This window comes from Lutjanus erythropterus, chromosome 9, assembly GCF_056507025.1.
Source record: "Lutjanus erythropterus isolate fLutEry1 chromosome 9, fLutEry1.hap2, whole genome shotgun sequence".
Lineage (NCBI taxonomy): Eukaryota > Metazoa > Chordata > Actinopteri > Lutjaniformes > Lutjanidae > Lutjanus > Lutjanus erythropterus.
Window position 1 is genome coordinate 23,416,286 of NC_139325.1, and position 144,179 is coordinate 23,560,464.

The following is a 144,179-nucleotide window of genomic DNA, read 5'->3' on the forward strand; positions in this document are numbered from 1 at the left end:
AGTGTGTCTCTCTATCTATCTGGGTTCATGACGTATGTGAGTGTGAGCGTGCACAAGCAGCGTATGTGGCAGTGAAAGCAGAGATGAGTGTGAGCACATCTGTGTGTCTGCACATCCTGCACTTTCACTTAAGTGTGTGTGTAAGTGTAACAATGAGTTCAGTACCTCCCTCTCTTCCTCCTCCTCCTCCTCCTCCTCCTCCTATTCCTCTTCTCTTGCTCTCTCTGGTGTCATGTAGCCTGTAGACATCCCCGTGTCCTACTATTGCATATAGTTCAGTGCCCCTATAGTGTCAGTCACTGTCCACCTCCTGCATGTGCTTGTTTGTAAATACACCAAATAAAATGATCAGAATAAATCAAACCTGCACAGCTGTCTGAGTCATATTTTTGCCTTTAAAGGAACATTTCATACATCCATGTCTATCAAGACACATATGGAGTGAAGACTGAAGGAATTTTAATATTAGTGTATTTTTTGACAAAATGTAAATTATCACTATACTGACATGTTTATTATTTAACAGGCTGTTTCACTTAGGGACTAGTTTTGTAGTTGTGCACAGAAGACTGACAGGGGGCTGCAATTATCATGTCACACTGAAGTTGACCTTTGACCTTTGGCTATAAAATGTCAGCATGTCATCATTTTATCCCATTAGTTCATTGTATAAAATGTTGTCACATGAATTCTTGAATTATTGTCACCCTTGAGTCCAAGTGGACGTTTCTGCCAAAGTTGAATCCCCTGAAGGTGTTCTTGAGATATCACATTCACAACAATGTGAGATATGGACGTACAGGTAAGATGAAAAAGATTAATTTCTGATTTTGGGATGATTTGTCCCTTTCATGTAAAAAGCCTCACTAATCACAGTTTATATGTTGAGAAAAATGTAGAACATAACTCAGAAAACATACATGTCCTGTATTTGTTGCTCTCTTTAATATGACGCAAAGGTATTGACTACTCAGAATTGAGCCTTCAATAAAACACCTTTAATACCTGACGCCATCCTTTTAAGTCCACGGGGAATACTTCTCTCACTTCTTTGCTCCGATCTAAAGATCCCCGGATGCCCTCGGATGTTGTGAAGGGCACAAAGAGGAGAATAAATCTCCGGAGTGAGCCGCAGCCCTCCCCCATCTTGTAACCGTGTTCCTTTTGATAGCGTCCTCCATTGTGGGTCATTATGGAGGACAACACAGTGCGAGATATACAATCTAACACCACTAGATAGCACTGTTAGCTCAAGCTGATTAAAATCACTGCAGTATAACCTCCCAAAAACACACACACACTCACTCACACACACACACAAAGCAAGAGGAAGAAGGCCTTGTAACTGATACACCAAAGAGCCTGCAGGGTTTAGTACTAGTAGACATAAAATGCTTTTATTATCATGGTTATAGAGGCAAAAAGTCTGAGCTGACATTCTATGGCGTTGAGTTATTATAACGGTTTGTTTTTGATGTTTTGCTTTTCAGATGCACATTATCAGAGAGGCAACAGGCAAAGGTTACATGACATGCAAACTAGATAAATAACTCTTTATGTGTGTGTACCTTTGCTATAAAGTTAATCATCCACTGGCAATAATGTAGTGCTCTTAGTTAAAAAAGGAAAGAGGGAAAAATATACATACAGTATGTAAACAGTCAAAGAAATTGCACTTTCTTGGCTTGTTATTAGAAGCCACACTACTGAAAGAGAGCAGAAGTTTAAACACTGGAAAAAACTAATTCACTGTCACTGATTGTCTGACCAATAAAAAAAAACAAAAAAAACAACGTACACTCAGCTAAAAAAAGAGACAAATTATGTAACTCTACAAAAAAAATCATATACAATCATAGTCAATTTTAAGGAGAAATTACTGATATATTGGTCAGCTGTATAATCTGTTAAAAAGATGTTAGTAAAATGAAAGATTTGATTATTAAGTTGTATGTATAATCCCAATAGTATTGTCATGTATAATAGTACTTTTACACGCTACTGCTGATAGAAGGAAAACAGGTCTCTCTCTATGTACATTCACATGAAACTAAACGGTTACTTCCACTAAGTGGATTAATTAGCCCAATGCTCCTAAGATGAGAACAATCTACTATGCAACTGTACAGAACAAAAAAAAAAAGACCTCCAATCCTCAAATATTCACAACTTACAAAAACATAACAAAGGAATAAGTCCTTATATAGTCCTTATCAGAGGAGATATTGCTTTTTAAAGACTGCATGAGTTCGCTTAGGTACGTACACGAGACAACATGGCACTTCTACAGAGCATTTGGGGCAAATCAATTCTCGTTTTCATTCCCTTTCCTCTCTCCGTTCTCCCCCCCTGAGGACATTCTGATTGTCAATGCTCTGGAGCAAAGAGCGAAACATTCTCAAAGGCAGTCTGAAGTAAACAAAACACTTAGTTTTTACCCCTCTCCCTCCCTTCCCTCAGGAAGCAATACTGAAAATAGTCAACAATAAACATTCCTATCATGAATATATTTAGTCCATCTCTTTAACAGACAGTACTCAAGCTGTCTTTCTTTTCTTTTTTTCAAAAATAACTTTCTTAAAACCTCATTAGAAATTCTCTTGCAGCGATGCCAAAATTCCTATCACTAAGCCCACCCCCCTCCCCTGCCTATTCACTGGTACATAGCAGACACTGTCTTGGTAAAGTGAAGAAAAAACACCCTAACACTGTCGTCTCAACAGCTTTTAACTGGTTCACTTCTCCTTGTGTCATTTTCCCAAAGGTGCAATGTGACTTTGAAAGCTTAACGATTAAATGAGGGTTCAATTTTGACCTAGTTAGGGCCCAGGCTACATTTTTGTTCCCTCGGGCAGTTTGTGAACTCCTCGTCTCTTGGAAACTTCAGAGCCGAAATGCTGAGTACCATATATGTCCACTTTCAGTCTCCAAATAAAATGTCTTTTCCCGCTTTGCTTAAGGTGCCGAAGTTAAGAGCGATCAAAGTGTATGTGTGTGTTTATAGTGTGTCCACTCAGCATACATACAGTCTTTTTAGTGTGCTTGTTCATCCAGCACTAGTGCAAATTCATTTCAGCTGGTCTGTTTCTGTCTTTCGTTCTTTCATCCGGGACAGCCTATCTCCGTTTCTCTCATCCCTCGCCGCCTGGACAAAAGATGTGTTGCCATGGTTTCATCCTTGGTGTGATGCCCTTCAGAGCGCTAGGTTCAACACACTCATCTGTCAGTGTGTGAGATGTCTTTCTTGCATTTTTCAGCCGCTATAATTCTCCAGCTCTCTTTCTCACTTTTTCTCGTTCATTATCGCTTGTGGCGCTGCTACTGTTAATAGCAGTGTTATGACATCAGTTCCTGTCCATCTGTCCAGTGGTGGGCCTGGTCCCTTTCGGAGAGTGGTCCCACCTACACAAAGGCAAAGATACTATCAGCAAAAGCCATGAATGTACAACTGTACCTCTCTGAGTCAAGGAAACTGAAAAAACAAGGAACGGACATGACGTCACTGTTGCCACACTTGAAAGCTCTTTGAGCAGTTAGCATAGCGGCTAATGGACAGACCATTTCATCTGACCTTTTATTAGTGAGAGCGATGAGGCATCGTCATTCTGGTGAGTTATATAGTATAAAGAAACGCAGTGATGTAAATGTGGGGTTGATCGATGGAGAGGAGAGTGTATCTATGAAATAGTTTGATTAGTGATGGATTAGTATAGTGTGAGAGTGGGGGTAGGACTAGACAAGCATGTTGCTTCTTCCTACTCCTTTTCGGACATGAAACATTAGTTTATGTTTCTCATTGTCAGTTTGTTCATTATCTATTGTTTTGTCTCTGTTTTGTTTTGTTTTTCTCTACATGCTATTTTAATTTTTTAACTGTTCGAAATAAATAAAAATCAAGTCAAATCAAATATTTCATTTGATCTGTATATTAATATAGTACTTTATTTGCATGTAAGTAGAGCCTGACTAATATATTGGCCGCCCAATATTATATCAATCTATATCAGTATTGATGTATATGTATCAGTGAATATGCACTAATATATTTTTTTTTAAACAGATCATAGAGCAGATTGTTTTTTTAATAGCTTTATAGGCAGCTTTTTATATGTACTGATGCTTTTTCTCAATTCAAGTTTAATATGTAATTTGTCCAGTTTATTTAGTTTTATTTATAGTTATTTGGAATTATTTAAATTACTGGTGAAACTTTAATGCTTAAGTACCCTGATGTCATTTTGGATAATACAGTTTATTGTTAAATTGTAAAATATCCTGCCTCCATCATCCATCTTTGTTGCACATGTTTGATAATCACATTTGAAGAGTCATTGCAAAAATGTGTGTTTATGTATATATTCTATATTATATTCTCTAGTAAGAATATCAGCTGATATCAGAATTCTTTTACTCCCTAATATTGGCATTGGCCTGAAAAATCCACTATCAGTCAGGCTCTATATGCAAGTCACCAGGGATGTTAAACTTGTAAAGCTTGTCACATGAAATATTTGCCAGAAAATTCTTTTTTCTTTTCTTTTTTTTTTTTTACATTTAAGTTTTTATTGGACCTTTAAAACATCTATATATTTTATATATATTTTGTTTGTAACATTTTTGATACATCAGACATTTATGAAAATTCATTGATCACACTAATTTAGATTTTAGAAACAAAGTATTGTTCGATATTTTGGGAAAATCTGGAGTATTTCAATTGGTTTTGCGTCTTTATTTTTTCAAACAGGAATCTTTTCATTTTGCATTTTAGTTGGCAAAAACAGCTTGGTCAATGTCAGTTGAATTTGTCAGTGTAACACACAATTATGATAGCTAAGAAACTGTTTTCGTTAAAATCTAACACTTTTTTTAAAAAAAAGATTATTTTCCGGGCATTTTTTGCCTCTAATCACAAGACAGCTAAAGATATGACAGGAAAGGGGGTAGAGGGGGAGAGAACGGCACGCAACAAATGGGTCGCAAGTGGGAGTCGAACCGGCGGCCGCTGAAAGTGAGCTGACAGCCTCGGCACACGGGGCAAATGCTCCACCAAATGGGCAACAGGGACGCCGCCCGCAATTAAAAACACAATTATTAGCAAGTGCTCACTTGCTCATAACTGTTGCATCACACAGGTGGTTATGATGAGAGGAGGTTGCAAATGTATGTAGAAAATGCATATAAATATTTAAATTTCCACTCTAAATTTATCTGAAGACAATATTTCAATCTTAAATTAGTTTGTTTTAGAGTGAATTTGTGATTGAAATTCAATAGAATAATTACTGAGGAATTCACAAATATATTATCTTATGCACCAGCTGTATCATAGTTGATACACATGATTTTACTTTGAAATAAGGTGCAAAATAGTAAGTAATTATAGGTTGTTTCACTAAAGTAAATGGCAGCACTCACATCCAAGATATCTTGGCTACATTTTTTCACATTGGCAGGAAGTGGAGATGCAGCATCTATCTTTATTCATACCAAAGATCAAAGCTCGTATTCATAGATATGTCAGGTTTTAGTGCACATCTCCTTGCTTTTCCCATAAGCTTTGATAGAATTGGCACCAAGCATAGTGTTTGAACATTTGTATAACAACGTAATGACCCCTTCCTGTTTCTGTATCTGATGCTTGACTCACCTCTCTCTGTTAGCTTATGAATGCTGCAGGGTCAAAAGTAAATCATTCAGCCGTTTCCTCCTCTGTTCTCTGCTGCAGACTTCTTCTTCCCCTCCTCGTTTTTCTTCCTCTCCCTCCTCCTCTTGTCTGCTTTGGGTTCTGGTGGGCTGTGGTCAACAAGTAATGGCAAAAGCAGATTTTTATCCCTGTGGAAATTTGCATTCTTAAAAGAAAAGATCTCTTCTTTCTTTTTTTTTCATGTGGGTGCATTTATTAACTCACACATGGGCTGGCAGTGAGTGAGCTGGAGGTGTCCTGACTCTGATGATGGTGGGGGTCACTGCTGATAACCGTCACCTCCACCCCCACTGGCTGATCTGAGGGTCAGAGGTCAAACAGCATGTTAGTAAAGGAGGGAGTGAAAACAGCACGAGACGTCATTTCTTTGACAGATATATCTGTAATTATGTGAGTGTCCTTATTTCCCCCATGATTCCTATCTGCCACCAGTCGGGGAGTCTTTGATGGAAACTGTGTGGTTTCACTGCTAATGGGGAAAGTTGATGCCTGCTGCGTTCTTGGACACCAAGAGTGGATGACAGAAATGGGGAAACATTTCTGCAGGCTGAAATTCTGTGGTTGGAAAACCACTTAGTTTGTGCTGCTGAGTATGATATGGAGAGACAAGCCAAATATGAGGACAACGGGCTGTAAGCAGAACGCGCACACACACACACACACACACACACACGAACATGCACACATTAAGTAAAAGACACGACACAGGACACCAGAAGACGTTTATAAAGGTGTACAGTCAAAATGAAAATGAGTTCAACCACATACACGTATGCATACACAAACACCTACAGAAACAAAAACTAACACACACACTTGCTTCATGGACCTGACTTGATGTGGCTGTCGTCCCCATTGGCTCCATCACAGGACAGATGTTGTGAGTCCCTCTCGTCCCCCTCCGCGTCCCGCTCCCTCTCCCTCTCTATCCTCAGTCGGATCTGTCGGTCTCTCACCAGCTCCCAGTTCCTCACGAGGAACACGTGGTGCTTCACCACAAAGCTCCTGGCCCGAGCACACGGGGGAGGAGAAACACCAGCCATTAGTTCAGTTAACAGCGCATCAAGTAAGTTTGTCTTGAAATGTGAATCGCTGTTTCCTTTCCGTACCTCTCACTGCTGGTCAAAGGCTCCATGTCGAGGTGAGGAAACAGGCTGGTGATGTCACTGGAGCTCTCCTCCTGTAAAACAGAAATAAAATGGAGGGAGATGCACGTTTTAATAGTTATCAAAGCTGCATTCTCACTGGGGTGAATCAACATTAAACAGTAACTTCGGTATTTTCCAATCTGGACCTAATTTGCCCATGTTTTTGTGTCTGAATGATTAATGGGGACAACATTTTTTGAAACTAGTCCAGCATTGAGTGAGACTGCTGCAGTCATCAGCCTGAAACAAGCTGCAACGGGCAACTGCACACGACCAAAGAACATGTGCTAACAGTGCTTGTATTTGCCACTGACAGGCTCAGATTGTTATTCTAAGTGTCCAACAACATTATGAAAATGATTCCTAAAGATAAAGAGTTGTTTTTAATAAATAAGATGCAGTAGTTTAACCAGAAGCAGCTGTTTAATTGTGCTCGCCAAACTCAGCAGACTCCTTTTCCAGAAATGGTCATTTTATCATCATCTTCATTCAAACTCAACAGAAACATAAAAAAAAAACTCACCAAAAACATCTTGGCTCATCTTTATAGTGTTCCAACAATCACCAACTCTGGTTTGGTTGAAATAAAAAACCTTTAATTCACAGAGTTAAATGTGAAAATATTAGGAGAGGACCAACATCAGAGAAGCAGCGGGGAGAGACAGAGCCAGACTATTCTCACATAAACTTCTGTAAATTAAAGGTTTATTTCAACCAAACCAGAGCTGGTGATTTTGGAACAGTGAAAAAGTGAACCAAGATGTTTCCTGCGAGTTTTATTTTGTTTGAATGAAGCGTGTTTACAGTGATAAAATGACTGATGATGATGATGGATTTCTGTAACAAGAGTTTGGATGATTTTGGCCAATAAAACAGCTGTTTCTAGTTAAACATATGTTACTTTCATAATGTTGTCAGACAATTAGAATAAGAATCTGAGCCCGTCGGTAGCAGGAACAGGCACTTTCACTGGATGTACTTTGATGGTGAACAGTTGCTCAGACGGATTACGTTGCAGCTTAGTTTCAAGGCTGATGGCTGCAGAGCTCTTGCACAATACTGGATCAGTTTCAAAAAATGTTTTTTTCAATTAGCCTCTTAGACACCAAAACGTGGGAAAATAGGGTCCAGGTTCAAAAATACCAAAGTTACCCTTTACGCCATATGAACTCACCACTGTCTGGTGACAGGATACAGTCCTCTCCTTCAGCCGGCCTGAGAAAGACACAGACAGAAACAGAGTAAGACTCCGTGTGCAAGAGCATTTATCTGGTCCATCATCTAAACCTGAAGATAACAGGTCTGGTAACTCACAGTAACGGCGTTTCCTCTTCAGGGGGACTGCAGGCTGCCTCTGAAGCTGCAGCAACACAAAATGAGGACATGTACATCAATGACATTCCACAAATCTCCTCTTTTATTTCCAAACATGCTTCTGCTCGACCTTTCTAATTTCCTGATTATGTGCAAGCAAACTAAAAAAGAGCAAAAATGCTTTGCTTGGTGCCATTTTTATTGAAGCACACAGGAGATGCATGGAGAAACACATTAAAACTCAACATATGTACGTTGTACGAGCTTTGATGAGGAAATGCCTCTGACAAATGAAGAGAACACACCTCAGAGAATAATGTACTGAAAGATTTTTTTTTAATGTGAGCATGTTGTTGGTCTCAAAATAGTGTCCAAAGATGATTATAAGTAAGAGTTTAATATAAAGAAATCTGTTACTACCCTCTGTCTTTCCTTTTCTCTTATCAGAAACCTTTCGAAAAAAAAACTTTTAACAGTAAAGCAGCTCTCTCAAACTCAGTGAATAAAGGAAATTTTCAATAATTTACAGTTTAAAAAAATCCAGTGTACATTGAAGGGCTCTCCCAAGAAATTTTAAAAGAGATGGGGGCCTTTCTTTGTCTATGCAGAGAAATTTATCTTTCCAGTTATCCCAGAGTAAGACTCCATTCTTAGGTTATTAATATTAATAGGTTATTAAGCTTACTTAAAGATGTGAAATATGACCAAGACGCCTGTTTTCTCTGTGATTGTTATGTACTGTATGTTGTTTTTTTTCTGCAGTACTATCACCATGAGTCACTGTCACTCACAAGTGTGTAAAACAACAACAAACAAACTTATGCCTGGTGCCTTGATGTGATCATAATATCAAAAATGCTACATTACATTACATAACATTTGCTAACAGGCTCACAGTTAATTTAGTTAGGGTATTATCACAGTTTATCTAACTTAATAACTGTATAAAAAGTTCCAGCCAGTTATAAATCTAGCATAACATTAACATAACTTGCATACAAATAAATTATCTAATTAACATACAAATCAGATTAAACATATCTGGAAAACACATGAATCATTCGCTAAACAACAACACAACAAAAAACTGCCTGCCTCCATCACTCAGACTGATAACCTGTGAAGCTGAGAGGGGAGAGATGAAGCACAGGTCTGCTCATTCATCACTACGCTGAGAGATCTCATGTGTGGCACCAACACAGTGACATAATGACCCTTTCTTCTTTTTTTAATTTCCTTGATTCTGTGTTCTGGGGCTCTACTGTACCTGATTGTGCTGCCACAGCCACATAACATCGTATGGTAATTGGAAGTGAATTCGCTTCAGCCTCAGGTACTTCCCTGCAGGACGCAAAGAGAGTTTGGATGAACTATCACAGCCACAACAAACTACAGCAGTATTTGCATTGTCTTATATACTCACCGACATGTATGGGAGCAGGCAGAAGGCTGTATTCGCGCTCCTCTGGTGAGTAATCCAAACTCTCTCTGCACAGCTGCTGGGAGTGGGAGGGGGGACTGGGAAAGAGACAAATTAAATACATTAGAATGGTTTCTTTTGCATTGCTGCATCGTTGCAAAAGAAACCATTTTGCTTTACAAAACGATGCAGATGATACAATTACATACACACCCAAAGTTTCTGTATCATAAATTCAAGAGGCTCAGCAATCTGTTTTTGATTCTCAGCCAGCAAGTTATTGCTCAGTAAAGCAAAAGTCTATTTGATGCTTCCTGGTGTAAGGCAAATGCAACGCTTTGGTTTTAACTTGTAATGACAGTAGATCTCTTCAGAAAGTGGAAAAAAATTAAATATCTATGTGCATGGACTGACTCAGACTTTACCTTTAAGTATATTTTGGTGTTGGGGTCCTGTATCATTCTAGACATTGTTTTACATTTAATTTCAGAAAGAGACTTGTTTCACAACTTATTGTCGCTGGCCTGTTAAAACACTCATCTCCAAATTTGATGATAATGAATTTTTCATGAAAACTGAAGGAGGAAATGCTCCAATATGAGTTGAGACATTTCTCCTATTTCTTAAGCCAAACAAACCATTTACAAAGACACCGGATCATCTGAAAAATGCACTGCCACAAAATTTAACCATTGCTTGTTTTTCTTAGCTCCTGAAAAGCTGACATTTTGTAGATACGTTTTTTTGTAAGACAGCAACGTAACTACCTAAAGGGCTATGATGAAACTGTTTACCATAATGTTTCTAAAACTGAATTTCGTCCCATCAGTGTTATATAAAGCAGACTAGATTTATACTGGGCTGTTATTTTTTTTACACACGATTGTAAAATGTTACACACACGCAGGTGGCTCAGTCTAGATGCAAGATGCCAGTTTCACTGGTATAAACTTATTTTTAAATGTATTAACTTTAAGTATTGATTTTTTTTGTTCCTCATACCTCAAACTATCACTAAGAAGCTCTGATCAGATCATTTTTATGGACTCCTTTGAATCTAAGAAATTTGCTAAAAAAAAGTCATTTATGTTTTGAGTTCTTTATTGGAATAAATTACCTGTAAATATCTGCTCTTTGTCATTATTCAGTATTTAAAAATGTTTTGTTTTGGTAATGCTTTCACTTTTCCTATTTGGTATTGTATTTAGTTATTTGTAGATTGATATTTTTTTCCTTTTCTTTTTTTATTGTATCTAGTCTGAGGTTGTACCTCTTTTTTCCTTTCTCCTCTTTGATTTGTTATTTAGTTTATTGTTTGAGGTTGTCTGTTGTTTGTTGTGTCATTGAATATGTTATACTACAATATTCTGTGCCATATGTCAACTGTACGATATATAGAGTATTATTATTTATGCTGCTATACTTCTGATTCTGAGTCTGATTTCTGATATAATGTGTGTTGCACTGTTCTGTTTTCCCCTTGACAATGAGATGATGTATCTTGAGGTTTTTATCCAGAGACAAAACATTTCTTGAAACATATCTGAACAATTTTTCATGAATTCAACTCACTCTGTAGTCTTGTAATCATCAGAGTAAAGACCTGCCCTCAGAAACTTCTTCCTCGGAGGACCATCTGCTCTCTCCTCTCTTTGGATGGCTATTGGCTGGGATGGAGCCTGGTCAACGTCTGATTGGCTAAAACATTCAGGGGGCGTGTCACACTCTGGTTTATCCTCAGCGACACTAAAAGGAAAGCATGAAGAGAGAGGTAGAATGATAGAGAGGAAAAAGAGAAAGAAAGAAAAGGCACTGGTTTAGCACACAGTGCTGAAAACGATGTGTTAATATAGCAGTAGCGAGTGGTTGTATTGAATTTTCAAGTCAACCAGCTCAGGTGCTTTATGATACAGGTGTGAGTGTTTACCTCTGATGACAGGGAGAATCACCGTGTTTTCTCTTGCGTCCTCTCTTCCTCCTGGCCTGCAGCTCCAGCTCCGTCACCTGCAGAATCGCGTCACCTCCCCGATCTCTCTCTGGCCCTCTCTCCTCTTTCCTCCCTCCCACCTCTCTCCCATCTCTGTTGTGGCCGTGTCCTGGCAAGAAGTCAGGTGATGACATGGAGGGAGCTGCAGACGAGTGCGTGGGGGAGGACACAGCGGAGGGCAGTGGGTGCTTTCTGGGCCGCCCTGGCCTTCTTTTGTTTTTCCCGTCTGCTGTTGGCACACTTTTCTGCTGCCCCCGGCTCCTCGAGTCACCTTGTAAACCTGCAGTCATTGAAACAGAAAGAGGAGGGAGGAGGAGGTGGGGGTGGGAGGAGAAGGGTGGGGTGTAAGTGGCAGAGAGGAAATGAGACAGATGTGGATCAGTGATTGAGCCAGCAGGAGGTGTGAGGTGAGGCCAGTCTAGGCTGAGTCATGCGGGGCTGCAGATTAGGTGAGTCACAACATTTCCTCTGACCAGATCACTTCTGGGAAATGCATTAAGAGGTGATTTATGTACACACAGTCACGCAGCAAAAAGCCACAAGAATGGACACAAACACTGCACAGAAAGATGACTTTAATAAGGCTGCCAAAAAAAACACTGATTCTCTTAGGTATTGTGGCTTTTTTATGAATCCTGAACCTTTCTCTATACCTTAATCAAGAATTTAAGAATATATTTTTATATATGTGAATGCATGAGTCCATTAGCAACGCTAACACATAATGGGAATTCCCATTAACAGAAATTAGCATCACGACTGCAGTAATATTATCGTTGCACTCTTAGAATTAAGGGTTCCCAAAGGGTTCTTCCTGAAGGGCTGAGGTTCTACCCAGAACCACTGGCTTCTGAAGAACCAATTTTGAAGTAAAGGTTCATCAAGGGTTCTTTGTAAGTCTAGGAAAGCACGAGTTCTAAAAAAAATGTTGTCAGACTGTAAAAATGAAGACTGACCACAATACAATACAATCTATGGGATTCAAGCATTTTTGCCTTATCTGTAGAACACATAAAGGTTCTTCGCAGAACCATCGGAAGACAAGAGGGTTATAGGTGAAACCCTTTTAAAATATATTAAGTCTCCTTGGACAGGTTCTAGATGAAATCCTTGGAATATAAAAAGGTTATTAGTAGAAACTCCTAGGTTGGTTCTAGATGAAACTTTGGAATATAAATGGGTTCTCTAAAGAACCTCCTAGGAGTATTCTAGATGAAACCTTAGGAATATAAAAAGGTTCTTGATAGAACCTGGGTGGGCTCTAGATGAAATATTTGAAATAAAAAAAAAATCCTCAATAGAACCACTGAAGGAGTACTCCTTCTATGGGTTTTGGAAAGAACCCATAACGTTCTGGTTGGAACCATTACAACATAGAAGGGTTCTCTGTAAAAACCTGTTATAGGTGGTTCTGAGTGGAACCTTACACAGATGGTTGTAAGTATAACCCTTTATTTTGGATTTGAGGTAGAACCCTCTGAAAAGGTTCAAAGTGAAAACTTTTATAAAAGATTCTACCAGGAACCAAAAAGGGTTCTCCCATGGGGACAAATCAAAGAACCCTACATGGTTCTAGTTAACATTTGTATTTCTAAGTGTGGATCTAGCTTCAACACTCCACACTGACCAACAACAGCAACCACAAAGGCTCAAAACTCAAACGTTTTTTTTATAAAAGGACAGTTTTCAAGTTCAATTCAACATGTGAAGAAATGTTCATTTAAAGGCTCAGACTTATGTTTTGCACAGTTTTCAGTTTGGGGGCTCTGTTCATTTTGGCCTAATATCTTATTTTATTTATTATTTTCCTATGACACCAGCTTTATGAGCAGGAACAGCTAAATGTAGCTGCTTTGTGTGTGTTTTTTTTTCTGTAATTCACCATTTTATATGCAGTATAGAAACAATGCTGCTGAAATAAAACTCGGTGATGTTCGATGTTTTATAGAGTCTCTAGAAGTGAATGGTTCAACTTTTTCATATCATCTGTTGTTAAAACAGAAAACATAAATCACAATAAAACATAATATCGAATTGAAAAACTAGCAGAATCACAACACTGACATAATGAATTGCCACCAGAGTATCATGATAGCATCGAATCAGTGGATGACTGTCTTCCCAGCCCTACTTTTTAATATGATCATGCACACGTATGCACTCCTAATGTGGAGCAATCTCAAAAAGCTGAGCAGACAAAGACAGAGAGAGAAAAGTGTGTGTGTGTGTGTGTGTGTGTGTGTGTGTGTGTGTGTGTGTGTGTGCCCATGCTAGCGTGCGGTATTTGAAAACACATGTGTGTTTAGTTAGATGACGAACTGATGTCAAATGTATTCCACCTTCTTCAGAAACAACATTTTCCTCTCACAAGCTCTCTGTGCCCCCGTTCTGACCTCGGTCCTATTCCTTCATCAATCACTCCTGAGGTCATCTATCTTTTTGTTCCATTTTCCACAGTCCCTGACAAGACTGACCACTCTTTCCTTATTGGATTTTTCCAAGTCAAATAAGCCCTGTTGGCCAGCACTGAGGGATAGGCCGGGCTTTAAATAGCCAATCTGGCGGTTAACTAATGACTGTGTTCACTGGGTAGCCCCGGCCTGTAACAGCGTGCGGTTCACTGCAGACCGGGAAGATTTCAAAGATTTACTGGAAGATTCCCATCAAGATGCTGCCCTCCTGCTATAACACTTCTTAAAAATTCCAACAGAGAGTGGTTGCTGAGTGGTTGCATTTGTGTGCGTACGTGTGTGTGCGTGTGTGTGGTAGCAGGGGGTGTTAGGCACGTCCCCTGCTCAGCAGAGGGAGTCTGAAATTGGCTATAAAAAGAACGGAGTCTGATTTCCTCTCAAACAGCCTCCAGGCTTTGATTTGTGGCTCAACAACACCTGAGAAAAAGCAACGCTGTCTGTCACTATATTGGGAAAACTATCGTTGCCACAGTCTCATAGCCACACTGTGCAAATATAAAAAATCTGTCACACGGTGCAACTGAAAAGAGCCCCTTGGCTTAAAATCACTCAGCTAGCTGTCATGCTTTGGGTGCTACTGATGTATTTCAATGATACACACTTCTGATGTTAGATTTGCCATAATATGGAAATTACTGTCCGCATTCTACATATTTTCTGCCAAAGGAATAATTACATAACAGAACTATGCATTCACACAACTCAAACAGCAACATTAAAGGGAGAGCTCACGCAAAAATCAAAAACACATATTTTTCTTATTACTTGTAGTGCTATTTATCCATCTAGATGGTTTTGGTGTGAGTTGCAAGGTTTTAGAGATATCTGCCTCGCTTGTGGTGCTCAAAGCAACAAAAAATTTAAAAAAAAAACATTAGAAAAATCAACAGTAATGTCTCTTTCCAGAAATCATGCCTTGGCTATGAAAGATAATCCGCAGACTTTGTTATGAGCAGCTAGTGCATCTACTCCTGATGGAGAGGTTCATGCTTGTGACAACACAGACTGTAAACATTAACGGTGTCCTCCTTCGCTGAGCTGTAAGGTTGGCATCACTGAGGTAGCTAGTGCAGTGATACGGTTGGTAGATGTAGTTTGGTAGAAAGAAAATCGTTCCTACATGAAACTGCTCACATTAAGATCTGTGGATTACCTTGAGTGTGGTTCCCAGTGGCTATAACAAAAAAGGTATGTAAATAATTAACTTTTTTTTAAACATTTTGGTTTAAAGATGGTTTAAAGTGATTCTTACATTAGTGTGGTGATAGTAATACACTCATTCATTGTAGGAAATTAACACCAGCCACCAGCCAAATGCTGGCTGGTAGATGACAAGACACTAAATACTGATATACTATTGAGTGCCAGGTGAATTTGAACATTTCTCAGTCATTGGCTGGTAGATGCTCACATTTAATTTCCAACCCTGCATTCATTACATTGTTCTTGGTAGTAAAGGTTTCTGACCCCTATCTTGAGAAACCAGGTTGTGATTTCTGGACAGAGACATTGCTGTGGAGTTTTTCAAATGTACTTTGAGCACCACAAGCCGAGTGTCATTTAGTTCCATTATATTGGAAAGAAGGCAGAGATCTCTGTGGCGTCACACCAAAATTAGCTACATGGATGAATAGCACTACAGATAAGAGAAAAAAAATGTCATTTTGATTTTGGAGTGAATCGTCCCTTAAATACTGGAGATTTTTGTAGCATTTATCAAAACAGAGTTCCCAGCCAGACGAATAACTAACACTGCAGTATGGCCAACCAACTTTAGCATCAATGCTAACATAGCCACATACTGAGGCATGAAACAGAGGCACATGCATATCAGTGTGCTATTAATGCACACACTTATATAATCAACAAATTACAAATGCAACACCTGTTTTTGCTCCCAGTTGTCACGACTTGAGGTTAAAAAAAATCCAAGACTTCTTCTGTGCACACAAAAGGTTTGTTTCTCTCAAAAAAAAAATCAGAAATTTGTTACTTTTAAATGTGCAGTTTTTATCTTGAAACTATGGTTATTACAGGAAGAGGCAGAGTAGGGGGGTCATGAAAAGCAGTGGCCTTATGGGGAATAGTTCAGTGCCTAATAAATGTCTTTTTCAAGACACCCCTATGCTGTTTAATCAACATCTCTATATGCCACACTTGTCAGGCGGACGTATTATCTTGGCTCACTAGTATGCATTTTAACACATTTGTGGATAAAATCTGAGAGAAATAAACCTTTTGTGAGCACAGAAAAAGAGTTGCATTTATAGTTTTGTTGAGTGCAGATCAAACCATTCATGATCATGCGTCCTCACCTGCTTCTCTCCTCTCTGTCCACGCTGGCTCTTCCCTCCTCCATGACCTGTCTCCACTTCCTGGATTCCTGCTGACCAATCCACTTCTCATACCCCTCCCCCCTGTTGCCATGGCAGCAGATGTGAACAGGTTGGTGTGTGTTGGGGACGGGGACGTCCTGTACATGTGTGACTCTTCAGCATCCTCACCTTCGTCGTCTTCTCCGTCTGATGCAATCAGTCGGCCTGTCTGCTGCTCCCCAGTGAAGCCTCTCCAGCTGGGGTTTGAGTTTCCAAATCCCGTCCCTCCCAGGCCGCCAAATTTCGTCCAGCTCTGGCCCAGGCCACCCCAGCCTCCTCCGAATGATGACAGATGAGAGGAACCCAGCCCCAGTGAGGTGAGAGATGTGTGTTTGTACCTCTCTGTTGAAGATGATGATGATGATGAGGCAGCAGCAGCAGCAGTGGAGGAGAAGGAATCATTTCCATTCTCACACAACCAAGACGACTCTTTACCCAGCATACTCCCCATCCCTCTCGCCCCTTTCCTTCCTCCTTCTCCAGGGCCCAAAATGAACCCTGACCTCTGCTTTGAGCTGGCTAACCCCTCCCTTTCCATTCCATCGTCCTCCTCATCCTCGTGCAGCTCCTCCTCCTCGTCCATGTCCCGCTCGCAGTGCCTGTGACGGTGTTTATGCTTGTGTTTGTGTTCACTCCGCCCACAGCCACAGGAGAGGCTGGATGTGAACCCTGAGCTGAGGTGAGAGCCTCCTCCTCCGCCTCCTTCTTCAACCTCTCCTCCTAAAGCTCCCTCCCTCAGCAGCCTGCTCCTCCGCCTGTGGAATCTGGCGGGGTTGAGGAGGAAGTGGGCGTGATGGGGCTGATGGGGGGCATACTGGTGCGGTGAAGGAAGTGGGTAGGAGCTGGGGAGGTGGTGGTAAAGCGTTGTGGCTGGTGGATAGCTGCTGTAAAAGCCCATGTTCTCAATCGTCTCCTGGAACTTTGACGGGCAGCCACACTGCCTGCGGTCCGGCTTCCTGTTACAATGAAGTGGCTGGCAGGGGTAGAATGGCTGCGGGGAGAAGGAGGTGTTAGCAGAGTAAGACGGAGGATGAGGCGAGTAGAAGCCGTTCAGATTGATCCTGAAGATGTTGGAGCGGAGAGAATGGGATGAAGAGTGATGCCGCCTTCCTCCAGCGCTCCCATCAAAGCCCTGTCCCAGTCCTGTCCTTGCCCAACCTCGACGTCCAATGTGGACCTCGCTGAACTGCCCGATCAGATCTTCAAGCTCCGCCAGAAACTCTGGATCCTGCATGTGCAGCTGCTGGTGCTTCTTCTTGTGTTTATTCTTCTGTCTCTTCAGTGCATTGTGCCCAAGACAGGGGTAATAATCTGAATGAGTGCACTTGTTGTGTCCTGGGCAGGGGCATGGGCACAGGCAAGTGCAGGAGGAAGAGCAGTCATAGTCCCTCCGCCTGTGCCTGTGTCTGTCTCTGTGGCGCTCTACATTTGTTGAGTTGGTGATGGGGTTTCTAAGGGGTGAGGAGACAGGAGAAGGACGGTCCACGAGAGACGAGGGGTGCCTTTGACTCCCAAGAATCACTCCCGACCCTTGACCCAACCTAAGCATGCCTCGAGCTCCTCTGATCTCTCCTCGCTCTGACACGCTGTTGTTATCCGTCCCAATCCCGCTATCACTCGGCAGTGTCTCCTCGCTGTGCGACTCGCTCCTCGGAGAGGGGGTGGCCTCCTTCAGATGGGCGGGGGAGCCGGGGGTGTGATGCAGCGGAGGCGTGGGACAGGAGAGCTTACATGACGACTGGTGAAAGGGGAAGTGATGTCTCCCCTGACATGGACAACTCTTCTTCACAAAAGGTGAGAGGGAGGACGAGGAAGGAGGACGCGGGGAGGTGCAGGAGGATGATGGGGAAGGGAGGGAGAAAGGGTGAGGGAAAAGTAAGGAGGATGATGGTTCTGTGAGGCTGCCTTCACTGTATGGGCTCTGGGCCCCGCTGGAGTGGGTGAGAGATGGGGAAGGGAAGGGGTGAGGCTGGGGTTGGTTGGAGAAAAGAGACGTTTCAGAAGGGTTGGTAAACAGAGACGACTGAGACGAATTCTGGGAGTTGGTTTGGACCGTTTGAGCTTTCGGTTTGCGTCCTCGCCTCTTGCCCATGTAGATGGTCCCTCTCTTGCTCACATTGATCTGAGGGCCCAGCTTACTCCCGAAGGAGGAGGACAGGGCTGAGAGCGTGTGTACTGTTGTTGCCTCTATCGATTTACACATTCTCAAAGAGGGCTCGCCATCTGCTGCCTCACCTCCTCCCCGTCCCTCCTTCCCTGCATACCCCGACAACATTACCTTGTGAAGCCTCCTCTTCTTTCTTTTCTTCATCTCGTTAATCAGCCTCCTGATCTTTAGCTGCCTGTCCCCCTTTTCAGGAGGATGAAAATCTTTACTCCTGTCTGTATCATCAGTGCGATCTCCACTCTGGTCCTCAGGGAGGATTCGTTTGGGAGGACGGCCACGCTTCTTGGGGCTGGATTTAGACTGACACTGCAGTATAGGACTTGGCTCCAGCACAGGGGCTTTCTGAACTCCGTCACACCCCAGAAGAGGCACCTCAGTAGGGACAGCGTTTGGTGAAAGTCTAGGGGGAGGTTCGTCTAAGCTGGAGCTGTGGGATTTAGGGCGGCCCCTTTTTCGTGCAGGGGTTACGGGGCATCTGGAAGCAGGGGGGCTGGGGTCCGACATGGGGTGACTCTGCTTTGGGGATGGAGGTTTGGTTGCAGAAGTGAGAGGGGTGGAGCTGCTAGAGGGAGCTGGGTGTGACTCATCAGTCTGCTGAGCAGCGGCCTTGGCAGGAAGGGATGTCTTGGGGTTCTGGGGGAAACTTAGTAGTGGATTATGTTGGGAATCCGAAGGCGCTTCCTGATTTTCCGCCCTCTGAGCCCGGTGGACCAGCTTGGTCCAGCTGGGCCGTCTGGCTTTACGTTTTTTGAGCGGTCGGCTGTCCTGCTCTTGGGGGGAAGAAGGGGGAGAGACTGGGGCACGAGCAGCAGAAGGAGCTGGCAGAGAGGGAGGAGCAGAAGAAGAGGGGTGGCTTGGAGGCACAGTTGAATGTCTTGAGACATCTTGTTCTTTTGATTTACTGGCGTCACCTGTTGCTGTTGCTGGCTCGGCTTGTCTAACTGGCTTGCAACTGTCATCTGCCTTGTCTGTCTCTTCTGGTCTGCCTGGATTCACTGCTTTACATGTTTTATCCAGTTTATCAACTGTTTCACCACATTTTGCAGTACTATCCTCTGTTCTTTGCCTGTCAGGGCTAAGTTTATCTCTCTTTTTCTCAGCTTTTCCTCTTTCTTCCCTCCACATATCATCAGTCTTATGTTTTTCATCCTTTTCTTTACCATGCTTTGATTTTCCATCCTTCCCTTTCTCATTTTTCTTGCTCTTACCTTCATCTTTTCTGCTCTCAGTCTTTGCCCTTTCAGCCTCCAACCTATCTCGCTTTGATTTTTTGTCTTTCCGTTTGTCTTTCTTTGATTTCCTCTCTTTCTTTTTCTCTACTGAGGGTTCCTGTTCTTGGGGTTGGACAGAGGAGTGATCAGCAGTAGGGGAGGACTGTGGTTTAGGGGTGACTGAGGGGGAGGAAGAAGAGACTGGCTCTTTATGGGAGCCGGTGGAGACTGGAGGTCTTGTCGAGGAGTCCGTGGATGAAACAGAGGAGGAGCTGCTGTGTTTTCCACCTCTGATTCTCAACGAAGCGGAAGTGCCAAGGATGTCAGCAGTGCCTTTCCCATTCGATAGTCCCTTCTGTTTTGTTGTCTGTACCAAACCATTATGTTTCTTGGAGGTCTTCCCTTCATTCCTGGGTTCCAGGGTTTGGATGCATGGGGCAGAGGGAGTCGTTGAAGCTGTCTGGTCTGCTGTGGGAGAACAGGGTTTGTGTCCTGCAGGGACAGGCTGACCATTGATGTTAGGGAGCTTCTCTTTCTTTACTCTCTCAGATGAGCCATTCGAATTCACCTCCGTCTTATCAGCCAGTTTGTTAGAAACCTGAGGAATGCAAACAGAAGCTCTGTCAGTAGCTGCTACAAGCACAATATTACTTCAGCTAGGACTGTGTATTGACAAGAATCTGATGATATGATAAGTATCATGATATAGGTTATGATTCAATATATTAAAATACTGTAAACAAGGTTATATATTGCTAATTTTAAAATCTAATTATAAGAAATCTGTCATAGTATAAAAGACAACATCCCACATGCATAAAATCTTAAAACGTTTAAATTTTACAACAGAATGATGAAGATAGATAACCACACTGCTATCTAACAGTCAGGAGTTTAAACAACACAAAATGAACCACTGCCATGAATCTTTTCATGACTCACAATAGTGTTTTTAGGGATACCCCTCAGTCCAAATACATTATTCAGGAAAGCACACATAAAGAAATATAAACAGACATTTCATCTATCTGAAGTTGCTCATTATTATTTGGAAAAAATCAGCTCCATGATTACCCTGGAAGACCTAAAAAAAGGTTGCTTATACTTAAATCAAACATTAATTTAATGCACCAAGATTATTCCCTTCAATTGAAGGATATTTTCATACTTGTATATTTATATATGGGCCTAAACCGTAGAACTCCTATGCAAAACAGTCAGTTTCTGAATTGTCTTTATCCCCCAGTTAAAGAGGAGGTGGTCGTGTTTTAAAAATAAAAAGAGAAAGAGAGAGAGGTGAAAAACAGAGTCAAAGAGAGAGATCCAAAGTATAGCATGAGGATGTGAAAATATTTACTTATATGTCAATATTAGACTATTTCGAGGCAACATTTGCATTGACAGTGAATATTAAGTTAGAAAACAAAACATTTGCCCAATTTAACATGGCCTTCAGTATTAACCACACCCACTTCTTGTCTTCTATATGAATAAAGAAACAGAGACAGAAAGTTTTGTTGGTTGAACAGATAGAGAAATACATAATTACATCTCTGTGCAACTCTTGTGTTTTTGAGAATCGATACAGTATCACTGAACATAACATTTTGATACTCAAGTATATCGATATTTTCTCACACCCCTATTGAAATCATTCTGATAAGATTCCAACTTAACTATTTACACCGATGTTAAATAAAGTGGTCTGATAAGATCTGCGTTTACATGCCTCTAAGCATTTAATGAAAATATAATTTTTTGACATGTGCAAAGTGGGTCCGACTGCTGTGAAGTCTAATGGACCAACATCCTACATTGGTGAAGGCCATTTGATATTCACTTTAAATTTAATTTACTTTAAACATTATGTTCAGGTTTCTGGACAAGGACTGTCACCAGATAAAAAATACAATTATTCTGTTAGGTAAGATATTTATATTTAAATCTCAATCAAGACCTAATCTGAACTAAATTTCCCTCTAAAATACATTTAAAAAATTGCTCTCAATAGTCTATGCTCTTCCTGTCATCAAATATTCCAGTTTCAAATTGAATTGATACTGTAATTTTTTTTTAAATATTGAAGGGAACCTTTCAATTTATTTGTTTTTCCTTTTCTTTATTCATGTTTCTTCTGTTTCATCTGCTTGACTTCTTTTTTTGCTTGGAGTTATATCATGTTGATTCATACTTGGTACCCCTTCCTCCACCAAGGCAATCAACTAAGTTGAATCAGCCAAAGACTTGTGATGTTTTGTTGCCTCCATGTTTTTGTTCCTGTTAGAAACTCATTCACATCACCAAATGTTACCCACATGTGGAGCAAACACACGCAGGAACAGCACATGATCGGATTAAGTGTTTACAAGGTTATTAAGCACTAATATTTTCCTACTGAACGAAATATCAAATCCTTACACCGCCCCTCTCAACCCAATTGAAAATTCCTTCCGATTGGGTCAGTGTTTTCTGATTGAGGTGGTTACATGAGGCATTTCTATTCTGAGGCTATTATTCGGATTATTAGTGGAACATTAGGGTCAATATAAACGCAGCTAGCGACAACAACGGCTGCGACGTTCATTAGCTTGCTGTTGATGACAGTGAAGGACAATGGCAAAGAGACAATAACCGAAATGCTTTTGTTTTTGTCCGCCCATTAAAAGAGAGAGTGAGGACAAAATGACTCAATGAGGCAGAGAAAAGAGGGCATACTGAGGAGAAGGAGAGGGTGAGGTGATGGAAACAGGAACGGGGTTGACACAGAAAGGAGAAATACAAAGGCAGAGGAACAGAGAGGAAGGGAGTGGGACAGGGACAGAGGGGGAGTGAAAGATAAATGAGAGCAGGTAGAGAAAAGAGGGGATGTAAAAATAGAAGAGAGGGACAGATATAGAGAGCCGGGCAGAGAGAGAGAAAGCTGCGCTATTGGTAGCTATAAATTGCCACTAATACAGATGAGAAGGCTTGACATTTCGTACTTGTCCTGTAATTTTGGTATGCTGCAGCTTGAGTGGCGTTTGCGCAGCTAAAGCAATAAGCTTCCCCTTGGTGATTGTCATAGGGACTGATGGACCAATGTCTGTAATAGCTCCAAGTGGTTGCCGTGCTGTTGTCCTATTTATAGGTCTGTTTATTTAAATGGGCTGCTTAGGTTTCAGTATTGAGACAATAGCTCATTTGACCTTATTACAACCGAGCACAAAGCCAGGCGATTTTGCACCAGATCGGCCTGTCTGGTGGTTTACTGCAAAAACCAAAACAGAGCAATCACACATACAGTATGTGCCACTAATAATGTAACAGTTAGAGCTGCAATCATTGACAAATCGATTATCAATTGATTATTAAATTTATCAACGACAATAGATTCATCAGTTTGAGTAATTATGTACAAGAAAAAGTCAAAATTCTCTGATTCTAGCTTCTTAAATGTTTTTTTTTTTTTTTTTTAAGTTTCTTCACTCCTCTCTGACAGTAAACTGAATATCTTTGGGTTGGACGATGAGGACATCATCTCAGGCTTTGGGAAATACTGATTGATATTTTTCACCACTGACATTTTAAAACAAACAACTGTTGACTACCACTGATTAATCGAAAAAATAATCAACCCATTAATCCACTGAAAATAATCGTTAGCTGCAGCTCTAATAACAGTTCTATGGCTGTAGCAAATAGGAGTGGGAACCTCATAATTTAATTCCATCCTAGTCCATTATGATTCTGATTCAGAGGGGTAATGTGCAATTCTAAATGATTATTGATGCATCTTTATGCATCAATTTTTTTGATTTTTTTACATGGCTTATTTTTTCTCATTGTGTGACTACTTGTTTTAGCAGATTAGTTGGGCACAACTTGCATACAGTGTGGCTCTTGTCCAGGTCCCTTTTCCCTTCAACTTCATAGAAGCCAAAATGCTTCCATACGCTGGATCTGAAGCCAGGGGGTGCCGGTTGGATTGTATCCATCTGCAGTTGCACACAACCCACACAGCATAACGTCCCTTACAATGTCACCGTTCAATTGGTTCAGCCATAAGGAACGTACAGCCGGTCTTACAAAAGTGTTACAGCCGTGTTACATCATAATGTCAAAATCTGGGTTTTGAATGTCCAATTATTGACTTTTCTGCATTCATTTATAATCTTTCAAGAGATCATTCATTTTGTCCTCTAACCCAAGTACCAAACAATACGCTACACTAATATTATAAGTATTGTAGTATTTGTAGAATTAGGTTCCAGTAGTGTTCCTGAGATATCACATTTACCAGAATGAGGCCGCATGTGAGGTCACAGTGACCTTTGACCTCAAAAATCTGAGCAATTCATCCTTGACTCCAAGGAGACATTTGCACCAAATTTAAAGAGTTCTGTTAAGGTGTTCTTGAGGTATCATGCTCACAGTTATTAGATGATTTATGGACAGACAACCCATAAACATAAAAAAGGCAAATGTAATCATTTCCAAAATTCCAAAAAATTCTGCTTAAATCAGGATGGACTGGTGTATAAAAAAAAGTATTGCCTGCTGCATTAAATGAAGCAAAGCCGAAACTCTCCATTAAAAATATACAGAGGGTCAGAGGAGCAAGTCTGAGCAAACTCTTATTGTGAGCTGCTGGAGAGAAGTGTGCCACAGGTTGGCCAGTAGTCTTAATTACATTCATACTGACGAAACTGATAAGATACAGTCATTAAAGAAAGTTGACGTGAGGAGAAAAGATTCATTTAATCTGATGAATCACTCAAATTGAGGATTTTGTTCGAGGATATTTTTTAGGGTGATGATGTCACAAAATCTGACGACAGACAGTCGAGGAATTACTTGGAACCTCAATAGAAGTTTTGAATACAAAAAAACAAAACAAAACAACATACAACCCAAATGAATACTAGAGCTGCAAAGATGAGTCAATTAATCAATGAGCTGTCAACTATTAAATTAATCACCAACTACATATTTTCATAATCGTTTTGAGTCAAACACTTGGGATTGCAACTTGGGCTTTAAGTAACAGCGATCACGATTTTTCTTTTTTTTTCTTTTTTTTTTGCCATTTTCTTACTTTGTATGGACCAAAAAACTAATTAATTGATAATGAAAGAAATCATTAGTTGCTGAATACCTTCAGTCACTGAAATGCTTGGGTTAGTTTTTCCATTTTAAAGCTACTACAATAAGTTTTTAACTGCTTATGAAACAGCCTGAATTTATTACTGATACCTTGATATAACCAACATAACTTAACAAGATCATCCACAAGAAGATCGGCTGCCACCAGGTCAGATTCTCCTTGAAATCAGATGAAACCGCCTGTGTTTACATTTTCCCAGTCCAAAGTTACAGTGAGTTGTATGTTAGCAAGTTAAAAGAAAGAAGGAGGTGATTTTTATTTAGATTATTTAATTCTGGATATTATATTTTGTAGTAATTTTGGTGCAGGGACCTCAAACATCAACAAAATATTAAAGTTCCTTGTACTAGCTTTAAGCTAACCCACACTAATAGCAGGTTCGATATTGGCAGCTGACATGAGGAAGTCTGTGTGTGTGTGTGTGTGTGTGTGTGTGTGTGTGTGTGAGACAACTAACTCACCTGTTTGGCAGACTTGGTTCCTTGGCTGGTAATGGCAGGGGCTGAGGCCGGGGTGGAGGCTGCCGTAAATGTTGATGATAACGACAGCGGCTGTGATGACGAAGATGATGATGGCGATGATAATGATGATGATGCGAGTGGTGGTGAAGCAGCAGATGCAGTCTGTTTGGATGTGGTCTGGACAGCGTCCAGGCCTGAGCGTTGATCTCTGGTTGCCTCGTCTGGAGCAGAGCTGCTTTTGCTCTGCTGGCCCGCTCCTCCTCCTCCTCCTCCTCCCTCTCCTCCATCCCCTCTCAGCAGCGTCCCCCTGCCCTGCCGCTGATAGGTCCTGATGGTGGGCTTGCAGACGTAGCTCTCTAAGATCTTGGGCGGCTTCTTGGTGCGTTTGGCCTGTAGTCCGATCCGAAGTCGTACATTCCCTTCTGGGCAGGTCTGGAGCTGTTGCTGCCCGGCGCTGCCACAGCGCCCCTCGATGAGCAACTCCAGAACTGCCCCCTTATCTCCTTCCCTTTTTCTCCCTGCACCCCTTTTCTCCTCCTCCTTTGCGCCTACATCTCCATTCTCCCCCTCACCTCTCCTCTTTTTATCCGTCACTTGCTCCTGCTCAGAGTCTCCAGGTGCAGAGGTGGGGTCCAGAGTGGTGGTTGGAGGGGTTCCCCCCTTCACTCTCTGGTCCATCAGAGAAGTCAGGGGGGAGAAGTTGGATGCTGTGGGGTTCCCAGTATAACTTTTAAACAGCAAAGAGCAGAATGCAGGTGTCAGTGAAGAGATTTCCAAAACAATATCCTTTAACAGTCCAAGTAGAGTTGTTCTCCGTCATCCAGAGAAGGAAGACTTCTCTCTGGTCCTTTTGGCTTGAGCTGAGATGGAAGAAGGCAGAGAGCGAAAGAAAAGACAGACAGACAGATAGAGAGGCCAGTGATTAGTCATTTCAGTGAGCTCAGATGCTGAGCAGCAGCAGTACAGGAATTGAGGGGAAAGTCCCCTTCCTGCACGCAGCTGTAGACTTGAGAGGTGCTAAAGTCTGTGTCCACAGAGATGATCTCATCATACAGAAAACCCAGGGGGCCAATCAAAGCCGCCGATTTCCCAGAATGTCGACACTAACTGGAAGAAAGACCTACTCACTCACATTCTTCAAAACCAGCTCTTCTCTCTGACAATCTGTAAATAACGGCAGCTCTGAGAGTCGGCAAACATTCCCTTAAACCTCTGCGCTTTTACTTACGTTCTAATCCGCACTCTCCTCAAATCAATATATCAATCAATCAGCTCCTGACTAATTCAAACACTTGATCCAGTCTCCTCCCCTCCTCTCCTCACTGTCTTTGCGCCTTCTGTTCTCAGCTACTCCCACAAGCACTTCTCCTCCCACCCTTCCCTCTGCTGCTGTACTTTCTTTTCTCTCCGAAACTCCCCTTTTCATGTTTTGGCAGAAAGCTTTTGCATGCATTCTCTATTAGTCCCATCCACTCCCTCTTTTTCTCTCTCTCTGTAGACCACACAGTAAAAATGGTCAACTCATGCACTGTATCCATGTTAATCAGAACCATATTTCCTCCTCCACTTCGTTCTTTTTCCTCCTCTCCAGCCTAAATCCCTCCATTCACGGTCCGACCATTCCCCTCCTCCCCTTTCAGTAGTGGTAACACAAATCCGTAGGAAAGGGTAAAACTTATTTTTGGAAAGGAGTGCAAATTCCTCCTCCTCCCATTGCTTCCTCTAAGTCAAGTAAGCTTTTCATTGACCCCATTGTAAATTGACTTTTAATGTGACATTACAGCAAAGTAACACACCCTAAAATAACATTCTCCTCACCAGGAAAAAAAAAACTTTCACTCTCACTCACACTGTTGTGCACAGTTTTTTAACATTTATCAAAGGGGAGCAGCATCTTCTGTCATGCTTCCTTCATTATACTCTCTGTCTCATTAAGGGAGACACTCATCCATTTTCTAATAAAACACACCCTGCCGAGCATTCTTGCAGCGCTCTCCTGAGAGCCTCTTACGAAATAGCTCTTCTGTCTCTCAACGCGCTGAACTGCCCCCTTAAACTTACAAGAGCATCTCAGATAATGTTTTCATTTAAGAGCTCAGTGGGCTATCTCTCCTGCCTCTCGGTCCCTCCACACCCAAACCCTCCTTTCCCTTGAATCATACTGAGCTCAAATCAACATCTGTTCCAGTTACTGCTGTTATGTAACAGTTTTGGAAAGCATTTTCCAAGGCCAAACCTCCTTACAATGAAATAAAATGAGCAAAGGGATGGACAGTGGTCCTCTTAAAAAAAAGACTGCAGCCACTTTTATTAAGAACTCTGCTGCAGAAGCCTGACATGAATGATAGAGAACAGCAGCATGAAGAAAACACGGGTCAAATGAGTCATATTGGTTTCAATAAAGGTTGTTTAAAGTGTTGAAGTACTGATACTTTTTTGACGCCACGTTTAAAGCAACACAACATTACGTAATTATAGTATCAAAAGTACAAAAACTAACTCTTTTTTAACTACTTTAAAAAAGATCTGTTCAAGATTCTTGGAACTGGACCAGCCCGTTTTGAGTGGAACCGCTGTAATCGAGGATGTGATCAACAGAGGGTGCTGCACATGTACAATGTGCAGTGGCCTGTAGAATACGACACGCCCACTTTGGTTCTCAAGAACAACATGCTATTTTTCGGTTCCAGCTGGGAACCAACTTTTTGGGTTCCAAACCATTTTTATTTCTGGTCAAAATGTTCCAAAAGTGCTCATTGAAGACCTCAGTTCAGTTAAGGCTTTATGGTCCTGCCTTCAATTTGGCTTGAAGCATCATAAAACCACAGTGTTAAGTTTTTCTTTTTGTCATGGTATCGAAAGAGGTATTGAGTATTGTTTTCTTATATTAGTATTGTATCAGTTTGATTTCTTGTATCAACTCTAACAACTCTAATTGATGTATATATTGTCCGATACGCGCCGACATAAACACAGATCATAATGCAGATTGTTTTTTATATTTTTAGGCAGCATTTTATGTTCATTTGATCCTTTTTCTTAATTTGAATTTAATATACATTATAAATATTTTTCCTGTTTGTTATAGCTATCTGTAATTATCTGTATATATGTTTGTCTGTTTTTTTAAATATGAATGGTTGTCAGTGGCAGAGACACGTGTCATTATGTGCCATGAATTACACGTATGATGTTTGCCAATATAAAAGATAATTTTACAAGTTAAGAAGTTTATAGTAAACTGATAAAGCTTGTGTAAGTGAGGTCTTGACTTCATCCCTCAAAAAGCTAACACTAGCCACTGAAGCTACGTTGCCTGTGTTTAAATAACAAGATGTAGTCACACAAGCAACAAGTCTTACTCTTTCTTTCACTTTCAGGCAGATAAGTTGCAGGATAAAACACATCAGATAAGAAAACGTGGCGTTGGCGTTTACAGTACAGTACAGTATATTGTGTGAAACTAAGCAGTTTCACACAAAACTAAACTATGACAAAACTACCACGATCTGTGACCTTTTGACTTGTGAAACATCATACATGTATTTTGTGGCACAATTCAAACGGGAACAAAAATTTTTTTTTTGTCTCTCACCATCAACTACCGTTCATATTTTTTCCAAAGTAAAGTCCCATGGGGCACACACTCTATTGCTATGTTTCCAATCAAAGTACCTGAAACTTTTAGTTTTTAGTCCCAGGAACTTCTTTGTTGTCCATTGTTATCTGTGTTTCCGCCGCAGACGAAAGGCCAGCATAGATTGGGTAAATTAGTCTGCTAATGTATGGTACCGGTAAGTTTTATACATGATTATAAAACAATGAAGAGTGGTCATTGGTCCTCTAAGCACAATGAACAAAAACATACTGGTTTGCCGTTGCAGAAAGTGCTACCGCATTAGCAGAGACTTTATGATGTCCTTAACTTAATGTTGAGCCTAGTCCCCGAGATGGACATGCACTGAGGTCCTCCAAAGGTTGCTACTCAATGAGGAAAGTTCTTGCAATGGAAAAGCGGCTTATACTGTTATCAGCATCGCCCCCAAAATGCTGTATGGGTCAGGCCCTACTTGTTTTATGACCTTTGCTCCAGAGGCCTGACCCATATGAAGAAGAGCAAAATGAAGAGGACACAGGCACGAATCACATGAGTCATACGGTTTCAATCTAGTTGTGCAAAGTGACTATAAGAAGAGAGTAAGAGTGGCAGGTTTTCAAACTTAAAAGGGCAGGCCCATTCAACATCAGTCAAAGTGCATACTAATAGCTTTTTATATTCTCCACAGCTATACCTCTCAAACATAACTCAAAATTATTCTAACATTAGACCAGAAGCTATTTCCAGTGACAGGATGATGGGTGGACTTGACACTGTAGTCAGTAGTGTGGTTCCTCAGCAGCGCTGCTGACTGAGGCGACGATTAAATCATGATAATGGCCCACCATATTTCCAGCCATCATCACCATCCCATGACGGTGTTATCATCAATAACTACAACACCATTATCATCTGCCTGACAACAGCACTGTGAGCACAGCAGCCCAGCTGGAAATTAGGGCTGCTGTGATGGCATCTCAACATATTGAACCACACAGTCAGTGCAGCCAGTGGCAGACTCAGGCTGTCTGAGGGGCCAGGGGTGAAAAAAAAATTTAAAAAAAGGGCACAAGCTGTATGCAGTGCAGCCATACTTACCAACCTTGAGACCTCAAAAAATACTGAGGATTTCAAAACCAAAGCAGGGTGTATGTGGATCCTCCCACAGAAGCTTTTGAGTTTCGTAGACTTTGTTTCCTGCATTATAGTGACTTTTAAAGAATGAAAAGAACAAAACAACAAGTACACACTTCTTAGTAAACGAAGGCCTGAAGATGACCTGCAACTGGCACTTATTAGTTGGAAAACAGAAAAGGACCACAGCTTTTAGCCTCATCTAGTCTAATTTCAAATTTGATTTCAATAAGAGGTAAATCAGTTAGACTGCTCTTAGAAAAAATGTGACCCCTGCATATAGCCTAAAACCTTGTCCACTGGGAGGGCACTTTTCCACGTGATTTCCAGTGGATCAGCATCCTAGAGGGCGCTTCATATTTAGTCCACTGGAAGGGCACCCTAGAGGGCACTTTCAACATTTTTTCTCCCTTGAAAGGCTATCCATAAGGGCACCCCATCCCAATTTGTCCACTTGAGAGCCCTAGAGCACCTTATCCTGTTTTGTCCACTGGTAGAGCACTTGAGAAGGAACTTCATCATTTTTTTGTCCACTGGAAGAGATTTTCTCCACTGAGGGGGCATCCTATGGGTCATTCTGTCCACTGGAAGGGCACCCTAGGGGGCACTTAACGATGTTTTCTCCACTTGAGGGGCATCCTATGGGGCACTCTGTCCACTGGAAGGGCACCCTAGGGGGCACTTAACCATGTTTTCTCCACTTGAGGGGCATCCTGTGGGGCAATTTGTCCCCTGGAAGGGCACCCGAGGGAGCATTTAACCACATTTTGTTCACATGGAGGGCAACCTAGATGGCACATTATCCTATTTTGTTCACTGGAAGGGCACAGTAGAGGACACTTCACCACATTTTCTCTGCTGGGGGGGTACCCTAAAGGGCACTTCACCACATTTTTCCACTGAAAGGGAACTCTGGAGGGCACTTAACCACATATTCTCCACTCAGGGGGCACCCTACAGGGCACTCTGTCCACAGGAAGAGCGTCTTCGGGGGCACTTAACCACACTTTGTTCACTGGAAGGGCACCCAGGAGGGCACCTTATCCTATTTTGTCCACTGGAAGGACATCTTATAGGGCACCTCACCATATTTTTTGCTCTGGGGGTGGTAACCTTGGGGGCACTTCACCACATTTTACTGCATCTTCTACTGAAAGGGAACTCTGGAGGGCAGTTCACCACATTTTCTCCACTGGAGGGGGCACCCTATAGGGCACTTTGTCCACTGGTGGGGCACCCTTGGGGGCACTTGACTGCATTTTGTTCACTTGAAGGGCACCTTATTCTATTTTGTCCACTGAAAGGGCACCCTAGGGGGCACTTTATCACGATGACTTGCACATTGGGCCGCCCTAGAGGGCATTTAATCACGTTTTATGTACCAAAGGGGCAGCCAAGAGGGCACTTTGCTGCATTTTTTTTTTAACACATGGGCACCACGAGGGGCAGTCACCTAACACCAGCCCCCCATGAGTCCGGCACTGAGTGCAGTCCTATTCCTCATTTACAGGGAAGTTTCTCACGTGAATATCCTTCCTCCTCCTCCTCCTCTTCCTCACACATACACACTTTCGCCTAGTTAGGGTATCAGAAGTGTGTTGGTCGTACATTGTGTACCCAGGTCGCAGCTGCGTAGGCTGACTGATGTTGCTACTGTAGATACAGTATGGGCAGTGGGGGTGTTACCGCACTGGAGCAACCTATCACTGGTTTACTGAGGACGTCAACAGGGGCTTCCTTCTCCATAATGACTTTGCGCACCTCTGAAAATCACTATCCGCCTGATGCTGTCGCACTTACAAATGATACACACATGCACGTGTTGTTGTTGTCGTCACTCCTATCTCCAGAATAAAATATAACGCACATTTACGCGTCCTAAAGCTGCACATTGAAACTCAACATGGAAGTGGGGTGCTACGTAGCGTCAAAATGTGCTCACTGGTGGTGTTTGTGATGTGTGGATTAGTCCCGAGCCACCTTTTTCTCTTCTATCTGTCCTCTGCCAGCCCTTCTGCTGGTGTCAGCAACATTGAAATAAGAAATATCACCATGCGCGGAGAAACACACTCAGCAACAAGGGATAAAATTAGCGCAAAGCAAGCAGCGGATGCACAAAATCCCCACTAACCTCCCGTGCTCGCTGATGATGACAGGCCTGCACACATTAATACAGACTGCCATGAAAATCTCTAATAAGGCTACGTAGGCTACTTACCCGAGAGCGCGTCCCGGAGCCAACTGCGTTTAGGCAGGAGGAGGTGAAGGTGTTGCTGTCCTGCTCTCCCCTTCTTCGCACCAGCAGCAGCAATCCACAGCCTTTGGTGCATTAGATGTTGCTTTGATTACATAACTAAGGCCAGCGGAGGTTAAAACACCTCCTAAAACCGAGTTTCAGTCTCCTCGGAGCGCAGAGCCTACTGTGCAACAACATTGGCGCGGGTGTTTTCATAATCATACAGTCGACAGTCGGATCTCCGTCGGCGCGTCTCCGCAGCTAGGTGGCGGACTGGTTACACTGGAGCTTCTTATTTTGCCCACTTCTTCTTCTCTCGGGGAAAGTTACTACATCTCTCCCGCCAGTAATAATGGCTCGGATTGTGCCCTCGTTTGCATACAAGCCGTTAACGTGTCAGTACGACGGGGCTGGGGGGCTGCAGCGGCGTGTGCGTGTGTGCGAGGCTGGAGGGGCTGCTTGGTTGGTTGGTTGGTTGGTGGATGTGCGGGAATGCAATTGCGTGGCCATTTTCATGTGGCCAGAGGAGGAGATAAAACGGTGAATACAGCACAGGATCTCATTGCGGTTCATAATAGGCGATTGGGGAGGGCTATTTAGACGCTTAATAAAATGGCGACGACTTGGCTAAAGTAAAGTAGGCTGCTGCTGGGGAGGATTTGGGGAGCAGCGGCTCAAAAGTTGCATCGCGTCATGTAATACTGGATTCAGTTTACACTGGCGGGGGGAGGAAAGAAAAAGCAGGCTGGACTGAGCACTTATTAAAAAGTTAATATGTCAGAGCTGTTTGTCATGCAGCAGTTAAGCAGAAGATATTGATCCAAAACTACAGCAATGTCTTTTATCCACTCGTGCAGAAGTAATAACACAAAATCTAGACAGACTTATGATATACATACATATTATAAATATATAATTTAGTATAACATAAAAAGTAATAATTAATAATAACGTAATAAAAGGTAGTTATAATATTTATTGTATCATCATTATTGGTATTGTTTATTTTGTTATTATTTAGTTTAGTTATTTAGTATTGATATTTATAATATTATATTTATAATCTAATAATATTCTTGCATCTGGATCCGGATTTGTAGACTATTTTTCAGTATTGTTTCTCTATTAATGTACACTGTTGTATATATTGTAAATATACGTATTTTACACGTCTTATTTTTGTATATTTTTTAATATATATTCTTACATTGTAATATAATTCTCATGTTTTTGCTTGTAATTCTTTTGTATATTTTTCATTTCTCATAATTTCTCTATTCCTATATATATTTCTATTCATGAATAGGAGAAACTGTAAAGTAACCCAATATCCCCCGGAGATCAATAAAGTATTTCTGAGTAGTGAGTAACACCATCAGGGAAGAAAAGCAGCATGAGTTGAACACTTATTAAAAAGTTAATATGTGAGAGCTGCTTTTATGCAGCAGTTGAATAAAAAAATATTGATCCAAAGCTACCAGCAGTGTTTTGACACACTCGTGCATTAAAACCAAAACCATATAACAGTGAAAACTAAATACATTTATAATATACATAAATATTTGAAACACTTCCTGTAATATGAAAATAAAATAAGTAATAACTAATAATAACAGAATCATAAAACAGTATTGATAAGAACATTATTATTATGTTTGTTGTTGTTGTTGATAGTTGTATTTAATACTAATAGCAGTAGTAGTGAGTAAGACCATCATTTTTGCGGTTTTGCTGTATTGATACTCAGGCCCCCACTATTGCCCCCCTTTCATTTTGCTCTCTGTGGTTTTTGACACCGTAACCTCCAAATACCCACCATCCTCATCCTATCAACATTTAAACATACAAAGACTACTGACTGGGATCCTTGGGGACCAGCTATTGTAAGAAACATCCATCACAGCAAAATGTTAACTAATTTCTACTCAAAATATTATTAGCTACGATATTCTGGGATTAAAACAGAATACATTATTTTAGGAAAAGTACAGTTAATTATCCTGATGGGTCATGCAGGTGTGTGTGTGACCAACAAGGCTGGAGTTTCTCTCAAAGAGAGTCTGCAGCTAACCTCACATACTATATGACCAGTCATCCTATATTATCCTTATATTAAACCAATATATATAACCAAAAGCACCTGTTGACTCATCACTTGTCCAAACTAGCCCTGGAGTAACTAGTTACATGTAATTAAATTATAAAATAAATGTAATTATAATCCATTATATCCATTATAATCTGTTAAACTCAAGTGCACACAGACATAAATACACATGAATTGCACCTCTAACCAGTAGAAAATCAGCATGACTTACCCAGGGTTTGCTGTATGTCCAATCCTTTCTGGTAATAAAAGAAAAAACACATTTTATTTAAGAATATGTACCATTTAGGGACAATATCACCATGTTTTAGGGTGTGTCTACAAGACAGAGCCTCAGGATGATGTAAAGGACCTGTCATAAGGCTGTTGGCATTTAATTTGTTGTGCTGTAATATGCACCATGAGAGCACAGTTCAAATTTTTGAGAGGATCACCACTTTCATGATGCAATGCCAAAAAACATCACATCTTAAGAAAGAAAAGCAGCTGTACTTGCACACCAAGGTACAAGTTAGATATTTAATTAAAAAGTATTGAAAGTTTGGCTTATTCATTAAAGAGCCTTTTTCATCCTCAAGGATATTATGTTAATATTAAACTAATTAAGGTTATATTAGATAATAATACTGGACCACCTTACACTTACACTTAGTGGCTCAATTTCCTTAAAAAGTGCAATTAATCAAATTAAACCCAACAAACATATAGTGAACCTGGGCCTTCAGGGAAACCCAGGGTATCTGAGGCTTAGGGGTATCTGCCCTCTTTACTAAACCTTGGCTATACATTTCATATACAGTACATTATGTAAAAGTTATACTCTAAGGGCTGTATAGTTCCTCTTTTAGTGATGTCTGAAAATTTGATGATTTGGTATTTGTCAGATGCTACAGTAAGTTGCCATCTGCATCTCTGTGCATAATTCAAGTAATAAATCAGAGAAAAATACAAAGACATTTATCTTGAAATAAGAACATCATAAAGAGCAAACTGAGGTTAAAAAATAGAAAAATAATGAGTGAATCAAGTATATAAAGTAGAGTGAGTACTAAGTAGGTTGGAATATGATGATGAGGAACAGACTTAGGCTACTGAAATTTCTAATATGAAACCTGTAAAGGTAGGCTAAGTGTTGTAAAGCAGCTCTGGGAATTAAGAGGCCTAAATACAAAAAAAAAAAAAAAAAAAAAATCACGATGGATACCTAGTTTGTAAAAGGGGCTTGTGGTAACTTTCTTCTCAATCTCCTGAGAACCACAGCAGGTCTGTTGGTCAATTAACTGAGATTATAAAGTTGGAAATACTGTAATTGCTTTGCTGTTGGTTGAAAAGAAAGTGGGCAAAATCTCCTGGGAAATCAATTTAATGCTTTAAAGCACTGGTTTCCAAACGGTCCTGACTCCTACTAGGGGTCACCAAAGGCTCACAGGGGTCAAGGGAGGCCTTCTTGATTTTAAGGGTTGTAGGATTTCTTTTTTTTTTTTAAGCTAGTGTAGGTATATCTCAGTCTTGTCCTGCATTAGAAAAGTATGCAGTAAAGACAACCAGACCTATGAGAACAATGGCCAAGTGTCAAGGGAATGAAAACACTGAATTTGCAAAGAAGAAGAAGAATAGGAGGAGGAAGATTGATAATAAAAAAAAAAGCATAATACAGAGAGAGAGAATTGTTTAAATGTTCCTAAAAATATCCAGATAACTCACTGAAAACTCAGCACTATCAACCTCTAAACAGTTAATGTCTAACCGCAGTCATTATTATTACAGGTGAAATGTGTCAAAGTCTGATCAACTCCATTTTCCTCTGTTGTTGTCGCCTGGCTCGTGCCCCCACCTCATTGGCTACACAAAATTGTGGTGTCGTTACGTCACTTCCCACACTGTGCTGCATGATGGCGGTGTCCATGATGACAGCTCTGGCACATTGACTTCGTCTGGAGGAGTGCAGTTTGCCCTCTTTTAAACTACTCCTGTCGATGACCTGAAGAGAAGTCGGCGTGGTTAAATATTTAATGAGGTGAGTCGCAGGTAAACAGCTGTTTGTGCTCAGGTAGCTCCGCAGTGCTAAATTAACGCTGCCTGTAGATTAACGTTAGCTAAGTGCCTGCTGGGTACCACAGCTAGCCGTTAGCTAACTGTTTATGCAAGGTTACAGCAGGACATTGGTGTGTGTTTACACATTACTTGCTTTGCAGGGACTTACCATTCCAGAAATGTAAGTTAATTGATTTGTTTCTCCATGTTTCAGATCATGGCGCTGCACAGGCTGTCATTCAGACTGCGACAAACGGTAAGATCACCGCTAATACTGGGGTGAACTATGTAAGAAGCTGCAGATATATAACCTGTAACAACATAACGAAAAATAATCCCTCTCTGATGTTTTTGACGTGAATCGGCAAGAATTTTTCTCAATCGATCGTTTGTAATATTAACGATCAATTAATTGCTTTTAAAGAAACATACATAATAATACCAAAGGTGTTTATTCCTCCACGATCAAAGCTTTATTTCGAGAGTAACATATTGCATATTGTCTGACAGTGTTATGACAGCAAAGATGTAGAGGTCTGCATATTAAAAACATATACTTGATGAATCAGATAACATAGAGAGCATGCACTCATAAAGATAATCCGTTGTTTTCAGATTAATTATTATCATCCCTAGTTTATGCTTGATACATGTTTATGCAGATAATTTTTTGTGCTGTAATGTACACACTGTCATGTAAATCCACATGTGCTAGCCACCTTTGAATGTTTTAGACACTAACTTATTAATTCTAGTGGTTAATCAATATGGTTTTTCAGTTGCTGGTGCTGATATTTAGAGATCAGGGCAGTTGATAGATGATAATGAATGAATGAAATATGATGCACACTGCAATCTAATATACATCTCAGCTAGTAACATGTTGGTTTAGATTTCTTTTATTAATTAATGTTATTTAAAAAGTACTATGTTTTATGCTGTAGACTTCACAATGTCATTGGTGTTTAGGGGAGAGCGGGGAACAGTATGTCAGCAGCTATGTCATTCCATTGCATTATTTTATACATTATAACAAAATATGTGTTTAACACTAGACAGTAACAGTTTTAGATTTGTTGTCATTCAGAATGGTCTTAAATAAAAGTCTTAATATTTAGAAAAGACGGTATGACTGAGGACATTTAGGCCAATGTTTATAGCAGGATGCATGAGAGTTTGGCCTTTATTGATCAAAATTAACTTTTTAATCACCTTTCCAAAACTGACAAGGGGCAGCATTAACATTGTTCCACGTCAGCCACCCTGACAAGGCTGCCTGCAGATTTGTCTTCAGACATTTTTTGTTCATCGGCTTTGTGAATGAAGTTGTCTAAAATGCCAGATATTTGGCCTGGCTTGACCAGTTCATTCTGTTATTCTTTTGCAGGTTACACATGTGAGGTCCCTTCATACCAGTGGATGTGGGCAGCAGCAGGAGGCGGTGGCTGTGGAGTCAGAGCCTGAGCCCTTCTCAGTTTTCAGAGCGCAGGAGAATGATCCGGTGAGAAAATCTGACTGTAACAGTGCCCATGTCATAATGATGCTAACAGGTAGGACAGAAAACACATTATGGCTGCCTAGTTAGAACAGATTTATGTTTGTCGCAGAAGTTTTCTACACATTGTTATGATATTAGCTGTTGAGCTCACTGTTTGTCTCTTTCCAGGCATGTCAGTCAGAGAAGCATATCGGACAGTATTATACAATGCCCTCTGCACACATCCGCACTCTGTTCCCCCGAGGCCTCCCTTGGCGTTATCAGCAACAGGTATGTGCTTTAGTCTACGACTGTATGGACACCATTTAAAACTTACTGGTCCATAGATGATAATTTTTGACTTGGTTCATAAAATCTGGCGTCAAGACAATTTGTCATTGTTGGTTTTAGGTGAAGACGTTTAATGAAGCCTGTATGATGGTGAGGTCGCCAGCTCTCGAGGTCATCTCTTGCCTGAAGAAAACAGATACCAGCAAACCTGCTGTGCGATATTTATTCTGTATCCTTTAACACACACACACACACACACACACACACACACACACACACACACACACACGCAACCCCCCTTCAACGACCACTCCCAGTCAAAATGTAATAAAATTGTATTTAGACATTTTATCATGATGGAAGTATAGGATGGCCATTCCCATGCTCAAACCTAATTCATCAGTTGTTGCAGCAATTGCTGGGTTTATAACATTTATTATACAGATTTTGTGCAAAATGTAACCATGTTTGGCCATCCAAGAATTAATAAAAGTAAAAAAAACAAAAAAAGAGAACAGACACAATTTATGATACTGATATTTCAGATAAAGGAGGCAAAATAGCATATTCATGCTGCATGCAAAAAAACTGCATGGTTTTAGACCAAAGAGGCATTAGATAGCATTAAGTGGTAATGTTTATAAAGGGAAGACTCTTGGGTACCCATAGAACCAATTTTCATTCAGATTGAAGATGGTAGATGCCTTAGGTATTCTAATTTCATACAATATTGTGATCTACTGTCTAGCTTTAATTGGGCCTGCTACAGACTCTGAGAACAGTAATGTCGTCCAGGGACGAGTCTGTGCCTATGGACTTTATTAATGCTAAAAAATGGTCAAAAACCCCTCCAAAATACCACATTACGACACCAGGATAGGTCATTTTACATAGTAAGGGTCATGTTTCAGAAAAAGGCCTCACTACAATGAAATAGCTATAATGGGCACCAACCATCGCACATAGAGGTGTGAGAGGCTGTTTCGATGCCTTGTTAGGCGCTTGATGCGTTGCACACAGATAAACATGCTCGGCTTCTCTTGATGCTTGTGAATAAAAATGTCGTTGACCTTATCAATTTGTTCAGATGGGTTGAAGGGCACTGGGAAGACAATGTCACTCTGTCACACAGTCCACTTCTGCTATACGCAGGGATGGCTGGTGCTGCACATTCCTGACGGTGAGACAAACGATCACACACGCTGACTGATAGCACTGCAGAAGTACAGAAAGTGTCAAGAGGGACGCTCATACATCTCCTCTGTGTGTTTTTAATTATTCAGCTCACCTCTGGGTGAAGAATTGTAAGGAGCTGCTACCCTCGTCCTACAACACCTCTCGCTTTGATCAGCCATTAGAAGCCACGGAGTGGTTACGTAACTTCAGAATCACCAATGAACACTTCCTTTCAAAGGTAATGAATTTTACACAGTCATCAGACAACGTAATGGGCTGTAATTTTACAATATTAACTGAATGAGTATAAGTAGTCAAATGGAAACTGGTGGAGTATTACAAAATTTGTCACATTATTAACGAGCATTTATAGGGCTTAAATGAGGCTCGACTGCATCTTCACAGCAGTCACATGCTGATATACTGTACATAAAACCATTAAACTGCATGGTGGCACCACCTGAGTTTACTCATATGTTCTGCTGTAAAATGAAGAAGGAAGGAAGAGTTTGAATTGTCTTTGCGCAGGAGCAATATAACAGCATGATGGGGTTTAATGTTTATTGTTTGAGGGAATCATTTTACACTTATGTACTTAAGTACTCAGCCAGGCTCTGCTGCTTAGCATGTAGAAAGGAATATGAATGGGAGAGTATAAAAGAATATACTAAGTATTCAAATTACATTGTTTCTTTCATAAACCATCTACAAAGTTAGGTTTGTCTAGGAGTTTTAACATTAGCTTTTTGATAAACAAAGCCAATAAAAACTTCTCGCACAACAACATTGATAACATTATTAATACACATGCAGTTATTGCAGATGGAAAGCTAACATCATACAGCTTAAAGGGGTAGTTTTTTTAGTCACCTAAAAAAAAGTCTAAATTAAGAATATTTGCACCGCATTACCTCGCTGACAGACCTTTTCCAACCGCAAACTGACATTATATAAGCCAAATATTGCTCCCTTAAAACCAACCGGAGTCCTTGGGCAAAAACAATTTTATCTTGCAGTATATGGGAGTGGCTAATCTACTGCAGCCTTTCCCTGTTTGTTTGCATTATTGTGTGATGAATCCAAACTAGCCTTTTAAAACACCCAAGTCACACAACAGAGATGGACACGGACAGACTAACCAATCGAGGCAGTGGTTGACGTGCAGTCTCTTTGATCTGCGAGGTAAAATTACTCATTTTCCAGTGGAGTCTTGTTGGTTTGGAGAGAGCAATACTTGCCTCATATAATGATTGTTTCCAGTCAGAAAAAGTAAAGGTTAACTGATATTAATTACTTTTCTTAAGTGGATAAAATACGTTTTACTGCTGACCCTGTCCACAGCAGTACATTGTTTGGCTGTAGGCATGTCGACTGCCATCTACTGTAGCTAATAAACTGTCTCTGAATAAGTACCTCATCCAGCCCCATTTCAAATAACCCAAACTATCCCTATAAGTACTCAGCCAGGCCGTAATTTTTAGCATGTTAAATGAATATGAATGAAAAAAGAAAAAGGAATATGTTAAGTCTTCAAATTAAAATGACAATGATTCTTTTATAGACCATTTAGAAAGTTAGGTTATTTGAGGAGTTTTACATAGACTTTTTGATTTAAAATAGATGAAGAAGAAAAAAAAAACGTTGCTAGTAGACTTACATTAGATTATCTCCACAAAGCGACGCTGCCTACATGCAATTACTGTAAATACAAAAGATAACATTTCACAGCTTAGAATTTAGGGTTGAGGGTAGGTAGAGGGAAAAAGACTGAAAGCTTCATGTGTAAAAACAATACAAAACTTGACTGAATTAAAATGAGGATCCAACACATATGAACATGGTCACTGAGACTTGTGCTGTTTCTCTCCCAGATAAAGACAAAGCAGCGCTACGTGTGGACAAAGAGAGAGTCCACTGAGGAGGGAAGCGCACTGGGAGAGCTGGTGGATCAGGTGAGTCCTCTCACAGTCCAAATGAATGTGAGGTTTGATTTTTCTGCCTCTGAGTGTTTATTTGTGTTCATTGGAGATGTGGTTGAGCTCGACCTCCAAGATATTTTCTGTGACCTGTTCTTTCCTTCTGCCCTGCCGATTTCCCCACAGGGGTCATTAAAGTTTCATCTTTCACCTCGCCTGTGCTTAGTGGTGATCAATAGCCAATGAACTGAGCATGGTGATGGATCAGCACAATATTTTTGTACCACGCACACTGACAAAGGCGGAAAAGAGCAGCAGATTAATGTTCAGCCTGTGAATTTTTCACCTCTTCCAATCAGCCCTCTTGCTCCGCTATATTTCACTGAATAATTTTCTCTATTATAAGGAAAACTTTGAGACATTAGTGCTGCCCCATCTTGCCTGACTTTTCATACAAACTCATTTTTGGTCACTGCCAGTGTTACTGTGAGCTTGTTGTAGGCAGTAATTAGATCTGATATTAATAGCCAGCCTTCTGACAGCACATTATTTGACAAAAGAGATCAAATCTGCTTCGAACCTCGTGCTGACATATCGTTATTAATCTGCTGGATGTTTACAGGCTTAACACTTAAGAAACGATGCATGAACTTGGTGATTTCCCTGACATTTGACCATAACTCTGTTGCTTAAATTTTATCCTACAAAGTTTCATGCCAGTATCTAATAGGATAAATTGGTGAGGTAATGACATTTTGTATCCAAACGGTCGAAGGTTAAGTTCACTGTGACAAAATAATGTTCTGCAAAAACACTTTCCTGGCCGTTATTCAACGCCATAGCTGAAGAATAGATGGCAAGATTGTGACCATGTTTCACATTTGGTTGGACACTGTATTGGTGATGCTTATCCTGTGCGCCCACCTTGAAACTGTGGTGACTAAAGATCTTCTGTGCTGCAGCTGGGTTGAAGGTGTGTGTGAAGCATCCATGTTTTAGAATTTGTTGCTGCGTGCAGCTGTATCCATATTTAAAGCATTGTAGTCCTCCACAAGCTCATTAGTTTTGCTGATGCTGAGCTTCAGGTGACTGACGTAACACCATGTGACGAAGCTCTCTGTCAGTCCTGTGTCCTCCTCTGTAAAAATATCTCCAAGACAGCATGTTTCTGTTAGGAAGTTATTCACTGAATTCATGCATGTTAGTATAGTGATAAAGATTGATAAACTGTCTTTGACATCTTAAATCATTGGCGTTCCCCTTTGCTTTTGATATCCCTTTGAAACACATTGTGATCAGGCTTCTGATTGGACGTTTCCTTTGCCGTAGGGTATCACTCGTGTGAAGAGCAGCAGTGATGTGGTGGGGGCGGTGATGAAGGAGCTGAGGCTGCAGAGCGGGCAGCCAGAGTCAGACTTCCGCCTGGCTGTGGCTGTGGATGGTGTCAACGCCCTGTGGGGAAGATCCACCATCAAGAAGGAAGATAAGAGCGCTGTGAGGAAACACATTCACAGTCCTGTCAGGCCTCATACTCATCTTCATGCCTTCTACAGAGAAAGTAGTCTCAGGAAGTCTCATGTGTCTCTGTTTCTTGCTGTCCGTCAGGTGGATCCAGAGGAGCTAACTTTGGTTTATAACCTGAGGAAGCTGATGAAGAACGACTGGGTGAGCAGAACGCACTTAAAATGATGTCCACAGCTGCATGAGAATAATATAATGATTTTTTTCCTTTCCATTAACTTCGACTGACTTTCTTTGTCTCAGACTGGAGGCGCCATCATCACCACTCTGTCTCAGACGGGGTCTCTCTACACTTCAAAATCTGCCTATTTGCCTCAGGAGCTGCTGGGAGAGGTCAGAGGTCATTTTATTGTACTCAGTAATCTGTAGCTCTTTCCCTCCAGCTCTGACAGCAGATTAATCTTTCCTTCTTTTCTATAACTTTGGTCATTAGTCAAGAAATTGAGACTGCATCACTCCAATCCTCATGACTCACAGAAAGACTTTTTTTTTTTAGAGCTCAAATCTGAAGGAGGCAATTTAATTTTGGCATCACTTGGACAAAAATTCCATAACAACCTTTTTCATAATGTAATTTAAGTGGTCTGAGTGAAAACTAGACTTCTGCTACTACTAAAGATGCACCGGTTGATCTGCTGGTGACCAGGATTGGCTGGTATTAAATTTGATCAGCCATCACTGATGACCACCCAATCAGTGTTATATCCGATTGTGTGTTGGTCAGATTTACAAATTTTAATTAATCAATTAGTTGTTTGGTCCATAAAATGTCAGAAAATAGTGAAAAATGTTCCTCAAAGCCCAAGATGATATCCTCAAATGTCCTAAAAATATTCACTTTACTGTCATAGAGGAGTAAAGAAACCAGAAAATACTCACATTTGAGAAACTGAAATCAAAGAATTTGGACTTTTTTCCCCTCAAAATATGACTCCAAACAGTGAATTAGTTTTTAAAATAATTGGCCATAATTAAATAGTTGATTAATCAATTAATTGTTGCAATGTTACATGTACCACTCAGTCCTTCATGTCATGCACACAGTGACGCAGACTGTAACATCACAGCTATGTTCAACGATGCTGGTCACAGACACACACATGCAAAAAGCTTGTCAGTGTTAAGAGGAACAGTAAACTCAAAGATCAGGATAAAGAGAATAGTTAGAGAAAAGAAGAGAGGGAAAAAAAGAGGAGAAGGCAAGAAAATGTGTGAGAAGAAAAGGTTTGAAAAGGAAATGTGGACAAGGCCTGGCAGCAGCCTGGAGCACTTTTGGAGAAAATGTTAAAGTTATTAAATTATGAATGTTTTATTATGAATATACAATTAGTTTTCCATTAAAGAAGAGTTACAAAACAGGGCTCAACAATAAGGATTGCCCACTTGCCTGGGGCAAATAAAATGCCATGTCATCTGCCCAACTGAGCAAGTGGTAAGAAAGAATTTAACTAATAAAATTGTGGTTATGGATGGATTGTTAAAGCAATTTTTCATGCATAAATGGCAGAAAATGCTATTTTTTAGCCTCTTAATTATGGAGACATCTCTGTTTGCTCTGTTTATCATCATTAAGGTGAATATCTTTTGTTTTTAGACTGAAAAAATGAGACACCCTGCAGAAATGTGGGTGTATGCTGTCAATTGTAATTGTAAGAAACGAAAATCTGAATTAGCCAAAATCAAGATTGGCAGGTCAGATTTTTAAAAAATTGGAATCGGCTTGAGAAAGTTGCAGGTGGTGCATCTCTAGCTCCTCCTCTTGTTCTCAGCCTTTAGAAAATCTAGTATGTGACGGGAGACTTTGGCCAATCACAGGTCGGTGAGATAGTTGATTGAGTCTCATCCCCAAAGCTTCAGTATTTCATGATCTGAGAATGAGATTCAACTATCAACTATATTTCTCCAGGATCATTTACTGTACCTTTAAGTCAAGTGCTAAACAATAGACACGATGTTTATTCTTTGTTGTTGTCTGTGAACAACAAATATCCAGTTGTATCAACAGTTTACAGGTTACTTGTGACATTTGTCAAAGAAGGATGAGTCACTTCATCGAATGTCTCCCCGTCTTGTCTACCCTGTTCATTTTGTTTTATGCTTAAAGCTGTGAGTGTTGGTGTTGTCGCAGTGGGCTGTAATATTATTTATAGCGGTTGTATTTAGCTGATGTCCGCAAGTCATAAGATCAATTTCTTAATGGACCAATAAATCCATTATTGTCACCCACATCTTCCATTTATGCTGCGCAATGATTGAACTGTAAAACTCAGAAGAAGAAGGGTCGTGTAATATTCTTGTCACAACAAGTTAAAAAATGTTTTTATAATTGCTGAATAAGTATTTATTTAAACCTCTGTTGACCACTGACCACTTCAGCTTATCTTTCGTAACACTTCCTTTGGATTTAATGTTTTATAAATATTAATGTCTTTATTTGAATATTGTAAAGGGGCCTTTGTGATGATATGCATGTCTGTGTTTTTTGATTGTGTGACAATTTGTCATTTATTGCATTTTCCTTTCTGAACCTAGTATTTAAAGGGATGACAGGGTCTATGACAAAGACATGTTTGATGTCCAGTATGTTGACCTCCTGTCTGTGTTTCGTTCATCAGAGGGGTTTTGACAACATGGACCCGTTCATCCCGGTGTCAGTGCCCAACTACAGCGAGAAGGAGTTTGAGAGCTGTTACCTTTACTACGTGGATCGCCACTGGTTACAGCATCCGCAGAGTGAGTGATGATACTGTGGATGTTTTGCTCTATAAAAAAAAAAAGACATTTAAGTGATGTTTTAATAACTTTAAATCATTTTTTTCTCTTCATCAGCTCAAACAGAGGAAGGGAAGAAAGAACTCATCTTTTTGAGCAACAGAAATCCATCAGTGTTGGAGAGACTTTGTGCCTTCCTGTGAAGTTACATAAAGACTTAAATCACACACACACACACACACACACACACACATACAAATATCAGTGTCCGAGAAATACATAAACATACAAGTCTCTGTGTCTATAATATGTGTCCTTCTGTAAATTATGATGCATATGTGCTACTTTGATAATAAAAAAAGTTGAATTACTTGTTAAGAACTTTTGACTTTTTTTTTTAAATTCACTATGAAGTCTTAAATTGAAAAGAGTTCTTTATGAGTGGAATAGCACTAGGTTTTTTTTGACAAAGAACAGGTGGATGCAAATCTCAGTAGGTCCAGATTCTGTCTTAAATAATACATCCACCTCTTCATTTTCATTTCAGACACTAGAATCAAACACTGTTCGCAGCTTGTATTTTTGGCTGTTTTGACTTGACAGATTATCACACAACTTACTCAACATCATAAATCATTAATCACTAGGGGAATCTGAAAAGAATACTTTATGAATAGATTATTATCTACATTTAGTTATGACAATTTCTTTCTGTAAAATTGAGAAACTGGGATATGTATACAGGTAGATAGATAGATAGATAGATAGATAGATAGATAGATAGATAGATAGATAGATAGATAGATTTGAGACATTTAGTCTCCTAAACTGTACTCTAAAGCCATGTTTCTTAACACTGTTCAGTTGTTTTAAATGCCTTGTAAAAGTCTAAAAACATCAAATTAATTTGAATGACAGTATTGGTATTAGGTATTAAAATATGTGCTTTTATTGCTGAAAATATTGATGAGGTTTTGTCTTGCTTCGTTGAATATGGTACACAGAACAACATTTACAATGTATACAAGATTCATATTTTTATTATAATGTTGAAATTCCATACATATAAATATAATTTTACAGGTAGGAAACCATACTTTGTCACCTTCAGTAAGAAATAAAAAAAAAACATGTATTCACTTCAACACTCTCTGAAACAAAATATCTTAAAAAATGCAGTTTTGTTTCTCCTTTTTCTTTTCTTGTATATATTTTTTTTTATTTGTGATTCTTTTATCTTGTTATAGAAAATTAAGATGGAAAGGTTAAACATAAAATAAAATAAGACTTTACATTAATTTCTTCATTCTGTATCCTAGTTTGTGGTGCAGCACCACCTGGCGGCGAGTAATATTATCGCATAGTTGGTCACGTGACATTTATAGCGTCACATGACTGGCCCAAAAGTCATACTTGATGGCCAAAACAGTGGCTGTGATGGCAGATAGCAGGAAGTTGAGGTGACGGTCGAGTGTAAATATTTAAAGTTAACCCTCAGGACATGCCAGAGTTTCTATCAGGATCCTCTGAGGTGAGATGATCTTTACTAACGTCTCTGAATGAAATGACAGTGAAATGTGTGTGTCAGCTAAATGAAAGAGCAGCTGGGTCGTTGCTAACCTGTATTTTTTATAATTTTACACTGATTAAAATGGTGTTTTATTGAAATGAATGTTTAAGTCTAAAGCCTAATTTTTATATCGTTTGTTTGTAGATAAAATGGCGTTGTTGTTGCCATCATCTGGACTGTTGGTCCTTGTTTTCCTCACAGCTGAAGTGACCCTCTGTACAGGTAACACCACACATCAAATCCTTTACTCAAGAAAAACTACTGATAACACTCTGGAAAAGTAAATATACAAGTAAAAGTCCTCCTTCCACCCTGTTAATTAGGGAAAAGTATATCTTTCACAATGACAGTGAGATTTTTGATTAATAATCATCAGTAATATAGATATAATGACAAAGTGTGTAAAGATAATAAATAAAATTTCAAATGTACTTTTGCCAACAAATTCAAATGAAGTGCTTTGACAAAATCTATCAAATCAAATATTATTACAGCAGATATTTATCGGCTATTATTTCATGATTTTAATAAAAACAAATAATAAAAATGTCCTGATATTTAGAATGCCTCTCTACACATAGCTTCTCTGCTGTCACTTCGAAATAAAATCATGTTTCTCTGATTTCTTCTCCTCCAGGAAGCGGTGAATGTGTTGCCAGAAACTTCGGCCATGGCTCTGTGGTGTGTGAGTGTAATTCAACCTACTGTGACAGTGTCGGCTCCGTCACCTTGCCCCCTGTGGGTCGGTACTCGTCCTACCTGAGCAGCATGGCCGGCAGCAGGCTGGAGGCGGGTCAGGGTCCGGTCCAGGTGAACAGCACCGGGGCGGGTGAGTGACGATGAAAGATTTTTACTGTGATGTCTGTGGTGTTGGAGCAGGTGCAGAGTTTCTCTTTTTGTTTGTGTGTCTCTTTCAGGCCTCAGGTTGACCATCGTTTCCTACCAGAAGTACCAGAAGATCAGGGGATTCGGTGGAGCTATGACGGACGCAGCGGCCATCAACATCCTGTCTCTTTCTGCTGGTGCACAGGACCAGCTGTTGAGACAGTACTTTTCTCCTGAAGGTACCCTCAAATAAAAGCAGAGTGATATATTAGAAAAGCATAATGTGGCCATAAAATCCAGGAATATCCACAAATAAGATACACATTAAATATTCCTCTTTTCTATTTTTAATGTAAAAACACATAGCAACCAGTGTTTTTCACATAGCAACGGTTGTCCTGCTCCAACACAATAAAAAATACATTTCACACATTCTGGTAGAGGTGTCCGTATGTGCAGGTTAGTTTGTTTCCCACATCAACAGAATCCTCAGCAACAGCAGCAGCTGCATCCCCACCGTTCAGGATTACTCATTTGTGCTTTTATTAGGACTAGGATATATGGTTTAAAACATAATCATGATATTGATATTGAGGAAGGATATTTCTGTAAAATATTCAAACTGATGTTCAAAGCAATGAACTATATTCCAGTGTCATATGAGATTTAGTTCAGTCAGAACAGTTTAAGATATACAGTCACAACAATTATTACTTCTCCTATGAAGACACGGTTCATGTTATTAAAACTCTGTTTTACTGTAGTTTTATTCATTATTTGTGTTATACACCAGTATCCACTTATGGGTGCCCACAGGGAGAGTTTTAGTTGTTGACAAGTACATTTATAAACACTTTTACCTACTTATAACTACAATATAGTGTGTTATAAACATTTATTAATTGTACTGCTTATAAATAGTGGATGGTTAAGTAGGGATGCACAAAAAATATGATGGGAAATAACATTATGGGAAATTAATATTACCATTTATTATACTGGTAATTAAATCATGGCCAATAAATATTGGTTTTGATATCAGCAATAATCATATCTGATTTGTTAGATTATATCAAAGCATTTAACTTGAATTCTTCAGCAAAATGCTCTATAAAAGCCGAATTGTATTTGTGAAGATCAAAAATGACAAAATGTTTTTGTTGTAATAGTGATGTCAGTTAGATTTTGTTTGGTCAGTGAAGTGGAACATTAAATCATCCATTTTTGCTCACTACATCTTAACCATTCTTACCCTCAGCTGTGCATAAACTACAGGTTATATGATTTATGTTTTCGAGTACAAGAATGTGAAATTATTGGTTATCTCATCAGTATTGGCCATGAGGAGTAGGTAATTATCGATTACTGGTATAGTCAAAAAATCCATATCATCCCTAGGTTTAAATAAAGTGTCACCAAATTTGTTTAAAAGTTTACCAGAGTGATTAATTTGTACAACAGACATTTGTACAAATATAACATGAAAGCACAGTACATGTACATATGTACAACATATGTATTTTTCCTCAATTATAATTTTAAATTATCACCCAGCCTCAGTTTTCTTGATACTGTGTCTCTGTCAGGTATCGGCTACAGCGTGGTGCGTGTGCCCATGGCCAGCTGTGACTTCTCCACCCGTCTGTACACATACGCTGACACACCTGGAGACTACAGCCTGGACAATTTCACACTGGCCCCTGAGGACGTCAACATGAAGGTCTGTCTCTGTTCTCCTGCTGTCACACATAAACACATCTGCAGCTGCACAGCTGATCAAAGTATTATCGAAACTGCGGTATGGCCAAGTGCAATATCCAAATCACGTAAGAATCATAATCATCATTATTTTAATCGTTTTTTAAATGGAAATGTTATAGTATAACAATATCTGTTAAAATACTCACAGTATGTTTGTTTTTAATATCATGCTGCCCTACATATGTCCATCACTCCATCCCTTTTATCGTTCCTCTAATTCTTCTGTTCAGATCCCTCTCCTGCAGCGTGCTCAGGCCTTGTCTCCTCGCCCTCTGTCTTTGCTGGCCAGTGCCTGGAGCGCCCCCGCCTGGATGAAAACCAACGGTGCACTCATAGGAAAGGGTTCGCTGAAGGGGCAGCCAGGGGGCAAGGAGCATAAAACCTGGGCACAGTATTACATCAGGTGACGTGGGGCTTTACCTAAATGCGATGTCACATGTTGCTGATGTTTAATAGAAGGGGGACTTATTCTAACGGCCTTTTTTCGCTCCTCTCAGGTTCCTTGAGGAATATGCTAAATATAACCTGACCTTCTGGGCACTGACCACAGGGAATGAGCCCTCTGCAGGACAGATGACCAACTACAGGTCTCGCATTATGTTATATACTTGTACCTAGAATTAACCATCGTCTAAACTCTTAAATATCTCAACATACTGAGAAACATCTCTGTCTGGCTGCAGTTTCCAGGCTCTGGGCTTCACTCCTGAGGAGCAGAGGGACTGGGTGGCTCTGGACCTGGGCCCTGCCCTGCACGCTTCGTCACACCCACACACACACGTACTGATACTGGATGACAATCGTCTGCTGCTGCCTCACTGGGCTAAAGTGGTGAGTCCGAGGATGGACACATAGTGTGAGAGGTCATGGTGAGCTTTGTTTACCTGTGGCTACACTGCTGCTGCAGACAAGAAGTCAGGTATAGATCTGTTTAAGAGGAGACATGAAGCAGAACTGAAAGATCTTAACAGGTTAACTTAAGACTGTGTTTCTCAACTCAAGGTACTAGTAGTCCTTGAGGTACTTTGGAGAACTGCAGGGGATATATGAGATTTTTTTTAATGTTAATTTAAAAAATAGCAGTCATGCATAATTCTTAAAGTAATTATATTATAATTAGTTCAATTAAGGTGCAAATGCAAGTTTTATTTAATCACATTTTATGTTCAGTATTCAATGTGATTGTTAATTGCAGAAAACTGTAAACTGCTGTAAAACCTCACAGAAGAAAAGAGCAAAAAATAATCACATTCACTGTGAGCGGTAAGCCAGTTTCTGTGCTGAGTGACAAAAATGGATTTGTGGTTGAAACATAGCCGTAATGCCGGTGAAAACACAGAGAAGGAAGTGAAGGAGATCTATATCAGAGATAAAGTGTTGGAATGGGATTGACCTCAACAGGCTGACACTGATGGCGCAGCACTGTGTTTTACTTAGTTACGTTATATAGGCTTTTTTTCTACCAAAAATGTTTTGTGCTCATCAGGGGGCACTTTGCTGAAAAAATATTTCAAAGGGGGTACATTATTTTAAAAAAACCTCTTTATTTCTGCAGGAAAAAAGACTTTTTACATCTTCCTGTCTCACATATGTGGGCTGCAAATTGTTCTTTGGAGGAGAGCATCTAAAATTACCAATGTAAGAGATAAAAATCAACTTAAAGAAAGGTGTTTGTCGTTTGTAATAGCTGAGACAGATTTTTGTTTTTCAATGAGAGAAAAAATGCCACAAGAGCCCAGAGGACAGACTTTTTTTTAGAATTAGACTTTTTGCGCAGGCATCAGCCAGTTATCTCAAAATGCAAAACAGTCAGACCTCAATCTGTCTTTAACTAGTTTTTGCTAAAATCATTATGATGGTATTATCCCATTATGAGACAATGAGCTTATCAGCTACAGTAGCTGGCAACAGAAACATTAATTATCATAAATAAAATGTAAGACTTTATAATACCTTATAAGGTATTTTTTATAGGAAACAAAATTTTTGGTACCTGTACATACCCTGAATAAGACACTGGTGCCCTATTTTAAATGAATTTCTTTGCATTTTAAAAACGTTTAGAGCCAAACAAAATTATACATTCGGGATACTTTGGTCAAAGCTTATTTTTATAAGATGAAATAATTCTAAAATTATATTACTGTGCATCCACAGATATAAAGCAGATGATATAAAGGTATAAAGACTGTATTTAGGATTGGAACAGTATCAAAAACAAGCACATTGATAAAGATAAAACAAACATGCATATACTTAATAACTTCACTTAATTACTCATATAAAATTAAAGTGTGTAACCATCAAGTCTGCCTGTAAGACATATCCTTTCTGAATGTAATCTACTGGTTAAATCACATCGTCACATATTAGAGGGAGGAACCTGTTTGCACTTTAAACTCAGTTTTGACCCTTTTTCCCCTCTTGTCCCTCCAGGTTTTAAATGATGTTCATGCAGGAAAGTACATTCATGGTGTGGCTGTTCATTGGTACTTCGACGGCCTCGTCCCAGCTGAGATCAGCCTGGGAGTCACCCATCATCTCTACCCGGAGTACTACCTGTTTGGCACAGAGGCCTGTTCTGGATGGAGCCCACTGGACAGAGGAGTGAAGCTGGGCAGCTGGGACAGAGCTGAACAGTACGCACATGACATCATAGAGGTAAGATCTTCTCTGCTTGTGCACGAAGGTCCTTTCAGTCAAATTGTCTGTAACAGATGTGAGATGTGACAGGTTGTGAGCTGCTTCTGAAAGGTAAATCACCTCCCTTGATGCTACAACAGTGCAGGATTACAAGCTGCACACACGCTTCAGAAAGTGCCTGCAGGCCATCAAAGCAAGCTAGAACTGGTGTTTTGTTTCTTCTTTCTTCACTCTCTCTCAAAGGAAATTGGACTCCCTCCATTCTATCCATTTTGCATGGGCGCATTGAGACTGGAGACATCCTGAGAATCAGGAGGGATTTGTTTATGTAGATGTGCTCTCCTTGTGACATCTAAACACAACACCGGGCACCAGTCCAGTGGATTCATTTAAACACATACCTCTTACTACAAAGTTGCAAAGCACAGACGAGATACTAACCTGTGGGTGTTTTCTCCATGGCAGGACTTAAATCATTATGTGGTGGGTTGGACTGACTGGAACCTGGCGCTGGACCAGAATGGCGGACCAAACTGGGTTAAAAACTTTGTAGACAGCCCTGTAATAGTGGATGCACAGCGCGATGTCTTTTACAAGCAGCCAACCTTCTATAGCATGGCCCACTTCAGGTAGAAAACTGGAACTCACATGGTCTTTGTTCACACTGAATATTTCATATTTCACCTGTTCCATTGTTACCATTATTTGTTCTCCTTTAACTGCTTTGGCCCGTTGCTGCGATGTGTCAGCGTCACCACCATATTAGACCAAGCAAGACTCAATCAAATACATGTAAAGTAACACATACATGTAAATGGTGGAGCTGCAGTTTTTCTGGATATGAAGCACTTTAATCTTTTCATTGCTCAGCTGATTTCAATCAGTATTCAAGGGTTTATTATGTACTTGGGGTTGGAAAAAAATCCACCCAATAATCTTAAATTTAGGCCTTAAAATGTCTTAAAATAGCAATACATAATAATTACATGTCCAAAATAAGTATTGCAGTCCACATAGCGAGTTGGAGCCATAGAGCTATAATAAATACTCTGAATCCCTATTTAATATACCATCTATGGTTGAAACAAGTTGTTTCTCTCCACCCCCTCCTTCCCAGACTTGATGAAGCTCAGGCAGGCTGCAGGTACACTGCAGGAGAGCAAGACAAACACAAAATTGTAATTTGACAATAACAAGCGATGTCGAGTCCTCCACTGTAAGTTGGATCAGCTGTTTAAAACTGTCAGTTGTCTGTCAAAGTAAAGTTAAGCCCTTTATCCTGAAAAAAGCCCATTGCTCTGAAAATATACACTTTAGTTGGAGTTCAGTGTCTGTCTGTCTTACTGCCTGTCTGCCAAACTGCACTAACACATCGCTTGATTTAACGCTTATAAACATCCGCTCCTTCTAAAAGATTATTAATGATTGAATGACACTGACTCATTCTGTGACCATTCAGCATTAATTTGAACTCTAATTAACTTGAAACCAACAAACAAAAACACAAGTTACAGACCAGGATAGACATTTCAAAGGGGGTCACCACGGCTGAAGTGTCACTGTCAGAGAAGCAAGTTTTTCAACTCAGCATATTTCTTTAATCTCTGAAGACATTTTATGTCTGGTCATTTTATGAGTTTTTACAGTAAATATATTGCTCTCCTTCTCCTTTAAATACAATAAAACTGTTATTCAAAATTTAATTATGGCATTATTGTTAGTTCTATGAAACGATTAACTTCCATCTCACTTTTAAAAGTGATTTTGGGTAAAAAATTATATTGAACACGCTGTAACAACTACAAAACTAAACCAACTTTGAACCAGTAACCACTGAAGCAAACTGTGCATGTGCATTTGGCCAGTATGGACATGAAATTTGTAAAAAAAAAAAAAAAAAAACTGTATTCAAAAAGTCTTTAACTTTTGACCCCTGTAAAAATGAATTAAAACTGGTTGAGAAATGTAAATGCTAGGGTGCTTTTTATCCCCCCCAAAAAATGTAGTCCCCTCTTTTACTTGTATGTATTTAGGCGAGTCTTGCCCGTCCAATGCAGCAGCGACACTGGCATACAACACAAGGGTCACTGTGACATCTACGTATAATGAGGTCCACACAAATCTCCTTTTCACACAGTAAGTTCCTGTGGGAGGGGTCTCAGAGAGTGGGTGTGTCAGCCAGTCAGAAAACAGACCTGGAATACTCTGCCTTCATCAGACCAGATGGCTCAGTCGTGCTCATCATCCTCAACAGGTACATTAAATGTTTTTTCTTTACAAATGACAGTAACTTGATTCCACTGAACTGTGTGTTTGTTTGTTTTGTAGGTCTTCATCAGTGATCCAGTTTGAAGTCTGGGATCCATCTGTGGGCTACTTCCCCTTCACTGCGCCGGCTCGATCTTTGCTCACACTTGCCTGGAACACACACTGATCACTAATACGACTTTACATTTGTTTCACCTGAACTACGTTTCATTTTCTTTTCAACATGCAACAAAGCCACAGAAAGTGATGTATGTTGGAAGATTCTCATTACCAAAGATTATTTTTATCTGCTGTGCTTTTGTGCGCAGTGTTCATGTAAATTAACCTCGTAGCATTTGTTTTCCATCCAGAACCCTTAAATGCATTTTTATGTACCGGTTCTTATCAGGAATGGTACCTCAAAGTAATGAATGTATCATCAGAATGAATTGTGCTGAAGTGTAACTGGTGCCTTGATTCAACTAATAAGACGCTTTAAATGTCCTTGACGTCTCACACTACTGGATAAATTATAATTAATACTGTACATAATATGTAAATGCATTCTGCTCTTTTAATTTTAAATAAAGCACATACTGTTTTGAAAAATCCCCTGTCAAATCTATTATCTTTGGGTGCAGAGAGGATATAAAATATGGAGTCATAGAAGAAATAAATGTGGAAATACAGAGAGGGATGAATAAATAAATGTGGAAATATAAAGACAAATATCAAAATGTAAAAAAAAATATATGCACTTTCATTTATTTTATGTCTATGTATTAATTTATTTATTTTATAGAGTTAATTTGGAGTTTACATATACTGTTTTTTTTCTATATATTTAAAAGATTTATTTTTTGTATCCCCTTATTTTCCCCAATTTACAAAATCACAGGGAAAAGCAAAACTAGCCAAAAGATAAGAAAAATAAAGGGATAAAACTAAATAAATGACTAAAAAAATATACATAAAAATAAATAATTTTCTATTTATAAAATACATAATTATATATTTTAAAAACAAATGTGTAAATAAAGGAAAATTAACTTTAGTTTATCATTTTTCCTTTATATTTGCACACTTGTTATCTTATTCTTTTTTATGGCACTCCTGTGACTCCTGTAATATAATGACACTTGTGCTAATCAGGTTGTGAACAACGACAAACTGAGTTTTTTTGTCAATTTATTAATACATCATAGACATTTTTTTCATATATATAATATACAGTTTGATAACCAGGTATTTCACATTTGTGTCTCCATTCTCAATGTTTTTTTTTTCCTTTGCAAACCATAAGTTGTTGGACTTAAATTATTTACATCAGAAACAAAAAAGTGATAAAAATGTGAAACAAAAAAGACATAAACAGAGGAATAAAATGACAGAGGGATGCCATCTGTTTAGAATATATACACCAGGAGGAGTATTTTTAATCATTAGATGATGGCCCGAGCTCCATATTTTTTATTTTTTTATTTCATTCCCTTGCTGGTATGACATGATTTTTTTTTCCAAATGCAGAAGAGTCCTGAAAGGTGTGAGGAGTCCCTTGATTTCATTTGATGTCACAGCTTCCATTTGTGGCCATTAAATGGAAGCAACCCAGAGTTCTTTCTGACTTAATCTAAAAAAAATTAAACATACCCTTCATAAACACAACATTTATTGCAGGGGTATATGTATTCATGTTGTCAGGTCCAGTCCCTGTAAATGCCAAGAGTGAAAGCACCCACTTTAGTATTCCCAGATGCCATACAGGGCTCAGTTGCAGGATTTACCTAATTTTCCGGTGAGTAACGAGGGTACGGTGTATGATATAAAGTCTGGCATGTCCCCACAATAGTGTATCGCAGCAGTGCATTTCAAGAAAGATGGGAAAAGGAGTTTGAGGAGTGGAAGTTTAGAAGACATGGGCTTGATCATCATCATCAATCTAGGCTGGTTTGTTATTAGGCAAAAAGAGATCTAGCCGACCTCGAGTGACTGTTAAGACGTCCATACGGGTTTCTGTATACATGGTTGAGGAGAAAGGCATTAAAATAGAAAATAAAAAATACAAAAAAAAAAAAAAATCAGACTGAGATGATTATGACTGCAACAGAGATGAAAAGAGGAAAGTGAGAAGCGTTTTGTCTTCTCGGTGTGTTGTTGGATGTAGGCGAGGAGAACTGAGGGATGAGACAGGTGGATGTCTCAGAAGGACCATCTCTCCTGTGTGCGGGGGTCCATGGAGAGGGAGGGGGACTCTGATGGGGGCTGGCTGCTGCTGTCTTCTCCGTTCAAACTCTTCCTACACACTGGACATGTGTCATGCTGTGTGTCCACAGAACAGAATATAGGTAACATTAGCTTTGGGCAGTTTTCTCACAAGCAGACTCAATATTTTAGTTGTATTTTTACATGATGCTCAGGCTGTTGTTTGACTTTTATTGCTGTAATTTTTCTGTCTGGTCAGTCACATATACATCTGCAAAATTCCCCACAGTTAATGTTAAATGGCTGATGGAGAAGGGAAACTTCAGTATGAGGAAACTAATCCTGCATTTAAACAATGTTTTGTTGATTAACTTAATCTGAACACAAACACAGCTTTACTCTATTAGACATTCCTTTAACGAAAGCATTAAGGGTAAGACTGGTGATATTCTATATATATTCTGTTACTGTCAACATATCTTATGAAGACCAACCCTGGATTGATCCAACTATTGACTTGGTTAAACCAAATGACTTTCTGTCTTGTAATCAGGAACCTTGAAGTTGTTGTGGTTTGCCTGCTATGTGACTGATCAGTGTCAGCAGTTTAAACATTGCAGGACTTTTCACCAGCTGTATGTGCCTGGCTCTAAACTACTAAACTAGGCTTTGTCAAGGAAACACATGCGAGAAGTGACATATTAGATTATTAATTCCGAGGATTCAGTGTGCAGCATGTTATTATTGTAGTGGAAGTGGAGCTAGTTGTGCAAAATCAATACTTTAATCAGGCTTATTATGATTCCAGTGTGCAATATCAATATTTCATCAGGTAAATTTTAATTTCAATTATTATTTATTTTCAATATTGATATTCCCTCTGTGCAATGGTAAATTCAACTGTTGAGTCCGTTTATGTTCTATATATACTGTTCCTATCTTTATATTTCCCCTTGTTTTACTTTCCTCTCATTTTTATGTCCTCTTGTTTAAACTGTTAATTTTTGATATTTGCCCTTGTTTATACTGCTTATTTACTATTTATTGTTTTTTTTTATACTTTCTATTCTATTTTTGCTATCCATTTAGCTGCTGCAACACTGAAAGTGTCCCTACTGTGGGACTAATAAAGGAATGTCTTATCTCAGTCTGAACTACTTTCTAACTTCTTTCTTTCTAACTTTCTAACTCCTCTCCTCCCCCTGCACGTCTGCTCTTATGGTCTGCTCTCATTGGGCCTCATACCTCATGAATGTTTTCTCTTTTTTCTCATATATTTTTATGCAAAAGCAATAAGAGCAAAATAAGAAAATCCCACATGGGATTCATGAAACACTCACTGACAGCCAACTCTGTTCTTACTCACCTGAGTATGTTGATGAATCATGTTTGATCTTAAATTGGAGGCGCGTGCCAGGAAATTTGCAATTAGCGTACGGAAATGCCCCAATAAATCCATATGAGGGTAACCAAAGCATGTGTTCAAATTTCCTTTAGGTCTTAATATCTTCATGAGCACCGTGAATGCCTCATATAAAGCATTACATGTCATTAAGGATCTATTTCATGAATTTATTCCACTTTCTTTGTTGTGACTCACCATTTCCAGCCATGGTACTATACAGTCTGAATGAAAGAAGTGGTTACAGGGTAGCTGTCTGACTGGCTCCCCCACCGCGAAGTCCTCTTTACACACCGGACATTCCATACAGCAGTCTACAACAGAGAAGATGGAAATGTGGTTTATCGCATTTACATGCTATCAATACTCATGTGGTTTCTAGTGTTAATTATCAGTCACTTGGTAATGATTTGCTACATTTGTTGAGGGACATGTATCAGATCATTAATACCTAAACTGTGTTTGCATCATGAAGGTCCTTCACAGGTACTGAGCATTTTTTTTTTTTTTTACTAATTACTAAAATCCATGAAACAATAGTATAATATAGTAATATGACCCTGCAAAGCTGGGCTGCATAACTAACCACACAGTCACAGTTGAATGGTAAAATAGGACAACAGCACACACAGAAGAGGAAGTCAGGGAGAACAGATCCACAAAGAAAGACTAGTGAGCAAAAAGACGTCACCTTGGAGAAATTTATGGAACAAATTGTTGAGTCTCTCAAGGTTAAAGGGCATTTCACCCTTAACAGACACTGTTTCAGAAGCTTCTCTTGGCAGGCAGCAATAAACAAAAAGTGCTTTTTCATGCTGTATCTCAGAGCTGCAGAGACTTGTAAACAAATAAGCGTGTATTTATATTATGACAGATGTGTTATTAGTAGGGCTGTGCCAAATGTCTATTTTTCCAATTTTGAAGCTTCTATTGAGTTTGTCAAATGAAGCTTCAAATGTCTGTCATCATATTTTATTGACGTCATCACCCTAACAAAAAGTGATTCATCTGACTGAATGAGGTTTTTTTTAATACTAAATCAACTTTCTTTAATGACGATAACAGATCACTTTTGTCAACATTAATACATGTAGGCAGCAGGCTGATCCACTAAGTGCATAAAATAGTCATGAAACGAGTTAAGTAACTTACTATGATATTGTTACAACTGAAATAGATATTCTGTTATTTTGGTTATATAAATGTAATTTACGGTGCCGTTATATTTCTGCTAGACTGTCCTGTTAATATTGGTGTATGCAGCAGGGAGCAAAGCAAACCGTGTTTTGACTGCAGTGAAAATGATCTTTTTTCAAGGATATATGCCAACAAATATGGATTAAAGCAGAACATTTGGTTAGATAAAAACATGGTGAATTCAGGAAATGATAAAATCTATCTGTTTTCAATACATTTAGATTATTGGACTTTACATTGATCTGGAGTTATTGGAAATGTTTGGATCACATGATTTGAAAACAATCCTTCATAGCCACCACCTGAATCTCATCCTACAAGTAATACTAATAATATTACTTATGTCTAATCTCTATCTGCAACTGGGCAGAAATAAGAAAAAAACAGAAGCATTCGAAACATGATTTCGATTTGGATTGTCAACTTTATGAATGAAAAATCAAACTGCAAACTGTTACTTTACCTTAATAGGTAAGACAGTTTTTAATGGTGTAGCCCAATTTAAATCTTACTTAAAAACTAGCCAGTAGTTACTAAGCACCTAGTGATGCCTTTACACATAAACTCAGTAACAGATTCACAAAGAGCAGGTTCAGCCCAAGGTGTGCCTAAGGAGAATCAGACTGACAGCTCCCACTATGCGATGAGCAAGTTTCTACTTGTACAATGTACTGTAACATATATCTGTTTTATGAGCTGCGTGTCTGTCTGTTTCTTGTCCTATCTTTATGCTACCTTTACCTACAAATAGTGATTTTTCATTCTTAAGTTAGCTTAGTATATACTGTTAATAGTATTTCCTGTTCATTTTTTTTTAAACAGATTTTTTGAGCATTTTGAATATCACCTCAGTGTCTTAGATAACCATTAGCAAAGTTAGCTGGCTAGCTAGCATTGCCATTATCATTTAAATACTGCAGAAACAAAATTAAACTCATCAGAAATGTTTTGCCTGGTCTTTCCACTGCAACAATCACCAACCCTGGTTTGGTAGAAATAAAACCTTAATTCATTGAGGCAGATATGAAAATATTGTGGCTCTACACACCGTTTCTACATGCTACTTCTCTAATTTCTGTACTTGTACTTCAGGAAGATGACGAGAAACGTGGAGAGATCAAGTGAGACAAATGTGACAACAAGGTATTACTGACCTGCTTGTTCCTGAGAGATATTGACAGTTGGGAGAGAAGAGATCTTCTCTTTCTCTGCTGGAGGAGGTCCTGTGTTCTCTAGCTGACCTAGTAACTACAGACACACACACACACACACACACACACACACACACACACATTTATAAACTTAAAAGGTGACATAAAGAGACATAAAGCAGCTTATTCACGACTACTAAATTTTAGCAGTCATCGACTACACCCAAAAGTAGTCAACTAGTTGGCAATAGCAGTAATCAACTCTTGTTAAAAAGGTCTTAAATCCAAGCAGTAAAGGGTAAAGACGGGACCAATCTGGTGGTAGGTCAAATAGAAGAGCGCTTGATTGGCTCTGAGAAGCTGTAAATATCCATTTTCTTAGCAACAACCGGCACACAATTGTGACGATTGTCACTCAGTCACTCTAGAGTGACACAAAGGCGCATTAGACGCGACATGACTGTTCAGACGGCAGGTGCGTTGCAAAATATCAGACACATATCCGATACAGTACCACCTCTGAAAGCGACCCAGGTAGGATTTTAAAAAATCTGATTTCATGTGACTTGAGCTGTTCACACGGTCATGAAAAAAAAATCAGACCTGGGTCGCATGTAGGCAAAAAGATCGGATTTGGGTCGCATTTCACTGCCGTGTGAACTAAGCCCTAGTTTCTTGAAGGGATGGCAGGAATCTTTCCATCTCTAAATACTTTAAATTCTATTTATTAACATGGTTGACCAAAGATGAAGGATTAGTCTACAATGATGCACAGTGTCGACTTCTGATAGGCGACTATTCTTTGAAACCCTTAACATAAAATTGACATGAAGTTCTATTAAATTTGGCTTACCTGTGTTATCACAGCATCTAACCCTCCCTGTCCCCAAGCGTAGTCCCCTGGGTTAGAGTGCAGCATCCCTGTCCTGAGAGAGACACAGACACCACAGCTTGATAAGAAATATCACAGACACTGTGAAGTTAGTGTGACACTACTGTAATATCATCTTACCATGAAAGGGGAGGCGAGCCAGGGACTCCAGAGTTGGCAAAGAGGCCAGTAAGAAACTGTTGTACAATCCTAAGACACAGAGAGAAAATATACAACCGTAAATGTCACTGCCAAAAATAAGAGCCGTGAGGATTGTAGGAGCATAAATAGCACCGTCATTATTACAAGTGAGAGTGACAGTTGACAGTGCCAAGAAGATGGTAAGGAAGACAGAGGAGGTGGAAGCTGAACCGGTCAGTTACTCACCCCTCCACAGCAGGCGAGCGGTCCGGCCTACTGCTGCCTCTGGACCGGTATCTCCTCTGGCTGTGCAGACGAGGGGGACGTCCTGGTCCCCAGTGTTCCCCGGCACCTAGTAGACCCCCCATGGGTCCCCCTAGGCCTGCTGGGACTGACCCCCCGATTGGTCCCCCTCCCAATCCCCCCAGGTCACTAAGACCACCTAAGCGCCCTCCAGGGAGCCGAGGTTCTGAGTCAGGTGTGTCACCGTCTGTGAATGGCCGCTCCAGTAACAACAGGTGCCATAGCTACAACATGGATGTTTGAAGGGTTTGGACAGGGGAGGAGAGAGGTGAGGGGGTTTGGGAAAAAGAGGGATTTTCAGGCAGAAAGTGGGATTGAGGATGGGAAAGAAAGGTGAGTGGAGACAAAGAAGGCAGGGGGAAAGACAAGTCACGTTTAATCAAAACTCATAAAACAATGGCAATCAATCACTTTTTCCCACCCTTCTCCCCAAAATTCCTGAGAGCAGCTCATACCTCTGCAAAGTGTGTGGCTGTGTCATCTAGCCCATTAGCACCACCCTCTAGGAGACTGAGGAAAAATGTGCACAAAGGGACAAAAGACACATTATTAGCGACATCCACTGAACAGGTTCAGTGCTAGTCTAGGACAAAACTGGATGATGAGTAGGGCTGCAGCTAATGATTATTTTCACAATTATAAAGTCTGTAAAGTCTATGAAATGTCAAAAATTATGAAAAATGCTTATCACAATTTCCCAGAGTCCACATTTATGTCTTTAAATTGCATTTTGTGTCCAACAGCAGTCCAAAACCAGAAGGCTCTTCATTTACTGTCATAAATGACAAAGAAAAGCAGCAAATTCTTACATTTAATAAGCTAGAACCAGCAAATAATGGACAGTTTTGCTTGAAAAAAAAAATAGTAGGTAATTAATTTTCCTCCAATTGGCAAATTGTCACAGCTCTAATGGTGAGCTTACCATCTTCTGCAGTACAATATGTGGATTCTTGTACACATGTATAAAAAACGTCGACAGCCCATGTATGTACCAGCTTTTGTTCCAGACTGATGCTAAAAAAAACGCCTCAACACCTCATGGTGTTTGGAGATGTGAAGCAGATAAACAGAACAATATATGTCTCTTACCTGGAGTCTTCTGTTACTTCCTCTATGAACCCTGAATCACATCTTGGACAGATGTATTCCTGCAAAGAGTCAACACAAACACAGGAGTCACACAGGGTCAGGAGAAAAAAAAACACTCATTATAATTTCCTAAAAGCCAAGGTGACATATGCAAATGTCTTGTTTTGTCTGACCAACAGGTCACAAGTCAAAGGAATTCAGCTGACAACCATACAAATACAGAGAAAAGCAGCAAACTGTCACACTGGAGAAGCCATGAGCAAAACATATTTTGAATTTCTGTTTTAAAATGACTGAAATTAATAACTGATTATCAAAGGAGACTCAGGTTAAATGTTTGAACTCTACTTAAGTAAAATCATTTTGTGGTCATATGATCTAACTGTAGTAGTTTCATGATTCTCCAACTTCATAGATTCAATATGACTTTCTTTATTTAGCATCGACGCTCATGCCATTGTTTAACTATTGAGTTTTGATTTGTAAAGATTGACAGATCATTGGTTTTATGTAGGGACATCACAATTTTAATATTAAATCAAAAAATGACAGAACTGAGCTTTCAATTTCAATAATCGATTCAAAAAGGTAGAATCGGTGATTCTCCCAGAATTTTTTGTCCTCTTCTTCTGGGTGGGCAATCTGGACAAAAAATATTGTCACGATCATTATCCACAATCTCCTGTAAATTGTGATCTTGTTTCTCAGTTTCAAAATGCTCTGTAGACTATAACCAGACTTAAAATAGTCTATGAATTTCTTCATTTGGACGATGAAGCTTTAAAGATACTACACAGGTTTCAAAACAGTGATTAAAACCTGACTTTAATCTGAAGTTGTAAATAGAATCCAAAACATAACATAATGCAACTGAGTTGTGAGTACTTGATGATTGATTATGATTGTTTGCAATACCTCACCTCATCTACGGAAAAGCCTTGTGAAGAAATTCAATCAGCAAAGCCATCTAGTTGGCTACATCACTCTATTGGTTTGTTCAAATAGCGTGGGTCTGTTAGGCAATGAGTTAATGTGAAGGTTGGAGACAGAAGTTAGAGGACATTAAATACTGTGATCTCTACGATTCACCTGAAAGGTAGATTGTGGAAGGGTTTCACTTCTGGCGCCGTCCCAGACAGCAGCCTGCCAGAGTCGCTCCTCATCACCTTTGTTATTGTTATTTTGGAGCAATCTGACACAAGAATTTCCCTCGGGATTAATAAAGTCCCATTTTATCACAATAACCTTATATCACAATCTCAATCTAAAATAGTAAGATTACCCACCACTAATGATTAATTGATTCATTACAAGAAAATAGCAATTACAAGATTACAAGACCAAAATGAATAGTTTTTGTTTTACACATGTGAAAAGTTTTGTCTGAAGTTCATTGTGTTGAACATCTGTTTGTTTTTTATACTGAAGTAATATCCATGTACTGTATTTGCCATGTTATGATATAGCCTGTTGATATCTGGAAATATTTGCCAAGCCCCTGAAGGGAATCATAAAAAACTGTAAAGACCTTATACTGATTGGTATGGTAAACAAAACAACACTTTGCCAGTCTACCTTTGTAAGAATCATATCAGTAAGATTTGTATGACAGCCAGTGTTTTATGAATGTAGCTCAAGAGGTAGAGCTGGTCTGCCAACCACACCTAAAAGAGTGAAGTGTATTAGAAACCACTGTAACAGAACGAGGAAGGCGCTACAGCCAGTTTGTACAGCTGGTTCATATGTTGTTGTCTCTTCAGTGTGTAAGCCAGGGTTTCTCAACTATGGGAACAGGACTGAGTGGGGTCATTTAATATACAGATGGGACTATGGAAGATTAGACTGATGTGCTGATTTTATAACATATGTTAAGGAAAAGTAGGTCAGAATGTTTTCATATTATAACATATTTATATTACATTATATTTGGAGCTCATTGAATGCTTTTGAAAACAGAATATGAACGAATACCATGATCAAACTCACATGAAAATTTATCACTCTATTAGCTTGGTTAACAGAAATCTAAAAGCAGAAATGTGGACACAACTGGTTGACAAACCCTACAGTAAGCAAAAACAGTTTATGTGAGTTGTGTGTCATTTTCCCCATAAAAAGGTTATCACATCTACTGCATAAATAGATACACGACTGAGAGATGGTCCTTGGGATAGAAAGTAGTAGTGTGGCGTGATGATCACCGCGGGTGTTGCAGTTAGTTGGCTCAAGGAAGACATGCCACAGGACTGAGTGTGTCTGAGACAAGCAGGCCAGTTTAGAGTCAGTGACAGGCCAGGCTGGAATTATCCTCAACCATAACATAAAAATAAGGATTCAGCTGACAAGATAATCTCATGGACTGACGTACTGACGCAATGACTGCGTACTGCTAGCAAACAGACAATGTAATATACAATCAGTTGCTAGTTTATTAGGTATATTTTGTTCACCTCTAGTTTATTAGGTTTATTTTGTCCACGAGTATTTTCATAAGCAGTTAATCTACCATTCATTGTATCATTTAATGAAAAATCAAATGCCCATCACTGCTTCCTAAAATACAATGTGATATCTTAAAATAGCAATAATTGTGATAAAAAAATATCTTGATAACATACTGGACAAGTACGATACCTATCATGATAATACTGGTTAATTAATTTATGAAAAGGACTGCTACTGACAGCTGCATTGTTTTTGTTTTGTAATTGTAAATCCATAATTCAAAAATTCATTGCCAATTTTTTGCACATGCTTGGGTCATAGGTGGTTACTTTTCTATTATTTTATTAAACAAGGGAAAAGAAAAACAAATTTTATATGAACAAAAAATGCAGTATGCATCAGATTTCTTATATCATTAAGGACATTTTTTGAGTCATATTTTTTTACTATGGACTTTTTGGCATGGTATTGTTATATGTTGAGTCTTTAGTATTGTTACATCCCTATTAAAAAATATGAAAACCATCAACTCTTCACATTTGAGATGTTGGAACTAGAAAAAAAATGTTGCTTATTTTGATAATGAATCACACAATGAATTGATTATCCTCCAAATTGTTAGCAACACATTTTCTGTCCATCAACTAATTGATTAATCAACTAATCACTTCAGTGCTACAAACAAGAGCTGCAACAATTAATCTATTAGTTGTCAAATATTAAATTAATCACCAACTATTTTGATTAGCAATTCCAGCTTCTGACATTTGGAGTATTTTCTTTACCCAATTTTTACAGTAAACTGAATATTTTTACGTTGTTGACAATGCAAGACATTTGTGAATGTCATCTTTGGCTTTCAGAAACAGTGCTCAACATTTTTCACCACTTAACAGACCAAAACCTAATTGATTAATCAAGAAAATAATCAACAATATAAATAATGGTTAGTTGGAGCCCCACTGCTACACTGCAGCTCAAACAACTAGAGCTGCAATGATTAATCAATTAATCAGCCATCAACTGATTATAAAATGAATCATCATCTTTTTGGACAATTGATTAATTGGTTTGAGTAATTTTTTAAAGAAAAAAAGTCTAAATTCTCCTTCAGCCTCCTAAATGTGAATGTTTTGGTTTCTTTACTCATCTATGACAGTAAGCTGAATATCTTTGTGTTGTAAGTAAAATAAGACATTTAAGGACATCATCTTATGCCCTGGGAAACACTGACTGACATTTTTCATAATTTTCTGACATTTTAAAACAAATACCTATTAACTGATTTGTCGAGAAAATAATCACCCGACTAATCAATCGTTAAAATAATTGTTAGTTGTAGCCCAACAAACAACAGTTTAAAAAAATGACCAATAAGATTGAACGGACACCTCTCTAAAACCGTTTCAACAAAACCATCATAACCTTTAACCTTTAAGTCTGTTAGACTGGATTAGTTTGAGCAGGATGTACCTAATAAGTTGGCAACTGAGTGTGAGGAAGAAAGCCTCACAATTGTCTCTTATGTAGAAAATATGTGTTCAATAATCAAAGTAAAATAGTAAATGTCTGGCAAGATGTAGATCATGTCACTGGTTTCACTACACATTAAACTCACGTTGACTTTAAAACTGAAACTAAAAACTTGGCGTTTATGTGCCTGAAATTTCCCCCAACTTGTCCTGTCCACAATCTGTTTTATCAGAAAGAAAAACTGAAAACAAAACCAGCCTAATATCAAACAACTAATATCAAAACCATTAAATGACAAGGTAATAACATAGACCACCTTCTCTCAGCTGTTTCTGTTGTCTTGTGCAAAACATAATATCCCCAAGCTGTCAAAACAAAGCGTCAAGTACAGTGCTTTGACAAAACTGTCTCAAACACGCAAACCTAAATGAACCTGTCGACATTTGCTTGTAACGTCTGTTTTTGGACGAAGACATTTGCGAGTGTCACGAGTTTATTCAGAGAGTTAACAACAACTAACGCTGCTAACTGCTAACAGGCTAGCTGCTGTTGAGCTGTAGCGAGCAATCGAAACAAACGGTGTTTTGGAGAAATGTTCACTTGTCAACCGCACATTTTATACCAGAGATGGTGGCGAATAAAGAGACAAAAACGCCCATCTTACCGGGAGTTTGGGGTTCACTTCTCCCTTACAACAGTGACAGAAAAACCGATGCGGTGGAACAGCCGCAGCCTCCGCCATCTTCCCCCAGAGCAGCACAAACACTGACGTCGGTCCTCCACCAACTGAAGGCAGCTGTCCGCCTCCAGCCCGGCATGCACCGCGGCACCTCTGGACAAATCCAAACAGGAAGTGTTCATGTGTTGTCAACTAGAGGAGAGAAGCCGCATGTGTTCAGTCTCCAGCCTGTGGAGTGATTAAAAGCTGGCCATACACTGCTACTGTTCTCTGAAAGGTTTGTGAAAAATAGAGAAGTAGGAGACTGACATGTTCAGATGTAACTGTTAGCTCTTAGCGCTAGTATGCTAACCTGTTTGAGCTGTCTGGTCAGCATAACGGTTACTCGTAGCTTTAAGCTAACTGGCGTTTTATTCTTTCAAACCAGTCGAACTATATCTCTGTCATTTCCTTATATTGATATGGACACATGTGTCTGAAATGAGATAAAAAATAAAAATAAAATAAATAATAAATAATTTAAAATGATCGACGAACTGCCGACATTGGTCAATGTGAGAGTATGTGTCCGCACGCCGAGCACCCATGTAGTCTTCTGTTTGTAATATTTCATCATTTTAGCAATGAACTCAAATAAACTCATAAATTGTGGCGGAAGCAATACTTTTTCTTTTTTTTTTTACATGAGTAAATTTAGTATTACCACAGTGTAAAGATACTTTGTTGCATGTAAATGTCCAGCTTTCAAAATGTTACTTAAAGGGATAATTCACCCAAAATGAAAATTCAGCCATTGTGACTCTCATGATTGAAAGTCAGGTTTAAGTTTGTTTACTCCACAAAACACTGCTGGAGTTTCTGAAAAAAAAAAAAAAAAAAAAAAATCTGTTCTGGAAAGTAACTAGTAACTAAAGCCATCAGACAAATATAGTGAAGTAAAAAGTACAATATTTGCCTTTGATATTAAGTGGATTAGAAGTATAAAGTTGCATATGCCACTGGGGATAATTGAACTCAAGAATGTGTGTAAGCTTTTTCTTACACTGGAAATGACCTTTATATAACTGGACAGTGGACAAATTACCAAAAGAATGGTCCAAATCAAAGCAGAAGTAGCCAAGATATTTTGTCTTTTATGTAGTTTAGTTTGTACGGGTCAAGCTCCAGAAATGTTGTATCTGAGCATACTAGTGCTAAAACATGAAACAAGTCTTTTAGTCAAAAAGTCAACAACAGAAAATAAATCTGCAACTACGACCCTGATTCCCAAAAAGTTGAAATGCCGTGTTAAAGATAAACTTAGCAATTCTTATTCAGTTAAATACAGTACAAAGACAATATATTTAATGTTCAAAATACTAAACTTTTTTTGTGTTTTCCAAATATATACTCGGTATTTGGACCTAGCATAAGGCTGTAGGTTTTTATGCGAATGCTTGCAAGTTTGTGTGATCAGCAGATCTGCAGCTTGCCTATTGCTAATCCTACATACTTCTTGACCAATCAGACTAATCTTCTATGTGCACAATCCTTTCATTTAATGCCTTCACGCTCACAACAGCTCTGGCCAGAGGCGTTATGTTTTTGTGTCATCCCATTCTTGTGAATGGAATATCTCAATAATGCCTTGTTTGAATTTCCTCAAACTTCACAGAAAATGGCCACTTGGACTCAAGAATGAACTAATTAGATTTTGGCGGTCAAAGGACATCACATTTTTGGCCATAACCCAAGAAGGCATTATGATTGTTTTATCCCATTTTTGTGAATGCGATATCTCAAGAACACCTTGTTTGGATTTCTTCAGAATTGGCACAATTGTCCACTTGGACTCAAGAATAAACTAAGCAGATTTTGGTGGTCAAATGTCAAGGTTGCAGTGACCTTACAAACACCAATTATGACAAAAAAAAACCATCAGACACACGTCTAATAACAGTGCTGGAGAGAAAATAAATTGAAAAAATATGTAATTAAATTATAGTTACTAATCAAAATGTTGGTGATTCTTTTCAGGTTCCCTGGCCGAGATCTGCACTCTACTGAGTGCACTCTTCTAGTTTTGAATTTGATGCAACACGTTCCTAAAGTTGAGACGGGCAACAAAAGACTGGGAAAGTTGTGGAATGATCTAAAAACACCTGTTTGGAACATTTGACAGGTAAACTGGTTAAAAGGTAACAGGTGATAATATCATGAGTGGGTATTTAAGGGGCACCCTCGTGTGATCAGTGATTCACAAGCAAGGATGGGACGAGGTTCACCACTTGGTCAAAAGCTGCGTGGACAAATAGTCGAACAGTTTAAGAACAATGTTTCTCAGCGCACAATTGCAAGGAATTTAGGGATTTCACCATCTACAATCCATAATGTCATTAAAAGATTCAAAGAATCTGGAGAAATCTCTGCACGTAGGGGACAAGGCCGAAAACCAACATTGAACGCCCGTGACCTTCGATCCCTCAAGCAGCACTGCATTAAAAATCAACATGATAGTGTAAAGGATATTACTACATGGGCTCGGGAACACTTTGGAAAACCTTTGTCGGTAAACACAGTTCGACGCTGCATCTACAAATGCAAGTTAAGACCAGAGGTGGGTAGTAATGAGTTACTTTTGCTCCCATTTCATGTACTGAGGTCACTTTTTTGAGCAAGTTTCACTTGTCAAAGTAGTTTTAAAGAGACCATTCACCCCAAATTCAAAAAATGGCATTTTTCCTCCAAACTTAATGCTATATTTTTCTGACTAGATTATTTTGGTTTGAGCTGCAGAGTTTTGGAGATAGCAGCTGTAGAAATATCTGCCTTTTCTCTAATATGGATGGCACTCTGATTGTGGTGCTCAAAGCACCAAAAACAAAAAACAAACAAAAAAATTTTGAAAAACAGCAATGTCTCTTTCCAGAAATTATGATCCAGACACTCAAGATAATGCACAGACCTTGTTGTGAGCAGTTTCATGTTGGAACTACTTTTCTTTCCACTGAACTACACCCACCAACCGTATCTTATGCCTGCATCTGCCAGTGGGCCATCACGATAAGAGTAGGCATAACAATGTTGATTCAGACTTGATGTTTTCTGCATATATCTGCATTGGCCAAATGAGTCGGAAATACCAACATATCAGATATCGTCAAAAATTCAATATCATGCATGCCTGTTTTTAATGATTAAGTGAATGATGGCTGAATTCATTTGAACTGCTTCAGTCTTCTGGTACTGTGTGTGCTGGCTCACTGCCATGCTGTCATGGCTTACTGAGAAAAATTAGAGCCATCAATAATATTATTAGTAATACTTGTGCTGTGAAAGGTACTGTTCCAAAAGATATTCCCTCATTTGGTAGTAGCTGCTATCAAAAGAAAACACATTTTAAATGCAATAGCACAATAATGCATCAGAAAGTATGATGTGACTGTCCTTTCACTACCCTGTAATAAGATGCGAATTTATAATTTCTGTTTCTATATTTTTCTTATAAGAACCCATAGCAACCATTGACTTGCCCATAGCAACAGTAGTCCTCCTCCAACACAATACATTTCACACATTCACACATTTTAATGACCCTTGAGCTGGCAAGCTCTAAGATCCTAATAAAGGCTGCAACTGTCAGTTATTTTCATTGTAGATTTATCTGTATTTAGAGTTTTCTGGATTAGTCGATTAGTTGCTTGGTCCATAAAATGTCAAAATTCGAAAAAATGTGGATCAGTGTTTCCCAAAGCCCAGGGTGATGTCCTCATATTTCTTGTTTTGTCCACAAGCCAAAAATATTCAGTTTGCTGTCGTAGAGTACTCAAGAAACAAGAAAATATTCATATTCGGAAGCTGAAAAAAGAAAATTTGGACATTTTATCTTGAAGAAAAAAGACCCAAACCATTATCAGAATAGTTGCTGATTAATTTAATAGTTGACAACTAATCGATTAATCGACTAATCCTTGAAGCTTTAGTACTAATTATGCTTTTATTTAGTGGTTTATTAGTATCAGATGTTCTGGGTGGATCAACCTGTCAAGCTCAGTCTCCAGTATATACCGTAAATTAGAAGCACACAGACAGAGTTATATTGGCTGCTCATGTGTCGATATACATGCTTGATGTATGTTATAGATGGTTGGTATATTTGTACTGAGGCTGTATGTGAGACCTTCTGTTGACCTGCATGCTTCCCTGTGTGTGTGTTTGTGTGTGCAGATGACTGCCCAGGAGGTGCGTCTGTGTGGTCTCCTGCTGCAGGAGCACTTTGGAGAAGTGGTGGCCAAAGTGGGAACACACCTGCTCAGAAGTGGAGCACAGAATTTAAGAACCATCATTCATGAGACGGGCATTTCACTGGATCTGGTACCACTCCTACACTCACTGTCTCGACTTCACACCATGGATATATTACATCATATTTTTAGGGGCATATAAAACATTTTCAAGCAGCGTTTAGCAGTCCAGCCTTTGTGGACACACTGGAAGACAGTCAAACCATTGTAGGTGTAATATGCAATGCATTTACATCCACACACAGTAGTAGTGCAGTGGAAAATACAAACATAACAATCAGTTTTTACATATTTTTTTTAAATGGGACAATACATGCTAATACATTATGTAATATACAAAATACAGTTTCTGTTTTTTGTTGTGTTTATTCAAGACCTCAGTTCGGTCTTTGTTGTCCTCCTTGAAATTTGGCTTGCATCATAGCAAAACTAGCCACAGTTTGGTGACTTTTTCTGTACCAGCACTGTGTGCAAGTTCGAAATTGAAAAAAAGAAGGAAAAATTACCCTATCCTATTTTGTGTGGCTCCCTGTTTCTTTTTGACGTGGTATCAAGACGTATAGAGTATCATTTTTTTATACTAGTATTGTGTTAAAGTTTAGAATTCTGGTATTGTGATGACCCTACAAGCAGCTCTTCCCTCTCCCTCTCTGTAGGTTAAGAAGTCCCTGTGCGTGCTTGCACAGCATGGGGTCTGTGTGTTTAGCTCAGGCCGCAAAGGAGTTGGAAGCCCCACAGAGTATCGGACCAGCTGTGATCGGATTCTGAGAATCCTGCGATACCCACGCTACATTTACACTGCCAAAACCCTGTATGGCGACACCGGAGAGCTCATCATAGAGGAGTTACTGCAGAGAGGCAATATGACCATGAGCAGCACGGTTAAGACAGTTGCGGACCGCCTCACACAGAACATGGAGGGTCAGTAACACCACGTAACACCTGTCAATCAAGCTCCAAAATCTAAACTAAAACAGACGTTTTCTCTTTGTCTCTCCTGTTCTAGAGGGCCGCAGCATGGATTACAGTGAGGTGTCTTCTGCCTTCTCCAAACTGGTGGAGACGCATTTTCTTCAGCGCTGCCCTCCACCAGAGGTAGCAACAACTACTCCAGCTACACCTGCAAACCCTGCTACCCCTGGTACTCCTGCTGCCCCTGTCAGCACCGCTCCGCCCACACCAGAGAGCTTCCCCGACTGTTACAAGGTGCCTCACGTGACACTCATAGGGCGAGGCAAGCGCCAGCTCTCCAGCGAGGATGGAGAGGAACAGAGGAGTGCAAAGAAGGCTAAAATGGATCCAGAGGTGGGCGTTTGGAACACATTAGTTATACTTTTAACACATTTGCTGCAGCTTTAAAGCTATAATCACCTCTTAATTTCACTGTCCTTTACATATAACTTATTGCTTATGTTTTGTGTGACGTCCATCTCTCTGTCTCTGTGTCTCTGCTGTTCAGGTACATGGTGATGAGGGGATTTACTGGCAGGTGAATTTTGAGAGGTTTCATCTCCACTTCAGAGACCAGGCCATCATCAGCGCTGTAGCCAACAAACTGGACCAGGTCAGGTTCATACATGGATGCTTAAATGTTATTTAAGGGATGATCATTTGAAGAAATATTTTTTTTGGCTTTCTTTCAGAGATAAAAATTGAATCACATTTTCATCATCCTCACATTGATTAAATTGAAGAACCAGACCTTTAGGTGTGCTGGTAGGCAGAGTTTGTGACCTATAATGTAGGTAAGGGGTGGGGGGATATATTTTGAAATGAGTCACAATAAAGGGGTGGACGATTCTGCATTGATTAACAAATTGTAAAAAGTTTTAAACTAGTTATGTAACAGTTTTTTCTTACTGATGCCTCTGTATGACCTACATAAGTTAACAAGACCATCCATGAGAAGATTGACTGTTTCAGTATAGTTATTATGAATAACTGCCACTGATTCTCCTTTAATTCTGATGAAATGAGTCTGTGTTTACATGTTCATTGGCAAAGTTACAGTGAGTAGCACGTCAGCCAGTGAAAAAGCAGCAGGGGGAGATTTTTATTTACATATTTTTTTTAATGTTATATTTTGTGGATATTGTAGTGGAAACAATGCTTTTGTTCAAAGGGGCCTCTGAAATGAACAAAATATTACATTTCCTTGAAGTAGCTTTAATAATATGATGTTGATGGAATGAAAAAAGGCAGAGGTCATCTGCGAGGGCAATTTCCAGCAGCACATGTGAGAGTTTTCTTGTAATTCATCTTAACAAAAGGGAGCAGTTGTAAGCCTGTTTTGATTTAGTGTCTAAATAATTACCTTTGACCAAAGAATCAGAATGGCATCATGAGATTCCCAATGATTCCCACCATGAGTGTAGACAGAGCCAGGCTAGCTGTTTCCCCATGTTTCCAGTCTATATGCTAAGCTAACCAGCTGCTGGCTGTAGTGTCATGGTTGCCTTACAGATATGAGAGTGGTATCGATCTCATTCAACTCTGCAAGAAAGTGAAAATGTGTTTCATTATTATGGTGGTTTTATGATAAAATTTTGAACATTTAATTTTAATCACTTAGACCAGCAGTGAAATCGTGAGGACGATGCTGAGGATGAGTGAGGTGACGACCTCGCCCACAGCCACGTGCACAAAGCCCCTCTCAGCCAATGAGATCTTCAGGTCTCTCCCAAGTTACAACATCCCCAGACCCATCTTAGACCAGTACCTCACGCTACTGGTTGATGACCCGGTACGACCTCTTCAAGTCATATTTTCCAATCCTAATTTTTATCTACAAGATACATTTTTTAGATCTATGTTTCCCTTTCGTTTCTAGATGGAGTTTGTGGGAAAAGCTGGTGAAAGTGGAGGAGGGATGTACGTTGTCAGTATCCTTTTTCATTTAGAGGGTACTTGTCAAGAACCAACACACTGTTTTGTATAATTTAATTCATGAAACACAAAGAACAGATGCTTTTCTTAACTCATGTCTTAGATTTGCACAGATCGTTGGCCAATTTGGCTCGGGCCACGCTTGAGTCTGTAGTTCAAGAGAGGTAAGTGAGTTCATTTTTAAATTGTGTATACATGTGATTTTCTTATCATCAGGAACTAATTATAAAGTTAATCATGTTTACAAGGTGGCTGCAGGTCCTTAAAACATTAAAATGTCTTAAATTCACATTTATTTGAAAAAGACCTTGAAAACATATTACACAGACCTAAGTATTCATTTATTCAGGGGTTAAGGTGCAGGAAAAGCTTGAAAATGCACCTTGAAAATTCTTGAAAAGTGCTTGAGTTTGAGGTTTGAAAAGGTATAGGAACCCTGTGTTTAGTTTTAGTGCATACCTGGCCTTAGATATTATTGAACAGCAGCATTAAAATGCCTTAGAAATCTTACATTTAACTTGCTAATACACATAGACACCCTGTTTTAATCTGTCATCAGATTTGGATCCCGCTCGGCACGCATCTTCCGCCTGTTGCTAAGGAAACGTCACCTGGAGCAGAAGCAGGTGGAGGATTTTGCCATGATTCCAGCCAAAGAGGCCAAAGACATGCTCTACACACTGCTCTCACAGAACCTCGTCCAGCTGCAGGTACATCCTCGACATGTGAAGATGCTCTCTCTGTTCCTCTCTTTGTATTTATCTGTTCTTACTGAGCTATTACCCTACTCTGAACTTTTGAACTCTCATCTGATTGAATGAAGAGCTTCCAAAAACAGTCCTCCGTCTTAGCTGTTGCCAGAAATTATTTGTAACTTGGACAAAAACAAGAGCACATGCTGATTACTGTGATTGATTTAAATATTCCCAAAGCAAGATTCAACTCTCTTCAGGCCAGTTTTCTTAGTATTTTAACATGAGTGATGGGAAGTAGGAGCAATCCAAAAAAATCTGATCCAAAAACCTACTTTGAAAATTATTTGGCACACTTTCTGAAGATGCACTGAGTGACTAAGATCATTTTAAAACCAGACCCACAAAGCATCATAGCCTAATTTTTTGTTCTGTGGACAATGAGGGAGGAGTACTTCAATAAAAGTGAACACTGGGCAATTTCACTGATACTTAAATTATGTGAGACTTCAAATTTGACGGAGCAGCCCTGCTCCTTATACTTAAATTTACCTACTCGTTCCCTCTGAACAGCCATTATATTTTTAATTCTTCAGGAAATCCCAAAGACTCCTGATTATGCTCCCTCTCGTACCTTCTATCTTTACACCGTCAACCAACTCCCAACTGCCAGAATGCTGCTCCAGGACTGCTACAAGGTAAAGCAATGAACATACTGTCGCCTTCAGAGTAGTATTGCTTTTTTTTAAAAAACATTTTATAGACTCAATAATAAGCATATAACACAATATTGAAAATAATCGTTACTTGCAGCCCATTTTCAGACAAGAGGACTACAGACGGTATGCATTTTTTGTCTTTCCTTCAGTAATGTCTCATCTCTGGACATTTTTCTCTGTGCAGACAGTAGCCAACCTTATAGAGCGACGCCTGTTTGAGAGCAAAGAGAGCAAGTGAGTTCAGCATAACTATGTGTTCCCATGTTTTCTGTGTCTCTGTCCCTGCAAACCAGATCAGACTCACATGATCAACTATAAAAGTTGTCTGACTCCAGTGTTAAATTTTGTTGACTAATAATTTTTGCCAGCAACATTTTTTAACTGACAAAATGTTGCTGCTGTTGTTGCAAATGAGACTTCCTGAAATTCCTGCTATTCATGCTAAGGTAACCGCACTTCAAACCACACACACACGTTTTTGTTTTTCAAGCTCAAGCTTTTTCAATGTTTTTATCAGCTGACCTGAGCTGTGTCTTTGGCTAAACTTGAAAAACAAGACAAACTAAAAGACAGCACCGCTGTTCTGTAATGTTGTGAGAAGAGAGTGACACAGTCGGTGATCTTGGATCATAAATTAAAAGATCAACTGATGTGCTCAAGATAACGAGTACAAAGTGTCAGTGACCTAAAATTAAAACAGATACAGTATGTAACAAAAAGAATGTAATTTCCTTGAAATGTAAAAACTTTGACTTCCTCCAGGAAGATTAACTAAACTTGTTTTTAGATTTCAGGTGACAAAATCTGCTGTAGATGTAGCTGACTGAAATCTTAGGATATTTAGTTGACTAAAACTAAATTAAAATCAATACAGTCTGACTCACGCACTGTCATTGATCAGATCTTTTTCTGCTTGACTGACAGGCGTCTGCTGGAGAAATCCCAGCGAATCGAGGCCATCCTGGCATCTCTGCAGGCCAGCGGGGCCGAGCCTGAGCAGCTGACGGAGGTCGAGGAGATGATCACTGCTCCTGAAAAGCAACAGCTGGAGGCCCTGCGGCTTCACATCAACAAGTAATGAGCACAAAACAAAACCTCAGTTCCTAGATATTTGAAAGGATATGCTTATAAATAGTTTGAAATAGTTTGTTTGTGGTGCTAAAACCAAGCTAGTATTTCCAACACTGAGTAGCCAAAGAATAGGCCAAAATGACAAAAAAATGACAGGACGAATTTGACTAATCTTCTAATTTATCAGTTTATTCTGGTTGTCACAAAATACCACTGCTCACCATTTAGGAACCATTGATATAAATTACATGGCATGACATGGCCAGAATTGACAAGTGAAATTGAGATTAGTCAACTTTGTCCTTAAGATATGTGTGTTACCTTTTTACCTTAAGGTATTCAGTGTTGGAAAACTACGGTTCTCTTTCCTACAGGTTTCTTTGTTCTGTTGGTGTTACCATTCTCACTGTTGTTCTTCTCCCCTCCAGGTTAGATTCAGCAGAGAACCAGGTGGACGAAACCATTTTTCTACTAGAATCCTACGTCAGCTCCACCTCCATAAGTTGAGAGTTGAGATTCACGAGCACTGCAACCAACATGCATGCATGAATGCTGTCAAGTATCTCTGTTTTATAGTTTAAATAGCTGGAATGTTTCACTTTGAAATGGAATAACATCTAAATAGTTTATTTCTTGTTTTTATTGCACCCTTTATGCATCAGCAAATTAATAAACTGAACACAAGAATTCTTTTCAACAGTTTTAATTTCATTAAAGAACAAACACAAATCAGTAAGACAAACATAAAACAAAGTGATTGTTTGAAATGTAAAACCTTGAAGATGTCTGTATATTAAATAGAAGAATTGTGGTTTAATACACTTTGGTTTTTCCTTAAAATTAAAAAAAGATTATTTACATTAAGTGCTCCCGACCCTGGAAATAGTGGGTAGTGCATTTCTGTTGGACCTTCAAATGCTCTCTTTGGTCCTGGAGGTCCCTGTTGCGTCTGTGTCGAGTTCAGTCCCAGGACTTTCTCCTTGTGCCTGGTACGAGGTGGACTCGCGTGGTAGTTGTCAAAGGAAATGACTGTTGTCATGGCAGAAAAAGTTGGGCTCAGTCCTCGTGGTTCTCATCCTCTCCTCTCTGTTTGCGTGTGAAGAATCCCAGCTGAGGAGAAGTGAGATTTAGAGATTTAAAGGGACAGTTCAGTTTATTTGAAGTGTTTCACTTACATAATGGTGGTTTTCCCATTAGAAAAGGTAAAGTGGGGAAAATATTCTAATTATTGTGTACACTTAAACTGATATTGATTTGCCTTTTGTTGTTGAACCATAGCTAATATACTGACTATCCCTTTGATATTCTGTCCATGAAACATTCATTTTCCTGAAGAAGTCTGAAGGTAAATATTAACATGAAAATACCTTCCATAATATGAAAATGATAAGCGCCAGTAGCAGCAGGCCTCCAATGATGCTGCCAATTAGAATCCACAGTGAGATAGGAATAGCTCTGCCCTTTAGCACCTCCAGTACAGTCTACAGAAAAACAGATGAAGGGTGAGATTAGAGAAACTAAATGCCATTCTCATTTTGCCGTTCAAAATCCCACTTTATTCTTCTTACCTCCCTCCAGACTGTGCCCTCTGTGCCAAGTGTGACGAGGTTCGTCTCATGAGCTGCGAGGCGATAGGCGCCTATTATCCTCACTGACTTATATTTGGCCTAGAAAAAGAGACGCAGAGGTGATGATCAATGTTTCTGTCATAAAACAGAAAAGATGGGCTGAAATGAGCAACTGTGTGCTGCTCTGTGACTCACTTTTCTGAAGAAATCATCGTGAACTCTGCGGCTGACACGAATGATGGCGGTTTGTCCTCTCAGAAGCTGCTGGACTTCACAGACGACCTCAGTGCACCAAGACCTGCTACAGTTCTACACATACGAACATACGGCATACGTGTGCTCATTAGAGATTAAATTTAACAATAAAGCAAAAAACACAAATTCGAATTAAGAAAAGGGATCAATCATAAAATCATATTATAGTTACTCCCATTCAATAATATATAATATGTGCATTTTACTACAATATATAACAATTAGAACCTCACTGCTATATGGGCATACTGATATTACTGGCTCAATATTGGCCTTTCACAGTTACATCGGTATATATCAGTATTGGCCTATATGTTGTCCGGTACACGCTGATATGCAAACTTTTTTTTAAAGATCGTAATGCAGATCGTTTTATTTTTTTAAGCTTTATCTGCATATGAAGATAGAACAAAAATATATATATGTTAAACAATCAAATATACATAACATTTCTATTTGTGTTTTTTAGTTTGTAGTTACTTTATTTTTAAAAATACTGTTTCAGTGGCCTAACATTGTTTTGTAATATTAACATATTCTATATATTACATTCTGTGTAAAGAATATCAGCAAGTGTATTGATGAGAATTTTTTTACTCCCTAATATCGGCATAGCACTCAAAAAATCCAGTATCAGTGGGACTCAATAAACAATATATATAGAAAAAATATGTATACTACAATATATTCAATAGTGTCTGTAAACAAACATAAAAAGCTGCCTTTAAAACTAAAAAAAATCACGTACAGCTCACTTTATAAATGATTTGTATGCAAGTGGTAGTATGTAAGGAACAGGGTGTGTTTATATGTAAACTTTATCTTTCTATGATTAACATGTATTTATCATTTCTTTATTTTTCATGTTTTTTAGTTTTCTTTTTTCTATTTACGTAATATTCATCTGTTTATCATTTTATAAGGCTTACATCTGTAACAAAATGATTAATTATTATCATATATATGTTGTTATTGTGAAAAAATTAGTAACACTTCATTTGAAAAACAGCACTATATTCTGTAAAATATATCGGGAAATATTTATGCTGATACAGACACAGCTGTGTTAGGCCAGTAATACTGTCAAACCAACAAATCTGTCTGGCTCATACACTCATGCTGCACAGTGTTGTGTAGATGCTGTGTTCCCAGGGGGCCTCACCAGTACGTCATTCTGCATCATGTCTTCAGGATGAAGGGCGCGTACGTCTCTCTGTCTGGCCTTCAGCTGGGCTAGATCACCCAGCACGCTGCAGTTCACCCCTGTGGCCTACGGGGCAACTTAAACATGTCAGATATGATCTAATAGAGAGATACAAACACTTGTGCTGCAGCAGTACTCACGTTGTATGAAAAGACCTCAGTGACGGTCATAAAGACTCTGTCTCCCGCAGCCACAGAGGGCAGATTGAGCCTGAGCTCCAGATTACTCACAGCGTAACAGCCGAGGTTCTGCAGCTACAAACACAAACACAAAAATGCTCTAATTTTGTGTTTTTTAGAGTGATAAAGACTCATATATGTTATTTACTGGCAGCTTTACAATAACTTGAAGCCATGAGTTTATAAAACAAGCGTGTGTAGCTTTACCCTGAGGTGCGTGAAGAACTCGGGTCCAATTGCCTCCGACACTGTCCGAGTGGGGTGGACCTCATATCGGTTCAAATTAGAGTCACTGCACAGAAAGAAAAACACATAACTACAAAAACATACTTTTTTTTTAAAGTAGCAAAAGCATCTTATTGCTGAATAATACATACAGTTAGCTGCACATATATACACACATACCTGCTAACAAACAAATCTGGTTCATACTGAACAAAACTCTGCAGCTGAACTGTGTTGTCCCCCAAAGTTTCTCCTCTCTCCACACTGTCACTGGAAAACAAACAGAGGGTTACAGAAACTCACAAAAAAACAGTACAGTTTTCATCTCTTGTTGCAAAGATGATATTAAAGGGATAGCTCAGATTTTTTTGAAGTGGGGTTGTATGAGCTACAGTAGATTGGAGAAGCAGAGAGGAGTACCAGCATGGAGGCTAAGCAATGTGCCGCTGCGGACAGGGTCAGCAGCAAAACACATTTACACTCCATTTAGGATATTTTCACAGCTTTACCTTGTCATTAGGCATCATTTTCCAACAGGAAACTGCTGTTATATAAGCCAAATATCAGTCTCTCCAAACCAACCAAATGGGGGTTGCTGGTCTACCACTGCCTCAATGCCATTAGTTTGTTTGTGTTATTGTGCGACTACAGTGTTTTAAATGGATAGTTCAGATTCACCAAAGTCACACAATAACAAATAAAATAACAGATTGAGGCAGTGGTGCACCAGCAACTCCTGTGTTCTGCCAGGTAAAATGACTGATATCACCCGTGGAGCTTGGTTTAGAGAGAGTGACATTTGGCTCATATAATGGCAGTTTAATGTCAGTGGCTAAAATATGTTTTGCTGCTGGATCCACCAACAGAGTTCATTGCTCAGCATCCGAGCTGGTGCTCCTCTCTCCTTGTCTTAACTGAGGACATGCCAACCGACATTTACCGTAGGTAATACACCACATACAACCCCTCTTCAAATAATGCGAACCATTCCTTTAAAAACCTTCTGTTTATTGAAGTTTCCGGTATTTGTGAAATGTGTGCATGCAGAACTTGTTGCGTTAGTAAGCTACCTGGCAGCATTAAGTTTCATCTGAACTCGACTGTGCAGAGACGTGCAGCTGAACTCAAACTCCAACATGAAGTTTACCTGCAAACAAAAAAAAGAGAGAACAAGCTGCTGAAGTGACACATATCACCTGGAGGAAGTGAAGTATAGAGTGGGCTGAGTCGAGAGAGTGATTTTCTCGTCACGGACGCACTTTTGACTGGGAGCGAAACACTGGATAACTGACGTTACATGAGTGGCTGTTGGCACCAAGTGCCGTACACTCAATCTTAAAGTGGGCATCCTCCTACATGAAAAGAAAAGAAAGTGAGAAAGAGAAAGTGTGCGTTAGCTTTTGATGTAGATCTGTGTAAACGTGTATGGAGAGTTACACGTGGTGCCGCATGTGTCTATGTATGTGGTTTACCCGAATGCTGAGGCTGGAGAAGTGCAGGTTGCGTGAATAGTGCAGCGTCAGGCTGGTGTTGTAGGCGTTTTCCAGTCTGTTCTGAAGCTGCACCTCCACTGCCAGACGCCTACGAGGGCTGCGAATCACATAAGGCTTCTGTCTGTGGAGAAAACACAATGAGAGCTCACTGAAACATGACAAACGAGGAGATGTCGGATTGTTTCAAACTTTAATAGAGGAATATGTCAAATCCGTACCTCGTCCCAGAGATGTCCATATGAGCCTGCAGCACCAGGTCTGTTGTACACACATCATCCTCACCGCAGTCTTTAAAGAACTGGATCTGAAGAGGGAAACGTGGAGAAGAGAGCATGTTCGATGGTGAACAGAGGGAGGAGGACGCGACTACTGAGTGGAGTGTCACGATTCTCTAAATCCATGACTCGATTAAAACCAAATGGGAACATTTTTACATATCGTGTGTGAATGTCCATCACTTAAAAGCCTCTTGGAAAAAAATAACAAAATATCTATCAAAAGAATGTGACTTAGATATCAACTGCTCCCCAGAGTGGATGCAGCTGAGGATTTTAACCATACTTGTACACAGTTGTAGCTATCAGCATGTCCTGTTGCTAAAATGATCAGTGTTTCCCAAAGCCCTAGATGACGTCCTCAAGTCTTGTCCACAACCCAAAAATATTCAGTTTACTATCATAGAGGAGTAAAGAAAGCAGAAAATATTCACATTCACATTTGAAAGTATTCAGACATATTGTATTCGAAAATGACTCGTAACTGTTAATCAATTATCAGAATATTTGGTAATTAATTTAATTGTCAATCAATAATTGATAAATTGTTAGATGAGAGGAAAGTAGTAATGTTTTATATTAGCTTGACATTATCCAAGGACGGGATATACAATTTGATATATCAAGATATTAAAGATTTAAAAAAAAAACAAAAAAAAAACATGGTGGAAATCATGAAATTAAATAAAAGATAATTATGCAAAAAAAGAGAGCAGTCAGTGTTGTGGCACTCACAGATTTCTTGATAGTTGTTGGCCAGCCTTCATCCAGCACCGGCCCAGTCTCTGTGTTGTTGATCTTGAACCGCAGTGAGAAGCTAATTGGACGGATGTAATCTGCTGTGTCCTACGACAGAGACAGACACAAAAGTCACTTATGAAATGAAGTCACTTAGTTTGCAGGGGTTTGTGAATGATGCTTCGATATCAAACTCGTGGCTGATGTATGTACCAACACATGTATGTATGTACTCACATAGACGTGGAATGGCAGTTTGTGGCAGACAGTTTGTCCTGTGTGAACTCGGACTGCCAGCTGGGACTGTCGATGGGAGCTGTCATCAAACAGCGCTCGTGCTGACAACTTCCTGTCGTCCAACATGGCCGACACCCATAGATCTGAGTAGACCGCAGGCGGCGAGGACAGATGGTGAGTGTTGGAAAATTCCCATTCTGATAATTCGTGAGCCTAGTCAAATCACGACACTAGCAGTGATTGCTAAAAGGATTAGAGCGAAGACTGTGAATTTGTGGTCAGTGAAAAAATAAAGTGTTATACCAAAGCTGTTGCTTTGTGGTCCAGGGGAGCGGGAGACGGTCGTGAAGCAGGCGGTGGCATTGAGGCAGGCTGATTCTCTGCCTCCCCTTTGGCAGGTCTTCTGGATGACGTTGATGGAGTGTGGCTGGAAGGACAGACTCACATTGATCTGGACTATACTCCGAGAGCTGGGGACAGAAGGGACAGGGAAGGATAAATACAGGATGTCTGCAGGTTTCAACAAGTTAACATTGTTACGTTAACAACCACAAATTATTTATTTTATTACACAAGAAACTGACTACATGTCATATGAACATAAATCAATGACTACATGTTTTTAAAACTTTTTTTAGTTCATTTAACTGTCAAAATGTATGGGTTGTTAATTGGCCTTTATGTAATTAGGCTACATTGGCTTTAAAAACTTGTTGACTTAACATATAAATCCAGTTCTCTCTTGTTCCTCACATTCATGTATTATTATTATTTTTTTTGTATTATTTATTTTCTTTAATGCAGGAACGAGATGGCTGTAGGTGATGCGTTTAATGTGTTGTCTAGCTTCGTTATCTGTTAGTACTTGAAGCTGTGAAATAAAATCTGTTCTGGCAGTGTCCTTCCCGTCTCTCCCCAGCTCTGCCTCTACCCACCTGAGCATCACAGCGCTGCCCTGTGCTCCCACTGCCAAGTCTATGAGCTCATCTCCATCCAGGTCCAACCGAGCACTCACGCTACGGCCAAAATACTGCAGGGAGGGGGAGATCGACGACCCTGGAATACGCTGAGTGGCAGAAACACAAAAGCAGAGATCAGTCTGGTTGAATCCTCAAATACACCAGTGAAAATGTAACTGTAGTAAAAATGAAAAGCACCTGCTTATAGTTGTGGATGATGTAGATACCGTCTCCGTGGTAGACGTAGATGGCCCCCTTGTGTTCATCCTCAAGAGGGGCTCCCACCAGCAGGTCAGTGAAGCCATCATGGTTGAGGTCTGGAGCGGCTGCCAGTGCATAACCGAACCTGGCATCCTGGGACTTTTCTTCAGACTTCAGAGTGCCGTTAGATACAAACACCTCCTCCTGGGAGAAGAGAAAGAGGAGGGGAGGATGGGGGCAGAGTTGGAGTTGACATACATGATACATTGCAGGTACTAAAAGCTAGATATTATGGTCTGTCTTTTGAGAAAATAGCAATGGAAACCTAACAAGAATTTGTGTATTCTCCTAATGATTGCATAATAATCCATAAGGAGAAGAGTGATGAGTGCCACTGCTGTCTTACCCCACTGAGGGTGTAGATGTAGACTCTACCAGCCTCTTTATTTCCTGAGCCGAGGAACATCGGAGCTGCAACCAGAAGGACATCAGTGATGCCATCCTGGTCAATATCCAGCCCACACACCTCGCTGCCATAGTAAGATCCAATCTAGAGACAGAAACATGCTGTTTCAGCTCATTGCCAGCAGGTGGAGCCCTCACTTTAATCTCTGAGAAAAAGAGATTCCTGCTGCTCTGTTCTCTACTAGAAATAAAGAAACAAATCCAAGAGACTGAAGGGAGAGGAGGGACTCATGAAGAGAGCTTTACCTGCTCTCCATTGAGGGCCTGCACAATGTTGACATCACCCTCATCACTGAGTTCAAACAGGATGACTTTGCCTTTGTGTTTGAATCGAGGAGCCCCGGCAACATACAGCCTCCTCCAGTCACCGACTATCACAGATGACACTGTGTAACCTGCAAACAGATAAATACACATCAGTCAGCGCTGTAAGAGTCTTAGGATACGTTCACACTGCAGACAAAAGAGGTCCAAGATCGATTTTTCTGGCTCAAATGATCAGTGATTTGATGATGAGGAAGGGAGTGCAATGCTACAAAACCTGACAGAATGGAGAAAATTGACAGAAAAAGTCATGATTTGCCTATACCTGTATTGTATCTATTTAAATTTTATTTGAATAGGGATAATGTCTCTCTGAGGGGGTCCCTGAATCCTGATTAGGGAAACTGTCCAGAATATGATGCACTCAACCGAACGTGGTGGCAATTTATGGAGGGCTGACCTACAGGATGGTAAACCAGCTGCTAGATCTATATATCAGTAAATGTGGGCAAAACATAGATCTTATTATAGGGCCATAACGCTCAATAAGGCACACCCTATATGAGGTTAGAGCAGATTTCTTCTGCCAAAAAATCAACCCTGGACTGTCACCACCATGCGAGTAATCTGAAACTAAATCATCTTGGTGTGGTGATATAGGCTCTTAACCTCTGTAGCCCAATGTTGACAGTTAAGTCTGTAAACAACAGACAACTATACTCTTCAGTGCAGTTTATGTAAATATATGTGTACAGTATAATTTCTTTTTTTATTTGTACTTGTAAGTTGTTTTGTTTTGGTTTGTTTTTTTTGCCTTGTTTATCCTGTTCATTCGCTGCTGGTAAGTATCATCTCGGTTTATGTGCCGTTTTCTGTCACTTGTTGTGATGTTATGGAAACATGAAAAATAGCAGGTTTTGGTCAGAGAGTGTGGTCTGACTTCAACCTATTCTAGGGCGGTGTGTTTTTCACATGCTGGTGGAAAGCACTGACATGTGATGCTCTGGAGCCAACTCTCAAATCACACAAGTTCATTCATGAGTCATCTTTTAAAAAAATTAACCTGACAGATAAATAATAAACATATTGCACTCAGCCATTTAGCGGTTTTGAGAATATTTTGATTAATTTATGATCCTTTTAGCATCATGGTCAGTGGTGTGATATGCGTGTACCTAAATAAGCAGCATGATTTTTGAGCTCCAGTGGAAACTCGCTTTCAAAAGCCTCTCTGGGCGGCATGATGCGTCCATTGGTCCCTTCCTTCAACACTCCACCGTCCCAATCGTAGGCACCCACCATCCCAAACAGAATGCCATCCTGGAGAGCGGAGAAGAGCATGAATAAGACACACAAACACAAGCAAAACACACGGACTTTCACACAAAGAAGGACAGCTGACCGAACTTACATCCAGCTTGTGTGTGGAGAAGCCGATCTGAGACATCTCCATGTGGAACGAGCTCTCGTTGTAGCCCAGCGTGCCTGCAGGCAGACACAGGCAGGGTTAGTCATGTTTCTTAACACATCTCCTCCCTTCCTTCCTCTTCCTCTGAGAATCTGATCAATGGCATCATCAGCATCCTCACTCATCCTGAAGACCACAGGTGGCAGACGAGCCTCACCCTTTCCTTTCCTCCTGTCCCTTCCTCTCTGATTTCTCTAGACGTTTAAAGGATGGCATCACTTTTCATCAGCTTTCCTCTCGTGTTCCTGCAGTTATTGTGATAGCTGCTGTACACTCCCTCTACCCTCTTTTCCTTTTTATGCTTTGTCTGCAGGACTACTGTTTATTTTCTCACACGGAAATCCTACTCTATCATCTAAAATATTCCTTCTCCTCTTCTGTCTCATATTCTTGTGTTTCATTCTTTCTCTTCTTTCTCAGACTCTACTTTTAGTTTTTGTATTCTCATGTTTTTTTTTATTTATTTATAGGGATTTTTACACTGAATCTTAGGGTGGGTTCACACCAACCTTGTTTAGTCTGGTTAAGCTGAACCCTGGAGTGTTTACCCCCTAGGTTTGTTTGGGTTTGTGTAACGCCAGAATCAACCTCGCTCTCTGGTCTGCCTTAAAGGGGTGGTGTCAGACCGCTATTAAGTGAGTTTTGGTGAGAACACCATTTGAACAAATCACAGAAGTGTCTCACTGTATGTGTCTTTTCATTAGTCAAAAAATATGTTCTCTTCCTATATGGTGACTGGTGTACTAGTAGTGTGTTTCAGCCACTTTTCATACACACATTGTTAACCCAGGGTTAACCTGCTACTAGCCCTGGGGTAACTGTCCACTGAAACAGAGACTAATGTTAATAATATAGAACGATGCATGACTACTTTTTAGAAACCTTCAGGCCTTTTAAGACTGGCATTTTTTAGACCCATGTTTAGTCAGTTTTCAGGGGATAACCCCACAAACTCTGGAACAGGACCAGCAAGCCCTGGGCTAAAGTTGGGGTGTGTAATGTGCCAGGATTGTGACAGCTTTCTTAGTTCAGGGCTAAGAATCTTGGCTGACGCTGGACAACGAGAAAGTGCAATGTGAAGTCAGACCTAAGGAAATTTATTAATCAAAATATGTTGATTAGTACAACTGTTTTACTGTAGAAAGTGTGAATTCCTTTGTAAACAGGGATTACTATCAGCATAGTATGAGTGTTGTACATCTCAAGCCCTAAAAAAGGACATCAGATGATCCTATTTATATATACAAGAACTGAATGAATGAATTGAATTTGAATTTAAAATACTTGGTTTAATTGCTGCAATGCAAGTAAAAATCACTAACTACATTACACTGAAGACAGTCACATAATATGACAAACTAAAGCTGTTATTTAAATGTTTTAATTAACTTCTCTACATTAGGCCGACACAGATTTATTGATGGCAACCAGAAAATCATCTGTAAGTTAAGTAGTTGAAGTTAATCATTTTAAAATAGGGTTGGTATTTCAATTTGGTCATTTCTCTGTATTAATCCTATGTTATACTGACTAGCATTAATGGAAAGCGTTATTTTTGACTGTAAATATCCCAACTATACATACACAGTACACACAAAATATTTGTATTTATAAGGTTTAAGCATGCTCTATGCACCATGAGACACAACTATATGTATTGTAAAATCTTATGGGTGAATCATGTGGTTTTCAACAGCAGGGATCATTGGTGTTAATCAGCAATAACTTTAAAAACTGCAGCATTGCTGATTTCTTTCTGTCTCTCTTTTTTTTTTTTAATTCATCTGTCATTCATCCACAAACCTTCCAGAGTGAAGATACGATCTCCCAGGGCATCCACAATGTCATTGAGCGCAGCTTCATCGGTCACATTGAAAAAGTATTTGTCATCAGGGTCACTGGCGATGTACTTGATCTCACTAATGAACGTCTCAGGGTCCTGCTGCCGGCGGATGTAATGACCCAGAACCTGGAGCCCAGCGTGAGAGAAAGAGAGATCGAAAAATACTTTTAAAAGGGTAGAATACGATAAATGAATAAACAGATAACATAAGCTCAATAAAACATTGAGGGATTAAACTGGACACAGAGAAAGTGGGTGAGTGAGTGAGAAAAACAGAGAGCATAAACAGACTTTCTGGCATGAATCACAGGAATGACTTCTCCATGTTTCTGAGGGACAGTGAAGAGAGAAAGAGCGATGAAACAATGTTCCCTGTACATCTTCCAGCAGTTTGTAGCTGAATCAGGTGCTTCCCAGTTGAAGGAGAGAAAATTTCCCAGGGAAAAAAGAAACTGGAGAACGTGAATTGATTCACAGCCTTTAATGGTGCAAACAGACAGAAGTGTCAACAATACTGTCTCTTCATCATAGACGCCAGAGGGAAGAAAAAAGAAGGCCATCCCATGTACTCTGAAGTAGCACACAAGTAACATGCAATCAAAACTGGAATGTAACTAAGTACATTTATTCAAGTACTGTACTTGAGTGCAAATTAAAGGGTCTTTACTTGAATATTTTCTTTATATGCTGCTTTCTACTTCACTCAATCTCAGAGGCAAATATTGTCCTTGTTACTCCACTACATTTGTCTGACAGTTTTAGTTACAAGTTACTATTATTACTTTTTCATACCCTTCCTGCCCAGTGAAAACCATGTATCTCCAAATTTGGTGATTTGATCTGGATTAAACCTATAACATGTAACATTTATGCATTAAAACATCTAAAACACTACAACTTCTGTGAATACAGGGGAGACACTGGATATGTCAAAATGTGAGGAAGGAGGTGAACACAACGCAAATAAAATTGAATACATAATGTTGTACACAAACATGAAATCTACCTGAATCATGTCAGATAGATTTTCACTGGTGGTGGTGGCTGTTAAACAATCAAGACAACAACTTCCATGATCCCACGCTACTTCAGATGTCTTCAAACTACGTTGTTTCTTATTGTTTAAATGTGAGAGAGACCCTTTGTGACAGAACATATTGTACGTTTAAAGCAGCTACAAGGAACTTTCATATTGTATTGACTTTGGAGGCCCCTGTGGACAAAAGTGTGAGTCTTCATAATAACCACAAGATATAAGGTCAAAAAGAAAAGTATCTCAAGAAAAATCTCCTCCTGCTTCTGTTTAACTGGTGATTGAACTACTAATTATAACTTTGCCTGTAAATGTAAACAGACTTTACTCTGATTTCACAGAGAATCCGACCCGATGGTCTCATTTGTTTATGTAAGTCATACGGACGCATTAGTATTAAATTGAGACCATTTTATAGCCAGTTAAAAACTCCTTGTTGTATATTTAACTGTTCTGCTACTGAGTTAATTGCTTCTAAAGCTAAATAAACAATTTAAACCCTCTTTAATTAGCTGGAAAATCCATTGTCACAAAGCTGAAAACAGGGCTGTTTATTTGAGCTCATGAAAAGCTGACTTTTTTTTTTTTTTTTATGTAGTTCTCACAGGACAATAATTCTGATGTTACAAAATGTGATGCACTGCTGTAGATTAAACTACACAAAAGTACAAAAACTTGTCTAAAATTAGCTCAGCCTTAAGCATCTGCACCAGTAAAATGCAATATACACATTAATGCAGCAGTACTCTTAATCCAAAAACATTATATACAATACTAAAACACAACATTAAATAACTATATGAAAATAGTCAGTCTTCTTGCTGATGGTCTCATTTATTTATGTAGGCCATATAGAGGTATCAGTATTAAACTGATACAGATACTTTCATAAGCACTTAAAAAGGGCTTCGCTTGATTAAGATTTTCAATGAAGGACTTTTACTAGTAGTAGAGTGTTTTTACAGTGTGGTATTAGTATAAGCATTCAAAAATGGGAACTGCAGTCAAAATTAAAAATACTGAAGCAAGTTGTTTCCCCTCTGCCTCCTCCTGCAGGCAAGTTGCCTGCAGGTTTCAAGGCACAGCACTATATTTTGACAATAACAAGCAACGACGAGTCCTCCACAAAAGCCCAATGCTCTGAAAATACACACTCTCGAGTTTGAGTTCAGCGACTGCTGTCTTACTGTCTGTTAAACTCCATTAACATATTGCTCAGTTTAATCATTAAAAACTTCTACTTCTAACCTTCATTAATCATTAATGATTTCTTATAACCTATAAACAGACAAGTATTATTTTACGGGACATTCTGTATTAATTTTAGCTCCAAGTAAAGTGAATAAACATGAAACTGACAGTGTGGCCAAAACAAAAACAGACGTTCCACACTGGAACAGAAATTTCAAAGGAGAACATGCTGGCTGCAGCACTGTTGTTGGATAAGCCAGTGTTTAAACCTAGCATGTTTCCTTAATCTCTAATGACATATTATGTCATCAGTAAATATATTACATTATTTCTTCATTAAAAAAAGTATCTGAACCTCTTTCAACACAGCCTGAAACTGCAGGATTGAACTGTGAATAAAAAGAAAATAAACACACTTGATGGCCTGGGCAATTTACTAGCAATTAAACAATAACTAAAGGCAACAAATTGACTGGAAAACATTAGAATGAAGGAAACAGTAGCCACCAGAGATTTGTAAATGAGGAGCACAGGCCTTAGTTGTGAGGTGAAGAGATGACTGATGAGGAAGATATAGTGTAGCAGCAGTGGCCTGTGGCTTAACGCCTGAAGTACAAATGAGAAAATTCCATAAGAGAAACCAAACCCAAGAATCTCCCCCTGTGACTCCAGCTGCCAAGCAAACTAAGGAAATCCTCTGTTTTCAAAGGGTAGGGGATGGAGAGGTACCATGGTGTGTAACGTGAAGAGAGCCTACATGTAAATATGTACATTAAGACCTTATGAAGGCTGAGAAATTCCACTCAGGCTGCCAACTGCTGCTGACTTTTACATAGTAATGAACAGAGAACGAAGAAGTCCTCTTAAAATATAAAACACATTTCCAGATTTAAGGCATTTGGAAACACAGTGGAATTTGAATATATGAATACAGGTATACATACTGCACATACACTGCTCCCCCACAAACACTCACTCCCAGCCCCTGACCCGCACTGATGTATAAAACACAGTCTGTAGTGACCGTGTTCTTGTTTTGAAAGCTCTGCCGTCCCCTGTGAGCCATTTTCACTGCACACACACACAGAACCGACAACACACACACACACACACACACAAGCAGCAGCACAGGGAGCAGCATCAAAACGTGGCTGCTGTTACGAGTAGTACTAACCTGTCATCACTTTGACGTTTTAGGCAAACACTTAACCACAAACCCCTCCTCATTCACTCTTGCTTTTTTCATTAGGTTCTGTTTTCATTGAAGACTGTGCATTGATACAACTTCTGCTTTACCCAAACCTCGACTCTCTGCCTCTGGCTGTCTGTTTCCCTCTGTCAACTTTAAACTTTTGTTGAGCTGGCCACAAAAAACATCAGAAAACAAGTCTTCTTTCCTTCCCTTTGCAGTATTTGAGATCCATTGCAATACAACACAATGGAGAACTTCATCTGTGGTGGTAAAGGCATTGAAAATTTACATTAAAATGTAATAGCAATATCTCTTTCCAGAAGGAGTGTCCTTTTTATGGTGAATAGGGTCAACCATAGACCTAAGCATGGGGCCCTCTGTGCCCTGGGCCGGGGTCATCTGTACCCTTTAACCCCTGCTGACAGTGGGCCTGGTTGGTCTGTCTGTCCACTGCTTTGGTCCAGACTGAAATATCTTAACAACTGCTGGATGTATTGATATTTAAAGTTTGTTCAGATATTCATATTCCCAAGTCAATCAGTCCTTATAATAGTGTCATGTCTTAACAACTGGTGTCACCAACAAGTCAAAATTTAAATGTGGAGTTATGACCAAATTTCTGCAAAAATAGTGACATTTCCATCAGCAAAAAGTTTACAAAGTCACACAACCAAATGTGACAAGTATTAAGTAAAACACAGCACAAACTAAATTAACTTTATAATAATTCAAACATCAGTACTTTCCAAACAGACCGACTGAACTTCTCCTACCACAGAGATATATCTGATCTCCACCAGCTACACATATTTCTATAGCGGCACTCTGCCTATCCTCCTCCATGTTGGCTCGTGTTCTCCTCTTCTGTGGTTCCAGCGGAGTCTGGAGGTTCCCCAGTTCTCTTGTGGGGAAGGGAGGGGTCTGCAACCAGTCCTGCCACTAGAGTCTGTCTGCCCCGCTGACACTAAAACCATGCCACCACTCAGTGCATGTCTGTGTGTTGAGGGGGTCGGGTGGGGCTGAAAAGGAAGAGTTTTTTGTTCCCACTTGGCTATTTTAGTAGACCCAAGGGGTTCATTTAGTTATTTCAGAGATGTTATTTTTGGGGGCGGGGTGGTGGTGGTATTGTGTGGTTGCTTGAGGGTGTAGATGGTCACCATACCACTTTCACACAATGTGTGAGGAATGACAGGGATGCTCTACACATCCCACTGATAATGTAGGTTAGTTGTTTGTATGTTTCCCACAATAGTTTAACTCCTGTCATGATAGAAAAAAAGCTCCTGAATCAACATTTTGAGCAATGTGACACCTTAAAACTCTCAAATAAAACCCAGAAATTATGATTGTTTATAGTTTCAGCTGGCGGTCAGCACAGTCCCAGTCTGTAGAAGCAGAGGGGGGCACCAGCATTGAAGCTAAGAAATGAACTGCCGCAGACAAGGTCAGCAGCAAAACTTTTTATTTTTTAAAAAGGCTCTTCTGTGTTTTAAAAGATTAGTGCAGATTCACACAAACAAACTAACAGATCGAGGCAGTGGTAGACCAACAACTCCCGTGTTCTGCAAGATAAAATTACTTATTTCACCCCTTTAGTCAGGTTGTTTTGGAGAGTGATGTTTGGCTTATTTTATGGTGTTTTCCTGTTGGAAAAGGATGTCTAACAGCAAAGTAAAGTGGTAAATATATTCTAGACATAGTGTACACTTAAACTGATATTGATTTTTTAGATGGCTAAAAGCACCGGTAAGGTGCTGCTGACTGATTCTTGCCACTTCTTCAAGCATGTCGACTGCTATCTAGTGCAGGTAATACACTGTCCATCAATAAAAACCTCATACAACCCCACTTCAAATAATCCGAACTATTCCTTTAAAGCAGAATGACTCATCAAGACTTGATGAGATGTACTCACAGCGATGGCGTATCTTGTGATGTTTCTGTTCTCGCACTCATTCAGAGCATCTGGTAGCTCCTCCCCGTCATGTGACTCTCCATCCGTCACAACGATCATCACCTTGGTGGCGCCCTCCCTGGCTCCACGCTCAGCACTGAACGCCTCCGTGCTATAAAGAAAGAGAGAACATAAAGAATGTTGTGCTAGTTTGCTAAAAAATCCAGCTGAATGGTCTGGAATCAAGACAGAGAGTGCAAGAAAGAAAGAAAGAGAAAGAAAACAGAGGGAAAGTACGAGGAGTGAAAGAACCTGAAGGAGAGGGAGGATACCAGGGAGTCACTTGGTTTCCTAAAATCTCAAATAAACTTCCCCTATAAGATAATATACAACGTCAAGTGCTTGTCTGAGAAAATGAATAGCCAGAAAAACACTGAGACATTGGATTTCAGTTCACTCATATGGTCCAAATCACAACTGGACCATGCCACAACTATATTAGTCATACTTGACACACATACATTAGCTGCCAGTTGACTGAAAATGGTCACTGCATGCAGCGGGCATGTGTCAGTGCACACAGCAACCGCATCTGTGCATTCCCATCCGGTTGTGCCATGATACAGAGAGGAAACCTAAATGACAAACACACGAACAGACCCAAGCCGCACCCTGTTTGTCTGCAGGAAACCTGTTCTCAGTGGGACCTGCTTCAAGCGTTGAATAGGGTTGGTAAGCCTCAGACCAACACACACACACACACACACACACACACACACACACAGTGAACTGGGGAGAGTAGTCACTGCTAGTGAACTCAGTCATTTTCAGGCCTAACTCCAGCCCTTGCCTAAATATAACATTGTGGTCAGCCGCAAGAAACTCAGAGTTAAAAACAACCGTTTCCCCTATGCAGTCTGCAAATTACATAGGAGCAGCAGAGAAGGAGAGGAAAGGAGAAAACAGAAGAGGGGAGTGGAAGAAAAATAACGGAGAGGAGTCAAAGACTGAAGAAGATGAGGAAAGAAAGATAGTGTAGCGCTGGTTACTCTGAGTGTCAACTGAACTTAACTGTGTGGGTAAAGCAAGAGCGCATGGACTGCTTCGTCTGTGTACATTATTACAGGACATTAATACTTTATACACAATATTGTATTATTATTACTAATTGCAAAGACTTTATCACATTTTTATACAAATCTTGATTTAGGAAAAAACAGCAACAACACATCTGAGGATCTCAAGGAGCAGGAAGGAGCAAAGGAAACTAAAAGCTCAGCTAAACAACTAGGAGCTGGGTCTGTCAGGGTGTTATAAGTAATCATTAATATCTTAAAATCAGTTCTAAAAGCAACAGGTGAACCAGTGTAGAGAAGCCACGATGGGTGGGATGTGGTCATGTTTCTTTGGCCAAGTCAGAATCTTTACAGCAGAATTTTGGAAGAGCTGTAAACGGGCGAGGAGTTTTTTGCAGATGAAATAAATTACAGTAATCTTAATGACTGGTTACGAAGGCATGATTGACAGTGTCCACATTTATGGTAGAAAGAAATGGTCTGATCCTTGAAACATTTCTGAGATGATGAAAACAAGATTGAATCACAGATTTGACATGTTCCTCTAAGTTGAGGTTTCAATCAAAGATGACACCAGGATTTCTGCAATACTCACAATACTGAACACCATTGTTGTATTGGATTAATTATTATTAATTATTATTAATTAAAGCAACAGGCATGTAGTAACCATTAATTAAATTATTAGATTAAGTCTGAAAAGACACAAAAATATCTAGGGAAAAGGAAATAAAAAGAAAAAAAACGGTCGCTTGAAGGGAGAGAGAGAAATTGGCATATGCAAATTAAAAGAATGGTTAAAGGCAGTAAAATGAAGCCAAGTATTACAACTAAGAAGTGTAAATTCTGCTCTGATGTGGTATTAAGATTGTGTGGTGTATACAATGAAATTAAAATGTGGGTAAAGAGAAAAGAAAGAGATATAAAAGTGGGAAGAAATGTGGCAGAGGAGAGAAGAAAGTGAGAAATGACGAGACAAGACAGATATAAACAGGTAACGGGAAGGAAGAATAAAAAAGGAAAAGAGGAAAGCGCAGAAAAATTAGGATGAAAGACAAGGAGATGAGAAAGAGGAAAGGGGAGATGAAAGAGGAGAGAAAGTGTGTGGAGCTAATTGGGAGGCCTGGCTGTATTTACAGCCCATTTTATGGAGTCACAGCAGTGTGGTAATGACACGGCACAGCGGTCTCTGAGTGTACTTTTGTGTGTGTGTTTGTGTGGGTGAGTGAGAGCGCCTCAGACGGGTGGAGCAATATAAAATTCAGTGGCTAATCCAATTGTAGATGACTGTTTGATGTTCATGCATCAGTCTGTCATCTGCTCTGAATTCAAACTGTCCTCTGTTCGCTCCATTACTGTCATTAACATGTCAACATCGCACTGTGTGAAGGTCCAAAGAAACACACTTTTTTTTTTACCATCGGGAGAGATTTAGAGGCCAGCGTCTTCCTCATCATTTTTTAAAAGTGTCAGACAGTTCTTTTAAAGGCTGACACTAAGTCCTTTTAAACTATTAGTCTGACATTTCGGACTTTCGGTTTCTTTATGAGATTTAGATGAGAAGATCAATATCACTCCAATGTCTAACTGGGTACCTATGGAGCCAAAACCAGCAGTCATCAGCTAGGCTTACCAAAAAGACTGAAAACAGGGGGAAACAACTAGCCTGGCTTTGTCCACCGGAAACAAAATCTGCCTAACCAGCACCTTGGAAACAAACTAATTAACATGTTAGTTTGTTTAATGTGGACAGTCACCATACATCTACTGTAACTCTCAAAATATTTTCTGTGAGTTTGTTTGTGTCGGCAAACTGGGTCAACCCCCTTTTCACTTGTGTTGTGTTTGGAGATCCATTCCCCCGCAAACTGTTGTTGAGTTTGTTGAGCTCATTATTATTTTCTCCACACAACACAACACTTCCATTTGTGTACAAAGGATTTGGTGGTTGTATTCCTACTGACTCAGTTGAGCTAACAATCAAAGTCATATTTTCATCTTCCCATGAGTTCCAGATAAAAGTGTACAGCTCTGTTTGAGTGTGCGCTCACTGTGCACACAAAAATAAAACCATCAGAGGCCTCTGGGGAGATATATTTAGGAGTTAAGTGCTGGGGTTTAGGGTTAAGTTTATAATAAGGACAAGGTTAGGGTAAAGGTCAAAGGTCAAACATGCAGGAAAGAGCGTTGAAGTTGAGGTTAGCCGGGGCCAAGGAATGAATGCGGTCAGTGTCGGTTCTTGGCCCTCTTAAGTATAGTAATAGAATGTGTGTAGGTGAATTTGAGTGTATGGTGTGATCCCTTAATATGTGTTCATCTGTGCATGTGTGTACTGTAAGTGTCTGTGTGTGTGTGTGTGTGTGTTTTTACAGCTGCAGGAGCACTACTTGGCTGGCCAGGCTGGGTCAGGCTGTGCCACACCTGCAGCCGTGCTGAGCCAGCAGCCAGCTAGTCCAGCTCAGCTAATCTCACTGTTTTTATACCCCGTCACTTTCCTGTCTAGTGCCAGGGCCGCTATCTGTACATCTCTGTGTCTGAGCAGAAGTAAGCGTGTTTGTGTAAGTCAAAACAGAAGTTCTTCAATTATTTCAACTGTAATTGTGATTTCTTTACCCCGGTACACACACAAAAACAAATGTTCACTGTTGTGATTTAAAAATGAAGTTCTATGCTTCTTTTTTGTCACGGTCAATGATGAGTCCACTGACGGTGTTTTTACCATCTGACGGGGTGGGAAAGGTCCAGCAGTGTCTGGATTTCCCGTCACTGGTGTTTTAAGGCCACAGTTACACTATTTTACTGGCTCCATTTTCCAGTCACTGCTTTTCAACTACCTTTTAAACGTTCCTGCTTTAAACTTCTCCGACTTTTACCTTTAAATGTAGCAGAAAACAGGAACTCTCCAATTACCTGTGTGCATGTGCATGTGTGTGTGTGTCTGTGTGTGTCTGTCTCTGTGTGTGTGCGTGCGCACAGAGGTACAACCCCTCTCCAAGATACACATCCCAAAATGGAAGTCACGGCCACACATCAGGTCTGGGCGTGGTGCACTATGTGGGTATGACTTTAATAAAGCAGGAATTTTATTTTGAAGAGAAAGATATTTTAAGATTTAAAGGTTTTCATTTAGCCACTGACCCTCAACCTATAGAGCTGTTTCTTTAGACTTGGGTTACCAGCTTAAATACCTTCGACATACTTCTGTGAAGGAAAGTCATGAAGGTGATGAGAAGCTTGGCAACAATACAGTGAGGAGTAAGTTAAAGGACAGGGTTAGGGTTAGATTGTATCATTTATATATTTCTCTGCTAAGTAACTGGTCATAACATGTGCATTCAAAAAAACTATTGGAAAAAAAAAATAATTTTAGCAAAGACAATATTACTTTTTAATTCAAAGTGGCATTGACTGACTTTTGGGCCTCTTGAAAGCAGCACAAAAAGCTCTAAACACAGCATTATCATATTATCTTCTCATAAAGTTGACATGGCAAACATGTTGTTTATTTACTCATCCAACAGACACACAGCAGCATTATCATTCATTTTGAGTATTGTAGGGCAATGGAAAAGTCCAAATCCAATTATCACTTTCATTTTAGCTCAGTTTTTGTTCCCCACCAAATCCTAAGGGAAATATCTGGCTCATTAACTGTTAAATGAGCCCCTACGTTCCCCAGTTAGTCACTAGCTATGTCTGCTGTTTGATGCTGGGTAAGTAGTGTATAGTGGGTTAGTCAGATTTTTCAGTGGAAATAGCTGTGTGGTCTCGCTGGAAATGTGTTTGATGACAGCAGTGAGAGTGAACCAAAACTATAAAGTCGCATGCCATAAAACCAAAACAATGAGCTAAAAGATGTTACAATGGTGACAAGAGTTGAGGGTTTATCATAAATATGTGTGGGTCTGTCACTATGAGCAACTTCTTTCGCACTGTTTTTATTTGATCTATTGTAAAAATCAAAATTTATAAAACCAATAGTTCAGGCTCTTGAATAATGATCAGCTTAGCCGTGTTCAAAGCAGTGAAATACATTTACTAATACTAATGAACACAGCCTTGTGACAGCAATACACCAGTATTACCAAAAAATAGTTTCATAATGTCAGTGATTTACCAGGTGAGCTAAGTGTGGATGAGTGGCTGAGAGAGATGGAAGAGGAAGATGAAAAAAGCAAGGAGACATGCTGAAATTAATGAGAGAAGAGCTGGAAACATCAAGAAACACAGCTGCACCATTAAACAGACTATGTGGTCATTTGTCATTCAACAGGATCAGAACGGTCAGAATTACTTTATTTAATGAATGCACAAAAAAAAAAAACTATAACGAGAGTGTATGTCCAGTGTTAAAAACCATTGTACCTGCATAACTGAACGCTATTTTAGCAGTTTCATATTTAATGGCATCATGGCGATAGCCAGACAAATTTTAAGAATCACCCTCGTCTTTCCACTGGGTCTGTGTGTTGCTTGGCAACCATCCTGCTAAATGTCGCTGAAGTACTACATTGCTTAGTGGAAGAATGATGATTTGTTATCAGCAAATTACTGCATTTTTTGTTCCTTTGTGCTTATTTTATAAAACCATGACAGGTATATATAGTAGCTGTTTTATAAAAGTAATAACCCATGTAAGGCTGTGATTCACAGGGATTTTAGAGCCAACTAGAGGAGTGCACACAGAAGATCTCCACCAGGCAACCCAAAAGAATATTTGGATGGTGCTCCTTCATAATCAAACATTTGGAATAGTGGCTGTAATTTATTTATTTAACCGTAAAAGATTACATTTATATTGTAATTTCATTACATGTAACTACTTGCGTGATACCAAAATGTAATCTGTTCATCTTTGAATCCGAGCGGACATTTGTGCCAAGTTTGAAGAAATTCCTTCAAGGCATTCTTGAGATGTTGCGCTCACAAGAATGGGGTGACCTGAAAACGTAATGCCTCTGACCACAGCTGCTGTCGGCTTGGAGCCATAAAACAGGTTTTTCAAGGTTTCTCAAAAATTGGGAATCGCAGAGGTCCCTCAGCATACAGTTATGAATGTGCACAAAAATATATTTAGAGTAAAACCCCCAAGAATGTTATACCAAACAGCTGGACCGTTTCCAGTTAGAACCAAAACATACTGTAGATTTGTCTGACTAAGAACATCAGCCAGTAAGAGTAAAGAAACAGTGATCGACAGGCCTACCAGGCCATGTGGATGGCATATGCAGTGCGCGTCTCCCGTCCCTCCTGTCTGCTGATGTTCTTGGCGGCCTCCACCACCTCCTGTGTGGTCTGGTAGTCCTTCAGAGACCACTCATGGACTGCTATCTCGCCATACTGCAGTATACCAACCTGGATGTGCACAAAAACACAGACACAAGTATTTCAATAATGCCACATGTTCATGGTTGTGCTGGTACATACTTGTGGAAAGTAACATCTGAGCCTCATGTTTCTGGGGTGAACTATCTCTTTAAGTACCAGTCCTGTTCGTAAAGCAAACAGTGTACTTGGGGAATTTTTGAATTCATTCAAAAACCAGAGGTATTTCCTCTTCACCTCACATTGCCTGCTACCCCTTACCCCCCACCCACCCTCCCTTTTCAAAACCCAAACCTCCTCTCGCTCCTCTTGTTTAGCTCAGAATAATGTCCTCAGACCCCCCCTCTCTCCGCTCTCCAACTTCCATTCCTCCCCAACCTCAAGCTAGCTCGGCTCATGTCCCCTTACATTACTAAAGCAATTCATTCTGGTAATATTTGCTTCGTTATATGTGTCGCTCCATGTATGTTTTCACTCAAGGGACTAGCTTGTCTTAGTGTTCTGGGCAACGGCGAAGGGGTTCCAGCGGTTTAAGGGGGAGACTCACTCAAATTCAAACCCACAAGTTTCCATTACCAATGTAAATAATATTTATAGGCAGTGCAAATACACGTCGACTTGCACTAGTGGTGTAGTCTAGTTCATCGTAGTGGATATACCGTGATAGAGAACGTTTTTGTGATGACATTCATCTCAGCTGTGTCTTGAGATATTGTAAATCATATAAAACTATAGAAAAACTGACACAAATTAAATGATTCCTACAATAGTGCTCTAATTAAAAAAAGTACAGTGAACTGTTAACATATAATCATAATATAATATAAACAAATAGGGTGTGCAAAACCTGCTGCAAAATTGAGGCATTCAAGTTCTGCTAAGAGTAAAATATAACTTTTTAGGGCAGCCATGATGCAGCGGATGATACTGTATGATGATATATACAAGTGCTGCCATTATATTGTTTTCTTTTCATAAGACCTGTATAATAACTGAGAATTCATTTAAGTTGCATTTGTCCTTTAAACATTGTTTCATTTGGTAAATGTCACAGTGCTTTTATTTTGAAGTCTCACCTAAATCAGCTGATAGTCTTGTAATGCTGCTCTTGCGATAATGTTGCTCTTTTACTTGGTAAAATGTTACTTCACATACCTTAACATGGTCTAATTTTTATTTTCTTGACAGTGTTTGTTTAGTTTTCACAGTAGATTTGGAAAGAAAGCATCAAATAAACCAGTAGAGAGAAAGCCACTTGTCTCTGTGCCTCAAGGAACATATATCAGCTATTCCCAAACTTAAAAATGCCATGATGTACTTTCTTACTTTCTTTCTTACGTACTTCTGCGGCCCACCCAAACATTTAATCACAGCTCTGATCAACACATGAAACCGATCATACCAATGGCGGGACATAAGATACATTCCTGTGTTAATGTGACAGATCACCAAATCTGGTGTGACACCTGTTAAAGTAGATCAGATAAATGAAGAATAACAATTTAAATAATTTAAATCCCATGGCTCTGTTGTATTAATTCTGATTACTTTTTAAAAAGCATTCCTAAATATTTTATGGTAATTTCAAAATTATAAAAGTAAAACTGTTGTTATTAATAAATGTTATATATGTATTTTTCATAACTTCTCAATGCCCAACTGCAGGGCCTTCATGGCCCATCAGGCTCACTGTGGGAATCACTGATATATACTGTGTGTACTGTGATATCAAATTACATATACTGTAATAAAAGATTTTTGATTCACCAAACAGTTATTTTTATATCTAAATGTGATAAAAAATTCATATAAATAAAAAACATCAAAATAAGATGCGTTTCAGTCACGTTTGACTATAACAACGCCAATCATGAAACATCATTGAGATGGTGGTCCACTGGATTTTTTTTTTTTTTTTTTTTTACAGAACAAACCTCTGTTACAAAAGGTTGAGAGCCCCTGACGTAGACTGACTTGCATTTATACCTGCATCTGGTCGGAGCTGATGTGGAACTTGCTGAGGATGTTGCTGAGGAAGTTCTGGACCTCGTACCAGGGGTAGATACTGTTTGAGCCGTCCAGCACGATCACGATGTCCATGTATGTGGAGCACCCTGCCACATGTGGGAGATTAAAAATATTTGGTCAGCTAAAGCAGGCCTGTGCTGCATGCTTCTCTGCCTCAGCGAGTGTGTTTGTGCAAATATGTGGTTACTTTGCGCCGTTGGAGCGATGGTCTCCCTTGGTTCTAGGTCATCGCTGACTGAGGCACAGATGCCGGTGCTGAACATAGACGTACCGCACTCTTGAGACCACAGAGGGGCACATGCCTGCCAAAAACACACACACACACACACACACACATCAGCATCTGTCTTGCAGGTGAAGCAATTTCAGGAGCATCTACAGTCAGTTTGAGTGGTTTATATATTTCTGTGTTCCGCTCACAGGAGTGTAGGTGGTTTTTTTTGGTCATTATCAAAAGGTTTAGACACGTAGACAAATGTGGCCGGGTGACCCACAAATAAACACAGAATAAAAGACTAAATGAGGGCAGATGGGGAACAAAAAGAAAACAAGTCATGAGAGGGAATAAGTCATGGAAAAACTACAATATTGTGGTTTTCTGGGATAGAAAAATGAGGGAGAGGCAAAGAGGCAGAGACTATTGTTGACATGTTGGCAGTCACTGTTGTCATGAGTGGTTTAACAGAGCTGGAACACCAGACCAGCAAAGCAATTTAAATCTGATTGTGCTAAAAGTAGGGGGTGAGTGTGGGGCTGGGGGGGCCGTCGTGTAAAAATATTTCTGTCTTCAAAGCATGCCGTTTATTTGGCTTTCATACCAAGAGGGAGGAATAAGGGGGAGAGTGCGGAAAGAGGAGATAAAAGAGAAACTCACGCACACAGCAGTGAGACAAAAGAGAGACAGAAAGTGGGGTGAAATGGGGGTAGAATGGGAGAAAGAGAAACATCCTGGTTTTGCTCGCCCTGTCATTATGGACGGGTTTCTCCTCAGGCACACAGACATGCAGGCAGAGAAGAAGAAGAAGAAGGGATGGAGAGAGAGATGAGAGAAAGGAAGGAGTGAGAGGATGGAGAAATGCAAGAGAGGTGCTATGGCTTTTGGTAGGTCTGTCATTAACAAAGGGCCGGAGACGCATTCCGATCCTGTTATAGACCTGACCACTGGGGTTAGGATAAACACACACTGACACACACACACACACACACGCACACGCACACACACACACACACACACACACGCACACACACACACTCTAAAATGGGCTAAGCTGGATGGCGTTCGTGAACTGTACACGACTCCACACCCAGTAAAAACCTGGCAGACACCGGAACACGCAAGCGCACTTGCTTAACACAGAAACACAGAAACAGACACAGGAACATAGACAAAGTAACTAACATACAAACACACATACAAGACACACACTGCTGCTCGCTGGCTTGTTCCTAAGCAAGCAAGAAGCCTCAAAACTGGATAAATCAGGACTGAAGAGCAACAGTAAGATGTGTGTCAGAGTTACAGACTTGAAATGTGAGACTCAGACTCGAGTTAAAGCCTTTGCACACCAAGTCCACATTTTTTGTATATGTGTTTTTTAAAGCTGTCACCTGCTTTTGTTATTCTAAAAAAGTCACAACATGGGACGAAATAGAGTAATCAAGAAAGGAGGATGATTTTGCTCAATTCTAAGATGCATCGCAATTCTCTCTGCAGAAAAGTTGATAACTGGAAATTTAAAACCCAGTCCTCTTTTGAAAGACCGGACCATACACTCCTCAAGGCTGAACCAAATGGATGGCGAAACATAACGGATGTAAACATTTGCATTGTGTTTACGTTCTAAACTAGGTTACTTCTTGAGTTTTGGTTGTAATGGCTGAGAGTGAGCAAATGCAGATGGATACAATCAGGCCGGCACCCTCTGGCTTAAACACTAGTGTACGGGAGCATTTTGTCTTTGTCTTTGTCATACAGAGGCTCGAGTCCTCAGCAGTGGCCATGGGTTCAATACCAGTTTGTGGCCCTTTGCTGCATGTCTCCCCCCCTCCAATCTCAAGCTGTCCTGTCAGATAAAGGCTAAGAAGCCCTCCAAAAAATAATCCAAAAAACAACAACTAAAAAAGAAAGAAAGAAGAAGACTAAATTTGATGCATCAATAATCACATTGAAGCCCTCTGAACTGGAATAAATTCAGTGAGTTGCCAAGAGATTCCCACCCCTAGTTTCTCTGGTGTGAGTCTCCTCTTGCTGAGGGTCAATTTGGAGAAGAAGGTGGACACCTAATCTGTCTGTCTTTCATTTCCTCCATTGTCTCTCTCCACTGGAGGTAACTCACCACTCTCTGCCCATGTCTTGCATTTGGCACAAGAGCCTCCTGCATTCATCATCATTCACTGGAAGCGAAAAAATCAAACCTGTTCTGAGAAATTTTAATATGAAAGTTTTGGAATTGGTGTGTAAAGGCATTTTAAAACATACGATATGTAAATTGTGCCAGCAGAGGTCTGATGAGGTCAGATGTCACCATTTGAAGTAGTGTGGGATCATGAGAGTTTGTTTTATTCACTGTTTAACAACCACCATTACAAATGAAAAATGATCTAACATGATAGGCAGAAATCATGTTCATGGAGAAGGTAATGTATTAAGTTTTATTCTCGTTATGTTTAGCCGCATTTTCTGACTTCCTCTCTCACTCTCTGACATATCCAGTGTATCCCATGTTTTCACAGAAGTTATAGCAACTAGTGATTGGTAAGAAAACACACCGTTACCCTGAATAAATTATGGATTTCTCTGGGTTTCACCATTGTTGAAAACATTTGGGATAATGTAACTACACAACTCAACAAAATATACAACATATGCATAGACATTCTAATGCAGAAATGTTACATATTACAATTTTAGACAAAAAATATGGACTTGGTGTGGCAAGGCCTTTAGATTTAAGTCACAAAAATGAAAATAACATGCATTTGACTGCTAAGATTTGACTTTGAATTGAGAACAAAAACACCATTACTCTCAAATGTGTATCTCCTACAGTCCCACAAAAATAGAACAGAAATTAGCCTTGCATAATTACAGTAATTGCAGTTATTATTATGCTTATGCATTGAAAGCATGGTATAATTTCAGTCTGCCAACTCACATGGAACAGATTATTATTTGAATGCTCTGACCTCGTCTGTCCCCACAAGGAAGCACCAGGCTCAGCAGGGAGTGGGGAGTGATGGTAATAATAGACTATTATACTCTAATAAGTTTGATAATTGATTAGTCATCATCAGTTATTCAATTAATCATTTGTAAAGAAACGATGCCAAACAGCGCCTAACATTTGTTGCTTTTCTCCGTATTGTTCATTGAAAACATTTGTAATGTTGGTTGGATGAAATTTACAGTCTCAAGACGTCTCCTGGGGCCCTGGGAATTTATATGTATGACATTTTATATGCTAATTCACTGAACTGACTAATCTATAATATGGAATTTACATATATCAGAAATAATGTAATCAAAATCTGTTTTGTACATGCAACAACCCCTAATCCTCCTCTGTGACTCTTCCTGAGTATTCTTCCATTTTTCCCAGTTAAGAGGATTTTTTGGTTGGAGTTTTTCCTTGCTTGAATCGAGAGTCTAAGGACAGTGGGTGTTGTACACTGTGTGGATCAGTCTCTAAAAAGGTATGCAGGAAGTGTGGCATCAGTGAACCACACACGGTCAGTTCTGAAGTCAAATACAAAAACACCAACAGAGCTGATTCATTAAAATTCTGTCAAACAAACACAACCTGGCCTCACCACATCCCCTTAGGCTCCCACACATGACCCATTTGCCCACGTAGCAAAAATACAAGTCTTGTGTTGAAACCACGTACCAGGAAGCCATCAGGTGAGTCTGGAGTGAGCGTCATTCCCAGGTGAGAATTCCTCAAGTTTTTAGAAATGTTCTGGAGTGCAGTCTCACCTGAGGTAGAAAGACAGAGCAGTTTACTGGGTAACATTTCTAAACTTTTTCAGGGAGAGCTGATTTGTAATGTATTAGTTTCTCTCACCTAGATTCACTTTACTGCAGTTTGAGTTCTTCCTCTCTCCCACAATGCATTTGTACACGTCTCCTTTCCTGTTGTTGGGTGGTCCGTCCCAAGGAGCACCAACCAGCATCCTGCAACAGAGCGACACAGTCTGTCATTTATCATCCAGACATCATAGCACATCCTCTTTGTGTAGGAATTATGACATCTTAATCATGGGCTTCTCTTTCTTTGTCTTTTTGACACAGCCTCGCACACACTTACGATTTCTCTCCGTCTGCTTCATGTTGTAAAACAGAGAAACCAAACAGAGCGTCCTCTGGACCAGTGAAGATCCGTGGATGCTTCACATCTATGTTGAAACACTGACACAACTCTGAAAGATATAACAGAAGATATCATTACACAGATACCAAAGTAACAAAAAGACAACAACTTTTTCTTCTTCTAAAACTGGCGTTCCTGTAAACCGCAGTGGCTAGTGGTTTACTCATCACAAAAACATGCTGTGCAGCCAAACTTAATTCAGTCCCACAGAAGTTTATATGAAATTCTAGAGAAGATACCAACGTTCCCAAAGATACCAAATATGTCATGCTTAATTTTGAGGAAATGTACGTAAAATGATACATGGGAATATTTCCATTTGATGAAATAGTGCAGCCACAAAATATATGGAGTCTTGGGTTTGAATATTTCAGTCAGTGTAAACATAACATGGCTCAAATAAAGAGTTGGAACAAGCTGATTCAGAATATCGAGATGACTTTTCCAACCTTAAAGCAAAACAAAAAGAAACAAAAGTGGACAACTGGATATTAAAGGAAAGGTTCAAAATATGCCTCTTAATTTTCTAGCTTGAGTTAGACAAGAGGATTGGCTCACCTATATGTCATATATATAAAAGAGGTACGGCACATTTAAATATTTTTTGAGCGGTAAAGTTTTATATTACTGTACTGTGATGAAACACATCAATGCTTGTGTTGATATTGACATTTCATAATAAATCAAAGTGACCAGACAGTCAATCTTACACTATTTTTGCACTTAGTGTTTTTCTGTTTTGTCACTTTTGACAACTGCAGAAACTGCCCTGGACAGCTTTCTGTCCCTTGATGATGATATCATGATAAACAGAAGAGCTAAAGTGTGCTAACCAGAGTTGTCATAACGCAAAAGTTGTTGGCAAAGTTCTATTTTTGACATGTGGATGAAATAATAAAAAATAGGCTGCTGGTGCTGGTCATTGCACTGAAGTTACATTCCCATGTCCTGACTGTTATTTTCTAATTAAACCTGCCCAATTAGGTGAACTTAAGATGCTCAGTTACATTGGTGTTTCTTTCAGGCGTGCCCCCAAACAATGATATCAACATCCTTCACAGTGTTTCACTGTCATTGCCCAGCCATAACAGGCAATACTCTTTAGCTATTAAAATGAGTGAAAAACATGCAAACATGGACCTGGAAACTGTGAGTAAACAACTGTACATCTACAGTGCAGAGTCAAATTATTATTTTCCCTCTTGGCCTTGGGAGAGGGGACTGGGGGGGAAGAAGAAGGAGGGGTGAAAAAGATGGATAAACAGAGTGACCAAAGGCGACCTCTGAGGAAAAAGGGAGTTCAGTCTGAGGGGAAAGAGGGAGAGGAGAGGGGAGAGAAGAGGTAAGGCCGGGAAGGGTGTGGGTTAGAAAAACTATGAAGTATAGTAAGCCCCCTGTTATGACACACAAGCCTGCCCTTCATACAACGAGAGAGAGAGAGAGAGTGAGGTGAGGAGACACAGAGAAGACAGAGAGCAACAAGATGGTAGTCAGACAGTTCACTGAGCTGTGAACATTTAGGTCTCAACAGAAGCACAAAAATATGTTCCAACTGGTGAAATGAAAGACACATCATATTCTTTCACAGTCTGAAAGGGAAAATTTATGTTTTTCTAACGTCAGAAAAACAGAGAAATTAATACACTCCTACAAAAAATAAAATGTTTCCTGTTATGCTCATCAGTGCAACTGAATGAACAAACGAGTTTACTGACACTTGGATTAATGACTCATTGGCAACACTGCTGATTTTTGCATCTATAAATGAATTTATTATGAGTTGCTGCATTCAGAAACTTAAAGTAATTCAAAATTAAACATGTCGCACAATCTAGTTTTCGGTTATCTTGCCTACTTCATAGAGGTTGTCTCTGGTTTCCTCATATATAGACAATCATTTAGTTATGTGATTTTTAAACTCACCGTAAATACTACAATTCAACCCAATATACAACATTAATGGTGCCCTTATTCACGCAGCACAGTTACCGGCTCATTTATCAGGTGACTGGCTATCAGACAAGTGATGTCATGCAGGTGTTCAGTACGGCCATTATAACCTGACCACTCTCACTACTCTGCTGATGAGCTCGTACCAAGGCTGTTTACAGCTGCAGCTTCCTCAACCTCATTCTACGTGCTAAACTTTTGTATACTGTATTGTTGATTAAGCAGTGATTTATTGTTAAAGGGAAATTTCACTCCTGGCCTCCGCCTCCAAGTATCCAGGGGCGTGTTAGATGAGTATTTTTGTCACCTAAGGCCGTGGTCACACATGCACGAATGCAGGGGAGTGTCAATCTCCTGCCGAGGCCACCACACACACATCTTTAGTACTGGCTGAGGCTGTGACTCCCCCTGTCAAAGTTCACCAAAGATGTAAATTTGTATATGTGTGACTGAGGCCTGATGTTATGTTTTGGTCAACAAAGTTATAGTCTAGGGTGGTGATACATGGCATCGTGGGCATCAGAAGCTTGTGTGCAATGAATCCTGGTATATGCAGGCACTGCTGGCTCGGCTAGGCACGCAGTAGAACTCAACTTTCAACTGCTTCAACTGACTACATTTGCCATCAACACTGACTAGACATCCACATAAAACAAGACAAAATTTCTATGCAGAGATTAGAATCACTGCTTGTCACTGTTCAGATTAATCAAGAGCTCCCTTCCAGGTGTCTGTAGGTATTTGAACAGCCTACAGTTCAGTTTAAAGAAGAAATGGACTACAGGCAGGTTTCTGCTTCACATTTGGATCAAACTTTGTATTAAAATGTATAAAATTGCACAGTATACTATATAGACCACTTTACAGTTCAGTTTCAAACAAGCATAAAAATTGGATCCATGTTTATTTCCTATTCAATTAAAAGTGTTTGTTGATGTTGTCAGCGGCTGACAGGAAATCAGCTGCCCCTGCTTCTTCCTATAGACGCACAATTCCCCTTAAATTAAAGAGCATCATCGTGTAGTATTTTCACTTCAGTCTCAGAAACACTAAGCTACTCTTGACAGTCGGTATTTAAATTGTCCCACTTGTGTATCTACTGTATGTTATTTGCATCCCTGAAAAGCAGGGTGTGTTGGATGTGTTTTGTTAAAGAAAATTTGACTTGACGTGTAATTTGGCTGCATCCGGCGGGCATCTTCAATAACTCTCCTACTACACTGTACATAACTCAGTGATTCCACTGAAGAAAAGTAGTCCAGGATGGGGAGCAAGACCAGAACACTGCTGCTGTGATTATGCACCAGCTACTTGCACACTTGTATACATATACTTCCCCACAACTACACACTGACACACACACACAGTTACCTCAGCCAGGCCAATCAGAGTGGGATTCCACATGGTTTTGAGAAGGAAACTAGATACTGTTTCTCTTCCATCTCTGCTGCTGCCTTTCTCACTCTGCAGTTACTTCTACCTGCTCTTTCATTTTCTCTTTTACACAGATGTTTTTTCCTGTAATGTCATTTTCAGTCCGGTTTCTTCTTTTTCTTGTGGCCAGATTTACTTGCTTGACATCTATAGCTAAAGTACAAAGATGTGGATTTTTATATCCATACTAGCAGCTTTGTTCTATGGATGGCAATGTCATTTTGTTGGTCACGCCCCCATTTTGATCCAAACTGCAATATCTCAACAAATATTTGATAGATTGCCATAATAATTTGTAAAGACTTCCACGTCCCAAAGGATGATTTCTGCTGACTTTGGTAATCCCCTGACTTATCCTGTAGCTCAAACAGCAGGTCAAGGTTTGCAGTTATCCTGTGAAATACATAAAAATCTACTCAAGAGATTGCCATAAAATTTGTGGTCCCCAGAGGATGAAGCATACTGGTTTTGGAGATCCTCTGGATTTTTTTCCAGCACTAACATGGGATTAACATTTGTGGTTCTGTTGTGATCACTTAAAGGTGTAGTAAGTGGCTCTGAAGAAAGATGGTTAATTGTTGTTGATTCTGATTTTGCAGTCATCAAAATACTGATGTTTTGGGAATGAGACTCAACAATTGATTATCTCACTGAGCTGTCATTGGCCAAAGTCTCCTGTCATGCCAAGATTTTCTGAAGCCTGAAAACAGAGCCCAGAGGAAGAGAAGTCTAGTTAGTCTAGTCTAGTCTTGCTTAACCAGAGACAGCTGTTATATTTCTGTCAGCCTGCCGCCCGACTAAATTTACAGAAGCAGTAATTTTATCATCATAAAACACACTTCATTCAAATGTGACATAAACAAATTAAAACTCACCAAAACCACCTTGGTTCATCTTTCAATTGTTCCAGCAATCACCAACTCTGGTGGTTTGGTTGAAATAAACTCACAGAGTCACAGCAATAGATGCAGGAGTGAGAGAGGCAGCGGGGGAAACCAGGGTGTCAAGTCACAATATTTTCTCATCTAACTCGGTGAATTATGGTTTTCAACCAAACCAGAGTGGAAAGACAAACCAACATAGTTTTAGTGAGTTCTATTTTGTTTCAGGCAAATCTGAATGAAGTGTTCCAATTTTTTTTTGCAGTAGCCACTCACAGGACTGCAGTAAAAAATTCTCCTGCCACCCAAAAAGCATTTTCCCCATTAGTAACCATTATAAAAGACACGCCTGTAAAATTGTCATCATCACAATGTTAAGTCTATGGGCTGCGTGGGAACTTGCAGGCAGAGATAGCGAGAGAAACACTACTGTGCATATTCAGTGGGCCAAATATCCAGGAAGTAAACGTTAAAGCTACAAAGATTTTTTGGAACTTGTGCCAGACGAGCAATTGGATTGACTGGACATCATCTGTGCATCCTGCTTCTAGTTCATAATAATATCTATGCTTCACACCATCATGCTAGTGTAATCTGAATCATGTCAGCACACCAACATCAGCATTTAACTCAAAGCTCTGCTGTGCCTAATTAGAGACACACAGAGCCACTAGTGTCTGTGTAGACTTTAAGTCTTACGTCTTGTTTCTGCTCATCTTGCAGATCTGTATAAGCTTCCAATATTTCAATGTCCAAACCTCCAGTGACTGATGAAATTCAGCCATTTATCTGATTCTACACAGATGTTTAATACAGTTCACTAATGGGAATATGTGCAGGCAAGGATACAGTAATTGCTGAACACTAAACCTTCTGTTTTTGCACGGCCAGAATGAGCAAAAATCTTTCTATCCAGCCTTGTTGTAACAAGTTATTCTCTTCTGTTCTTTCTCACAACCCCTCTTATTCACTGTGCAGTAAAATGTTTCTGTCTTTTCTTGTGGCAACATCACCCACCCTCTCCGATTCCACTTTTCTTTCCACAACAAACAACCAGGCCCCTGATAACAACTCCTGCTACTGATTTTCTCCTGCAGCCTCCTATTTCACTCATTTTCTCATAAACCATAAATTGCTCTTTTCTTTTACCCCCTCTCCTATAACACACAAACACACACTGTAACTCTACCACAAGGCCCCCTCTCCCTTCACAACCACTCCGACTCCCACAAAACTGCACCGTCGTTCCCCGTTTTCCCTGTCCTGTCCTCCCAACTCTGGTTCCATTTTCACTGGAGTTTATATATGACACTGTACCGCAGCCCGTCTGACCACCCATCGCCATGACAACTGGCGGCAAACATTTATCAAGCCAAACTGAGTCCAGATCCTCTCAACCACACATTCGGCTCTGGGCGCTACCGCTGCTGGATGTGTATGGTTGTGATTGTGTAGTGAATGTATACTGTAAGTGTGTGAGGAACAGAAACTGAACTGAATGTTTTAGACACTATAGAGACATTCCAGTACTTATGACAGCATATAGAGACACTGATGTTCAGGGTTGAGGAGTAACAGTATTATCTTTTTAAACTACAAAATATTAGTAATTGAATTCTCTTACAGTTAAAATCGGTGGCTAACTAGCTGGCTAATCTCCTCAGCTGAATGGCCAATATTATTGCTAATTAGCCACAAAAATGATCCGTTTATTCAGTGCATGATTCATGTTTAATTTCTCGGATGTGTGCAACATGCATAAGCTCCTCTACTGTTTGTGGATGGGATCAAACGGATGGCAGCACTTACCTTTATTTAGTAATGTTAGTCCAACATTTATTACTGAAATATTCCAAAAATAATCCAAAGTATCAAGACCATGTTTCTTAATGATTTCTTAATCTAATGGGGTACGTTACAAATTACATTTCAGGGCATGATTTTTCAGTTTCCCTTTCTCCTTGTCTGTTTCTTTGTCTCTTTAATTTACATCACTGACTTATAGCACCTCTGTGAAATGCAGTAGAGATATCTGCTCGACTGTCTGTTTCTATCATCTTCATTTAACCGGCTCATGTTTCCCATGCATCCCCCTCCTTCACCTATTCTGACCCTCTTTCACAGCTTTTCTCTCCATTATCTCCATCATGTTCTGTTCTCATCTCTGTCACCCTCTCGTGGGGAATGGGGGTGGAAGAAGAGGGGGAGTAGGAATGAAAGTCAGCGAATTATGGGAGAGTAAAAAAACACGAGAAGATATCTGGGAGAATAATAGCGAAAATTTATGAATGACTGGTAAAACTGAGTCAAACACACACATACACACACACACACACACAAACACACACACCTGTGTTCGACATCTCAGTAAAAGCATAACAGGGTGTAACAGACATGGGATGCCTGCAGCCTTCATCAGGGGAGCTCTGCTGAAACCATTAACATTACACACATACTCCCTCACCTACATGCTCTTGTATGACACATGCATAAGCGAGTGGACTCACACACATAAGAGAACACTTATCGCATAAGCTACCAACCGTACACATTAAATCAAAGTTTACACAGTAGAACTGGGGGTAAATTATGCCATACATGCCTGATTCAAAAAGATTATAAAGGGCAATGTGTAAAAACCAACCACAGGCAACATTTAGCTACTGGAATGTGTTAATAAATAGGTGTGTACATGTGTGCATGAGTATGTAATGTGAATGACCTTAAAGGAACAGTTCACCTTAGAATCAAAAATAGTTCAGGTGCTATTTATCCATGCAGATATTTTGGTGTGAGTTACTGAATTCTGAGATATCAGCCATAGAGATGTCTGCTCTCTCTCAAATATAGCGGAAACTAGATGGCATTGGGTTTGTGGTACCCAAAGTGCCAAAAAATACATCTGAACTCAACAGCAATGTCTCTTTTCAGAATTTATGATTTTTAGGAACCTTATAACATAGATGGTTTTAGTTTTTATTACTTTTTGAGGTTTTCAAATGTAGTTTTGGGCACCACAAGTTGAGTGTCACTTAGAATTATTACATTCAGTGGTTTTAGGTACTGCTGGCTATCAGTAACGAATCATAGATATGCAATAAAGAGCTGAAACCCAAATGTATGACTCTGTTCTTCAAAAGCAGAGACAATGTTGTAGACAGCGGTAGTCTGTGTGACCTTTACATACATTGCGACATGTTGCTGTAGGTTCCCTTACATTTGACAACAAATGTCAATTCAAACTCTTCAGGACTTTTACAACTTCTCGTGTCCTGTGATCGTGTCTTGCTTGAACTATTGCCTACACTGATACTCTTCCCCCAATGATATCCAATTCTACTGCTCCATTTCATCTGTATCTCTAATATTTTGGAGAAATCATTTCTGTCTTTATTTGCATGCGTATCTAGAGCTAAGGGGCTTTCGTATTTTGTTGATTATGAGGGCCCTGTTGACAATGGGAGTATGGTTTCCTCCAGAATAACCACAAAAGATACTGTCAAAAATGATAAGTCGCCTCCTTTTTCTATGACTCACTTCGACGTAAACATCACTTGTTTACAGATGCTTCTTTCATCTGATTTCACTGAGAATCTGACCTGATGGCAGACCTTAAGAACAAGTATACAGAAATAGCTAGTTCTCTTATGAATAGTCTTGTTTGCTTATGTAGGTCATACAGACTCATCGGTATTAACTGTGACTGTTTCATGACCAGTTAAAAACTCCTTGTAGTATCACTAAGCATAAATGAGTCTTAAAAGTGTGTATTTTTGATTTGGGGGTGAACTGCCCCTTCAGTGCTTGATGGATTCTCCCTTCATTCATCAACTTCTGGATTCAAAGCATTTTGCATACCATGAAAACTGGCTGCATGCAGGATAAACATTCTTTAGATTACATGTTAAAATTTCACACAAATGCCAACATCCCAATCTCCAGATTAACTTGAGAGACTATGTGTGTGATTCAGAGCAGGTACAAAGTTAACATGCCTCGCACAATATATCTCAGCCTATGTTTTTCCTTTCGCTTCACGGCTGCATGCAATAATGCAGCACTTAAACCGCTGCTTATCAGCTGCATAAACACTTAGTTTGGTAGACAACAATGGCCTTTTTCTTTGGTTTCTTGCTGGTGAGCTGGAATGGCTCAACGAGGTGTGTGAGGCTGCTCTGCCACGGCGAACATGAGTACAGTAGGGGAACTGATGTTCATGCTCTATGGAGAAAACACACATGGCATAGGCGCCTTATTAGGGGGAACTTTAGACATCAAGTCTCAGCGATGGGAATGGCTGATATAGCCAGTGTGGTTGAGTTACACAGCTGCCAGGGTCAGAAGGTGTCAGCTGTAAGAGGAGATGAACTAGTAACCTTTCAGCAGAGGATATAGGCAAATATCTCTGTGATTGCTCCAAACATCTTCTGGTAGCTGGACGCCTCCAATGAGAATGAAATATCCCCTCTGACAAAACTGAGAGATTTACTAAAGGATCAGACTTTGAACCAAGAACCATTACTTCGCTGGACTCATGAGCAACTTCCTATACCTTTGATCTGTTTGGCAAATGGAGTGTGGCCATATGTTTTAATATGCCTGCTTCTCTACTCTCCTGCACACAGTCATGTTAGGAATGTCTTCATGGTCAGTCGTTTACTGTCACACAGAATAAAACTCTTTGGGGTTCAGGGAGGCACGTGTGGCATTATTACTCACATATGTTGTCTGTTAAAGTGCAAAATTTGTGGAGGTTAATGACCGTATCACCCAGTGAGACCGTGTTTGAGGACAGGAGAGCAACTGGGTGGTGAAGACGCATCAATCATGGACAAGAGATTGGCTTCATTAGGGCTGCAACTAAAGATTATTTTCATTATTGATTATTCAGTCACTCATTTTCTTGATCAGTCATTTAGTTGTTTAGTCTACAGGGACAGATGCTAACGTTTTTAGGGACTGGTCCTATGGACCACCAAGCTCCTAAATTTGGGAGCCAAGGTACGTTTTAGATGGCCCCAATATAAAGAAAAGGAAATTTAATGCAACTTTACAGGCATAACTGCACCTGTCCTTAACTACAACACTTGTGTTGTCCACTATTCCCATGAGTTGTGATGTGGTATTTCTTGAAGGTTTTGTTTCCAGTCTAAAATGGGATAGACTTCTCGACTAGTTAAGGGAACTGGCAGCATGCACCATTATATTCCATCCTTGGATTAGCCTCTTACACTCCAAGACTTCATGGTCGTTTTTTGTGTTTGTGGTTCTTCTGTAAGGATCGCATTTGAGTAAGCTTAGTAAACCAAGACTTCAGCAGCCCTGACATATTGGCAGCTAGCTGGTGACAAGCAGGCCTGCTGGTTGCTGTTTTCATAGAAAGCTGAACTAAAATGAGCGAAGGAATCAAGATGTTTGCGGAACTGTAACACTGTGTTGGCAAAAGCTCACATTACAAGGATAAAACTTGATGGGCACAGAGTTACTTTTTGTGGCCACATGGGCCTTTGGACCTGATGTTAAGACCTGGTCTATAAAATGTAAGACAATGGTAAAAAAAAAAAAAAAAAAAGTTGATCATTGTTTCCCAAAGCCCAAGGTGACATCCTAAAATGCTTTGTTTTGCCCACGCAACCCAAAGATAGTCAGTTTACTGTCATAGAGGACTACAGAAAACAGAAAACATTTAAAACATTTGGGAAGCTGAAATCAGAGCATTTTCTTTAAAAAATAACTCAGGTTATCAGTGATAATAAACAGTTGCCAATTAATTCAATAGTTGACACTGAATTGATTAGGGCTGCACGATATGGTAAAAATTGTGATTATTATTGAAACTGTGATTCCAATGGCAACAAGTTATACGATTAGTGGGAATGATCATTTTTAATTTCAATTTTAATTTTTACCAATAATAAAATAAATAAATCAATAGTTTTGATGTTGGGGTTTAGATCAAACATTTTTAGGCCACAGCACCTATGCAGCACTACACTACTTCAGTATAATGCCGTTTTATCACACATTTTTCCTTTATCAAAAAGTTGCAACTTGGTTCAGGTCCTGTGATTTGGATGTAGCTCTCGGCCATATTGTGATTTCTATAAAATTGCGATTGATTGTGCAGCCCTATGATCAATTAATGGAATAATCACTGCAGCTCTAGACCAGTCATTTAATAATGTCCCCTAATGTTCAAACTCCAGTTATCCCTATGCAAAAGTTTATTTATAACCCAAAATATGACACAAAAAGACAATAAGTTGTTCTTACCTTTAAGAAGGAGGATGAACTCCAGGCACAACAGGTATTTGCGCAGCTCCATTTATAAAAACAACAGTATGAAAGCAGAGTCTCTCGTCTACTTTTTTTCTTTTTTCTGTTTCCAAAGTGGTCTCCCCTGACCTGCTGGAAATGTAGCGCATCGGCGTCCACCACACACACACACACACACACACTCACACACTCACACACAAGCTTTTTCAGCCTCGTTTTTCCCCAAGAGATGCGTAAAATCCGGTCAAACAGTGCTGCAGTGGCATGTCTGCTGTGCGTGTGGTGGGTCCGGTTCAGGACGTTTACAGAAGTAGTCTCGACTTGTTAAATACAGTTTGCAATAAAAATAATAAACCTTGTCGCGTTTTCTTGTCCGTAATTTCTTTGCGTTGAAGTCCCTGTAGTTCTTTCGTGACGCCACAGGAGAAAGTTATACTGCAGTGCGTGAAAAGGTCCCCAAGATGAAGAAAAACTTAATTGACACTTCAGTGACCCATGCTTCAGGCGTGAAAATCCTGCACCTGTCCCATCAAACAAGAGGCCGCAGTTCACAATCATCAAACCATTACTAATGTGGAACACCTTCCCAAACAGTCAGCCAGCAGCGCGCTTTATCCTCCTGACTCCGGAGCGCGTCTTTGAAGATCTCACAGTCGCTCCTGTTCACAGAAAGTCCGCTCATCAAGACAAAAGTTTGAGGTGAGCTGCTGCGCGCTGTTCCTCTGATAATTTAACATCCATGATCCCGTCGGGTAATTTTACTCAGATTAAAACAGCAAAACGTCTGTTTGCCGTTGAGTTTTCAGTCGCTGTAAATATGTGCCCCTGGTAACGGATTTCTCTCACTTCTTAAATGAATGAGCGCATTTATCCTCAGAGCTCCCCTCCTTCCTCCATCCACCAGACTGACTCCTCTCTGAGCGACTGGTTCACTTTGACAAACCTCAAACCCACAGCTCCCCCCTCTCTCTCCCTCTTTCTTTCAAACATCCTCTACGATTTCTCTCAAAATATTTCACTTTGCTCACCTCTGACTTCTTTCTTTGAGCTGCTCGTCATAGAAAACTTTGTGCAAAACAATCCATCTGCTACCACTTTCTTATAAGACACCCTTCATAAAAGGTCAAATGAACTGTGATCGATGGCTTTATTAATAGTTACTAATGTGAACCACTAATAAAATCAGCTTTTTGGTTGCCAAGTTGTGGAAAATCCCGTGTCCCCATAAACCACGAGCAAAAGTTACCCAGCCTGCAGTTATAAATGCCAGTAAATCTTAATAAATGTTTATATAACAATAAGACAGGTCTGATTTTAGTTTAGATGATACTTTTTCTAGAAAAATGGTTCTGAAATAGGGGTCATGGAACCCCCAGGGTTCTGTGGTGCTCTGCCAGGAGGACCATGAAAAGTTTCCAGGTTCATTCATTGAAAGAATAATGAAATGAAAAAAAAAAGAATTTATTTATTTTACAAAATGCTTCATAGTTGACCAAATATTTCAAATTTTAAATAAAAACAAAACAAAACAGGAGATTACTTTTTCTGTTCTAATGCAGTGGTTCCCAAACTGTGGGGCAGGTCCTCCTGGGGAGTTCTTTTCTTTAATCAGTTCCCTCCCCAGTTATTGTTAGTGACTGATAAAAACTGTAGGGTGGGTTTGGGGTTGGGGCTTCTGAAAACAGGGCATGCCAGAAAAAGAAACACTGTTCTAATCTAACAATCTATAAATCTTCCTAATAAGTCACCCTATATTTTCTATCTTGTCAGGGGAACCATGGTGAAGAAAAAAATTGAAAACCTCTGTTCTAGAAGGTAAGTGAATTGACCAACCCAGGAAGGGTGTTCCTGATTGATTTGAGGAGCTAGCAGTAAAACACAAAGCAAGAGTGATGCTTATAGAATTGTTAAATGAATGAATAAAGCAGAATTTTGCCTTTCATTTAAATTGTTCAAATTCAGCTGAAGGGACTTGGTACAGGCATGAATGCTTGACACCTACAGTGGCTCTTACATGCTATGGGGGTCCTTTTCCTGGCATGGTCTGGATGCACTGAGAGACATACAGATGCAACTAATAACATAATTAAATACTGTATTGTATCACAGTGATCGCTGGAGCAATCATTAATCTTATTAGTTCCACCTATGCTTTATAACAAATCAAACTGCCTGCTGTGAAAAAGGTAGAAGAATCTGAAAAATGGGAATGATAAAGAATCTTGTGACCTGACTCTGGCAAAACTATTAACATTCAGTTGGCCAGATTAATTTAGATCTAGAAGCTAAACAATTTTTTTAACAGAGAAGAAAAGAAAAAAAAATGCTCACACCTTACTATCAAGTTAGATACCAACAGTGTGATAACCATTTTTTGTGTGAAAACTTTACTGTTAGCTAAAATCTACTTGTATTTCTCATTTTCACACCAGAAACTACAGGCGTACTGTATTCTTATGATGAAAGATCATAATGGATGTGACTTCCAGGATGACAATGCTCCCATCTACAGGTCAGAAAGGGTCACTGCATGCAAGACTAGTAAAAAGAGCATGTGGGAAGTTGAATTCATCTGTGTTACATAAATGGACTCCCTGTATCACTCTATATACTCCTCTGTCCTGTGCATCAGTACCCTCCATATTCTTGTGAAGCTCTTGGGCGCCACTCTCAGGCCATGCAGTCATTTATCCACATCCACAGTTTTAGAAGTACATTGACTCAAGAATTATACTTTGAGTGTTTCTGTTTTTCCACACTTTTCTACTGCAGCTTGGAGGGTTATATTGTCTGAAAGCTGTAGCCAATAATTTAAAAAAAAAACATACAAGTTTTAAAATGCCATAGTTATAAAGCACCCAGCAAAGGGACACAGACAGGAGTCAAACTGCAGAGGACTCACAGCCTCCATGGGGCAAACACTCCACCAGTTGAGCCTACATCAAGAAGTGTTTAACTGATTATGAAACAGTCTCAATACTGATGCATCTGCATTACTTACATATGCAAACAACAAGATTTCTGTGAGTTGTTCTTAATGTCTGCCACCGGATCAGATTGTCCATGAAATCAAATGAAAAGAGTCTGTTTCCATTTTCCCAGTCAAAGTTACAGTGAGTGGTATGTTAAGACCCTCAGCATAAAGAATTCTTATTTCTATATAATTCTACTTATTATTCTGCCTGCCACGGGGTCAGATTCTCTGTGAAATCAGAACAGACAAGCCTGTTTTTACATTTTTTCAAGCAATGTTATAGTGAGTAGTTTGTTAGCCAGTTAAAAAGATCATTTTTTCATTATTTTTGTCATTATTGACAAATGGAATTGAAAACACCTCTATTTTTGCCCTCAGAAGCCTCTAAAATCAATCTAAAATCTAAAATCTTCCTTGTAGCAGCTTTAAACGTACAACCACAGACCACCTAGAGAGTTTAGAATCCCCATATTTTCACAAAATAAGGGCCCTTAAACAATTTTGCATGTGGCCCCCAAACGGTCCTGATTGATTGGCTCTAAAGACTTTATTGTCTTGAAATCTAGCAGGAAAAAAAACAAACCCAGGGAGCTTCCCTTAAGACAAAATCAAATTGCACATCCTATTAGATGCCATAGCATTAAAATGTTCTAAATATGAACTTGGCTTTGTTATTGTAATGGAAGTTATACAGAATTATAAGTATCTATTGCTATGTTTATATTCACACTAGTTTTCCACCAATATTCAGAATATGACAATATTCACACATATTGTTACTGATTTTGCACTGATGTTTTCCTATATTTTTGTCACTAGTTTCTAATGGTATTTAGCTGTATTTCATGTAGTTGAATATGATGTGTCTAAAGTTGGCAAGATTTTCCTTTAATCGATGAGTTTTGTTTCATATTTTACGTCAAAGTCTGAGGTTCAGCCATGGAGCTTTTTGGTGTTTTGTGATTTGTGATTTTCATTTAAAAATGTGGCAATGTTTCAAAACAGCAGGTCTGATAAAATGTGCAAATACTGTATTATGGCTGTTGCTAAAACAAATTCCACTATTTACCACTTGGTGTCGCTCTGTTTCAACTTATGTGTTTTCTAAGCCCGGGGCTGAACAGACTCATGGTGTGCTTGAATACTGGAACAGCTGGTCAAATTGTTGGGTTTTCCTTTTATAGTTAATTGTACAGATGATCCTAGGCCAGTTTGTCTCATGATGGTCAGATGATGACAGTTTCACCGTGTTATACTGAATCCTCCTTTCACATTTGTAGTAATGTTGCTGAATGTATGTCTCTGTCTCTTGTAAATCAGACTCCTCATGTGGTGATGGATTTCAGCCAGGAGAGTGCAGTGGGTTTAGAAAGTAAACTCATAAGAGTCCAATACATCTTGAAATGAGAAGAACTTCATTAGCTTTAATTTATGAATCTAGTGGGGGAAGAGATAATGATTATTGGATAATTGACCTCTGTCTCATCATCACTGCTCTTACAGTTACTGCCTAAGTGACATTGGTCTCCATCAGTGTCCTTGCCAGTATTGCTTTCCTCCTCCTCGTCTTAACCTTCTTTTTTCTCCATGTTCTGTCTTCCTCCTCTTGAATCTTAGCTGTTCTACTTCTCATCTCATATCCCCTCGCTACAGGCATTATTTTGATGTTACAGTGTCATGATAACTGTGGACGATAATTTAAAGAAAAAAACTCTCACCAAGAGACACTTTTTACATTTCTGTTGACCCACATTTTTTGGTAAGTGGCTGTTGCAGTAACTCGACTGACAGCATAGTCGTGTTGACTGGCAGCCGTATGTAAAGTCAAATTGCTCGCTTGTTCACATGCAATTAAACCTCATTGTACACAAACAGATTCCTGCACAGAGGTGGAACTGGAGTGAGAGCCAAAACACACACACACACACACACACACACACACACACACACACATACACGCACATACAGACTGTTTCACACTGGTGGGAACTATGCAGACGCCTATTAACGTCAGGCATAAAATCAAACTTTGCAGAGTCACGCTGCTGTAACAACACAACTTGAATCAATGCAGAGTAGATCACTTTTACAGCTCCTACACTGTAAAATCTAATAAGTTCGGTGTATTTGTAGTTGGCAAATTCATTGCCTCAAAAAAAGTAAAGTTGAGATTTTAGAGTAAAAATAACTTGTCCACAACAACCTTCTTTACTTTGAGTCCAAAATACTTAAACTAATTTGTTAATTGTAAGTGAACAAAAGTTAGACTAACTTGTTTACTTGAGTGCGCAAAACTAACATCAACACTTTATGTGTCTATAAACACACCGTACTCTTTGTTGAGTGTGTTGGCCAGGTAACTACCTACATAAGATAATACTGTGAACTGAACACCCTTCATCCCCGACCCCCCCACCCAGTTTCTCATCAGATCCACACATGTAGTCGCTGACTGTTTTTCCTCGTTTTGAACTTAGAATGGAGAGTTTGCCAAAAGGTGAGGAATTTACATAAAGTGTTCAAAGTCCCGGGTTGTACATTTTTATCCTTGTTAGACACGTTGCAGCAGTATGACCACATGTTGTTGGCGATATAACAGATAAGCCAAGTTATCCCTGACCAGCAAGCACATAAACCTGACGCTGAATTTCTACAAGACAGCATAAAATTATTTACTCATCAAATCAGTGAAGCAAACAGGAATCACAGTAATACTGACAAGAATGGCCACTGCTGTTGAAAGGACATCCACCTGCAGTTGGGCGTGTCCAGAACTCTTTAAGCGTAAGGTAAAGCGCCAAGAGGCGGAGTGATCTGCACGTCTGAATGTTGAAAAAAGTAGTGCCACACAGTGGCAGAGGAAGCAGATCCTTCACCGGACTCTTTGTTTAAATATGTCCACTGAAAACATTTTAAAACAAGCTAAAGAAAACTAATAAACAAGACAGACCATTCATGTGTAAAACATTGGTATTATAATGCCTTAGAAAAAGTGGCATGATATTCACAATCACTTTCTATTATTAGGCTGTGAAATAAAAGGGCAAAAGTCAATGCCAAAACTTTCTGATTAATTAATGAACTGAAAGACCTCTGACATGGACACAAGGCCAAGCGACTCAACTATGCATGAATACAGAGGAACTGGGGTGCAGAAAAATGGCAGCAGGTGCTCTGGACTGATAAGTCAAAATTTGAAATATTTGACTGTAGCAGAAGGAAGTTTGTTCACCAAAGAGCTAGAGAGCTACATTTCAAACTGGGCAAAACTCTGTTGAATGAGGCCTAGTCCATGAAAAGAGGTTTAGATCATGGTAGTTTGAGTAGTTGTCATTCATTACTTCCCCTTGCTCAACATTTTGCAAAAATCACTGATTCACTGATTGTCAGCAAAATATTTCATCATTGTTTTTATGGTGCAGCCAGAGTTCACCTGACAATTTCCAGTCATTTTCATCAAGTCCAAAAATAAATATTACATAAAAACACAACTTCTCAGGTCCCCAACAATAAACAGCATAGAGAACTCAGTTTGTTCAGGTCAGGATCTCAAAATTTGGTCCGAGTAAACCCTCTTCACCGAAACAAATCAAATTAGGATCTGTGGGAAAGTTTAAGTGGTTCAGTTTAATAAAGAGTAAAAAGAGTAAGTCAGCTCGCCAAAGAAGTTAATTATAGATCTGTGGACAGGTGTCAGTTGGTTGGACCATGCACAAACAGAAAATCAAACACCAAAGGTTTGTGAAAGAAGAAAATAAACGGAAAAAGGGGAAATGAAGACCTGGAGTTCACCAACTCACCTGCCGTGAAGGGAGATTATTGATCCACTGGTTCAAGAGATATTTGGTTTTTTCGGAGATTCACGTGGAGTTTTTTCCCACGCTGTCTTTCAGACGCCATCACTTCCCTCCTACCTCCATTATAAAGGAAGAGCCTCGAAAAACGGTACGTGATTGGTTGTCAGGATGGACAGGTGACAGGGGTGTGGGCTTCATTAATTAAAATGAATTAATTTTCCGGGGACAGTACATGTTATTAAACATTACTATAAATATACCAGAATTAGCTAAACGGTTATTTTTTATTGACCAGATGTGAAGTTTGCAACCTAAAATCAAAATGAAAGTTAAGAAAGAAGTAAATTGATTAAAGAAATCTGCCTGATAATCTGGTACAGGTCACTTTGAATTGTGGACGCTGCTTAAAAAGGCCTTTGTGTCACATGTCAAACTCAATATCAGCAACTTTCAGATATCACATATCTGAGTTTCTTTATATATTTTTAAAATTTTAGTTATTTTATTTTCCTTTATTTCTTTATTTTATTTCTTTATCATTCTGTATATTCTTTATTATTCCGTACACTTATAAATATTTTATTTTCATAGGGACCAGTTAATAAACAAGCATTAATAATAACTTTATTTACCAGAAAAATAAGTAAACATTAAAAGGCCCATAACTAGTTCTAAACTAAAATACTGTTTTAGACTGTTTTAATTCAAAATTACTTTTATTTTACAATATTCATATTTACTCTTACCCTTACCCATGACTTATTTAAAATGAGTATTAATAACCGTTGATAAAAAGGTAGGTAGTTAGGTAAACTATTATTATTACTATTATTATAGTATTTGTAATTAAACTTGATGTTAGTATTTACAGCATACAAACCACTGCTGCACAGCACAGTAAATACTGAATACAGGAGGACAGGATACTTTATTCTCTATGTCCCCACTAAGGAATTTGACATTAATTAGCCATGTAAGAGTCTTAATATTTTTAGATTTTCTACACAGACTTTGAAAATGAAGATTAATGAGACTTCTTTGTTTTAGACTCCATCTTTGATGCGTAATTACTTGATTACATTTGAGTATATATATATATATATTTAAATCTGGACACAGTGTAAAATGTAAAGGAACACAGAATACAATGATTTGCAATGATTTGTAGTCTAGCATTTTAACAACAATGTTAAGAACAACTGCAAAGATTTTTTAGAGTTTTTTCCATCTAAAATGTTGCTGACTCCTCAGGTGTCACTGTCACTGCATCTACAAATGCAAGTTAAGATTCTACCATGCAAAACAAAACCCATACAGTATATCAACAACATCCAGAAATGCAGCAGACTTCTCTGTGCCTGAGCTCATCTGACATGGACTGACGCAAAGTGGAAAAGTATGCTGTAGTTTGCTGTGTTAGTGCCCATGGCATCATGGGTAACTGTCACATCTGTGAAGGCCCCATTAAGGCTGAAAGGTACATGAAGGACTTGGAGCAACATATGCTGCCATCTAGATGACATTTTTCAGAGAGTAACTATTTGCTATTGGTAGATACTATTTAAGCAAGACAATGCCAAGATACATTCTGCATGTGTTACAACAATGTGGCTTCATAATAGAAGAGTTCAGGTACTAGATGGGCCTGCCTGCAGTCCACACCTGTCCTCCACTGAAAATGTGTGGTGCATTAGAAAGCGTAAAATATGACAACAGAGACCCCGGACTGCTGAGTTGACTGTTGTTGGAAAGAATTTCATTCATTTCATTTGTCGCAGGCATCAAATTCAGAATGAAAGCAAAAATGTTAGTCAGTTTGAACATTTAAATGTTTTAAATAATTTGTATTTAATTAAAATTAGATTAAAAAGTTTTTTTTTTACATCAGTTCATTCTGTTTTTATCTACGTTTCACACGATGTTCCAGAATCTTTGGAATTGGATTGTATTGTGTGCTATAAAACCAAGAAATACACCACCAAAAATGATCATTTAAACTTCTTGTGAGCTACATCATGATGAGTTGATTGAATGTACTGTACAGAGTTCAATCAACTCATTAAATTAGCTTTCTAAAGAAACATGATCAGCATGTTAGCAAACTTCCCAGCATGCATTGTTTGAGAGTTAAAACTCTTCTGAAACTCTCCTTTTTTACAGTTTGAAAACAGTACAAACATGAGTAAAGTCTGTGAAGTAGCTCCAACAGGAGCAGCTGCAGTTGGAAGTTCAGTATTTGTGTGAAATGAAGAATGGACTCCTCAAACTGGGAAAATTTAAAAGTAACTTATAACTTATAAGTTCAAGTATAACTGAACTAACATCATACTTATTTGACTAGAAACAGTTATTTGTTTAGAATAATTACAAAATTACATCAACTTTCAAATTCAGTCAGCTTACAATTTTAAGGCAGCCCAGACACTAGTTTTTTTTAATTAAAACAATAGAGGTTATATTTACAGTGCAGACACAGCAGCAGAGATTCAAAGTTGAACAGACATTTAATGCTCAGGAAACAGATTTTTCCTTTTTTAAAGCAAATGCACATTTTAGAGTGAGGAGCAAAAGGAATGTCTGCTGCTGGGTGTACTACAATAGTTGGCATGTCCATGGGATATTTTGCCTGTCGGGTGAGTGGATGGATGAGTAAATCAACATCAGACATAGAGCCTGGCTGTGTAGATGGATATATGGAGTACAGTGGGAGACCATAGCACCAGTGTGTTAAATATTCTCAGTGCACTACAGTAGCTGTGATTTGTGGGTAAGTTAACAGTAATGACAGTTTAGTGTTGAGTAGATGAGCCTGTTTTCTATCTGTCACCACATTCTCCTCAAACATCACTCATGTTTGGTTTAGCAGGAGCCGTGCCAACATTTTACACCTGTGGTTGTAAGGATGATTTTCTGTCAGGGTGCGCGCCTTCTGAATCCGTTCCTATGGAAAGTGCAAGGCTTTGCTATTTCAGAAAGCGCTCTCACACATACAGTGACTTGTGGGTAGCTGATTTGGATTTCTTTTCATGCACGTTCACATTTCAGTGTGTGAGTTTATGTGAGTTTGCGTGCATGAGCAGCAGCCAGTAGGTTTTTTATAAGGTGTGCTTCCTCCACCCGTTTCCCAAATCAGAGTCCCCTGCAACCAATCAAACGACACCACGGCACACCTCAGCCAGCCTTACACTGTGTCCAGCTATGACATGCTGGGCTCTGGTATGCTTTGGCCTGGTCGCCGTCTGGAGCCGGTCAAAAGTGGAAATAGATGAAGAGTGTGAGGAGGAGAAAGGAAATAAAGAGAGGGTGATAAGCTGAACCTTATGTATGCAGTAATCAAACGCAGGCTCCTTAAAAGCGTCACTAATGTAACTCTATTATTATTTATAGATGTGGAGGATGTTTTTTATTTGCATATTTGAACAAAGAAGTCATGGATGAAAAGTGGCACATGCTCGCTTGTGTGTACCTGTGTGTGTATGTGTCTTGTGAGTGAGCTGATCCTATGAAAAAAGAGAATGAGTCATGGATTTTTGACAGTTGATCACCCTGTAATGCCTGATGATCCTCTTGGGCGCCTCTCTTCACTCCCCTCTATCTCAGTCTCTCCTGCTCTACATATAATTCTTATGTCACTGGCTACATTTGTGCACGCTACACTGTATGACCAAAATACGTGAACACATCTACCCACCTACATTTGTTATATTTTAAACAAAAGTATACTTCCAACTTTTTTTTGTTCAGGGAAGGCCCTTTCTTGTTTCAGCATGCACAAAGCGAGGTTCGTGCAGAAAAGGTTTTTTGAGTTTGGTATGGAAGAACTTGACTGGTCTGTACAGAATCCTGACCTCAACCCCATTCAACACTTCTATGAGCCAGACCTTACTAACCAACACCAACAAACCAGAAGATTGGAGGCTGGTACAGCAGCATATTAATTCTCAAGATTATGGAACCAGATGTTCAATAATCACATATGGGTGTACTGTGGCGGTGATGAAGGATAGGTACTCTGTAATATTGCATGCCCACCAAAATTATATGATGTAGTGTTATGACCTTCCAGGGCTTCACTGAACAAACATCTAAGTGAAAAAAGAAGGATATACAAACAAACATGGGAAGAATGCAATTTATTAGATACATCTATTGGGGTCAGCAACCTTTACTAGAGCCATTTTGGTGTCCACATACTTTTGTTTAAGTAGAGTATCTGAAAATAACATCCACATGAAGTCAAATTCCTTTATAAGTATAAGAGAATACTTCTCTCTCTTAAGGTTCTCACGTTCTCTGCCTCTCTCTCTTATTTTGTCAGTAGGCCTATCTTCCATCTTCCCATCATCTCCCTCAGTCTATCCAGAGGTCACCGTCAGAGTCTGTAATCAGATTTATCATTACATTCTTCATCTTTACAAAGACTTCATTCAGCCTACCTCTGGTATACTGTAAGACCATTGTTTTGGACGATGATGCTCAGGGGTGACCAGTGAGGATCACTTCAGGGATTCTCCCGTCAGAGTTTACATTGGATCTATAGATGTCTGAGCAATGTACATAAATAAATCCCTTTTTTTGTGTAAGTGAATGAATCATCTTTTATAAAAGCAGAAGATGAAGTTAAAAGGAATCTTTCGTCGTTAGCTCACCCCTCCCTTTAGTCTGTGACTCAGCGTCTCCATGTCTTTCCGCTCCGCTCCACTCCTCTCTGATTTTATTTTCCCTAATGGAAGGATTCTCTGCCCAGACACGGAGGAGCTTTTGAAGGTTGTTGGTTTCGACTGTCCTGCGTGGCTCAGCGGGCCAAGGTGCCAACCATATATTCTTGATTTCCAGGCTTCTTCCCATGACCTTTACTGAGAATGCCTTCCCTTGTCTCTCATGTCTTTTCTGTGGCTTATTAACTCCGCATCTTGACAGAGACAGAACAGACTTTCAAGATAATCTAAGATAATATTTAAAGCCTAATTTCTGTATCTGAACATGTGCATTTACTTGAATGTCATGTGGTTTTGGTGACTCCTTTTTTCTGCTTTTTCTTCAGTAAATGTTCAAACTGTAATGATGTAAGTGTGGCAGTGTGTGTGTGTGTGGTATGCCCTCATGTGTACTATTCCTGACCAATGTTTTACAAGAGGCCTCAAAGGTTTCTGGGTGGTCTAATTGCGTTTGCCACAGGAGATTGGTGCTCTTTTCCACGGTGCGTGTCACTGTGTATCAGTTTGTGCAGGCTTGCAGGTGTGTGTGGGTGTAAATCAATATCCTGGACAGAGACAGTACAGTATGTGAGGGTGTTTAATGGCACTTACCTGTCATCACACTGTCACATGCCTGCTCTGTCTATGAATTTGTGTGTGTTTGTGTGTGTGTGTGTGTGCGTGCAGTAACAGACAATCACAGAGATACGGGGGCTTGTGCCTCTTTTTTCCCCCATCATGCTCTCCCGCTCAGGGCATTTTTCTACGAGCCCTCCCACTTTTTTTACTATCTAACCCAGAATTCACTTGACCCACATGGCAATAATTGCTTCAACCAGATCACAAATCACCCATCGTGACTTTTGTGACATACTCTGAAGTATGCAGACAAGTACACACACTCCACTCCTCCCTGCACGTAAGTCATTTGTCAAACTGCAACCTGACTCAATCATGGCCCCTGGGCACCTAAACTAACTTGCTCTCACACAAGCGTAAATAGCATCAATGTTTGGTTTCTATTCGGATAGATTTGGTTACCTATAGTAGATACCAATAGGCACACCCCCAGTTTGGAGAAGCATAAAATAGTACCAGCACAGAAGCGATGTACTGCTGTGGACAGAGTCAGGAACAAAAGGTATTTTATCCACTCATAAAGGACAACTAAGAAAATCAGTACCAGTTTAAGTGTGCTGCTGACCCTGTCCACAGCAGTTCATTGCTTAGCTTCAGTGCCTGTGTTCCTCTCTGCTTTTCCTAACTGGGGGTGTGCTCACTATCAGTACATCATCATACAACCATACTAACTAACTAACTATCCCTTTAAAATGGTATCTGATTACCATTTAATTCTGATGCATGAGGTGCAGTAGTTATGTGTAGCCATTTTCATTCATCATACAGATGTTTTTTATTTTGTGGGTTTGCATGGGTGTTTCTACAGTATGTCTGTTTATTTCTTGACTTACTGCGAGTGTAGGAGTGAGGTTAAGATGTTGCCAAACCGTCTTCTGTTCTTTGTTACATTTTCTGCAAAGCCAACAACCTGCAGGGGTAACGATGCAGTCAGGATGTCGGCAGCAGGGACGGTGTGCTCAGTTTGTTCTTGTTTTTCAGGCCTTCTCATGGCGCTACGTCTTTTCACAGGTTTGTCTATTCACCTTTTGGGTGAGTCACGTTTGTGTTTTATGAGCTGCATGTACAGTGTGACTGTTTGATGATGGTATGTGTGAAGAGTTCCCAGAATGTGTGTTTTTAGTTTGGTATGTGAATGTGTGTATGTGTGTTTTTTACGGGGGTCCGGAGCGGGCCAGGCGTTTTGAAGGGGGCCAGACAGCTGCCTTTTACTGCCCCAGGGGGTAATAAACAGTGAGGGAGGGGTAGTTATTTACCCCTTTTATTAGGGAAGGAGGCAGAGGAGGGGACTTTATTGAGGTCACACTGTAACTACACACAGCTGCAGGGCAAGAAGAGAAATAAAGAAGAAATCGTTTGAAAAAAAAAAGTTTTAACATCACCAAATTCCTCTCTCAGGAATCCCTCCCTATCTAGTTTTTACTTGTTGTATAACTGTACGTGTGTACGAGTGTGTGAACCCAGGGTCATCCATCTTTCTCCCCAGCCCCTTTTTTTTCATTTCCAGGTCCCCTAACAGCCCACTCCTTGTTAAGCACATCTGCTGTCAATCAGCTGTACCCTGTAATCCAATTGGCATTTCCTGCCATTGGAGACACGCCCACTCTTTGACCATTTGATGATTGGTCATGTAGTTCACTGTCAGACCCAAAACGGTCCCAAGTTGACCTCTGTTTGTGTTATCTCCCTCCTTGGTTGCCATAACAACAGATGTTCCACAAATTAGGGCGTTAAATGGAATAGACAAAGTCACTGCGACGTTGTGCTAACCACAACACTTCCGGGTGGACAGCTGGCAGTTGATTTGAATCACAGCGATATGTAAAATCTGCCAATTTGTTTATTTCTGTTGTCATTTTCAGTTGTAATGTTTAAAGATAAAACACAGTGACCTATCTGAAGTTTCTGCTGTGCTGATTGTATGTATTGTGTTGCTTTGATAAACCATCAGTCAGACTATCATCAAGCTTTTATTTTCTTCAGTCTGTGACCAAACAGATCGATTATGTCTCCTATATATTGTAAGTAACTAATGTTGGTACACTTTGATACATAACATACATAAAATAATGAAAAGAATGTTGTTTGAACACACTGTTTTTCTACATTAATAAAACTGAGATATAACATGGTGATTAGTGAGCTTTAGAGGTACTGGTTGTTGTTTGTTGTTAGTAATTTCAGTGAGCAGCAATCTCTGCAGCTGAAAAATGAAGCCGACTGTAGTTCCTTGGGCTTGAGATGATGTTGTGGTTCTTACGTCCATGTTTCATACATGTCTGTGGTCCCAGCCAACAAATAAGATGAGATATGACACCTGTAAAATGGTAAATTGTTGTTTTCACACACAAGTTTTTGTACATTACACAAACAAAATAAAACATTAGTTAATTAGAAGTGCTAATTGTTACTTTTGTACACGTCTGGGTTAGCCGTTTCCTCCTGTTGACAGCCTTTGTCAAGAGCTAAGCTAGCCGGCTGCTTCCTCCAGCTTCAGAAATACCATACAGACATCAGAGTGGTGTCAGGATTGTCATCTAACTCTGGTCAAGAAAGAAATCCCCCAAATTTCCAAAATGTTGAGCTATTCCTTTAAGTCAAGCAGCCTTTAAAGACTTTCCAGAGAAATATGAACCAAAGTTAACCAACTGGCAAATGAAATGGAAATAAAACAGCAGCGGAGTCTAATAGTGGCATTCCCACAGCTGGCTCGCTGCATGTTGCTTCACATGCCAGGGAAAGTTGCAGGATGAGCATATTCGCATGAGATGTGTGACAAAAGCGGGCAGACAGAGAAAAAATTGAAACATTTTCTGCCCTCAAGCATAGTTAGGGAGGAGTAACGAGGGCATGTGGCAGGGAGGTGATTGACAGAGGGAGAATGGCGGGTGGGATGGGAAGACAAAAAACTGCGAGGGAGCGAGAGAGACTTGAAGGGAGGGGACAGACAAGTTATTCTAGTTGCAGACAGCTGACAGAAAGCTTAAAATAAGATGGAGCCATCTAATGTGCACGTATTCTGCAGCTACACTCACAAACCATAAAACATACACACTGTTAAATGCTTTTATACCCCTAATGGTTTTCAGTACAGGAGAGCCAAGAATCCACGTCAAGCTGAGTTAATATCATGCTTTATTGTTTTTCCATAGAAAGTGTTGTTTCTTAGGATCACATTTCATATAAAAGAGACACAAAGTAAAAACTTTAGCAGTACTGTATCGGACTCCTAGTGTAGGAATAAATATAAAATGTCGTCGTGAGATAGAAAAGGTTGAAGTTGTGGGGCTGGGCTAAAGGGACACATCAAAACTGACCTGAAACTGGAAGAGCTCATAGATTGGTTTACACATCTACAAATATAGTCTAGCACCTCTTCTGCTGCCACAGAAACTCCCTCTCTCTCTCTCTCTCTCTCTCTCTCTCTCTCTCACACACACACACACACACACACACACACACACACACACACACAATGCCAAATAAATGAGCTGTCACTCAGCAAATACAACATACATGTTTAAACCCAGCTGGTCACGTTTGATGGAGCTGGAGAGATGGACAGACAACTCAGGAGCTAAGAAGATATGTGACAAATTAGAAACAATTACCACAAGTATTACATAGTGAAGCTAGCACAGATATTGGAATAAAACTATAGACTGCTGTCTCCCAGCGCTGCCTTAACAAAGGGGCGTAGTGATGCAAGTGGTGATGCAGGAGTGGGGGGGCGGGAAGGACGAAAAGTGAGAAGTGCTCTTGTTCATTGTCGTTCGTAGACTCTGGTGCAAACCACGTCATCTGCTTTCATGGTCTGAAAAAGAAAGGAGAACATAGAACAATATAAAATGCTCTGCAAGAAGTAATAAAATTGTGTTGTTCATCTTGTTAAAATGGCTTACGTACAGATCTACATCTTGCCTTAATTTAGAATTTGCTGACTGAAGAATATGCAAATAATTAGAGTTTCTGTTAGAAAAGACTGCCTGATGGCGAGGTAAAGCAGTGAAAATATTCTAAATACAGCATATACTTAAACTGACGTTATGATTTTTGTTTTATTTAGGTGTCTAAAATATGTTTTGCAGCAGACCCTGTCCACAGCAGTACACTGCTTAGCTTCCTACACCAGGACTCCTGCTGGTTCTCTGAACTACAGGTGTGCCAACCACCATCTCCTGTAGGTAATACACTGACTATGAATGAGTATTTCATACAATCCCATTTCGAAAAATCAGATCAATCCCTTTCACACCAACGTAATTTCACTGTACCAAATGTAATGTTTGAACAAACAAACAAAAAGTTGTTTAAGCAAACACACAGTTTAATCACTGGCTTTAAAAAAAAGCAGTTGTGGGTTTGGTGCTTAAGAGCACATCAGGAGTCTTGGATTTGAACTTACTGCCAACAATCAAGTAACCACTGACTCATCCATACTTTCCATTTACAGTTTGTTCAACTGAAAGAGTTTACCCCCGAGGGGACCGTGGAGGATGCTTGTGTCATCTCTGGTTGGCCTGGTTTACTGGTAGACTTGTGTGAAATAATTATTGGGAACACTTTTCTTAATTTGTTTTGAGGCAACCCGAAATGCGGGCTGGGTAGGTTTCTGTCACATTATCATACACAGAGGTTCAGGCAGCCAGCAGCAGAACAAAACTGTGCAAAGTGGCGAAGAATATTAGAAAATCATATTTAACCTAGAGCTGTTTAGTGGTTCTTTTGTCAGCTTTCACTGCACAAATTACTAACATCATAATCATTTGTTTGCCCTGTTTTGTTTTGATCTTTTTTGTAGACTCACTTTCATTACTTCACGTTTAGGCCCATACTTGCATTTGCACTTGCTCTTTCATTTTCTGCCAGGAGAATAATTGAATTGGCAGTATGGTACTCTGAGCACTGCTATATCATTTACAATCTAAAGGCAACACTTTAGATCATAGGATGCAAATTACAGAGCTTGTTGTACAAATGGGGCACCTGTAAAATACCCACCTGTGGGTCCCGACCCAGTGTCTTTGAATAATAGCTAGCAATTGCTTGCATTAACTATAAGATGTAATTAGCTAGCCAAATATTGACATAGATTAGCCAGCTTGTTAGTCAGCATTTTGCTAACATGAGCTAACTTCAGTTTACTTAAGATAATTTAAGACTGACTATTTGCTGCTTTTGCACTTCCTCCAGCAACATCTTTTAACCATCTTCAAAATTTGATTTTCTTTTTAACATACACAAGTCTAGCATATAGCATATCTAAGTACAGGAAAAGGAAAAATATGATCGTGTTTCCAGTGGTACCAACCTTGCTCAACTGTTGTTGGAGCACAGAGCAGAAAGGCACAGGACATAGGGACATAGGGTAATCTACAGTAAAGCTCTACACTTGTTGGTTCTAAATCTAAACTCTGGCTTGGTGGATAGTTTGTGTACTTTACCAAGATCAGTTTGCCGTCATTGGTGAGCTCTCGGGTCCAAGATGTCTTTGGCCCTTCTCCTTTCAGCAAAGTCTGCTCACAGCTGATCTTAGTGTCAGTTTCCCAACGTGGAAAACTCTGAGGACAGAGAGAGAGATGAAAAAAGACAAGAAAATCATTAGACACATCATGTTAGTTGTTGGATGTAAATCAGTGGATGCACAGATGTATACAACACCATTCAGAAGGAACAGTAGATAATCAGAGTGGCTAATGGAGAAAGAAAACAAGGGGGGTGGAGCAGGGCGATCGCTGAGAGGTGATAACTTGTGATGCGCTCATCGTTACAAGAGCAAAGCGCTGGCTGGTTGCATGTGTTTGCTTTGGAGACGGCCAAACAGAGGCCGTCTATGGGAAAGCGGGGAAAGCAACAGGGAGAATTAGGGAGGGACGGAGGGCAGGAAAGGGCAAGAGGGGGGAACAGAGGAGAGACGGAAAGTTGAAAGGGGTCGTAAAGAGTGTGAGGGAGCGTAGTGTAGAATGATAGGTCTTCAGAGACCAAGGGAGTGGTAAAGATATGCTATCAGTCCAAATATGATGAAAAGCCAAATTAAACAGATTGATGTAATGTGGGCAGCTCCCTCCCCATACACCCATTTATTTTGTGTGTGCGTGTGTTTGCTTGTGTGTGTGTGTGTGTGTGTGTGTGTGTGTGTGTGTGTGTGTGTGTGTGTGTACATGCAAAGAAAGTAGAGAGCATTTAGGAGAGTGTATGTGTCCATATATTCTTTACCGTGCAGGGACGTCCATCCACCGTGGCCTCATTGAATTCCTGCCCCACAGTGAAGGTGATGTGTGTGGTGCGGACTGGGGTTGAGGTTCTGATGGACAGCGTCTCTCCGTCCTGTGTGATGTCCACCTGTGGCTTGGAGGCTGCCTTCACCGCAACCATACGGAGCATCACGTTCACACCTAAAAAACACACACACATGTTAAGACAAGTAGATAATAACAAAACCAATCACAACTGCCCTTATTTGCAGGTGTGATGTCAATAGTTTTACAGACATCTCTTTTATAATGGTGCTGGACCATACCAATCCTTTAGCCAAAGGGATATAACATTAAAATTCGCAACCCAGTAATATGAGCGCAGGTTTGGAAAGCAGAGCCCACCCAGGTCTTTTGGTCTTTCCATGAATTCTCTCCTTCTGTGGGCTGTTTTATATAAATGAATATATATAGTCATTCAGTCTAGAGTTTCTTCTCCCTACATAATTGTAAAACAGACAATTGTTTGATATCTGTTTTACACTGTTCTAGAAGAGGGGTGAAAATGCCTTTACATAAACTGTTGTAGGATTTGGTCACTACCCCTAAGTATGTAAAGGAGTCAGGTGAAAGTTTAAATGGCACATTGGGATATTCTTCATCATTCTTGCTAATGAGAAAGTATTCAGTTTTGAACTTCGGGTATGGTTAAAATGGGGTTTGTGACATATAATAATAAATCATCCGCATAAAGTGAGACGGTGTGAGTTAGGTCGCCAGACGCAATACCTTGTATGCTTTTGTTACATATAAATGGAGGCAGTTGGATCAGTGTATATCAGCTTAATTTAAAAATTAAATTAAAATAATTAAAATTGGGAACATATCTGAACCTATTGAGCACAAGGAACGCAGGGGAGATTTTTGCTGCAATACTGCAAGTGGCCACTGGGAAAAATTGGAAGCAAGGCTGGGTAGAAATGCCCTGTCAAGGCTGTAATATACTTCTGTGGGTCTCTCTTACATTACAACAACAACCAAAGATGTAGTTTTATGACCAGACATCAGTTGTTGTCTTCATTTTTAAACAACCAACATTACAGATGAAAATCTCTATCATGTGACTCAGAAATCATGTTCATGGACGAGGCTTGTTTTCAGAAGTTATAGCAGCTATAGTCACTGGTAGAAAATACACCGTTATCTTAAATAAATTACGTAGTTTGTCTTTGAATATTGTTGGAAACATTTGGGATAATATAAGTTGTTGTGTAACTCGCTGTTGGTTTATGGCACACAGCCCAAAGGAGAAAGACATTAAACCTGTTTTTGTGTGTCTGAGTGGTGTGGTGTTGCTGCTTGTTCAGAGTTCTCCTGCACACTTGCACACTCATTGTAAAAGGAGCAGCGTAGCATCGCACAGCTCTGTCCAATAATGATGACAGAGGAAACAATGAGGTCATATGACAAAGCATGTCCAGCACATCTGCATTCCCCCCACACTTAATCATCTTTGAGCACGCACAGACGGACTCACGCACAGACTAATATGGTGATTTGTACTATGTTCCTCTCCTCGACAGAGAGGTAGAACATTCATATTTGCATAGTGTGTTGCAGACAGTAAAACTGATGATACAGCGTGGGAAAAAAGAGATGCAGACCGGTGTGGAGGGTGGGAGGAGAGAGGAGGCGGGGGGGTCAGACAGATGAGGGGGCAGTGGTCTGTGTGTGGTGTGTGAAGATCTCTGTCCAAGTGTGAGGGGAAGTGTGTGTACGTCGTCCAGTGTATATCTCACGTCGAGTTGGGTTTCGCACTTCTCACCTCTCGCACATTCCCACCTGTCACCAAGGGTAAATATATACACACTCTGAAATGCACAGTCATTCAGCATGCAGCAGGATGTCCAGGCTGTGCACTGTATGCACTGTATGCACTGTATGCACTGTATGCACTGCACACACAGCTTGGTATGTATGAATGTGTATTGTCATCATCTCTGTGTGTGCAGATGGATTTGCTGCATTGTGTTAAACTCAGTGTGAAGACATGACTAATCAGCACTCCTGGCAGCAGCAACTTTCTTCCCTTTTGTTTTATTCTCTTGTATTGGACTTAACATTATACCTGAGGCACTTTTATTTTCATATATTTGGCAGTTTCACAGGCATGGAGTCAGGTGGAAAGTAACCAAATGTACTCAAGTACTGTACGTAAGTGTGGTTTCTGCTGTACTCCTATTTTTTATGCTACGTTATACTAACGATTTGCTATATTTCAAGGGGAAATGTTGTATTTTGCTGCACTACAATTACAGTATATGACAGTTATTGTTTTAGTGACACTCCAAAGCACATCTTACAAAAATATTTAATCTTAATCTTAAATAAAACTATTCAACAGTATGTAAATAAGTTAAAATCAGACCTACCTTGGCAAGCTGAAATAATAAAATGCTGCTGACATTACCATGCATTATAGTATAGCCTAGTTATATAATATATGTAATAATTTAAGAGCCATTCTGCTTGCACTTATTAATACGTAAGTACATTTTGCTGACTATACTTATGTGCTTTTACTGTAGAGGCAAACTATGCAGGATTTTCCCAAGAAACAATGCACAGACTCATACAAAAATAATCCCTCTCAATCATCACCCACGACCCACCAGAGGTGTGTGGCGGTGCCTGCATCCACAGACACCCTGCCCTCCTAAAGGAGTATGTCTATACTGTAGCATTGCAACCTTTAGTTAAGTCAACATTATAAAAACGGCTTCCACCTCTGCATGAAGTAATGTGCCTTCAATGCTTGGCAGTGCAAAAATGATTGGTTGATTAATTGATTAGTTGATCAATAGAAAACTAATTTCCTCCAATTATTCATATAATTGTCATTTATTAAACAAAAAACAAAAATGTTTGCCCGTTCCTGTTTAAAAAAAAAAAAGCCTTATTACCATTTTTAAACGTGTGACATTTTGGAATAAGCATTGTAGCAGTTAAAAGTAACTGAGAAATTGGTTGATAATGGAAATTATCAGTAGCTAACTGTTGGTAGATAACAAAATTGGTCTAAAGTCAACTGATGTGTGGATTTGGGATTAAAACAAAGAAAGACAAAACAACTAAGCTTAATAAAAAAAAGTTTAATAAATTTAGTACCACTTCCCATGATATATCTAATAATATACTGTCTCTATGTCAGAAAAAGTCAACCTTAGTTGAAAATATAACTCTGCTGGTTTTCCTTCCCTAGAAGTTTGGATTATTTGAGGCAACAAACTGACGTGCAAACACTAACTGACACTGTTCAGTTTGTTGGCTTAGACAGACACAGGAGTCAAGTGCTGCTGGCCTGAGGACCATTTGGGAGCCAAGGAGGGGGCTGAAGCTTCTCAAGTAACTGCCAGTTGTTAGAAGTTTGAAAATTACCTGAACAGACTTTGGCAAACCTGTGACCAAAATGCTGAAATTCACACAGGCCTGGACACATGAGGACACAGAGACCGATAGACAGACGGTCAGAGTCAGAGGTCAAAGAGCAGAGGGGAGAGGAAGCATTTGGGACACGGGGAGACGAGGGAAGAGGGGAGGAGATCAGGAGTGAGGAAAGGAGGAGAGGATGGAGGGAAGGAGGAGGGTGCTGGGTGCTGACAGGCTGCATACAGCTGCGCTTTGCCCCCCAATGAAACCGGGGCCCATTCCTCTCTGTCAGTCATGCCAATGCAGAGGGAAATTATAGGAACACATGCAGTGATACACGTCTCAACGGGTGTGTGTGTGTGTGTGTGTGTGTGTGTGTGTGTGTGTGTGTGTGTGTGTGTGTGCGTCTGAGGTAGAAAGAGGCAGTATCGGCTCATCTGTAATGTCACTTGCATTCCTGTTGCAGTTCTTCCTCCATGAATGGCTGACACTAATATATTCAAGCAGTGGCCACACAGGCCAACAAGCCCCTACATTTGGTGGCCAACACACTTTTTTGGTGGCCCAAATGTAAAGTTGACTGTGGGACTTGTGTTGTCCACTTTTTCCATGAATTTTGATGTGCTGTTTCCTGAAGACATTATTTCTGATGAAAAATGAGCTTAACTTCTCAGCTGGTTGAGGAAACTGTGAGTACATCCACCTACATGGAATATTAAAGTAACTTTTTTGGCAACAGGTAGAGGTGTTCCATATTGTATCCTTCATTATATATGGTTATACTTTTTCAATTAAAAAAAAATCATATCTCATTAATAGTAATATTACAACTTAGTGACACAATTATGTCACATCGTTAGACAGAGCAACATCGAGCATGTCTGACAGTGAAAGTAACATTGCTACCAGCTCCATAATCACAGATACAATAAATCATATTAATATATAAGTAACGCAATAAGACTGTAACAGTGAAAGAGGGGATACAACAAACTAATTTCGCCAACTGAAAAAGAAGCACCTGGCTGAGTACAAGAACAGACAAAAGTCCCACAACAAAAGCCCAACAGCTATTGTGAGTTCTAAACAAAAATATTTTTCAGTATTTTGTCATATCATCAAGAACACTGTTATTGCAGAAATACTCTGAAATATCATAATATTAGTTTAAAGACATAATTATTAACATCATGATGATGTGACACTTTGGGCATTTGTACCAAAGAAACATGTTTTCTTACATCTGCAAGATGTGTAGGAAATGGCATCTCTGCAGAACCACAGCACTTCATTATAATGCTGTTTTGTCATATATTATTGCTTTATCGACAAATTGCAGCTTTTGCAAGATGTATAATGCACTTGGCCATATTGCACACTGTGCCATATTATCATGTTGCTATCTTTTCTTTTGTTATAGGCTTCCACCTTTACCCCAGTTTCCCGCCTGATACACACACACACAGACACACAGAGAGACTGAGACAGACAGAAGAAGGTGGAGATAGACAGAGTTAGACACCTATTAAACATTAATTGGTCTGTCTCAGGACAGTTGGAATTCCTACTCTGTGGTGAAGTGTCTGTATGTAGAGCAATAGTGCCACCTGACAGCTATTTCAATAACCTTCACATGCAGTGCTCTCTCTCTCTCTCTCTGTGTGTGTGTGTGCGTGTGTGTGTGTGTGTGTGTGTGAGAGAGAGAGAGAGAGAGAGAGAGAGAGAGAGAGAGAGAGAGAAGGAGAGGGAGAAAGAGGGAGGGAGAGATAAAGGGCAGCGTTGTTTGGTGCAGTCATCTCATAAAGTCATCTCTGCTTGTGCGTTTATGTAATGATATGAATTCCAGGTGTGCACTGGCATCTCATCTAACGGGAATTGGCTACTGACGACAGACGGCTCTGACTCTGCACACACGCGCGCACACACACACACATACACAGACGCCTGTGCAGAATCCAGTGATGAGACCAAACTGTGTGAATATCAGCAGCAAGTGTTTGTCTTTTTCCCCGACTGTCACTTCAGATAATGTGACTGCCCTGCACTGTACTGACCATAACGGTCCTGTGCAGCACACACACACACACACACACACACACACACACACACACACACACACACACACACACAATCGGAGGCTGCGACACAGACAGATGTGCCGCCGTTTGTCTCTATTGTGTTAGCAGGGGAGAAAGGAGAGGAGAAGAGGGGTGAGGCTGGCTGGAGGCCAAGCTCTGAATTTTGAGTTCTGCAGAATGACAAAGACCCCCCACCCATGTGGTACAGAGGGTGATCCCCGCTGGTGCACGAACACAGAGGAAGATTTGACCTATAATGTGCTGAGAACGCTACAGTTTGAGCTGACGCGTCTGATCTGTCATTACGCACAGAAATAAAAGCTGCATAGGAAACCACCCTCACGCAAAAAATGAGTCAAGCGGCCACATTAGACCATGATGAGTTTTTAAATAATAATTTTCATCACTTACCTAACTTTTTTAAGAGCTCGTCGAAGTTTACAGAACTCTTCATGTCCCAGGAGCCGGAGAAATCAGGGATTTTGCGCTCCATGTTGCAGGTGGTTTGTGGAATAATTTAGGTGAAGTGCAGGTCCAAGTGTGGTCGGTGCGCTGCTGTCCCTGCGCGTCTTGCGTCAAAAATGCTCCAACTGTGTCTTCTGAGTCTGGTCTGAAATAGTTTGACTCAGCTTGTCCGGTGACTTCTGCCCTCTTCCCGGGGTGAGTGGGTGCTGTTATCTTACCTATGTGCCGGTGCGCGTCAGAGCCGGCTGCGCTACAAATGAATGGCACAGAAAGCAAAGATACTTGTGTCGGGATGCACACGCCCCTTTCTATACGGACACGCCCCGCAGGCCAACAGATTACATGCAAAGGTCCACAGTGCCTCAACCTGACCACGCCTCTGTGAAGGCAACATGTGCGCTTCAGCGTTTGGAGACGCCTCTCACCCAAGCGCGTATCTTGAATGAGCCAAAGCGGCCGCGCCCTGATGGCCCCGTGCACTCTGGAGCGACCTCTGCAGATTTTATTTGATATTATAGAAAATGTTTAGGTGCAACATGTGCTTTGGAACTTGTGATGCAGCCAGTAACGCCGCGGAGGAATAAATGACTGTGAACATTTTTAGTGCAGAACAGGGAGGATGCCAGCCAGGCCGCTCTGTTGACAGAACATGTCGTCTTGGCAGGGCGGTGCGAAGGAAGAACCAGTCAACTGCCAGACGGGCAGACTGAATGGATGGCAGTGTGTGTGTGTGTGTGTGTGTGTGTGTGTGTGTGTGTGTGTGTGTGTGTGTGTGTGTGTGTGTGTGTGAGGAGGGAGACGGAGAGGCCAAGTTCACCCCCATGCAGCCTCCTGTGCGCCGCGGCGCTGCGCTGTGTCATAAAAATAAAAGCGGTGGTAATGGGATACAGCTTCTGGCCTCGACCGGTGGGCTATCCATTTAACGGGGTCTGCGTCAGAGGAAAAAACAACCCGAGCCCATGAGGGAGGCACAGAAAGAGAGGGGCAAAGATTAAAATAAGAGGTGGGACAGGCTCAGGTCGGCGGTTTGCCCCCCGCTGCTCAGACGGAAGAAAGGAGGAGAGAGGAGGAGGAGGAGGAGACGTGGGGGCATTTGGAACAGTGCGTCAGACGGGCCAGTGGGGCAGGGTCAGGGGCCCGCAGGGTCGGAGGTAGTCCTATAAAGAGCACGCACACTCACGCACACACTGTATGTGTGCGCGCACGCACGCGCCGATGATGGATTGCAACTGGACAAAACCGACGTTAACTATTGACTCTTGATGGATGATCCCATCCGCTACACTGCACGGCAAATTAGCGCGAGGTAAACCGGGCGACTTGGAGGACGGGGGGGCATCAAGAGAACAAACCTCAGGCTCCATGTACACACCGGCTCAGTGTCACTCTTATAACAAAGACGCACTGACTAACAAAGGTGAAGAACAGCCTCAGATTGATATTTGGTAACGCGATATACGCTTTTACGCACAGACCTGCGTCCAAATCCATCGAGCCCTCAGGCTCTGTTTGATGTGAACAGAACTCGCTCACATTGTTTCCTTCATCAGCGCACACAGACGCTCTTCATTGGCCACACATCATGCTACAATCACAGCATGTCCTCACAAGTTACTCATGGTCCAAACAACAGAGGTGAGCCATTAACAGCCATATCAGAGCTGCAATTTCCTCTCCCATCCTCTCCCGTCATTCACTTTTTGCAGCTGACTTGCAGTTGTTAACTCCTTCAAGGTTTGCTCTGACAATACTGAAATAAATAAAATACATTGTAAAAATAAACATTTTACAACATTTTTTTTACTCAAGTGCAGCGTCTGGGTTTAAGGTGATCAAATTAAAAAGAATGTAACAAACAAATTTGATTAGATTTTTCCCAGTTTGAAAATGCAAAAAGAACATTTTAGATTTTCTCTGGTATTTTTTAATGGAATTACACAGTTGTCTTTTTCTGGAAAATTATTAAAAACTGTTGGCTCATCCTGCACTTGGTGGTGTTACTAAATTTGCAATTAAACACTTTACCACTTTTTCTCAAGCAGTGGAGCATGGCAAGAGAATGCATCTGTTCACTAGAGTGGGTTGGAGTGTTTCTGGCGACCAGGCCTCACTGGCACAACTCTGTCACTTTATTCACTGATTTGGGTGAAAGTGGATCATATTTTATGGCGAGAAATATTTTCTGGCTTCCCTCTGATGTCCTCCGGCTGCTCAGCTTCAACTCTCTGTCAATTCATTATAGGGTTTCCTGATGGACAGATGGCTTTAGCTCACTTGTTGCTAAAGTAGGACTGTAACTGTTAGTAACTTAGATTAGTGCTAACTGCCATTAGCTTGGTTAGCCATGACTTGGAACCGAGGTGCTAGGAGCCAAACCTGGCAAGACAACCATCTCGGTACTGTAGCCTATTCCCTATCATCAAACTGGCCTCTCTTGGTCTCAGAGGTTGTTTTGGTCCTGGCCCAGCTGTGTTCACTGGAAGCTGTCAGAGTGAGCTAATATGACCGCTCTCCTTACTGCATCCATGCACTGCTTCAGCTGCATGGTAGGGGGTTGTAACACGCATTCAGCACTGTCACTGTCTGTGACCAGTCCCTCCCTAGGTGCCTGTTTTACAGGAAACAT

At 39.9% G+C, this 144,179-nt stretch overlaps 7 protein-coding genes across 11 annotated transcripts; 3 read left to right on the forward strand and 4 right to left on the reverse strand.

The window, feature by feature from the left end:
- Window positions 1-1,370: 1,370 nt before the first annotated feature.
- LOC146321510 (uncharacterized) lies at window positions 1,371-32,895 on the reverse strand. 4 transcript variants are annotated; one of them, XM_084726701.1, is made up of 14 exons: window positions 32,355-32,883; window positions 25,405-26,264; window positions 16,363-20,398; window positions 11,517-11,856; window positions 11,162-11,335; window positions 9,593-9,687; window positions 9,437-9,510; window positions 8,170-8,215; window positions 8,030-8,070; window positions 6,817-6,887; window positions 6,537-6,712; window positions 5,912-6,006; window positions 5,651-5,796; window positions 1,371-3,402 (listed from the first exon to the last, which is right to left on the reverse strand). In XM_084726701.1, exons 2-13 carry the CDS (start codon window positions 26,080-26,082, stop codon window positions 5,665-5,667), a joined length of 5,958 nt encoding a protein of 1,985 aa, XP_084582827.1. In that variant the 5' UTR covers window positions 26,083-26,264; window positions 32,355-32,883; the 3' UTR covers window positions 1,371-3,402; window positions 5,651-5,664. The 4 variants fall into 4 exon arrangements, 2 of the variants coding, with proteins under 2 accessions (XP_084582827.1, XP_084582828.1); XR_014771401.1 differs by lacking the exon at window positions 1,371-3,402 and having other exon boundaries at window positions 5,752-5,796; window positions 6,528-6,712; window positions 32,355-32,889; XR_014771400.1 differs by lacking the exon at window positions 1,371-3,402 and having other exon boundaries at window positions 5,752-5,796; window positions 6,524-6,712; window positions 32,355-32,889.
- Window positions 32,896-36,338: 3,443 nt separating this feature from the next.
- On the forward strand, window positions 36,339-45,987 carry dap3 (death associated protein 3). The gene is made up of 13 exons (XM_084726705.1): window positions 36,339-36,496; window positions 36,728-36,769; window positions 37,901-38,014; window positions 38,180-38,281; window positions 38,402-38,510; window positions 39,369-39,461; window positions 39,565-39,695; window positions 41,329-41,409; window positions 42,703-42,867; window positions 42,979-43,038; window positions 43,138-43,227; window positions 45,510-45,627; window positions 45,724-45,987. Exons 2-13 carry the CDS (start codon window positions 36,731-36,733, stop codon window positions 45,807-45,809), a joined length of 1,188 nt encoding a protein of 395 aa, XP_084582831.1. The 5' UTR covers window positions 36,339-36,496; window positions 36,728-36,730; the 3' UTR covers window positions 45,810-45,987.
- A 993-nt stretch (window positions 45,988-46,980) lies between these two features.
- On the forward strand, window positions 46,981-55,261 carry gba1 (glucosylceramidase beta 1). Its single transcript, XM_084726706.1, has 12 exons — window positions 46,981-47,137; window positions 47,321-47,398; window positions 47,814-48,005; window positions 48,094-48,240; window positions 49,588-49,721; window positions 49,993-50,165; window positions 50,260-50,349; window positions 50,446-50,593; window positions 52,199-52,423; window positions 52,871-53,034; window positions 54,543-54,659; window positions 54,734-55,261. The coding sequence occupies exons 2-12, from the start codon at window positions 47,326-47,328 to the stop codon at window positions 54,837-54,839; spliced, it is 1,569 nt and encodes a 522-aa protein (XP_084582832.1). The 5' UTR covers window positions 46,981-47,137; window positions 47,321-47,325; the 3' UTR covers window positions 54,840-55,261.
- A 555-nt stretch (window positions 55,262-55,816) lies between these two features.
- rnf115a (ring finger protein 115a) lies at window positions 55,817-67,745 on the reverse strand. The gene is made up of 9 exons (XM_084726707.1): window positions 67,591-67,745; window positions 63,009-63,067; window positions 62,375-62,429; window positions 61,863-62,143; window positions 61,617-61,685; window positions 61,458-61,530; window positions 60,608-60,701; window positions 58,455-58,570; window positions 55,817-56,971 (listed from the first exon to the last, which is right to left on the reverse strand). The coding sequence occupies exons 1-9, from the start codon at window positions 67,666-67,668 to the stop codon at window positions 56,852-56,854; spliced, it is 945 nt and encodes a 314-aa protein (XP_084582833.1). The 5' UTR covers window positions 67,669-67,745; the 3' UTR covers window positions 55,817-56,851.
- A 1,880-nt stretch (window positions 67,746-69,625) lies between these two features.
- polr3c (polymerase (RNA) III (DNA directed) polypeptide C) lies at window positions 69,626-77,943 on the forward strand. Of its 2 annotated transcripts, none has more exons than XM_084726711.1 (13): window positions 69,626-69,766; window positions 71,812-71,958; window positions 72,545-72,809; window positions 72,895-73,193; window positions 73,348-73,452; window positions 74,461-74,631; window positions 74,719-74,770; window positions 74,878-74,938; window positions 75,334-75,484; window positions 76,063-76,164; window positions 76,370-76,419; window positions 77,110-77,259; window positions 77,685-77,943. In XM_084726711.1, the coding sequence occupies exons 2-13, from the start codon at window positions 71,812-71,814 to the stop codon at window positions 77,761-77,763; spliced, it is 1,632 nt and encodes a 543-aa protein (XP_084582837.1). In that variant the 5' UTR covers window positions 69,626-69,766; the 3' UTR covers window positions 77,764-77,943. The 2 variants fall into 2 exon arrangements, with proteins under 2 accessions (XP_084582837.1, XP_084582836.1); XM_084726710.1 differs by lacking the exon at window positions 69,626-69,766 and adding an exon at window positions 69,876-70,201.
- On the reverse strand, window positions 77,944-117,679 carry itga10 (integrin, alpha 10). Its single transcript, XM_084726709.1, has 30 exons — window positions 117,278-117,679; window positions 106,677-106,788; window positions 106,434-106,543; window positions 106,257-106,345; window positions 102,557-102,671; window positions 102,328-102,455; window positions 100,223-100,371; window positions 93,962-94,112; window positions 88,591-88,756; window positions 86,731-86,804; window positions 86,495-86,639; window positions 85,302-85,450; window positions 84,997-85,140; window positions 84,588-84,794; window positions 84,366-84,496; window positions 83,734-83,900; window positions 83,431-83,573; window positions 83,191-83,301; window positions 82,399-82,484; window positions 82,160-82,301; window positions 81,947-82,039; window positions 81,758-81,834; window positions 80,868-80,957; window positions 80,670-80,754; window positions 80,424-80,537; window positions 80,242-80,349; window positions 79,020-79,133; window positions 78,825-78,923; window positions 78,624-78,737; window positions 77,944-78,366 (listed from the first exon to the last, which is right to left on the reverse strand). The coding sequence occupies exons 1-30, from the start codon at window positions 117,327-117,329 to the stop codon at window positions 78,313-78,315; spliced, it is 3,519 nt and encodes a 1,172-aa protein (XP_084582835.1). The 5' UTR covers window positions 117,330-117,679; the 3' UTR covers window positions 77,944-78,312.
- Window positions 117,680-132,505: 14,826 nt separating this feature from the next.
- Window positions 132,506-141,817, reverse strand: crabp2a (cellular retinoic acid binding protein 2, a). Its single transcript, XM_084726712.1, has 4 exons — window positions 141,500-141,817; window positions 135,604-135,782; window positions 134,832-134,948; window positions 132,506-133,201 (listed from the first exon to the last, which is right to left on the reverse strand). The coding sequence occupies exons 1-4, from the start codon at window positions 141,579-141,581 to the stop codon at window positions 133,151-133,153; spliced, it is 429 nt and encodes a 142-aa protein (XP_084582838.1). The 5' UTR covers window positions 141,582-141,817; the 3' UTR covers window positions 132,506-133,150.
- Between the last annotated feature and the right edge of the window lie 2,362 nt (window positions 141,818-144,179).

Coding starts and splice junctions, on each gene's coding strand:
- LOC146321510 (XM_084726701.1), bottom strand. CDS start 26,082: ATGGACCAGAGAGTGAAGGGGGGAACCCCTCCAACCACCACTCTGGAC. Junction 9,511..9,592: donor GCCTGCTCCCATACATGTCG/GTGAGTATATAA, acceptor TGCGTCCTGCAG/GGAAGTACCTGAGGCTGAAG. Junction 8,071..8,169: donor GAAGAGGAAACGCCGTTACT/GTGAGTTACCAG, acceptor TGTCTTTCTCAG/GCCGGCTGAAGGAGAGGACT.
- dap3 (XM_084726705.1), top strand. CDS start 36,731: ATGGCGCTGCACAGGCTGTCATTCAGACTGCGACAAACG. Junction 39,462..39,564: donor GGTGCTGCACATTCCTGACG/GTGAGACAAACG, acceptor TTAATTATTCAG/CTCACCTCTGGGTGAAGAAT. Junction 41,410..42,702: donor TGGGAGAGCTGGTGGATCAG/GTGAGTCCTCTC, acceptor CCTTTGCCGTAG/GGTATCACTCGTGTGAAGAG.
- gba1 (XM_084726706.1), top strand. CDS start 47,326: ATGGCGTTGTTGTTGCCATCATCTGGACTGTTGGTCCTTGTTTTCCTC. Junction 48,006..48,093: donor GGTGAACAGCACCGGGGCGG/GTGAGTGACGAT, acceptor TGTCTCTTTCAG/GCCTCAGGTTGACCATCGTT. Junction 52,424..52,870: donor ACGCACATGACATCATAGAG/GTAAGATCTTCT, acceptor TCTCCATGGCAG/GACTTAAATCATTATGTGGT.
- rnf115a (XM_084726707.1), bottom strand. CDS start 67,668: ATGGCGGAGGCTGCGGCTGTTCCACCGCATCGGTTTTTCTGTCACTGT. Junction 63,068..67,590: donor AAGTGAACCCCAAACTCCCG/GTAAGATGGGCG, acceptor GACTCTTTGCAG/GAATACATCTGTCCAAGATG. Junction 56,972..58,454: donor TAGTACCATGGCTGGAAATG/GTGAGTCACAAC, acceptor GTGGACACACAG/CATGACACATGTCCAGTGTG.
- polr3c (XM_084726711.1), top strand. CDS start 71,812: ATGACTGCCCAGGAGGTGCGTCTGTGTGGTCTCCTGCTGCAGGAGCAC. Junction 76,165..76,369: donor TGCTCCAGGACTGCTACAAG/GTAAAGCAATGA, acceptor TTCTCTGTGCAG/ACAGTAGCCAACCTTATAGA. Junction 76,420..77,109: donor TTTGAGAGCAAAGAGAGCAA/GTGAGTTCAGCA, acceptor CTTGACTGACAG/GCGTCTGCTGGAGAAATCCC.
- itga10 (XM_084726709.1), bottom strand. CDS start 117,329: ATGGAGCTGCGCAAATACCTGTTGTGCCTGGAGTTCATCCTCCTTCTT. Junction 106,346..106,433: donor CTGCAGTAAAGTGAATCTAG/GTGAGAGAAACT, acceptor TTTCTACCTCAG/GTGAGACTGCACTCCAGAAC. Junction 82,040..82,159: donor TCTCCAGCCTCAGCATTCGG/GTAAACCACATA, acceptor CTTTTCATGTAG/GAGGATGCCCACTTTAAGAT.
- crabp2a (XM_084726712.1), bottom strand. CDS start 141,581: ATGGAGCGCAAAATCCCTGATTTCTCCGGCTCCTGGGACATGAAGAGT. Junction 135,783..141,499: donor CGAGCTCTTAAAAAAGTTAG/GTAAGTGATGAA, acceptor TGTGTTTTTTAG/GTGTGAACGTGATGCTCCGT. Junction 134,949..135,603: donor TGGATGGACGTCCCTGCACG/GTAAAGAATATA, acceptor CTCTGTCCTCAG/AGTTTTCCACGTTGGGAAAC.